Source organism: Choloepus didactylus, chromosome 3, assembly GCF_015220235.1.
Source record: "Choloepus didactylus isolate mChoDid1 chromosome 3, mChoDid1.pri, whole genome shotgun sequence".
Lineage (NCBI taxonomy): Eukaryota > Metazoa > Chordata > Mammalia > Pilosa > Megalonychidae > Choloepus > Choloepus didactylus.
Genome location: NC_051309.1, coordinates 207,823,579 through 207,967,757, shown reverse-complemented (window position 1 = coordinate 207,967,757; position 144,179 = coordinate 207,823,579). Strand labels below are relative to the sequence as shown.

The following is a 144,179-nucleotide window of genomic DNA, read 5'->3' as shown; positions in this document are numbered from 1 at the left end:
CTTGCTGTTGTTCATTGCTTGTGGATATAAACACTACTGATTTTTGGGTTTTGATCTTGTACCCTGCCACTTTGCTGAACTCATTTATGAGCTTAGGAGCTTTATTGTTGATTTTTCAGGATATTCTGTTTATAGGATCATATCATCTGCAAATAGGGAAGTTTTTCTTACTCATTTCCGATTTGGATGCCTTTCACTATTTCTTCTCGCCTAATTGCTCTGGCAAGAACTCCAGTACAATGTTGAATAACAATGGTGACAGTGGGCATCATTGTCTTATTCCTGATTTAGAGAGAAAGCTTTCAGTCTTTCACCATGAAGTAGGGTGTTAGTTGGGGGCTTTTCATATATGCCTTTTTTCATGTTGAGGAAGTTTCCTTCTATTCTTTGTGTCCTAATGGGTTTTTATCAAGAAAGCCTGCTTTTTCTGCGTCAATTGAGATGTGCTTTTGTCCCTTCATTGTGTTAATATATTGTGTTACGTTAATTGATTTTCTTATGTTGAACCACCCTTGCATACCTGGGATAAATTCTGCTTGATCATGGTGTATAATTCTTTAATACGCTGTTGGATTCAGTGTGCTAGTATTTTGTTGAGGATTTTTGCATCTATAGTCATAGGAGATATTGGTCTATAGTTTCTTTTTTTATGATATCTTTATCTGGCTTTGGTATGTGAGTAATCTTGGTTTCATAGAATGAACTAGTGAATGTTTCCTCCTCTTCAATTTTTTGAAAGAGTTTGAGGAATTGTAATCAAGTCTTCTTGGAATGTTTGGTCAAATTGACCTGTGAAGCCATATAGCCCTGGGCTTTTCTTTGTTGGGAGATTTTGATAATTGATTCAATCTCTTTACTAGTAATTGATTTGTTGAGCTCTTATATTTATTCTTAAATTGGAGTAGGTAGTTTGTGTGTTACTAAGAATTTGTGCATTTCACCTAGGATATCTTTCTAATTTGTTGCCATACAGTTGTTTATAGTATCCTCTTATAATCGAAATGGAAGTACAGAAAAAACAATAAAATACAATATTGCTGGCATTTATAATTACCCAAATGTTTACCTTTATCACAGGTCTTTGTTTTCTTCTTCATGTCACTTTGAACCACTGTCTAGTGACCTTTCCTTCCAGCCTGCAGTACTCCCTTTAGCCTGGCTTATAAGGCAGTTCTAGTGGTGATGCACTCCCTCAGCTTTTGTTTATCTGGGATGTCTTGATGTCCCCCTCATTTTTGAATGAAAGTCATGCCAAGTATAAAATTCTTGGGTGGTAGTTGTTTTTTTTCAGCGTTTTAAGTTTTCGACTCACTGCCTTCATGCCTCCATGGTTTCTGATGAAAAATCCGCACTGAATCTAATTGTGTCTCCCTTTACAAAACACATTGCTTGTCTCGTGCAGCTTTCAAAACTCTCTCCTTGTCATTTGCATTGAATAATGTGGTCAATATATGACAAGGTATATTTTTCTTCATGTTTATCTTGTTTGGTATTCTCTAGGCTTCTTGGATTTGCATATTTACATCTTTTGCCTAGTTTGGGAAGTTCTCTGTCATATGTTCGAATATTCCTTTTGCACCTTTCTCTCTTTCTTCTCTTTCTGGGACTCCCATAATATGTAAATTGGTATGCCTGTTGGTGTTATAGACGTGTCTTTGGCTGTTTTTGCATTTTATAATTTTTATTTCTTTCTGCTCCTTAGCCTGACTCATTTCAAGTGTCTTACCTTTGAGTCCACTGATTCTTTCTTATGCCAGCTCCAGTATGTTCTTGAAACCTTGCTGGGCATTTTTCACTTTAGTTACTGTGGACTTCAACTCCAGTAGTTCTGTTTGGTTACTTTTTTTGTTGTTGTTGTAAAAACTTCTTTATTAATTATCCATTGCCTATAATAATCATAATGTAAATGCTTTAGCAACTAATTTTAAACAGAGTTGTTAGAATAAATCACAGAGCAGTTTATACCATAGAATTCCTTTTATTTACATATATGTGTTGGAAGACTTTATGTGTGTGTGTGTGTGTGTGTGTATATATATATATATATATATATATATATATATATGGAAAATTATTGATTACCTGTCCTTAGTGTGAGTAACAAGGTTCTGCCTTTGCTCTGGCCAGATAGCTAACCATAATAGTTTCATGTTACCCCAGCATTTGGAATGTAAACTGGTTGACCTTGCCTGAACCAGACTCTCACCTCAACAATGTATTATCACCGTGCTGTTTCTAATCACATCAGTCCATGTTCCTGCATGCTGTATTATACTCTGATATATGTTGTTTCCAGAGTACCAGTCACTGGTATTTGATTAAGATTTTTGTTTCTGACAAAGTCATTAACTGGTTAATTACATTTTGTCTTTTAAGGATGGCATATATTCATTTAAATTCTCTCTCCTAATTTTAAAGTTTTTGAGTAAGTGTGTCTGTATTGTTTGTTCCCATTTGTTTTCCTTTTTTCTTATTCCTAGTGTCCTCCAGAAATGAAACAGCAGGTATTGGTATTCTATACAGAGCTTCTGGGAAGAATCTGGAAGCCACTACTTCCACATATTAATGTACATAGATGTTCTTCAGTTCTTTTATAAAATTTCTATCTCTTTATTGAGATTCTCACATTGCTTATTCGTTGTTTTCCTGATATCCTTTGGCTCTTTCTCTGTATTTTCCTTCATCTCCTTTGACATTTTTAAGATAATTTTTTTAAAATGCATTGTTTGGTATGTCCGTATTCTTGTCTTCTTCATTGGTGCTTTCTGGATTTTTACTCTCTTCCTTAGAATAGGTAATCATTTCCTGTTTCTTTGTCTCATACTCTTTGGTTGCTCACTTTACACTTTAATATTTTAAAATGTTAACTCTAAGATTTATTCCCTGAGATATCTATTTCTTGGTTTTCTATCAACCTGCTGATTGTAAAACAGAGATTTTCTTGAGCTTCAACCCTCCTATCAGGAAAGTCTGCTCAAGGCGAATGCAGTGTGCAGGGTTTTCCCTGTCTTTCTGGTCCTGTGCTGTGTCCTGGTCTTTTGCTTTTAGTTGTTTTGGAGTTCCCCTGTTTAAGAAGTTTGGTTGTACCCTCTGTTTCCCAGGAGACAGACTTCCTGTGTTTGAAGCTGGCATGCCTTTGCCCCAGACTGTCCACCTCTACAGTTTCTGTGCCAGTTTGAATGTATTATGTCCTCCAAAATGCCATTATCTTTTATGCAATCTTATGTGGGCAGACGTATTAGTATTGATTAGATTGTAATTCTCTGAGTATTTCCATGGAGATGCGACCCACCCAACTGTAGGTAATAACTCTGATTAGATAATTTCCATGGAGGTGTGGCCCTGCCCATTCAGCATGGGTCTTGATTAGTTTAGTAGAGCGCTATATAAGCTCAGACAGAAGGAGCAAGCTTGCTTTAGCTGAGAGACACATTTTGAAGATGATCGTTAGAAGTTGACACGTTTTGGAGAACGCCATTTTGAAACACAGTCTGGGAGCAAGCAGACGCCAGCCACGTGCCTTCCCAGCTAACAAAGGTTTCCCGGACACCATTGGTCATCCTCCACTGAAGGTACCTGATTGTCCTTGCCTTACCTTGGACACTTTATAGCCTTAAGACTCTAAGTGTGTAACAAAATAAACCTCTTTATAAAAGCCAGTCTATTTCTGGTATTTTGCATAATGGCAGCATTAGCAAACAGGAACAGTTTCCTACACTCCTTTCATTGTCTCAAGCTGCTTTTTTTCTGGAGAGCAAATTTGACAGGAGGAGCATACTGGAGAGATCTTTCCCAAGTCAGTTGTTCCCAGCCAGAAAAGGGCCAGGGACCCATAAAGGGGGCACAGACAGGCTCCAGAGTGCCCTGGAGTGGGGATCACTAAGGGCGCCAAGAACTTCTCCTACAGCTCACCAAAGCTGAGCAGTCTTGGCCTGCCCAACAAATCCAGCCCTTCAACTAACTGTCCCCCATAGCCCTGAGGAAGCATAGCATTTTTAAGTCTCCATTGCCACTGCCCAGGTTGAAACAATGGCTGCCCTCAGAGCTTGGCCACCAGTGAGCCAAAGTTGCTAATCAAAAGCCTTGATCAGTGATTGATTGTGCCCACTCATGGTTGGGGAAGAGGAGTTTACCTCCCTTTCTGTCACCAGCAAGCTAGCCAGGGGCTGGACTCTATGCTGGTCTGCTGTGACAGTAGGGGATGGGCACTGAGAGAGCAGTTTACTGTTCTTTACTGTAATTTATCAATCTCTTCCTCCTGCTCTTCCCAGTATGCTATACAGTGTTCTTCTGGCCTCCAGAATTTTAAAACAATTGTTTCAGACAGTTCCTATCTGTTTAATAGTTGTTTGGGTGAAAGGACTGGGTTCTGAAGCTCCCCACTTTGCCATCTTCTAAAATATTAATCCATACTTTCAAATATTTCTCCATTCATCAGTATGGAGTGTCTTTGTGCACATTTCCACCTGGAACTTCTCATTCTGACTTCTAATAAATTGTTAGTGTGTCAATCTGAAATTAAACATGTCCAAAGACATCTCATCATCTTTTTCTTATCCAAGCATTTTCCCTGCACAATCATTAGTCAAAATAACTTCATAGAGTTTCAGTACTCAGTACATGAAAATGTGGTGTCAGGATTTTCTTGTTTTCTTTTAGCTAAGCTCTAGTGGTTTTCAATTTGCTGCCATAACAAATTACAATCTTAGTGAGTGGTTTAAAACAATACAAATTTATTATTGTATAGTTTTGTAGTTCAGAAGTCTGACATGGGTCTTACTGAACTAAAATCAAGGCATCAGCAGGGCTGTAGGGGAAAATCCATTTCCTTGCCTTTTCCACCTCCTGGAGGCTGCCTGCATTCTTTGACTCATGGCTCTCTTCCTCCATCTTCAAAGCCAGCAATGTCATGTTGAGTCCTTGCACTGCATAACTCCTTCCTGTTCTGCCTCCAGCTTCCACTTTAGGGACCCTTATGGTTTCATTGGGCCCACATGGATAATCTGGGATAATCTCCCTATTTTTTAAGGTCAGATGAATAGCCATGTTAATTCCACTTGCAGTCTTAATTCCCCTTTGTCATGTAGCATAACATATTCTCAATTTCTGGTGGGCCATTATTCTGCCTAACACATAGGCCATCTTTTCTCTGGCCAAACATTCCACTATTCCTCTGAATCATTTTTAGTTTCTGAGTTACCTGAGTAGGAATGAACACTTTCTTCAGTAAGCCTTTCATAGCCCCTAGTTAGGATAGGTATTCTTCTGTCCTTCTATAATATCTTTGGTACCCTGTATCACTCTGTATATCATACATGTTTAAGCCATTGCTGTGTACTTTTCCATTACCTGGAAAATTCTTCCTTCTAAAACTGTTAAATATTAAACTCCTTCAGAAAGCTGTTCTGGTATGACCACATTTGCCTCTTTTTATTTCAGGAACTCCAAAAGATGAAATGATTATTCTTTCTCTCTTCTTTCTCCTTTTCTTTCATAATAGTTGGCTCCTGAATAGCTGTAAATAAAGTTAGTGTAGTATCCCTGACAACTGAGTTCATGTGTACTTGTTTCTGTTCACCATGGCTTAATCTATCGGTTTTTAAGCTTTTCTAGGAAGAAAATTTAAGTCGTTACTCCTTAATAGTGTATGACATATACTTGTTACTTGTTAGACTCCAAATTCAGAGGAGTGGTCCACAGTGAAAGAGATGGCATTTTAGGAATGCAATGAGTTTTTTAGTTGCCTATAGAGTTCAGAGAAGACATGAAAAATTGGTTCCTGGACTTCAGCAGGAAGAAATGGTCCATGGATTCTATGAAGAATCTTTGCATGTACCAGTTGACAGCAAATAAATAAATATGTACATACCCCTTCTGTACCCATTATTCTCAATCTTCCTCATACATTACAATACCTCACATTTATTATTAATACCTATTTTAAACATATTGTTATATAGAGAGTGTTAGGTTTAGGCCCTGGGCCCTCACCCCACCCTCACCCTTTGGAATTCTGCAAGTTTGAGATAAAAGCCTTCACCACTACCCCCCACCTTAGGAATCCTGCAGGTCCTCAGTAAGCCACCCCCCCCACCCTTAGGAATCCTGAACGTTTAAAATTTTAAACTTTCCCACTCCCAAACCAGCCAATGGAAACTTGCCAGGTACCCCCTTTCCCAACAGTAGCCACTGAAAGGCTGCAAACCTAAACCTGCCAGCCTCCCTGTCCGTGAACAAAGAACTTCCTGCCAACCATCCTTTATAAGCCCTACTGTTCCCTTGGCTCAGGGATGTCTCCATCTTTGGCTTCAGCCCACCTGTGCAGGCCAGACAATAAAACTCCTTTTGATCAAGTTTTCGTCTCTTCTCTTCTCGATTGAAAAACCTAACAGAGAGGGCTGCCAAAAAACACCCTAAGGATGCCCTTGCCTAATTAGGTCAGAGTTTTTCTACTTCCCTTCTGCTATCATATTTGACATCCATAAGGTCTTTATTTTACTTTATTCATTCAACTTTTGCCAACTCTAAGGATTTTAATGAACTGTTCCCTTTAGTTGGGGGCCCTCATCCTAATCCTTATGGTAGGGAGGGGCAATGATATAAGGCTGAGCAATTTATCCTCTTTCACTCTAGGCAGCCAGTATCTCTTCTTGATTCAGGATTCCTGATCTTGAATTTTGCCCCTCCCTAGAGGTTATATGTATATATATTCATGAGAATATAGAGGAATGTATCAACTAGATTGCTGTGGTTCAAATCCTTCCCACTCCTTCAGGTACAGATCTTCCTAATATAGTAAAGAGCTAACTAAATAATACTACCAATTGAGATAACCTAAAGGTATCCCTAACTCAAAGTAGCTTCCCACTGGTTGTTCCCAGTTTTATGAGTCTCGTCCAGGTGATTCATGTTAAATGATAATGAATTATATAGTTACATTAGTTGAGGTCATGCTCACAAGGTGCCATAACAAATAACCCCATATATCAGTGGGTAGACCCAATAAATGTTTATTTCCCACTCAGATACGCGCTCCTAACAGGTTACTTCTTGATAGCTCTCCTACCAGCTAGTAGAACCCAAGCACACAGAATTAAGAGCTTTGCTTACATCAGTATTTTGAACTTTCACAACAGCCTTTTAAAAACATGAAATTAACATTCAGAGTGGCTTGTATAATATCACATAGCAGACAGTAGTGGAGCTAGGACTAAAACCCACGTTAGTTTTACCTCAAAGCCTTGCACATCTGCTGATATTGTGAAGATAGAAGCTATTAAATTAAAATTTAACTCATCAGTTTGTATTATTGTTTGCTAAATCTGGCAATCCTGCTAAAAACAGATCACCAACTATATCTCATTTTGATTATTATTAAATTGTTTTCTCTCCCCTTTACAATTTGCTTCAATGTTCTGATTTAACCTTCATTTGTTATCATTCATTTTTTACTTCACTTGGTATAACAGAATTTTCTGGATGTTGCTGCCACAGGATTAACATTTTGTAACCATTTAGTTAAATGCTTGAGCTTGGCTGCTTCAAGAAGAGAGCACATAATTTTACAGTGTGCTCTGCACAGATAATGCATTTTTAATTGTGAATGTGTTTATTGAAGGCAATGGAAGTATTAAATGTGTTCTCATGGGTCAGTAATTGCAAATTGAGGACGGCTTTCCTTAATCCTCACTTCTTACACTATTTTATTTCTTCTGTTTTTCTCTTGTCTCTTCCTGATCCTTGGCTCTTAAATCCCTCTCCAGCTCTCCCTTTTCTCCAGTGCCCCTAAGGCTCCCCTCAAGCTGAGCCAACAATTGGAGACTCCCTCTGAGTGCTACATTCTTAGGTAAATTTGCCCCAATTTACCCACTGTGCTGACCTTTTTGACTTTCTCATTTTTGTAAAGTGGTCTATAGTCAAAGCAATTAAGTCCTCTAAAAATGCAAAATGAATAACTATAAGTATTTACAGTGTTATTGCTGCTTCTCAGTAGAGGAAATGATTACAGAGTCTCTTGGCTTAAAGCATAGTAGGAGTACCGACAAAAGAAAAGCATGTATGTTAAACCTCTTCATGGCAGGGTTGCTTTTAAACTGAACCCAGGCCATCTTACAACAGAGTTCAATTGGAGTAAATACACCTCTCGTAAATGTTGTGTCTGTTGCCTCTCTCCACTTCCACACTGTCTTCTCAGCCTCCATTCCCATCACTTCACTCAAACTACTGCTGCCAAGTCAGCAAAACTTTATTAGGGTGATTGGGAAAGCCATATGGACCACACTCCCATTTGTCCAGTGTATGGATGAATGAGTAGAAAAATGGGGGCAAAAAAACAAAAAAAAAAACAAAAACCCAGTGATCTTTCTTACTTTAATTGTTTTTTTTTCCACTTTAATTTTTATTCTTATTACTTTTGTGTTTGTGGTAATGAAAATGTTCAAAAATTAATTTTGGTGATGAACGCACAACTATATAATGGTACTGTGAACAACTGAATGTAAGCTTTGTATGACTGCATGGTATGTGAATATATCTCAATAAAAATGAATTAAAAAAGAAAACTTTATTAGGTCTTTAAATCTAAAGGGAACTTTTTACTTCTTATATTTGAACCACATGCAATATTTGACACTGTTATCATTTCTTCCTCTGGAAACCATCACTGTCCTTGGTTTTTTTGAGAAAGCATACTCCTGCATATAATGAATTCCTTGTTTTAAGTTTCCTTAGGAGTTTCCTATTCCTTTGCTAGTTTCTTATCCTCCATTATCAAGAGTCAATTATGTTATGATAGAGAAGGAACCTCTAGAGATATTTATATTCTCAAATATTGTACCCCATTATACATTTTCCTTTAAAATTACTTATGAAAAAAATTATAAAAAAACAAAATTGCAAAAGCTTTGAATAATGATATTATGAACACCCATGTGGCCACCACCTATACTGAAAGCTAAAGCATTTGCAAATATACTTGAAACTTCTATTACCTTTTCCTGATTGCTATCTTATCTCTTTCTCACTCTCTAATCCCCAAATTCTCAATTTGGCATACAGTAGCCATATTTATTTGCTCAACTTTGATCACCTAAGCTGCAAGGCAAAAAGGCATTTTTTGGGGTCTGAGAATTGATTTGTATTGTGGCAAGAAGAATTATAATTTCATTTCCCATGATTTGTATGAGGGTATATAGGGTAAGGAGAAATCCCAGCTCTCAAGCTTAGGAACAATTGAGAGGGCATTTCCCCTTGAGAGTTTCCAAGCTCCGTGGCAGATGGAGGAGTTGGATGGAGGTGTCCCATTGTCCTACTCAATCCTAGGGTCCTGGACCCAGTTGTGGCAACTCCCACCTAGTGCTAGGATTCTCATGAATATTCTCCGACACAGAAAGAGAGTGTCAGAGAGAGAGAAGGCTCTTTCTCCTTACCCTGAGGTGATTTGCTGGTGGTGGGTGTTGAGTCAGGCAAGTGGGTTCCAACCCATCTTACAGAGATTTCAACTCTTTTTTCTTTCCCAGGTTTCAGCACCAAGATGTTAGGTTTTTCAGTCAGAAGGAGAAGAGATAAAAAATTGATCAAAGTCTTGTCTCTTCTCTTCCCAATTGAAAAACCTAACACCATCTACTTCTGGGTGACTTAAGTCTAAGATTACCAGTAAGTATTAATTATACAGGTCTGGTTCCAAGTCTTAGGATTGCTCTCTGCATCAGATGCCATCTACTTCTCATCCCTGGTAATTTTGAGCTTTAGGTCCCCATTAGGAATGGGTTTCCAGGCAGGGTCCTTTCCAGGGCTGGGACCTTTCTTTAAACAAGAAATATGAATCCAAGAATCAATACCTTTGAATTCAGCTACACATGGTTTAGTTAAAAGTACTTGATAGGGTCCTTTCCAGTAAGATTGGAGTACATCATTATGGAGGTGTCTTATCTAATATACAAAGTTACCAGGCAGAAGACTGCAATTTTGTGTATCTTTGTCTGCTGAGAGTACACTGTAAAAGGATTGTTCTACCGAGGTTTCATTTTTCTTTAAGGTTTCTACTGAGGTTTCATTTTTCTTTAAGGTTTTGATTAGTTCCTTACAATAGATTAGCCTATTTCCTTGTATGAGGCAAGGCTCATATATTCCAGAATTTATTTTCATGGGTTTCTCTGCTAGAATTTTAAATGGGGATAACTTATGTTTTTTAAATCAATGGATTTAGCTAGTTGAGTTTTAGTTACACTATTGGTTCTTTCTATTAACACTGAAAATAGGGGGTGATAGGTACAATCAAAATGCTGCAAAACAGGCTATATTTTGCATATTTTTTTTCATAGATCTGTAAAGTAGGTTTTTTGGTCACTGTGAAGTTCCAAGGGAAATACCCCATTTGGAATTATTTTTTCTTATAATACCTTTGTGACAGTAGCTGCAGTAGCTTGTCTGCAAGAAAAGGCCTCATCTCAATGGGAGTGAGGCAGGCTAGAACAGGAACCTGAGAGGGGAGAGAAAATACTTCAAAGAAGTCCTTGAGCAAGGATGGTTCATTCAGGTTGGGAGGGCCTGCCCTGCACAGATGCCCTGCTTGGGAGCTACCCACCTGCACAAAACATCCAAGGCAGCCAACTCACCCAAATAGACTGTCTACCACCAGGCACCGCCCTGGAGAGAAGGGAGGTGTCATGGCCCAAGAAAGCTTTTGTAGCCAAAGGACTAAAGAAAGCACCAGACATGTTCTGAGACATGAGCTTTTATTATAGGGCTTACCTACGTGGTGGGGAGGTCAAGTCACATTGCCCTGAAATCAGGAGCTTCTCTGAATGGATTCAGGAGCTGCTCTGAATGGCGGTGTGTTCAGAGCACAATGTGGAAATAGTCCGCACTTTGGGGGGCTGAATAAGCTTCTTATAAGGGCTCAACATTCCAATCGGTGTGAGAACGTAAGGCAGGGAGCAGGGTAGTGCAACGTAGGTGGGGGTTGATTGTAATCATCAGGGAGGAGGGGAGGATTATAGAGATAACAGTATCTCAGGGAGTCTCAGGGAGGAGGTAGTTTCGGGTACAGATTACAGTTAGCATCTGATATTACAAGGAGAATAGGTCAAACCTTACCTGTCCCAGGTCAAGCAAACTGCTGTGTGCAGTTTTCAAGACACTTGGGGGCCAGGGGACACAGGAGGGTAGGAGGAAGGGCCTCAAACAAGGAAGGAGGGAATAAGTAAAGCTAAGCAATAAAAGCAGATTTCCCCAGAGCACTGGGACCTCTTGCATGTCTTTTCTTGTAAGAATGCCCACATGTCCTTCTTGCATGTATACTCAGTAAATAACTTTCTACCTGCTTACTAGATCTGTGCTGTGCCCTTGAATTCTTTATTGCAGCATAGCCAAGTACCCAGGAACTTAAATCCAGCAACAGGAGAACATACAGATCATTATTAGATTTTTAGCCTTGGGATGGAGGTAATTGAATAAAGTCCAACTGCCAAATTTAAAAGTTTCAGTAGATAAGTGAAAATGTCCTTGAGAAGTATGGAAAGGATTTTCTGGATTATGCTTGGGACAAATTAAACAATTGTGGTATATTTTTATAAGTGTTTTAGGGGATGGTTTTCAGAAATAATTGCTTTCACCAGCTTACTATTTTATCGGTATTTCGGTGAGACATGTTATGAATAATTTCTCAAACAGTTTTCTGGAGGCAAGTAGGGAAGACTGGTTTACCATTAGTGCTCAACTATGATTTAATTACAAACTTATACAAGCAGTAATCATTTTTCCATTTTTTAATCTCCTGAGAAGTAGTGTTTTGTTGCGTATCAAGGACTAATTAATTGTTTTATGTTTCCAATAGAGTTGTTTGTTTCAAAAGTTATTATAGGAATAGGATTAGAATTTGTCACTGCACTTTTTGCAGCTGTAACTAACTGCCACGTGGTTGCTAGTGCTTTCCCCCATATGCCAAAGAATGACCATAAATTAATTATAGCAAAGCCTTTTGTAACAATATAGTATCTATCAATTCCTTGTCATAAGATCTATTTTTAATTTTTCATCCAATGAAGTTTAAAAACTCCTTTGTTTCCATAACATCCCCAAATCATGAAAAATCATGAAAAACCCCAAAGGCATGGCTGTCAGTGTATACAGTTGCTGTTTTTCCTTCTGCAAATATGCAGGCTCTTGAGAGGGTGAAATTCAGCTTGCTGGGCTTAGGTAGGATTGAGTAAGGAATTTGCTTCTATGGTCTCATGGTTAGAGGTACTAGCACATCCAACAAGATAGATTTCTGAGTTATCTTTAAGGTGGGGCCCATCTGTATACCACATCTCATCTATATTTTCAGTTGGGGTTTCTTACAAATCTATTTGATGGGTTAATGACTAGTCAGTTAAACCTATGCAGTTGTGAGGCGTTTCATCAAAAATTGTTGCAGATTAAGGTTGTGACAATAAACAAAGGAGACACTGGGAGGGGAAAATAAGAGAATTGCATAAGAAGTTAATCTGTTGGTAGAGAGGGCTTCAACAGAATGAAGGATGTAAATAGTTGTTACGTTATTAATAAATTCCCATAATTCTTCAATTGATTCTAAAAGTTTTGCTATTTCAGCAATGGACCTTATGCAAGGGGAAGTCCCTGTGCTATGGTGTCCAATTTCTGGCTATAATATCCTACAGGTCTATTTTGATCTAAGGCATTTCCTTGTCCATAGACAAGGAAAACAAAAAGAGTAATTTGTAATTAGGGTGTCCCAGAGCAGGAATGCTAAGCAAACTATGCTTTATTTCCTCAAAGGAATTTTGACTAGTTTCATCCCAAATAATTGTCTCAATTTGTTTAGCTTTAAAGAAAGCATATAAAGAAAAATTAGGAATCCAATTCTACAATATCTTGCAAGGCTTTAAAGTCCTTTTAATTGGCACCTTGGTTTTGGGAGGAGGGAGCATTCCAGTGCTTTGGATTCAACCAATGTCTTGGAGGAGGCACTGAAGGCAGGGATAGGTAGGAAAGAAAGATGTGGCTAAATAAGTTGGAATAATAATAAAAGAGGATGATGTTTAAATTCTATTTTTTACTGAAAGGCCAGGAATATGCATGGGACTTAATTCCTTATCCTGGTCTGTTGAATCTGATTCTAAGAGTTGCAAATTAATTTCTCCTTTTGGGAGAAAGATAAGTGTGCTTGGAATAATCCAGAAGGTGAATTGGAGTAGAGGGGGCTCATAAATATTGATGAGTGCATTGTAAAGGTCCCAACTGAAAGGGAGTTGGGGGAATTAAAGATGGTCATGGGTTTGTTGGAGACTCCCACCATTTGAATTGTTTCTATACCCCTGGGGAGGAGGCTTAATGAGGGTCGTGGGATGTAAGACAGAGAAGGTTGTCCTTCTTTCTAGCTGCTCTTTTAGCTTGGAGGGAGAGTGTTCTCAGCTTTTCTAACGGGTGCAATCTAATTGATCTGCAAAATTTACTATCATTAGTTTCCATGGTGGCCCACTTTAGTTTTTTATGTTTTAAAGTGGTGTGTAGTTCTTCTGAAAGGCTCCTAACAAAAGTAGATTTAAATAGGGTAGAATTTAATATGGTCAAGAACTGAGAATTGTCCAAAGGTTTCTTCAAGCCTGTTACAATATTCATACATAAGTTCACTGAGATTCTGGGTACAATTTTGGTTTCTTCTCTAATCAATAATTTTGGGGAAAACTTTAGGTATGACATTCCCTGGCTAGCTTAAATGCTTCAGTTTTGTCAGTAGCTCTTCATTTTGAAATTCATTTAAGGGATTTTTTTCAGTTAGCTTTGTCTATCCAGATTTTGGCATGACCTTCACCAGTAGTCATGTAAATTAACTATTAAGGTCTGAGTATCCAGGTGCATAAGTCTGAATGATAAGATCGAATTTTTTGCAAAGAATTCTTCAGTAGGATATGGGAAATCTTACCACTGTAGAAGGGAAGTTAGGCTAAGCTAGGACATAGAGGAGCACAGGAGAAGTTTAAAGTAGGGTTAGAATAGTCAGAGTCAAGAGTTCTGGATTTTTCAAGCTTGATATTGTGCTTAGGTAGTCTTTGTTAGTCTTTGTGCATTTAGTGTTTATTTCTTGATGAGAGGCAATTTTAGAATTAGTTATATGTTTGGAAGCATCTAGGAACCAATTAAAATAAGTATTTCATTCACTCTAGTTTTAGAGCCCTTATTTTCTAGTTGAGTGTGCAAATATACCAATTTAGACATATCAAAAGATCTCCATTATGGCCGTTATAATTCACGATTTTCTCTAGTGTGCCAGATCCAGTGGGATAAGACTTTACATGAGGCAGGACCAAAATGTTTGTACATGAAACCACTGGTGTGCTAGATGGTGGTACACCATTAGATTTCTCAGATGGATTGGAACACATTGTTTTAGTTAGTTCTGAATGTGAGCAATACTAAAACCTAAGTCTGAGAGGACTTGTCAGGGTTTTTGGCAAGTGTGATGTAATACACTGTGCCTTGCAAGGAATATTTGACCTGGCAGACAGCCTGTACTCTAGTTGTCCAACCCACAACCAGGTGTCCCTAGTTGCACAGAAATTGTCTTGAGGGTGGCGAGCAACCTTGTGTCAATCTAGCCCATCAGTGACTACTTATCCTTTCACAAGAGTCTTGTTCTTCAGAAGCCAGGGCTTTTCATCAAAAGGTGGCAGGTGCTCTAATAGAGTCTAAATGCCCTTCCCATGCCCACCAAAATAGTTATTGATTCTCACAGTCAGAATAGAGGTTGAATTGATTGTTAGGAAGGTGTTCCTCTTCTGAGAAGAGCCCATTACCAAAGTGGGAATTTTAAAGTCCCATTTGAGTACTTAGCAGACAAGAAATTTTTCCTTTTATACCAAAAAGAGCAAGTGCAAACAAGCCCAGACCAGAAAAGAATCTTTTACCAGCCTAAACCAAACAAACCAAAGTTTACAAAATGAGCTGCTGGTCCCAGCCTGAACAAAAGAACCCTGGGCCGTTGGAGAGATGATAGAGCTCAGGATTCCCCATTGGACTGAAGAAACATTTTCAGAACTGCTCTGTGGTCTGAGACTCTTCCTATACATCGCTTCTTCCTTCTCCTTCTCCTTTCACAGATGTCAGTCCTGAATCAATTCTAAGGTTTTCTTACCCTCTGTTCCCCTTTATCCTTCAAACATGCCCTGTTATGAATCCATGGCATTTCTAATCACGAATTAGCGTCTGCTTTTTGGAGCACCCAAAGAAACACAATGTCTTTCAAAAGAGTTTTCTAATTTTTTTCAACTCATATTCTTATGAGATATTTCATTAATAGTTAAGATTAAAAAGTCATTCCTCTTGATTGCTATTGGAGTAGAGAGATTGAACACAAGGACCAGCATGTATCTTTGAGTACTTGCCTAATTTATGCTATTCCCTATTTAAAAAGTTGTAGAAAAATGCAGAAAGGGTTATTATCATAACCTTGTGAGTTTAGGCACCCTATGGATGCATGGACCACACAGCCTTACACCACCTTTTCATAGTGAAGATTTAAGTTGGAGGGATAACCAAAGGAAAATAGCAGGACTTGACCTCTGCATTCAGAAAGAAACCAAGGAACAAATTCAGTAGAATCACACAGCAGGTATATTCAAGGATGGCATATAAACCTGATTTTTTAAACCGAGGGTTGCAAACAGAGTTTCCATACCAGTGTCCTGGAGTTTCAGCATGTTGGCCTCTATGATGGGATTTTAATCAAAGTGAAACAGATCTTGTGGATTGTATTCATAAATCTAGGAGGGAAGTCAAGAATGAGTAATTTCCTGTTTTTTTTTTGTTGTTGTTGTTGTTTTTGCTGGCAAAACAGCTTTTAGTTTTAGTACCAATCTAAGCTGGAGGCAGGATGTTCTGGAACAACGTCCAGGCAAAGTAGAGAAATCTCTTCAAATTCAATTACTGCCTCTATTAGGTTAATCTGGGACAAAGCAGAAGTGCCAATTCCTTGGCTCCTGTGTGGTACCATTCTCACAGTCCTCCTTACTGCAGAGCTCAGTAGCTTCTCATGACCCATGCTGATGGCTTGAACCCCAAATTGCTCACCCCACTTGAGGTGATGTAGCTCATGCCCCTTGGATTCTGCTCCAAGTTTGCAGTCTCATATTTACCCCACAGTCATCTGGTTTAGTCCCCTTTTGAACACCAGTTCCAGTTTTCAAAAACCCCTATCCTCTTTCTAGTCTCCTCCCTGTTTCCCCTCTATGCTTTTTGGTCCAGAAGTCTCACCTTACTATTGACAAGCAAATATCCCTGAAACACTAATCACTCATTTGGTCTTCAAAGGACTGTATCAGGACACCATGTATAACATTTAGTGAGGTTTCCAGTGAAGCAGGTCCTCAGATTACTGTGGTTCTTTATAATAATTGCTATTATATTAATTTTGTAGATTAAGCTAATGAGTCTAAGGAGGGTTAAATACTTTGAAGGTCACACATCTAGTTAGGATTTGGAGCCACAGCTCCTGGACTTCAGATTCTGTGTCTCTTCCCTTGTTCCTTTTCATCTTAAATGGTATGCGCTTAAATTCCCCATTTCTGTGCTCAACTCACTGGCTGGGTTATCTTATTGCATCATTTCAGATGCCTTAGTGCAAAGTATACATCTAAATTTTTACAACTCTCTATCAGCCAGGTCTACCCCTGTCCCATTCTGTGCTAGTTAGAGAGAGGTTGTTATCCTCCATTTTCCCCTACCACTCTGCCTTGTTAATGAATTCTTGAGCATTATATATCCTAGAAAACCAAAAATGGTTCTTTCCTTTTTGCAATCTTTCTTATTTCCTAGTTCCTTCTACTTATTTCCATTATATAAAAGCTACTGATTCTGAGATTCCACCATTTTATTTTAGAAAAAACTCAGCTATAGAAAAAGTTTTGTAACTTATTATATTTTAAACTTGTCTACTATTCTAGTTTTAAATTGTTTTACATTAGATTTAATCTAGTGAAATGTGCAATGAAAAGTCAGAAAATGTTCAGAGATCCCAGTTAATATGCCCTGGCATCAACACTCAGGGAAGGTTAAGCCTTCTCAGCTAAGCAGATGCTTAAGTCATTTAAAGGCTTATTTTAAAGTTCAAAAATGGAATTATTACTGCACAGAGACATCAACACAGTGATTAGATAAAGGGTATGATTCCAAGCAATGAATGATGTTTTATACGTACAAATAGTTTTTTATGGTCTATTAACAATTCTGTGCTTGAACCAGTAGTTATTCATATTATCTTCTAAATGGAGCATTGTTAAGAAGCACTACACTGTAAAATTATGTATTACATTTCCAGTAGCATAAAGTGATAAAAGAGTTGAACTGTTTTCAAATGATCTCTGGAGACATACTACAGGATCGATGAATCTGGTGCACAAGATAAGAGAGTAGGTCAAGAGAGCTCCATCGCTTGTGAATGCCAACTGGGATACATAAAGATGACTCATATTTCAGTTGGGTCCAAATAACAAGTGACCAGCCCAAAAACTGGGACTGAGGGGGTTGTGGTTATTGTGGTGTATCTTGATATGTGCAGGGGAAAGTTAGTGTTTACTGGACCAGAAGACAGGGCAGAGTCAAAATGGATAGAGTGTTGGCAGGGACTAATTAGGATGATAGGACCCCAGCAAGCTAAGTGAGGACCCTGGAAGACCTTCAGGCTAGTAGAGGCAGACATCTAGTACTTGGCCAGCCAGTGTAGTAGGAGTTATGAGATGGCAGCTTCTTGAGGCACAAGACACTCAGGACTCTCAGGAAACAGGGTGGACACCAGTATTACCATTGCATCGGTGATTTGAGGTCACACTTGCTTGGAGGGGAAAGGGCTTCTAACAAGTTTAAAGCTCTGTTTCAAACACTGGAGAGGTGATGTCATCAAGTAAGAGAGCTGTTTATTTGCTAAAGCCTTCTGCAAAACCTGAATTATGTATTCAGTATGTCCACAATCATGATGATTCTTCCTGCCCAGCTCTTATTTACCAGTCATAACCTGGTTCGGTTTTGTTTTCCCCACTGTACCTAGCTAAATGTTTATCTATTTTTAGTTCTTAATAAATTTATCATGCTGTTCTCTCTTTGAAACTAACCTGCAGTATGGGAAAGAATATTTTAGCAGCTCATAACAGATCCTTTTAAATGGAGTGCTAACTGTATTAGGTAAGTGTTTGTTGATAGGTTCAGAGGAGGAAAGTAAGATTCCTTAGGCAAGGACACAGTGAAAAAATAAATAGATGCTCTGCAATGCGTAAGAAATTAATAGGCATTTAGGTGCTAGGTTAGAGTCTGAGAAGAAAGAAGAATTTGTGGAAAGAGATAAACAAGGGGAATATATATGGTCTGGAAAGTAAGATCACCAAATGAGACATTCCCAAAGGTGAGGGACTTCAACAACAGGAATACTTAATATTTGGTTTCACTTGTTCGTATTAATGGGAATCTTATCTGTTTCTCTGCATCCTCAGGTTTTGTGTTTGTGATATTTTGGGCATATTAGAAATTGAGTGCTGTCCATAATGAAGCAGTGCAGGAAAAAAAATGTCCTCTTGGAAAAGTAAGATGAACCTTAAATGCAGTTAACTCAGAAGAAGCAGGGATTGGAATCCAAGGCTGATCAGGTAAAGCATCAATTTTGATTGTTCACTTCTAGTAAAATTTCTGGAGAGGCTGGAAGGGACTGAGGTCTCCCCTTGCTGGTGGGGAGGGAACTCACTCTAATTTTGAAGCAAATTTAAAGGATTTATTAATTTTACAAGATTTCCTATTTCCAGACTGTTAAGAACAAAAAGAAATTCTCTAAACATCTTATCTTCTAATTTTGCAATTCATTAAGAATCTGACATTTAAAAAGCAAATCCAGACCTTAAAAAATTCTGATCATTATAAAATCCTTCAAAATAATGAATTTGTTAGATTAGCCTCCTACTGTGTAAATACTTTTAGTTCTTAAAAATATATTTTTTAAGACTCTAGGAGGCAGCTAGAATTTCAACACCCAAGAATTAAAGTGAATATATAAAACTCTGTCCATTATCTTTGTTACTAAAGCTTTTAATGAAGTTCCCTTTAATATCTTTTGAAATTGAGACATTGTTTCTAAATCACTTCTTATATAATACCAACATTTGAAAATTACCTTTAGTTGCTTTCACATTATTTTATTGTTTTAATAACAAGACTGAGAAAGTACTTTTACTGTCCCATATATGCACATGTGAAAATTGATGGCCATGGATTCATGTTTATGGAGTTTTAAACTAGTATATATTGGGACCAGCACCGAATTCACATCATTTGACCATGAGACACAAAGAACAGGAGGCACTGGTAAGTTAGGGATGAGTCCAGCCGTCATGGCCTGTACTAAAAATCCTTTCCCTAAACCTTTCCCCACGACGGTGCACCTTGTACATGCCAAGGTGGGCCCTGCTTAAAACCTTTAAGAAAAATACGGAAATTCAGGCCAAGTGTCAGTCACTAATGATGGTGGCACCCAGCAATGTAATAACATGGATTATAAAATAAAGCAAGATACTTAAGCCGAAATCATTCATCAGAACCACTAATAAACTGATATTATCATACTTTAAAATTCATGCTACATGCATGTATAATTCTGTAAAGTATTCCAAGTCAGACTCACTCCTTGACTGCAAAATAGAAATACATTTTCACTGCTTCTCTTCCACATTATCCTACAGACAGCAATAATAATAATGCTAATTTAAATTGTAGTAGGCTGCATGGCTAACACAGATTTTCTTCTCAGTATCTTATTTTATCATAACAGTGACAAGGTGAGGTAGAGAGGCTAAATGTAAATGTTTTATTTTAAAGATGAAAAAAATGTTAGGCGTACATAGTGCCATTGGTTACTGAATTTCACACTGCTTGTCAGGGACATTGCTGAGGAGTCAGTCAAGGTTTTCAGACCAGCTCTAAATTGCTGTGGAGTAGGAGTATCACTCTCGATTTAAACAAGCCCCATTACTGGGCTAAATAGATGCCTGGTATTACGTACAACCAGTCCCTCAAGCCTGCAGATAACCAGCTTTGCTTCTAGACACAATCATCATTAGATACTATAGTACTTCCCTTTCCTCGACTTTACAATTGTTCCCAAATGCCTCTTAAATCCAATTAAAAACTCCTGAGTTGGAAGTTTCTGTCCTTCTACCAGTTAGTTTGTTTGTTTTCAGTTTTTTGTGTTCTATTCTGGTTATTTGAGTTTTGTCCTTTCATGGCACTGCTTATATAAATCTCTTCTGTGCCAAACTACATTTTTCTCATTTGGATTTCATAAGCACTTCCAAGGAAGGATCCAAGTTTTCTTCACCTTTTCTTTCTTGTTTCCTGCTTCTCTGTAGCCTTCCACAGCCTGATTCGCGTGAGTGTGTGCTGCGCCAGATGCTGACTGGCTGACTTAATAAATGCTGGGATTAAAACTTTGGCAGGTATTCTCTAGAACGAGCCAATTTGAGTTTAACTGTTTTTCAATTAAACCACAGGACTTTTCTGGATTGAGAGCAGAAAGCAGAAAAACAGCAGAGATAGGAGAAAACTGATGTAAAGAGAGACTAACATGACTAAAGTGACTTGGGAGGCAGAGGGAAGTCAATTCATCTGGGGAGACTTCACCAGTGCTTCTTTTTCTGAGGTATCTGGTATGGTTCCATTCGGATCTGTCTCTGTGAAAATCCCCCCTCTCTCCTTTCTTTTCTTTTTCTGAATCCCTATGGAGGCCTACAGCTGACTGTCTACACTGAGCAAGCCAAGCAACTTCAAAATGGTTCAGTTTCTTTACTTACATTTACACCATCAAACGTGGGAGGGTTCGGTAAATGTTAGGGGCGCTTGAAATTTAATAACATTTGTCCATTTGTCCCGTCAGCAATTCATGTTCACATCTGTCCTTCACAATCACACCCTGAGTTAGGAGGTCACATGTCATCACTCCCATTTTATGTGCTAAGAGGCTGAGGGTTAGAGGTGAAATGACTTCCATAAGAGACAGGCAAGAGGAGAAGCCAGTATAGAAACTGGGTCTTCTCTTTCCTACACTGACCATATAACACAGTTTCCTCATAAAGGGTAGTCAGCCTTTTCCCGAAATGACATATTGTTCTTGTTCATGGAGAAAGCACTTGGCAACTAATAATGAACTGTTTCAGTTTTTCATCTCTACAAGAATTAAGTAGAATCCATTGATAGTAAACAATTTGAGTTTTTGCTTATCTTAATGTGATTTCATTTCTCTCAATGTTAATGAAGAAAGGATCATGAATATTGTAATTTTATTTTAAAAAGAAAAATAAAACAAATGGTGTATTAGCATAGGAAATATTTCTTTATTTTCCATATTTGATTGTGAGTCAAGTTTATGGATAGAGACCTCCCCCAAAGAAGTACACAAACACTGGCAGGAAATTTTTATATGACAAATTTGTTCCCTTGAAGTTTCTTGAGTCACTTAAACTACCTGTAATGTGGTATGAGACTCTCTTTTTAAGTAGGAAGTCAACTTAAAAATTTGAATACAAAGATGAAAATAATTCTCACTTTAGTCCTAAGGGCCATTGCCATTTCCCTCAATTGATTTGTTACCTCATTTCTTCAGCATAAGGCATTAAAGAATATCACAAAACAACCTGCCTTCTAATTCACAATTTTCAGTGGATAAGGAAGTGATGATTAGTGATTTTGCTATTCCTAGGAGCTCTTTTCTCTTTTTAATCTTGTATTCTCTCAGTTGATCACTGCCACCTAGCTAATGACTCTGGCAGCTGATTTGGATATATGACAAGTTAGTTCTCTGAGAGCCAGCAGGTCTTGACTCATCTAGTAATCCCTTATTCAGAATAATAGTTGTGTTTGTACTTTATTCTGCCATTGAACCTTTAGAATGGAACAAATTGATGCAATTTAACAAAAGAAATGAGCAATTTATGCTATTAATTTTATCAGTCTTTTTAGAGAAAGTATGAAGCATCAAAGATATTTTTGTGAAAATTTTGAAGCATTTTACAGCACATTTGATTGAACTTCTTTGGCTCAAAGGAGGTTCTTAATGGATGATTAACACATGGATTTCAGTCTTTTCTTTTTTTTTCCTCTGTAACCTAAAATTACCCTAAGCATGTAACTGTAAAGTTTTTCATTCCGGGAGTCCCAAATAGCTTTAAGGGTCACATTCAATGGTAGAGTTACTAAAAATAATATAATCATTTCCACTTTCTTATTATTTGTGCATTTGAAATATCTGTAGAAAAACTTACAGCACAATGATTTGAAATTTTAGGTAATCCTTTTAATACCTGGGCACACATGTTTCAGTCTTAGCAGAGTTACCTCCAGAAAGCACAGTTCAGCAGCCAAAGAATTAAAAAATAATTCCAGTTTTTACTTATATGTCTTATAAACTGTGTAGAGAATCTAAATATCAAGGCCACAGCTGCAATTATTAAACGCCCTATATTCTCCAGTCCATTTTCCTGCCTATGGATACTGTCTCAAAATCCAGAGCAATTCTTCCTTTGTTTCCATATGGTTTCCTTTCCTCCCTGTTCTAGTTTGCTAGTGCTGCCGGAATGCAAAACACCAGAGATGGATTGGCTTTTATAAAATGGGGGTTATTTGGTTACACAGTTAGTCTTAAGGCCATAAAGTATCCAAGGTAAGGCATCAAAAATCGGGTACCTTCACTGAAGGATGGCCATTGGCATCCAGAAAACCTCTGTTAGCTCGGAAGGCACATGGCTGGCATCTGCTCCAGAGTTCTGGTTTCAAAATGGCTTTCTCCCAGAATGTTCCTCTCTAGGCTGCAGTTCCTCAAAAATGTCATTCTTAGTTACTCTTGGGGTGTTTGTCCTCTCTTAGCTTCTCTGGAGCAAGAGTCTGCTTTCAACGGCCGTATTCAAACTGCCTCTCATCTGCAGCTACTCTCTCAGTTCCTGTGCATTCTTCAAAGTGTCCCTCTTGGCTGTAGCAAACTCGCTCCTTCTGTCTGAGCTTATATAGTGCTCCATGCTGAATGGGCAGGGCTATACCTCCATGGAAATTATCCAGTCAGAGTTATCACCCACAGTTGTGTGGGGCGCATCTCCATGGAAACAACCTAATCCAAATGTTCCAACTTAATCCCCACTAATATATCTGTCCCCACAAGATTGCATCAAAGAACATGTTTTTTTCTGGGGGACATAATATGTATATACAAACCAGTATACTCCCCTTTGCTCTCCTCTCTTTCCATTCCTTTGCTCAGTAAGATCAATTTAACTTCTCTCCTCTCTACAGAAAATAAAAAAAAAGTAGTAGTCTTTCCCCTTGGGGTGGATATGATGGTTAGGATTTGATCAGAGAAGTAAATATAAATGGTGTAAAGCCTTTGTTAAAGAGCTTAGACCTTATGTGAGTGAGGATTTGTGTTGCTGATTCAGTAGTCGGTGTCAGTCTGCTGTTCTTATGTCTGGTGCTGGGTGTGAAATCAGCAGGGTCAGCTGGTAGAAGGGAAGAGGGACATAAACTGGGAAAGAGGACGGACAAACTGGAAACCAAAAGGAGTTGCTACAACCTGCATTGGTTTCTCCCTGCCTCCAAGCCTCCAAGTTTGATGATGCAGCTGGCGTCCCGGAGAAGCTGGTGAATTCCTCATACAGTAAACATGCTCCTGGCCCAGGGGTGAGAGAAAGTGGAGGAGGACCCAGAGGGAATTTCAGGAACTACAGGCCCGGCCCAGCTGCCCCATGCAAAGAGGTGAGTCAGCAGATTAGCAATCATGTATATAAACTGCTTCTGTGCCCTGCTGACCTGCAGTGACTTTCTGAGCATACAAATTACATGGCTGCTGCTAAATTCTCAGCTTCCAAATGTCGTGCAAAAGGTCTTCTGTGGCCCATGATAAACCAGATGATGCAGGAAGAGAATGCTGGAAAATGTAGTTCCAGCTTAGCTGAGTTGAAGTATAAATCCACCAGTGGTGAAGGATTCAGGGAAGATACGGCCCAGTTAATACAGGGTTGTTAGTTTGTATGTTTTTGTTTTGTTTCTTGTGTTTTTTTTTGGTAGACTGGAGGAGAGGGAAAGTTGAATAACACTACTACAATAATAATCATTGCTGTATATTGCTTATTGATTCTGCTTCCTACTGTTTTAAAACCACTTTTTTAGTATAGCATTCTTGCAAAGTAGATACAGAAATTGTTAATTTGTCCCCACCCCCAGATCTAAGGCTTATAATTTCTGATCTGTGGGTGCATTCAAGAAACAAAATATACATAGAAGTTTATTTGTGCCCTAACATCCCTACATATCTATGGGAGAATCAAGGCTCCACTGCTTAGTTAATGTGGCAGCCTGTGAGGGCTTTGCCAGCCCAGAGGCCAAAGAAGACATCAGATATTTTCTGATACATGAACTTTTATTCACGGGTTACCTACAGGGTGGGAATTTGGTGTAGAGGTCATAATGGCTCTCTCATGCCAGGTAGGTACCGCATTCGCAGGGAAGTTGACTGTGCAATTAAAGAAGCCAGGCAAGCCAGTTATAACAGCTTGAGACAAAAACATTCCTAAGGGTATAAGCGCGGGAACACAGTGTCTTGTGATATGGGATTGGGGGGAGTGGTGATCAATAGATAACCACAAGTGTGTCAGAAAGGAAGTAAACTATTAACACTTGACAGCAGGAGGACTAGGGACCATAGATGAATGCTTATTCAAATCTGGATGCAAGACTTTAAATTTACATCTCATTCCTTTGTGAGACCAAGAGTTCCTCACCTGCCTACTTCCCATTTCAAAGCTACATTTTAAGGTTAATTTGCCATTTTCTCTCTACTGGTTTACAGAAATGATAGGATAAACATTAGCTTCCCAGGTCATGCAGATTGCTGTGTGCTAAGTTCTGCAGGCCTACAGTTGAAAAAAACAGTGACTTGAGAATAAGGAAATTTGGCATTGATTATCTTCAGTGACTGGGTAATCTTGGATAAATAATCTAAGTTATCTGTGCTACGATTGGTCTAACTGGTGGGGGGGGGGAGTCATTGGACTAGCTCATTTGAGATTTTTTTATTTTTCAAGTTAAAATGTAATCTGGATTGACATCCACATGGTGGTATAAGACATCCCCTGGAAAATTCTCCTGTCACAATCAACTAATAAAAGGACAAATCCCATTTGCTTAGAACGCTGGAGGATATAAAGACTGGAGAAGGACTCCACAAATGCTGAACTGAAGAAAAAGGAAAATAGTCTCCAAAATCAGGTAGGAAATTTTCATCACACATCCACCATTCCGGACCCCTCCTCTTCACTCTGTCCCACACAGTTTGAGAATTGCCCAGAGGCAGTGCGGCCCCAGTCCCTCTTGCTGCAGATGCAGACCTCAGAGGCACTCACAGCAGTGAGTTAGAACCCCATACACAGCAGGCACAGGGACCCAAGTGGCTGAGGAGTGGTTGAGGAATGCCTCACACCAAAGTGCCCCCAGGGGTAAAAAAGAGAAAGACCGAGGCACAACTGTTGGCAAGAGGTGCACACACCGGATCCACACTCAAGCCACTCTCTGCTGGACACTTAAACACAAAAGGTACCTTTCTGGATTCACTCCATCTGGCTCCCCAGGGCAGGAAACCCTAATGGAGGCAGAAAAGCCTCACAGAAAAAAAACAGGGGAAACTGAATTGCTATAAAACAAGAGGGTTCCACACTAATGTACCACACTAATGCAAGCTGTTACTAGTAAGGTGGTATATGGGGAAACAAACACACCCTAATGTAAACTGTGGACTATAGTTAATAGTGCAATTATAATATTTTCATTGGTTGTGGCAGAGGTGCCACACTAATGTGAAATGTTAATAATGACAAGGAGTATTATGGGAATGCTGTATTTTCTACATACTTTTTCTGCAAACCTACAACTTCTCTAATTAAAAACAATTTTTTTAAATAATCTGCTTATATAAATAGGACTGTTTATTATAGGAAATCCAAACCTCCTAACCCAATTTCTAGTGTTTAGCAGACTTTCTCCAAGTGTAAAGGCCACTTTTCTTCCCAGCTGCCAGGCTTTCTGATGTTCTTAATGGTTGGAGCACGTAAGAAATTACTCTCCAGGAGGTGTTCTCTGGGGTTTGTCCTGTTACTTGTTCCTTCTACTGGACTTCATTTGTGGGCCTGTTCTGGTTTGCTGATGTTGTCATATTGCAAAACACCAGAAATGGATCAGCTTTCATAAAGGGGATTTATTTGGTTACAAAATTATAGTCTTAAGGTCATGAAGTGTCCAGGGTAAGGTATCAGCAAGTATACCTTCACCGAAGGAAGGCCAGTGGCATCTGGAAAAACTCTGTTAGCTGTGAAGGCACGTGGCTGGCATCTGCTGATCCCAGGTTGTGTTCCAGCTCCACTCTCAGCTCCTGCGCATTTTTCAAAGTGTCTTTCTTGGCTGCAGCTCCTCTCTAAAATGTCACTCTCAGGTGCTCTGAGCTCCTTCTGTCTGTGAACTCTTTTATATGACTGCAGTGATTTGATCAAGACCCATCCTGAATGGGTGGGGTAACACCACCATGGAAATTTTCCAATCAAAGGTCTTGCCCACAGATGACTGAGCCACATCTCCATGGAAACACTCAATCAAAAGGTTCCAATCTAATCAACACTAATATGTCTGTCCCCACAAGATTGCATCAAAGAACATGGCATTTTGTGGGACATAATATATCCAAACCAGCACAGGGCCCTATACCTCCCAGGGTGCATTGTATCACTGCCAGCTCTCTTCTGCCCCATTATCTCACCTACTTATTTTCTGAAAGCTCAGTCTTCTTATTGGGTGAAGTGCATCACTCAAAAAGCAGCTTTCAGTAAATTGAGGAATTATTTTCTGATCTTTTGGTAGGTAAAACTTATGTTTCTTTGCTAGAGGATACACTGGCGGTAGAAGAAAGCATCTTCTTATTCAGTTTCAAAGCAGCTGTGTTTAAACCTGTTTTTAAATTAATAGCACGTATTAAAATTCATTTTTAGTTTTAGTTACTAAAAATTTTAAACATATAGAAAAATAATTTAAAATAATATGATGGACTCATAGTAAACAAATGGCAAATATGTGTTGCTATCTTTGTTGTGAAATATTTTAAGCATATGTATGTTTCTAGTCATATTTACTGTACATACTTGAATCTGTAAACTATATTGTTTAGAATATTTAAACATTAACATATATGTAATCATACTGTATGCACCATCATTTTAAAATTTGCTTAGGCTCTGACATAGACTGTTTTTGCTGTTGCCAGCTCAGCTCTTCATTTTTAAAAGTGTATTAGCAAATTTATTATATCTAAATGCACATTGTGGTAGGTTTTCTGTGTTTAAAAAACATTGTCTTCATCCTTATCCTTGCAATTAGTAATTCTTTTCAGATTTTGGTAATAGGTGACTGCTGGTCATAATTTCAAGATTTTAAATATTCAAAGGTACTATCATTCTAGAAATATTTATTAAGTTCTTACTATATGCAAGGTACAGTTCTAGTCAGTCTCTTGGCATATACCAGTAGAAATATATTTTTAAGATCATGAAATTTACTAGTGAGAAAAACATATTTCATTTAGGTACTTGGCAATCTGAAGTGAAGAGTATGGTTATTCATTATTTGGTTATACATTGGGGTATGCTGATGAACGAAGAAAATTGTTTAAAGAAGCAGCTCTAGAGAAAATTTGCTTCTGTCAACTGACTACCTAGAAAGGGAAAGGACTAGACTGGCTAGACTTACCATACAGCTTCAGTGTGCTTTTGCGATATAATTTGAAGCTTGAGTTCCCTTGTAATGTGATCATATTCTATAGTATCTCTTTAATCATTTGAGTTTGGTCATATATAAGATCAGCAACAGAAAATTCTGCTTCAAACAATGTTGGATTAGCTCGTGACTGATTAACCTAAAACCACTAGAAAAATCTGGATGAAGAGATAAAAACAAAAATATGTTTGAAGGCATTGAATAGCCTCACAGGTGGTGGAAATTAAAGGGCCTAAGATCCTGATGTTAAGGAACACTTAGAGAGTTTAACTAGACATTCGATGCCACTTTCTGCCTTGAGGAATTTCTAATTCTGAAACAGTGGCAGAGATGCTAAAACAATGTAGAAGTGAACAGAAAAAAGAAAAATGGCTGAGAGGCTGGGAAGCAGAAGAAAGCTTCCAGGAGTCTTATGGACTGGGGAAACAAAAATCAGAATTCAGGGCCCACAAAGTAGGAGGGCTCTGGCAAATAACTAAGGTTTTCATTTTGGAGATCCTTGACGGGAGAGCCTGGGGATAAGGATGAATGGGAAATAGACCAACTCTCACAAAAACCAGATTTGCATCTGCACAATCCATGATTGGATTAAGATGATATGCTCTACCGTAAGTGCTTGCTGGAAGCAAAAAGTACATCTCTCAGCAGTAAGAAAGCATAATTTAGAACCTCAAATTATCTTTTTTACTTTTTATTTTAAAATATAATAAAAATTTACCAGACTTATGAGACTAAAAGACCACAATACAAACAAAGAAGAGGAAAAATAACAACAAATAGAATCAGAAATACATTACATGGGTAAATCAGACTAAAAGCACTAGAAGCCAAAAACAAAGAACAAATTCTTAAAAGAATTGAAGGTGGAGAGTGGGGTATACATAACTTTCAAAGAAGCAAAAATAAAAGTGATGGTTAATTTTTTTATGGAAATAATGGAGGTTAGAAAATAATGGTATGACATCTTCAAAGTTATGAGAGCAAAACCCCATCAACTTATATACAGAAAAAAAATAACTAGAAACAAAGTCTAGTAAAGGCATTTTATAAAAATTACAAATCCAAGAATTCATCATCAGATGATGTGCACTAAACTATTTCTTCAGGCAGAAGGAAAATGATACCACCGGAATCACAGGGATAAAGAATGGAGAGCAAGGGAAAGGGTAAAACTGTGGGTAATATAAATGGATATTTTTACTGTATAATACAATAAAAATGAGGTTTTTAGAGTTTAAAATATATATGAACCATATATACAGAATGACAGCATGAGTGATGGATGGTGAGTAAATGGACTTAAATTATTCTAAGATGATTTTCTATTCCAGGAAGAAGTAAAAGTACTAATTCATATTAGAATTTAATAAATCATGAATGTATGTTGTAATCCCTAATCATCAGAAGAATAGTAAAAGAGTGTATAAATAACAATATAGAAAGAAATCTTGAAAAAAAAAAAAAAACATGAAATTCATGTTATATAAGTTGCCTGTTTCTGCAACCACCCCAAAACTTGGTGCCTTAAAACTATAAAAGAATTATTGCTCATGGGTCTAGAGGTCAGCTGGGTGGTTCTCCTAAAGTTGGCTAGGCTAAGCTGATCTCTTCTGGGCACACCAAATGTCTGGGATCAGCTAGCAGGTCAGCTGCTAGATTAGGGGGAAATGGGGGCCTCATCCACACATCTGACAGTTGACAAACAGCTGAATCAATAGGGGTGTCTCAGCCATGGGTATCTCAACATCTAGCAAGCCAGCCCAGAATTCTTTACATGGTGGTAGTAGGGTTCCAATAAGGGCAGCACAGGAGTCCAAGGTTTTATTGAGGCCTTGGCTTAAAATGTACATAACACTTCTCCATGTTTTATTGGCTAAATACTTATATCTAAATTCAAGAGGTGGTGAAATAGACTGTTTCTTAATGGGAAGAGCTGTAAATTAACATTGTAAAAGCCATGGATCCAGGGAATGATGGAGAATTGTGGCCACTTTTGTGGTCTTCCATGCAGATTCGGTTAGATTATATTTATATCTAGTCCCTTCCCATATCTTTGGAAAGACTTGCAATAGAAACTATGTTATCAACACAAACGTATGATGTCATTGTTTTCATATACTGGCAATTTCTGTTTCTCCAAAAATCAGATTCTGAGTGAATTTTTTCCTCTTGCTTTATGTATCTTCTCTCTTACACATAAAATAAGTAAAGTGACGGTAAGTAATTTCATAAACTATGGCTCTATTTGGATATGAAGACAAAAAAGTCTCTTCTTCCTCTGGGACCTCCTTGAATAATTAAGGTAAATACAATACAGTTTTTAAAAGTATTGGTTACAAAACATCTTTAATGATGCCAATGGTTCATAAGGAAGTTATATATTTAAGATTTTCATTTTCATGATAATCTCAAAGTTTGTGATTATTTTTAATTTTAGTATTATGTCAGTAATTTTGATATGATTTATTGATTGTTCCTTTCTATTTGTGCTATTCTTAATGCAGCATATATATTTTAGAGCTAACAATGAACAAATATGGTTTAAGTATTTTAATTACTATAACTCATTTAAGAATCACTTATGAAATAGGTACTATTTTTTAATCATCATTTTATAGGTGAGAGAGTGATTGAATTAGTTCACTTGAAGTCACACAGCAATTCTGCAGTAAATCTAAAATTTGAACTTGGGAATTCTGACTCCAGATTCCAAACTCTTAATCAGTCTTCTGTGCTGAGTTCACAATTAAAACAAATAATATAAAAAACATGGATATTGAGGATCGACATCTTTAACATGGCAACATAAACAGCTACTGAAAACTCCTCTCCAGAGAGTCAATGAAAGAAAGGACAATTCTGAATTGTTTGATACTCTGTAGGAGTGTATAGACTGGAGAAGGACCCTGCAGATGCTGAATTGAAGAAGAAGAAATATCAGGTAGTAATCTTCCATCTCAGACCAGCCGGTGCTCTCCCCTACCCCTCACTTGGGCTCAGTGCAGGAAAAGCACAGAATCAGCAGAAGGGAACCCTCCCACCAGGGCTACAGATTTTAAAATCTCTCACAGCAGTGAGACATACCTACACATACATACCAGGGCACAGGTCAGTGATGGGCAAAGAGACTGAGAAAACATGGACAGAGACTGCATTTCCAGCCCTGGGTTTCAAAACCTTCCCCTACCCTCAAGGGAAGTAACAGCTGGTGGCTGTTTCCCTGTCTTGGGGATGGCTGAAGTACTGGGTCAGCTGAGGGAGTACTCTGGCACAGGTGTAGCCCCACATTGAGCCAGATTTTGGCCTGCAAAGTGAGGGAATAGGAATCCCACAGTTTCAGCTCAACTGTGATAGACACAGCATGTGCTCAGAGGCAAAACAGCCTCTGAGGATGATTAAGTTACCAAATAGCACCATCTGCTGGACATTCCGGAAAGTGCAGGGACCCAGACCCTTTATTAGGACCACAGGAGCTGGTCTAAATGCCCTGCAGAGAAACCCAGCCCTGTTTTGGCTGAGAAATATGGACAAACCCAACTGTCAAAGCAGGGCTCTAAAACAAACCGAGGTCTTCCTGACCAGTGGAAAACAGAGCACCACTGGAAGCCAGCAGATCTATATTACCACACACAGTGACCTTGCTGGGGTACCCAGAGCCTACCTCCCATCCCTGTGGCATGGTGGAATCATGGTGGCATGATTTTGGGGGAAGACTGGGGAGCAGAGCTCATCTGACAAACAGCCATTGAGAAAAACAAAGAAATATAGAGATCAAAGAAAACCACCACCAACAACAACAACAAAAAAGGCAAAAGAGAGAAAACAGCCTCCAGAATAAACTAATAAAATCAGATGCCTAGACAGCAAAAAAATCATGAGTCACACCAGGAAACATGAAGATATGGCCCAGTCAAAGGAATGAACTAACACCTCAACTGAGATTCAAGAGTTGAAACAATTAATTAAAGATGTTCAAAGATCTTCAAATCAAATCAACAAGATGAAAAAAAGTGACAAAAGAAATGAAGGCTATAAAGAAGATACTGTGTGACCATAAGGAAGAATTTGTGAGCTTGGAAAACAAATGGCAGAACTTATGGGGAGGAAAGGCACAATAGAAGACATGAAAAACACAGTAGACACATACAACAGCAGACTTGGAAAGGCAGAAGAAAGGATTACTGAACTAGAGGACAGAACATCTGAAATCCTACACAAGAACAGATAGGGAAAGAATGGAAAAGTATGAGCAGGGACTCAGGGAACTGAATGACAACATAAAGAACACGAATATGCATGTTATAGGTGTTCCAGAAGGAGAAGAGAAGAGTAAAGGGGCAGAGAAAATAATAGAGGAAATAATCAATGAAAATTTCCCAACTCTTATGAAAGACATAAAATTACAGTCCAAGAAGCACAGCATACCCCAAACAGAATTAATCCAAATAGCAGTATTCCAAGATAATTACTAATCAGATTGTCAAATGTCAAAGACAAAGAGCGAATTCTGAAAGCAGCAAGAGAAAAACAATCCATCACATACAAGGGAAGCTCAGTAAAACTAAGTGTGGATTTCTCAGTAAAAGCATGGGGGCAAGAAGATAGTGGTATGATATATTCAAGATACAGAAAGAGAAAAACTACCAACCAAGAATCCTATATCCAGCAAAACTGTCCTTCAAAAATGAGGGAGAGTTTAAAATATTTGCAGATAAACAGACATTGAGAGAGTTCATGAACAGGAGGCCTCCTCTACAAGAAATACTAAAGGAAGTGCTACAGACAGATAGGAAAATACAGAAGAGAGAGGTTTGGAGAGTAGTGTAGAAATAAAGATACCAGGAGATAGAAAGAAGGTAAAGATTGGGCATTTGACGCGCTGAAGGAGTAGAGAATGTTCAACGGGATTGATTGCTTAGATCCAGAAATGGATAGCACAATACTGGGTGATGGTAGCAAAATAATGTAAGTACACTGAACAAAGATGACTGTGAGTACAGCTGAAAGAGGAAGGTTTGGGGCATGTAGGACATCAGAAGAAAAGATCGAAGATACAAGCTTGTATGGTATAACTTAGTGAAACCTAGCATGGTCAGTGATTTTGATTCAATGTTCAAATATAAGAATGTTTTTACATAATGGAGAATAAATGAATGTCAACTTTGCAAGGTGTTGAAATGGGATGGTATTGGGGAACAAATACAATCAGTGAAACTAGAGTCTATAGTTAACAGTAACATTGTTATATGCTTCCATTAATTGTAACAAAGGCAATATCCCAAACTAAGTGTCTATAACAGTGGGACATAAGGGAGTGGTATGAGATACTTGGCATTGGTGGTGTTGTCTGACCTTTTTATTGTTATTTTATTTTAATTGTATTTTTTATTTTGTTGCTTTTTAGTTGTCATTTTTTTTTCTTTTTTCTTTTCTTTTTTTCCTCTTCCTCTTTCTTTGTGGAAGAAATGGAAATGTCCTCATATAGATAGTGGTGGTGAATGCATAACTATGTGATTATACAGGGAACCATTGATTGTTTTCTTAAGAGGGAATATATGGTATGTGAATAAAACCATCTAAAAATAAAGAGGGATACAAGTGCTGGAGAAAATGTGGAGAAAGGGACATACCTAATCACTGTTGGTGAGGAAATAGAATGGTGCAGCCCATCTGGAGGGCAGTGTGGTGGTTCCACAGGAAGCTAAACATGGGATTGCATTATGTCCTGCAACCTTGTTATTGGGCATATATTTGGAAGAACTGAGGAGAGGGACATGAATGGACATTTGCACACTGGGGTTAATGGTGGCAGTATTCATGATTTGCAGTAGATGGAGGTGGCCAAAGGGTATATCGACTGATGAATGGAATGGTGAACTGTGGTGTATACATGCAGTGAAAATACTGAGCTGCTACAAGAACGAATGAAGTTGTGAGGTATGTAACTAGGTGAATGGACACTGAGAACAGTATGTTGAGTGAAATAAACCAGAAATGAAAAGACAAACATTATATTGCCTCACTAATATGAACTAACTATAATATGCTAACACCAAGAATTGAATCTGAGAGCATACGTTATCAGGGGAAGGCTTATTGTAAAGATTCCTAGATTGTTAATTTCTACAGCAGTTACATCTATTCCTGAGTTGTAAGGGCTATTTCTAAATTCTGAGATGCTGAGCTCTTTGTGTTGTCTTTGTTTGATGTCTGATCAGTTCCTGGAACTTGGGGTATCTGGGTGATACCTGAGACTCAGAGCCTGAGTCCAGCAGCTATGAATGTCAGCATTACCCCATACAGCAAATGTTAAAAAAGCTGAAAAAGAGATGAGACTTCAATTAGAGATATGAAGGAAATGGACTTCTTTAGGACTAAGATAATCAGGCTAAAGGGTAAAGGATGATATTGACAGTATTTTAAAGCTTCAATTTCTGTGTGAGACCAAAGGAAGAGATGTTTGTTAGGTGCAAAATCTATATTTTTGGTAACACACTATATAATTTAACTTCTATGGTCAGTTTATTCGAACACCATAATTACATGGAACTTTGAATAGGGAGTAAAATCTGGTTGGTTTGTACAGGTTAGTGCGAAGCCCTGACACAATCCAGAGTAATTTGGGCAGAGAATAAAAATGTATTTGCAAAGCCCCTTGAGGAACTGGGGGAAAATGTGGAAATATTAAACTTCCCTACTTGGGAAATTACTGATATTCTCATAAGCATTGGGGACTACCAACTCAGAAAGCCAAGCTCTCAATCTTGAGGCTTGCCCTTATGAAGTTTGTCACTGCAAAGGAGAGGCTGAGTCTACTTAAAATTGTACCTAAGAGTCACCCCCAGAGAACCTCTTTCATTGCTGAGATGTGGCCTCTCTCTAAGCCAGCACTGCATGTAAACTCACTGCCCTCCCCACTATGTGGGAGATGACTCCCAGGGGTGTAAATCACCCTGGCAGAGTGGGACATGACTCTCAGGGATGAGCCTGGATCTGGCATCATGGGATTGAGAAAGACTTCTTGACCAAAAGGGGGAAGAGAAATGAACCAAAATAAAGTTTCAGTGGCTGAGAGATTTCAAATGGAGTTGAGAGGTCTTTCTGGAGGTTATTCTTATGTATTATAGGCATCCCTTTTTAGTTTTTAGCATATTGGAATAGCTAGAAGGAAATACCTGAAACTGTTGAACTGCAGTCCAGTACCTTTGATTCTTGAAGGCAACTGTGTAACTATATAGCTTATACTGTGTTACTGTGTGACTGTGAAAACCTTGTGGCTGCCACTCCCTTTATCCAGTGTATGGACACATGAATAGAAAAATGAGGACAAAAGGCAAATCAATAATAGTGGCTATTATGGGGGCTATGGGATGTTTTGGTTCTTTTTTACTTTAATTTTTATTCTTATTCATTTTTTGTGGTAATGAAAATGTTCAAAAATTGATTGTGGTGATGAATGCACAAATATATAATGATACTGTGAACAATTGATTGCACACTGTGGATGACTGTGTGCTTTGTGAATATATCTCAATAAAATCAAATTAAAAAAAACAAAATAAAATAATACATGGATGTTAATAAAAATTCTTTTGGGATAATTAGTAATATTGTTGTGTGACAACTCTCCTTCAATCTCATTCTTTTCCTCTTAAATGCTTAGAACATGTCTTTCCATTCTGCATGTACCAGCTGAAAGCCTTGGTCATGTTTTGTTTTTTTTCCTTCTTGGGTTTAAGTAAATGTACCAAATGACTTATACCTAAAACAATGCTTTGTTAAGAGACATTAAAAGTTTGGAAATAACTTTTGTAAATGACATACATAAAATTTTAGAGATTGCATTTTTAAGAAGATATAACTGAGAGAAGACAATGCCATTTAAAACTCTGTGAGATAGAATCAGTTTGTGCTTGGCAGCATAGGATACAACTGATCATATACACATTGGCTCCATTTCCAGTGTTTGGGGCTCATGACACCCTTTTGGTGGGATTCCTTTGAATAGCTTTAATCAAATATAAATTCTAAATATCAGTTACTGTGTAAAACAGAATAGCTAATAAAAGTTCAAAAAAGAATACAGGTTAATATTCTTTTATATACAATGTTCTATTATGTGTTATAATAAGATTAATTGGACAAAAGAAAAACCACTTACACATCTATTACCTAAAATTCATTGAAGAAAGAGAGGCAAGAATCAGCAAAAATGTATAGTCAAAAAAATCAGGCTATAAAATGGTTATATGGTTGATAAAAGCTATATCTAGTGCCAAAGAGGTATTCCTACAGTTCCTATATTCTATTTTATATGAATTCAAAAATATTTCAACATTATCATCTCCTAATTAGACTTCCCAAGGAAGACATCGTCAGTTGTCCACTTGACACTCATCACTCCTTCCTCCTCTCTGCATTGAGCTTTGTGGCCCACTCCCCAATCCTGGATGCTGAATAATACTGATTATTCTAAGCCAGTCATGGTTTTCCAGTGGCCAGTTTTCATTTTTTTTTTAAAAAAAAACATACATTTTACATTTATCTTGATGCTGGATGGCCAGACAAAAAGACTACATTGATTCTTGTCAGTTGGCATGCTCAGAGTTGTTGACCCTTTAGGCTGAAGTGTCTCTCTCAGGTTGTGAATGGTGACTGACTTCAGGAAAGACTTGGGAGAGAGGTAGTTGAAACTTCTCTTCCTTTTGCTTCCAAGACATCTGCATTTTCTTAGAATGGAGTAGATTTGTCCTAGAATTGTAACAGGTTATTTATTCAACTCAATTTAAAATGCATAACAAACTGAGTTCCATGTTGACAAATGAAATTTTTGATCTACCAATTATCGGGGCACATATAGTTTGAGTATGTTGTCAGGTAGTGATGGTGGCTCTATTCCCCTTTCACATACTCCTTTCAACAAACTTTACGGTTCAGTAAAATAATTCTTAGTACATTGCCATGTAAAATATGTAACCTGGCTCATCATGGCCTAGATATAACATTAATAACATTGCTATCGATCAGCCAAGTTATTGCACATTCAGAGATCTTAGAAACGAGATAATATTCAAAAAGCTGAATAAGATTTTTCCTTTAAAGATGTGTGTAGATTGCAGATTTCACAAACTTGACCCAATGGAAAGAGCCCCAATCCTCCTCTTATTCAGAAAGTAATTAAAGTCAACTAACTAGGAATTTCAAGGAAGACAAAAATATCAAAAATTATAATTTTGTGAAGAGGTCATAGATTGGAGCGAAAACTTGCTGTGTGTTTCCATTACCATCGGCCTTTGCGATCCAGATGCCCTAAACTTAAATAAACACATAGCATTAGAAAATTTTACCTTAAAAACCTGTTCATAGAGAAGGTAAAAATGTTCAAATATAAGCACAGAGCAATTATGAAGGTGTTCAGTATGTATATCCAGCAATTTAAAAAATTCCTTCCAACAATCTTCAAAATCTCTTAAACATTCATTAAACAGATTTTAATGGAGCAAGGTAATAAAAATCATTTTGCAAAAATAATGAATCTCATAATTGTGGAGGAAAATATGATATACTATAAAATGCAAGCGACTCCAGCATCTTCATGGTGTGAACAGGTTCTCACTCCCCATTCTTTGATTTTACAGTCTTCGATAGATGATTCTCTCCCAAAACAAAATACTCCATTCAGCCATATTGGACCAGTACCTGTAATAAGCAGATAAAACTGCATTTGTTTGTATAGTTGAGTATTTATGTTTGAGTGTGACAATTCATTAACAAATTTAACAAAAATTTGAAAATATTCATTACCTAAGCGAAAATTCTGTACTTGCACAGAAGGTCCATTAGGAATCAAAAATTAATCACCTGCCCGAGAAAACTTTACACTCTGTCAGTGTGTAAACTACTAAAACACAAAGTAATAAAAGGTATAAGAAAAAGTATATACACAGTCTTATGAAAGCCCAGATTAAGGAATGGTTGATTTTCTCTAAGGATATATCAAATTAGTTTATGCTTAATCTAAAAATAAGGAAGGAAATAAACTAAAATAAAAATTAATATATGTAATGACCTGATGATCTGTGTGAATCTGTACATCCCGCAGAGTCTTGGGACACATCTAGAAACTAAGAAGGGATTGACAGCAGTGTCTTGCTTTCATTCTTAGCTTTCAGTGGGTTACTGCAATCCATGCATTATTAGATTCCATCATTCAACAAATCTATCTGGAGTGTCTAACATGAGTAAACAAAAAAATCCCCACTCTATAAGAGCCGCCCTCCTATTGAGTGCTTATGATCTAGACTAGTGATGCAACTGAGGTCACTTATGCTATAAATGGTGGAGCTGCAGCTTGCATCCAGAATCCCTGTCTCCCATTCCTGTGCTTTTCCCACTGAGTATGTATAGATATACATGTATGGTGGTATTCAGTAACTCAGGTCTTGTGCAATGTAGAAAAGATTCAGACACAGTAAACATGTATTGAATACCTACATGTAAGGCAATATTCTAGGTCTTTTCACATATGATTTTAAATTTTTATTTCCTAAAACAGCCTTGTGAAATAATAGCAATTATCTCCATTTCACAGGTAAATCAACTGAGACTCAGAAAGCATGTAGACTTGCTCAAAATAACAGAGAGAATAGAGCCAAACAACAGCACATGATGATATTTGAAATTTTGTGATATTCATTGGCTGTATATAAGCCCCAATACAGTTGTAGAAATTATTTCCAAAGATTTGTTGTTTTATTTTTATGTTAATATATTCAGAAGTATTGCACCTAAGCGAAAATTTTATTTAATACTTATTTCCCATCTCATTCCAAATTGTTTCCTGCATTAAAAAAATAATGCAAAGGTAGCATAAAATTCATAACATTTTATCCTCATATAAACCTTGAAGATTAAAAAACAAATTTATTCCCATTTCTTTAGGCAATAACTGCTACTAAAGGATTTTTGTTGTTGCTATTGTCATTGGTGGTTTTGTTTTCCCCCTCTGAACTACTGTTCCTACTCAGAGGAAGCCTATGCAAAATTGCTAAGTATATTTTAGAAGTATTTTTATCCTACAGTCCTGTCTCTTCTCTCTCCCCCTCTCCATTATCTATCTACCTGTGCATGCATCCATTCATCCATCATCTATCCATCTATCTTCCCATGTATCCATCGACCTATCCATCTATGTTATCTGTGATTTCCTTTACAATTTGAGGGTTTCAAGGAGGACAAATTGGCTTTTTTGTGTGTTTCAAAAAATCAATAATGGTAAAAAGTATCTCAGTGCATTTTAATTATATCCAGGCATGGCTAAATGGCATGAGTTTACAGCACTTTTAAGACTTCTACTTGGGAAGTACTTTTTCAACTGCTTCGCCTTTGAGAAAATCACTGTATTTTGGATCAAAGTAGAAAATAGAATGGGAGTCAAAATAGAGGAGAGTAGGTGAACACAGACTATAGTTCTGGATTCTGGTTTTGAGCTCTGGAAAAGGCACTTATCTTCCTTCAGTTTTATCAAGTGCAGAATGAGGGGGTTGGGCTAAAATAGCCCTAAGATTTCATCAGCCTTTGAAATTCTGTGATTACAAGGTGCTGGAGAAGCAACCTCTTTGGCAATGAACTTCCTAAAGATGAAGAACAGAAGAAGGGCATCTGTCTATGGAAAGAATATGGGATGAGGAGCCAGTTAAGGCGTGACTCTTGACCTCCACTTAAAAGCTGTGTGAATTTGGATTAGATTTGTGACCTCTGTCAGCCTTATTTATGAAATCCAAGGCTGTAATTTCTATTTCTCAGGGGCACTGTGAGCACTACATGAGATCATGTAAGTATGCACATGATAAACAATGTAAGTCCATACTTAGTATAATCTATGTTATTTCAGGTGAGAAAATAGAGAGATTTTGAGTTTTATAGTCTCTATATTAGTTTTTGTAATGTCCAATTCCAAGCATTTACATTATCAGTATGTAAGAATTTGAATTCTGATCTATTGATATGTTTTACCAATCTTTGGGATTATTTGTACTGCCATTCACTAAAAGATAGTTCAGAAGTGCAGAGTTACATTTTTTTATATCCTTCTGTTTGTCTTTGAATTTTTGTAAATTCCACTTAGAGACTGATTATGGAATGTGTCATTATGTTTACAATTATCTTTTGTTTCTGCTTTCAAGTTGGGAGCATCCACATTTTAAATTTAGGAGAAGATGAGATAGCTGCTCTGGACCCAGATATAACTGAGCAAACAGACTCAGATATGCATGGTTCAAATACCCAAAGGTGCCACCATTATGTGCTAACACACATCCAAGTTTGCTACAGGGAGACAACTGGGACAAGGGGCTGGCAAACCTGGAGAGGGATAGAGGAATGACTCATTTTCCCTTCCCTGCTTCATGTAATGATGAAGCTTTAATTTAACCTTTTTGTCTACTCAAGAAAAACAAAGAATTTTCTACTTTATGCAAAAGATGCATTCAAATGAAAGAACCTATTTAAAGGAGTGTGCTTTAAGCTTTATTCCTATAAATCATTTTGCTTGCAGCTGCAAAACTAATTGTTCTTAAAGCTCACAAGGATTATCTGTAGTAAGCCAGGCTTGCTATTTTAAAACCAGAAAAAAAAGAAAAGAAAAAAAAAAAGAAAGATACTGGGAAACTATGTCCAGAAAATTTTATTTTCTGCAATGGAGGAATTATGCAGAGAATAAATTCAAGATCTATTTTCTTGCTTTACTTTTGGTAATCATGTACAATATAATATTTATCCAATTCTTCTCACTTACTTTTTCTAAGAGAATGATAAATAATTAGGAATCTAATGCATCTCTCTCTCTTTCTGTCCCATCTCCCTTCACCCATACTTCTAAGTTTCTTTCCTGTCTCTATTCTACTTTTAAAATTGCTTTTTCCTTTCTACCTGAATGAAACTGTAAGTTTAAGGTAGAGAAATGGAAGAATAAGAAGGAGTTTAAACAGCTTTACATAAAAAGTTGTTTGCCATGTCTAATCCAAAATCAGTTTATAATGTAAGCCTGTTTCTTAAAATACAAGGTACAATGAAGCGGATCATGAAATTTATTTTTCAGTTATTTTTTTCTTCAGAACAAATAATGTCAGTTCTATTATTTCTTTCTCCCAGCTCATCTTGCTTTATTATTTTAAAGTTCACATAATCTTTGTTCAGTTGTTTGGTATGAACTCTAGGCAGACAGCTGAAACAAGAGCTAGGTCGGTATTGAATTGAGTTCCTGCAAAGAATGCATCTTCAGTCACACCTCTGTACAACAGAAAAATCACATTAACTCGTGGTCCTTTAGGGTCCTCTGAGCACCACCAACATCACTGTTTAATTTAATACTGATCTGACTCTTTCACCTTTCAAAGAGAATGATAAATAATCTTGTAATTTTGTAGTCTGTATTGTTTCTAGCAGTGATAACTGTCACTGGTGAGCCAAACCATGTGGCAAGCTTTGTGTTGGGCATTTTTTCTATGCCAGCTCGTTTAAGATTTAAAACAAATCTACTGGTTTGGTGCTGTTATTTCCACTTTATTGGAAAGAAAATTGAAACTCTGAGACATAAGTAGCCAAGCTAAGTTTAAAACTCATATCCCTTTAGTTATAAAACTCACAGTCTTTCCAATTTGTTTCACTAGGAACTTGGAAAAGGTGAAAGGAAGGCCAAAATGCTGACATACGTAATTGTTTTATTATAATAAAACTCTGATCACCAACTTCTGTAAGTACACAGTTGCACAAATAAATAGACGTTCATATCAGAGAAGTCATCAGTTATCTCGAGGAAACATGATAGGAAAATTGTCTCCACGTAACCAATAAACAATTTAATATGAGAAACCAAACTCTACTGTTCATTACTAATTTAAATGGAAAACTTTTCTTGCCAGTATCTTAGGATACTTACTTCTTTCCTTTCTTAGCAGCATTTTAGCCAAGAAATCCCTTGAGATATGAGTAGGAATGAATAAAAGCTTTGGGGGAAAGCATGTTTTCCCTTTGAGACTAGGCTTTAAAATTAATGCAGTCTTAAAACAATAGCCTCCCATGGTCTGCTTCCCACTGTTCTAGTTTGCTAATGCTGTCAGAATGCAAAACATGAGAGATGGATTGGCTTTTATAAAAGGGGGTTTATTTGGTTACACAGTTACAGTCTTAAGGCCATAAAGTGTCCAAGGTAACAAGGCACATGGCTGGCGTCTGCTCCAGAGAAAGTTCCAAAATGGCTTTCTCCCAGGACGTTCCTCTCTAGGCTGCAGTTCCTCAAAAATGTCACTCTTAGTTGCACTTGGGGTACTTGTCCTCTCTTAGCTTCTCTGGAGCAAGAGTCTGCTTTCAACAGCCGTCTTCAAAATGTCTCTTATCTGCAGCTCCTGTACTTTCTTCAAAGTGTCCCTCTTGGCTATAGCTCCTCTTCAGGATGTCACTCTCAGCTGCACTGAGTTTGTTCTGTTTGTCAGCCCATTTATATGGCTCCACTGATCAAGGCCCACCCTGAATGGGTGGGGCCATGCCTCCATGGAAATATCTCATCAGAGTTATCACCTACAGTTGGGTGGGGCACATTTCCATGCAAACAACCTAATCCAAATGTTCCAACTTAATCCCCACTAATATGGCTGCCCCACAAGATTGCATCAAAGAATATGGCTTTTTCTGGGGGACATAATACATTCAACCAGCACACCCATCTATGTTTGGCGCCCCAAAGGAAGCACATCTTTGAAGTCCTTGACCAGGCTTCATGCTCACAAAGAAGAAATGAAGGCAAGGATATGTCTTGTTCACTTTCATACCACGGGATGTATTTTGCCAAACCTCATTAGTTTTGCCCAAATTAAAATACATGTGCTACTGTTGTTTCTCTGAGTTTGGTGTTCTCTTTGGAAGAAATTAAAGGTTTTGCTTAAGATATAGGAGATCAATAAACTGGACTACCAGGCTTGTTTCTGGGAGAAGCAAAGCTAAAAACAGAGTTGTCAAGTCTGGTTAATGTAGGCAACAGAAGAACTCATCTTGGTGAAAGGTATTATAAAACAGTTTTCCTCTTTGGACTGGCCTATTCAGCTGGTCCACAATGATTCTCTGAATAATTGACAAATTAAACACTTTGTTTTTTCAACAAAGGCACATCCTAGGAATCCAAATCATCCACATGTTATTTCAAAAACTAAAGAAATTTTAGCCATTTTCTAGAAGATAAGAAGCCAGGAATGAGAATTGTATATCCTCTTTTTTAGAATAGCAACTGTCCACTTCATAGGCGCCAACAGTTAATTGAAATATTTTATAAAATCATATATTTAAAAACAACAGCCTTTAAGTCATTGACCTTAGTTACCATAGAGACAGATTCTCTCTACATACAACATTGTGGAAACTAAGATCAGCAACCCAGTATTCTAAATGACTGAGTTATTCATTTAATTCTCTAATGGCCAAGAGTTGGGGAATTTTTATTTTACTTCTCTCAAAAAATAAAATTCTAGCTTGTTGACCTTGAAAATGTTTCACTTTGGGAGGTAAATTTTACAGGTGCAAGAATGGTTTTAGTCCCATTCTTTTCAAGCTGGAAGAAAAGTTTTGAAGGGAGTAGAGATAGGAGTTTGGGACACCCCAAAGATCTATTTGATTGTGGCAAATTGCAGGCTGGATATTTTGTACTTCCTTTGTTTCTTCTATTCTTCTTTAAGGCAGAGTAAAAGGGGTTGTACAGGAGCAGAAACTCTCTGTATTACCATTCTCTGTTATTCTATGTCTATCCAGCTACTGAAATTAAATTTTATGTCCTCTGAAAGCTTTAGAACTTGGCACCCCTTCTTTAATTTATGATGTGATCTGATACAATGAATGTATTTAGGTAAAGGGATAAAGGACAAAATTGTGACATTTTAACAATAGTCTTCAGATATTTAACACAATGTATGGCACATAATGATTACTCACAAAATTGAAGCATAGTATCACTTAACAATATCCTTTTTGCATTTAAAACCTTATCTTGTTCTAGTCTTTTTTTTTCTAGTGATTTTATCACTCTAGATAAGACTATTTGGAAATGCTATTTCATATCTGAAATTTTGCATACAATTTGCTCTCCATTTTGTCAGCTTGGTCACATATATCTAAAAGAATAACCCTTATGGAATCAAAAAACTTAAATCTTATTTTTGGTCAGCATAATCCTCAGAAAAGTATTTATTTCATTTGGACAGTAAGATAGAGGTCACACAATATCTACATCTTTAGCTATCTGTGTTTATAGGGAAAATGACCATCACAAAAATAACATTAACTAACAAATAAAGAAATCACAAATAATCCCATACATATTATACACAATTTTTTAATTATAGTGAATTTTGTGAAGTTAGCAAAATGCCTTGAAACAGAATATGTTCTTAAATGTGTGCTGAATGGACTAGTGAAAAAAATGCAATTTGTGTAATATGACTTTTCTCATTTATTCCCTTCCATGAAACTTTTCTCAAAAAGGTTACCATACAGTAAAACTACTGAAAGAAAGAAAGCAAAAGCCAAATTGTAAAGAATATGTAAACCAATGAGACCAAATAATTCTCCCAAATTATGACTACCTTCTTATTTACTAACTAGAAAATACTGACTAAAATTCTAACGTATATGTATGACTACCTTTTCCGAATCTCTTTGTTATTTAGAAGCTAAACACTAATACATGTTTAATTATACATAAATCCTATTAAAAGATGCCACTTGAGAAAGAAAAAAAAAGAGAGTGAAAATGTCACTGTTATACTTTCAAATATTTTGTCCCTTATTAAGTTTTCTCCCAAGAGAACAGAATACTGAGTCTGATAGGTGAAAATATACAAATGCATCTGCAACCAAAGAATTATCACATGTTTTATAACCTCAAATAGAAGGCAAAGTAATCTCTCCCCTTATTTCCATTCACACTTCTTAAAAGAGGATAAGACAAAATATTAGGTAAAAAAAGGCTTAATTGTTTCCTTCTCTGCCATGGCAGTTCTTCACTGTGCTTTGTGAGTACAGCTGGCCCTGCACGGAGGGTGTGTAGGATTCCTTTGGAACATTGCAAAGAGGTAAAAATTGAGGCTGGCACCCTCCTCTCTAGTTTCATGGATATGAGAATATGAGAGAGCACCCACTAGGGCTCAGATGCCCACCAGCCCCTGACGTGTAAATTCAGCCTCCCAGGGTATGTCAAGACTTGTGGACAATTCACTTTTCCTTATCTCATATTCCTCACCAATCACTTCATTAATTTTCTTCTATGCCATTGTTCTCCAGTGGACCAATCAAGTCTCAGTGAAATTTAAACATTAAAGTCTATCTGAGAGCATATCACTTATTCTTAATACGACTTCTCTTTTTATTTCTACTTCCTAGGAAAGGCCATTTAAACAATCTCACACAGATTTCTTTCCTTCTATCGGTACTTAATTCTGTATATTTAGAGAATTCCTACATTTTGTTTTTAAAAAAAACACAACATTCTTTAAATTACCTGGTCCAAAATAAGCTTGTTTATACACACTTCGAACGCCTTGGTATCCCAAACTCCTACAGATCACCTGTCCACCGTGCACTTCCCAGTGGTCATCACAAATCGTGCCCCACTGGCCATCATGGAAGATCTCCACTCGGCCCTCATGGGGTCCACCACCACCAACCAGCCGAACCGTCTTAGATGGGGCTGTAACGAAACAATTAAACAAGGGTTAGGTATGTATGTATTATTTCATAATGCTTTTCCTTTTTTTAGAAATTGTTTAAGTGCCTTTTCTCAAGTTCAGCTATTGGAATTAATGTAAAACTTTCTAGCACCACCTATTGGTAAAGAGTTTAACTGCAAACATAGCATTAATAAAAACTGAAGTGTAAAATCCTTGTTTCAACATTTATATAAATCATATATACAGGAATACTTCAAAGATTATATTCCAGTCATTTAAAATTCAATAGCCAAAAATTTCTTGTCATATCTATTTTTCCTGCTTTTTAGGAAAATACGTAAAATGATTCAGTATTTTCTTCACACTAACACGAATTCACACACACAATTCAGTGACTTTTAATAGTATAGTAGGGGCACATACTTCGTAATATCATAAACAACACCAAGTAGATGACTAATATTCATATCTTCTACCAAGAGAATCAAGCTAATTACAGTGACAGCATTCATTTAGAAATAACAAAGATGTTTCTTGTTATGAGGCCCATGGAATTTGTTCCAAAGTGTTGTTCTTTTTTTTTTTTTTAAAGAATTGATGAGATAAAAACCAGACAACTTTTGTACATTTTGAGAAATGACTAAAGCAGTAAACTTTATAAACAAGTATACCACAAATTATATTGCAAAAATAATTTTGTTCAGCAATGTCCAACTGATCAAATTGCCATATGTCCATTAAATTTTTATAAAATCTTGATAACACTGAAGAGTAATTTACATAAATATAAAATGGCCCTTTGCTGTTTTTAAAAAGTAGCATAAAGATTTTTAACCTAGGGGGATTTGATTAATATAACATAAACAATTCACTTGGAATATTGAAATTTCTTTAAACAGTCTGTACCATCTGAGTAAGTACTGTATTTTTAAAATAAATCATTTGATTAAAGAACAAAATTAAAGACAGAGGCAGAAAACCCTTAAAATTTAATTACTGTTAAATAAAAATAATGATAATCTCTAATGATCATAAAAGCCAATGAATAAATACAGTTCTATTTAAATATATCTTTTCAAATATAGTTCTGTGGAAAACTTTATTATAAAAAAACGAGATATAACTTACCACCAAAATATCTCTTTAATGCGAAAATGGAATTTTAGAGTTCAAATAATTAAAAATTGTTGAAAAATTAAAAAATTGTTTAGTAACACTTTTTTTTCTAAATTCTTGAAAGGTCAGTAAATACCATGTAAAGAAAATAGATAATATCCTATAACAAAACTGATTGAGCCACTCCGAAACATCTAAAAAGCTTTCATATTAATATATACTATTAGAATTACATTATTTTCTTGATTCTTCCAAAATATAATTCAGTGCTAAACACTGAATTCATGTAGTCATGTGATCTACCTAAGTACATAAGTCATGTCTCACTTAATAAATTTAAGTTAAAAACATTTAAAAAAAGGAAAATGATATGCTGTTATAGTGTTCAAACTTTCAATTACTGAGTAAAATACCTGGGTGACCCAATCATTCACAGTTTAATTGCCTAAGAAAATGAGAGACAATTATATGTTACCAAGAATGGATTGCTGTAATATTTTTAAATATTCAAGTTGTATTGCTTTAAACTAGTGTCATGCCCAAAAGTTTAATTTTACTGAAGGCAAATATATTCAAGTATAATATATTCATCATACCTGCTATGAAAAAACAGGCATGTTGAAACATTTGTTTATATGGGACCAATTATCTCATTGCACAAAAAGGTATAGGCAAACATTCTCACATTCTCACTGTGCATTCTTTGTCCCTTACCCCTCCCAGAATGTCATTATTGAGCCTCACTTGTTGTGCAGCAGTGGTTCTCAAATTTTTAGCATGCATCAGAATTATAGGTTGCTTGTCCCTACACCCAGAGATTCTGATTCAATAGGTGTGAAGGGGCCCCAATAATTGAACTTCTCACAAGTTCCCAGGTGAGACTGATTCTGTTGGTTTAGAAGCCACATTCTGAGAAGCAATGACCTAGAAAATCATATGCTATATTTCAAAGAGGAGGAATTTTGCATCAGAAACAGCCACTGATGCTAATAAAATCCCTTGGACGCATTTTTTCCCAAAGAAGATGGCTACAGGTTTCTTCCAGATCCCCTGTGCTCTTGAGATTCTGAGAGGGGGTAGCATCTTCTATTTAAACTCTTTAGAGCCAAATATGTTTGTGTATTCCTATGCAGATCTGTCATCTAAAATATTTTTTCAATTATAAATTGACTGGTGACAGGTGACCACACTTTACTGATCCTTGACCATTGCTGAGCAAATTAGAGGAGAGAGGCAAGACTAAAGACTCATTCAGGGTAGCATCATTCACCATTCAGCTGCTCTGCTTTGGTGATGGGGAGAAGACCATTTTATCAATTTGCACAGCTTCGATCATGACATTTACTCTATAAGACCATGGATCAGAATTTTCTCTGAATTCAACTCATCATTACATGGATTTCAGTTGTCTTAGTTTGCTAGGGCTGCCATAACAAAGTGTCCCACGGTCTGGGTGGCCTCAACCAACAGAAATTTATTGTCCCACAGTTCTAGAGCTAGAAGTCTGAAATTAAGGAGTTGGCAGGGCCATGCTTCAGCTCAAGTCTGTAGGAAAGTCTCTTGGCTTCCTGACAAAAAATGGCATTCTCTGCCTCAGTTGTCATTGGTGCTCTCCCCTCTGCCTATCTGTGCTGAATTTTCCCCATCTTGTAAGGACACCGGTGATATTGGATTAGGGCCCACTCTGATCAAGTTTGGTCTCATTTTAACAAAATATTATCTTTAAAAAACCTGTCTCCAAATAAAGTCACATTCAAAGGACCAAGGGTTAAGAATTGAACATATCATTTTGAAGGACACAATTAAGCTCATAATATAAGTATTGCCTATGGTTTCTTTGGTATCAATTTAACGTATTTAGTCAAAGATATTTTTCACTGGTAAAACATATATGTATAACTAATGTGGGCTAAATTTGTGTCTTGTGTCTAAAGATCACATGTGACATGAATATATATTTCCTTGTCTTGCTAGCAAGAAGATGATTTGGGCTAGATATTTATAAATCAGCAAAGTATATTAAGGAATTTTTTCAAACTGGGAAAAATGCTTCTAAAATTTATTTTTAGTTCAATTCTTTATAGATTACAGAAAAGGGTATTTTTTATGTATTTTTTTTTTCTGGTAGCTGTCCTAATTCTTCTTTTAACTTTATTAGTATAGACTTTTTCCGGATTCAATTTAGATAGACACAACACGTACTGAATATGTGTCTACTGAATGACTCTCTATATTAGTTATTCTTTAATTGGACAATAACAGAAATGAAAATGAAAAAATGGATCTAATATATTTTAAGGATCATGGATGTCCCATGGAACGCAAGGACAAGACTATAGTTAGGCTTTTAGAAGAGCGGAACAAAGACTTGAATTTGCTCAGGACTCTCTCTCCTACTTTTTTCCACACTTCTCCTTGTAAGTTGTTTCATTCTTCTCTTTTGATGTAAGCTAGATACCTTTGTTCTTCAGTCCACATGATAGAACATGTCTGCTAATAGCACATAAGTTTATACTTTGGTCTCTTTCTAAGTAACAGTTCTAGACCTAGTTTGAACTAGAAGTCCATCTATGGAGCAATTAGCTTGGGCCAGCAAGTAGGGTCACTTGCATTATCGTGGCATTCCTGGATGAGGACACAGGAAGCGTTTCTTTGTTGAAGGGGAGTTTTGAGCAGACAAAACAGCAAGTTCGTTACTTAAAAGATATTTTAATAAACTTTGTGTATATATGCAATATTAATTATACAATACGCTTAGCCCCTATGTTATTCTTCAAATCAGTACTGTAGAGTATTACCGAAATTATGTTGGGCCAGGAGTCAGGTAATCTCGATTTTAGTTCTGCCTCTTTTACACTATTTATGTGACCTTTATGTGGGTTAAATCTGTGTCTTGTGCCTAAAGAGCACATGTGACATGAATATATATTTCCTTGTCTTGCTAGCAAGAAGATGATTTGGACTAGATATTTATAAATCAGCAAAGTATATTAAGGAATTTTTTCAAACTGTTAAAACAATTTAACTGCTCTGGGACCAGTTTTTCATCTGCTATATCTGCTCTTAATCAAATGCATCTAAACACAACTTCCATGTGTCAGACACTTTTCTGGGTTCTAGGAATAATTTAAATAAAATATAGATCCTGCTTTCAAGATTTGTATATTTTTGAGGTGTTTATGCAGATTAAGGGAAATATGCATTCTTTAAAATCCTAAAAAAATATAGTTTTCATTTTCACAATTTTTGAAAAATTTGTAGTTTCCATTTTGTAATGAAAGCAATGGAATGAATATTATCTATCTACAATATCAATTACTTTGCTTTTTTTTTTCCTAACTCCCCATTTAATATTTATCCTTCTCAAGGCAGAGTTATTAACCAACTAATGTGGGCTTCTGCAGATAGATAAGCCCTGCTGTCTGGTTTCAGATGTGGGTATATTTGTCATTTTTATTTCCAAACACGATTTCCTACTATTTTGGAGGGTCTCCTCTAGATCACCAGTGAGCAAATTATAGCTGTTGGCCAATTCTGTCTTGCTGCCTGTTTTGTAAATAGAGTTTCACTGGAATCCTGCCACTCCCATGAGTCAAAGTTTGTCTATGGCCACTTTAACTCTGCAACAGCTGAGTTGAATGATTTTAACAGAGACCATATGGCATGTAAATCAAAAATATTTACTATCTGACCAACCTACAGAAAAAGTTTGCCAACCACAGGTACAGTGGAAAACACAAGAGACTAGGATGATAGAGGATTTTAGCAGGGCTACTCCTGCCATGTGACCCTAGAACAAAGAACGTAATGATTAATCGTGGTTTACCTCCTAGTCTAAACCCTTGAGAACTTCTTCCCTGCTTCTCTCTCTCTCTCTCTCTCTTTTTTATTCCAGTTATATAACGATTCACACTTTCCCAAATAAGTCTTGTTCTCCCCTGTCTCAGGGGACTTTCTCCCTGACTGGAAAGCTCCATCCACACCCACACCCACTCCTACCTCCATTCCTCTACTCTTAATCCCTAGGTTTCAATAGGTTTACCTCTTCAAACTCCCATACCACTTTCAACAAGTTTTTACCAAAGCACCTAAAAATTGCTTATTTGCCCTGACTAGACTGAGCAGTTTAGGGCTATCTTTTCAGCACCTGATAGATGCCTGCACGCAATAATCACATGATAAATAGTTATGGAATGAATAAATGAATGGATAGTGAACTCTTTTTAATATGTGGACCAAATTACCTGAGTGGATTAAATTGGAGAATCCTTAAAAAAATCAGACAATAAAAGAAAAAAGAATTTAATATTTCACAGCTCTTTGAAGGAAATACAGTTTTTACATGTAAAAGCAGCAAGAGAAATCATTAGGGAAAGACTGATTTAACTAGGGGATACACAAAACCTATTGTGGGAAACTCACAAAGCTGTTTAAGAACCTTCTAAGGTGAGATGGTCTGGTGGAAGGGTCTGGCAAAACCTGACCTGAACTTGCTAGCTCAGAGACAGGATCTGTCTTTTTTTTTTTTTAATGCAATTATATTTGTGTTATATTCACATACCAGATAATCATCAAAAGTTTATAATCAGTGGTTCCCAGTATCATCATATACTTGTGCATCATCACCACAATCAATCTTTGAACATTTTCATTAAACCAGAAAAAAGGAATAAAAATAAAAAGAGTACCCAAAACATCCTATACTCCTTATCCCTCTATTATTTTTTCATTTTTTGTCTTTATTTTCTTATTCATCTGTCCATATATGGATAAAGGGAGTGTCAGTCTCAAGGTTTTCACAATTACACAATTACAAAATAAAAGCTATATGGTTATACAATCATCTTCAAGAATGAAGCTATGGTTTCAGATATTTCCTTCTAGCTATTCCAATACACTAAAAACTGAAAAGGGATATCTATAAAATGTGTAAGAATAATCTCCAGAATTACCTCTCAACTCTATTTGAAATCCCTTAGCCACTGAAACTTTATTTTGTTTCATTTCTCTTCCCCCTTTTGATCAAGAAGTCTTTCTCAATCCCACGATGCCAGATCCAGGCTCATCCCTGGGAGTCATGTCCCATGTTGCCAGGGAGATTTACACCCCTGGGAGTCAGGTCCCACATAGCAGGGAGGGCAGTGAGTTTACTTGCAGAGTTGGCTTAGAGAGAGAGGCCACATCTGAGTGACAAAAGAGGTTCTCTGGGGGTAACTCTTAAGCTCAATATAAGCAGGCTTAGCCTCTTCTTGGCAGGAATAGGTTTCATAAGGGCAAGCCCCAAGATCGAGGACTTGGCCTATTCAATTGGTAGCCCTCAAGGCTTGTGAGAATATCAGTAATTCCCCAGGTGGGGATGTTTAATATTTCCACATTTTCCTCAGTCCCTCAAGGGGGCTTTGCAAACACTTTTTTATTCTCTGCCCAAATTACTCTGGGATGTAAGAGAAATCTATCTTTTAGTGACAGACTAATGTTAAACAGAATCATGGGACTAGAGGTTGATTCAGTTTACAATGAGAAATGTAATTACCTCAAAAACTGAAATATTTGCATCCACTTTCTCCCCATGGACAATATTCAGGGGAAGTCAAATCATAATCAGTGAATTATTGTTTAATTATTTTTTATTAATTTACAATGAGACATAGCAGTGAGATTTTACTTCTGGAACTGACCAATGATGTTTGGTTAATTCCTTTATTTTATTTTATTTTATTTTTTAACATATATTAATACATTGAGTCAGGTTTGGTGATTTGACATATCTGTGCTCTGATTCATTATATATTCCTTCTATAGTTTGACTTTTAAAGGGCTACTATCCTTATTTCCTAGTTCTTGAAGATTATAGCACTAGCAATTTTTACATATTTCTTAGATTCTGTATATAAAATAAAAACAATAAAATAGCTACTAAACAAATAGCTCATACATATTTATATGACCATAAGACAACAAAAGAAAAATAAGTAATAGACAAAACATATAAGTTACAAAAGAAATAGTTTTGTAATCTAATCTGAGGGAATAACTTCCAATATGTTAAAAGTTAACAATTCCAGTGATTATTGTTTTTTAATTGAAAGATTACTTGGAAAGGGGAAAGTAAAACAGATATATAATATTTCAGAATAGGTGACTAGTTAAATTAATTGCAGTGTGTACATTCAATGGATAGTTTTGATAGTTTTGTAGGCATTAAACATAATGGTTAAATGACCAAGTAGAAAATGGGAAAGATGAAAATATAATATTAATTGATTCTATTAGGATTGAAAAATTTGATTAAAATTATACAAAAAAATGCTGTATAAAAAGACTGACAGAAAGTAATTTTGTATATGGAACTGAAATCAAATATATAACTTTTTTCCCATTTTCTGTAATTATATTATAATTAAATTATAATTAAGGTTGATTTAATTAAAATAAGTTCTTAGGCTGGATAGTCAGTAAGGTCCTTACGGCCATAGTCTAGGACTCAAATAAAGCTGATATTCATAAAATTCAGGGGAAAGAGCAAGCTCAGGATGAGAAATGTAGAATAGTGCCATTTATGTAGAACAGTAACACAAAAAATGATACTATCTATCGTGTTATACATACATAAGTAGTAAACATACAAAAACATGAAGGGAAGGATATATATGAACTTCACTATAATAATTTACCCTGAAAAGGGCAGGAGGCGAGCATGAAGAGGGCTTCAATTAAATATACAACATTATATTTCTTAACTAAAACCTGTAGACAATACGGTAAAATGACAACATCTCTGAAATCTAGGTGGTGTACACATGGTTATTTATTAGCTGTTTGTTATATTGTTCTTTCTTCTCAGCTATTTTATTTTATTTAAAGAAGGAAACAACACAGCCACAACTATGTTGTTAGAGCCAACTATAAAACTGCTTTGTATCAAAGTCTTCCTTTAAAAGTTATAGAAAGAGATATTACCTCAAGATCATTGTGGGTGTGTGTGTGTGTGTTTGTGTGTGTGTGTGTTGTAGCATTTATTGGAATAAGGATTTAGGGTTAAGTGTATGACAATGGTAATTATTATATTTGAGTTACAGTCATAACAAAGAAATTTTAAAATTATCTGGTTGCAATCTGATATGGAAGCCTTCAGAATATGGCAAAACTCCTCTTGGAAAGGGAGCTGTTTTTTTTTAATTTCAGATAAATACCTTAATAAGGTAGTTAACTATGAAAGGCAGCCCAGATATGAGGTGTTTGGGGAATAGAGTTAAATTTCTCTGGAAAAGTACTATAACAGGTTTTGAATCTTACTCTGGAAGTGGAGACAAGTATTTTGGATATCCCAGGTCATGGTAAACAGGTGAAAACTAGAGGGAAGGGATTCTGGTGGAAAGAGTGTGTGGGAGTATCAGGATGGCAGGGGAGAGATTGAGGAAAATGGCTAGTGAGGACAATTTTGCATCCAATTTAGCTGGGGAATGACAAGTAAGTGAAGTCTAATGTTCAATCTTAAGATGCAGACTCTTCTGCCAGACCCTCCTTATGTTATTCCAAAACTTCAGTAAAATTCTCTTAAAGCCCCAAGGGGAGCTAGAGAATTTCCTCAAAGGAAGAGGGAGATGTGGTGCCTGTGTTGGAACATAGTGATGTGGAGGGAAGGTAACACCCAAAGATGTGCTAGGGATGGTGGGGAATTGAATGAAGAGTCACTGCAGAATATAATTCCCCTGCCTTTTCATCAAATAATTGCAAACAAAGGCACTGAAGTTGACTTAAAACATGAGATTGGTGCTCAACTACTTTATTTCAATATTTAAGAAGAAACTGATGCCCAAGATTTGAGGACTAGGTGAAATAAAGATTGAGAATTTGTTGCTTCAACATGTACAGTACTAAAAAAAAAACCAAACAAACAAAAAAATGTAAAGTACTAAACTCAGATGATATTGTGTAAGTTTAACTTAATTATGAATAGGAATAAATTACTTCAGTATATGAAAGTTAAAAAGTAGAAGAAAGTTACTATTTTCTATGTTCAAGCCAGGTTTTTAATTAGATCATCAGTTGGACTTTAAAATAATCTGGCTAAAAGAATTATCATCATCAGGTAACTATTTAAGGTGAAAGAAATTGTGTTTAAAAAGAATATTTTCCTAGTTGTACAGATCTTCATAGCAATGTGATAGTTTAGAACAAATCTGTGTGGGGGAAGAAAATAAAGAACACCAAAAAGTCGAACGAGACAAGAAAAACAAGAAAAACAGAGCATGTTGTTAGTTTAAATTCTCTTCACAAGACCATGAGCTAAAGTGCTGCTTCTATCACTGGATTTTCAAAATTGCCAATCAGATAGAAATAACTGCATTTCAAAGAGCATATTATTGTCTTCAAGGCATAGTGTTTATGTATTGGCATATTTACTGTTAATTCCAGAGCAATCTTGTTATTATTTAAGATTTCATTTCTAAGTAACTCAATTTCTTGAGTTACTCAGAGAAGAACCTTTAAAATTTTGTAAAGTGGAACTTTACTGTTTCCAGGGTATTTAAAATTTCACTCTTCACTTAAAACCCTGGAGCATTAACGTGATCAAGAATTCTTTAAGATATTGGGGGGAGCTATTTCACAAAGCTCATATCCCAAAATAGCATAAATTATGCTATCATTCTTTCTGATTTTTTAAAATATGCTCTTTGTCAAGACCTAGTAAAGTTCCTGGTATTCCTCCTTATAAGCTGTTGAAACTTTGAGAAGTGGTCTAACTTCTTTGAGCCTTCATTTGTCCATTTATCAAGTAAATATAATAATACCTGTATCCCAGGATAAAAGTTTCAAAAGCAAAAAATATGAAAAATGTCTTCTAAACTGTAAAGCATGTAAGCAGCAGTGATAGAATTATTACTTATATTGTGTTCTGAAAGTTATTCTGGGAGCCTGTGAAGTCAAAGATGAATGAATTTGATATGTGGATCTTGTGGAGAAAAATGCCCCAAATTTTGCTCACTGAAGTTTAATTTGTCTAGTTATTGGCAAGGCTAACAATTCAATATAGATTCTTTGACTTTTTATTAAGAGAAAATAATTTTCCAAAATAACTCTGGGTGTTTATACCTTGAATTAGATCTGGAAGTAATTGAAAGACAGTATATATTTTTGGCATTTTGTGATATATTTTGTTACAACTCTTCAGGTCCCTGCATGCTGTGATCAGGCTGACCTATTGGAATTGACAGAACTCAACTATGTATATGGACTTCATTACATCTGCACCAGACAGGAGAGGCTGTAATACATGTACAACAGCTCTGCCCAGAAATTTTTAGAGACAAAGGAGTTGAGGCCTCAAAAATCCAAAGAAGTTGTTTCCCTCTTCCAAGAAACAATGCTTAAATTCACCTAGCTTAAACCTTGACCTTTTTACTGTTATCAAATTGATCTGCTTTTAGAAACTATAATAACAATAACATGAGAAATATGAGATGGAATGTTTTCTTTAGGTAATAGCAAAAAGTAAGAAAACAGAGGGAAAAAAATCTCTTAAAAAAAAAAGGTGAATCTCTTAGGTTAAGATAGTAGATGCTTTATTTTAAATGAGGATCCCAGTTCTTACTTATCCAAGAAGAGACGGGATTAGCACCATGAAAAAAAAATGAAGCTTCCCTAGACTAAAACAAGTCAGGAGATAAGAGCTCAGTGTCCAGCTATGCTAAAACTTGCTTTATGACTTTGGACATACCATTTGCCTGTTTGTACTTCAATATCCTCATTTGTTGTGTTACCTCATAGGACTTGTGGTGGGGATTAATTTAGCACAAGAATGTATTTTGAAAAGGTTTGAAGGGGAAAGTTAGATTATACTAAGGTATAATAAAATGTAGTACCTAAGTGATTGTTCTAATTTGCTAATACTGCCAGAATGCAAAACACCAGAAATGGATTGGCTTTTATAAAAGGGGGTTTATTTGGTTACAAGGTTACAATCTTAAGGCCATAAAGTGTCCCTCAACAAAGGGTACCTTCACTGGAGGATGGCCAATGGTGTCCGGAAAACCTCTGTTAGCTGGGAAGGCACGTGGCTGGCGTCTGCTCCAGAGTTTTGGTTTCAAAATGCCTTCCTCCTAGGATATTCCTCTCTAGGCCGCAGCTCCACTTCAAAATGTCACTCTCAGTTGCCCTTGGGGCATTTTTCCTCTCTTAGCTTCTCTGGAGCAAAAGTCTGCCCTCAACGGCTGTCTTCAAACTGTCTGTCATTTGCAGCTCCTCTCTCAGCTTCCGTGCACTCCCCAAAGTCTCCCTCTTGGCTGCAGCAAGCTTGCTCCTTCTGTCTGAGCTTATATAGTGCTCCAGTAAACTAATTAAGGCCCATGCTGAATGGGCGGGGCCATACCTCCACAGAAATTATCCAATGAAAGATCTCACCCACAGTTGAGTGATCATGTCTCTACAGAAACATCCAATCAAAAGTCTCCAACCCAATCAACACCAATAGGTTTCCTGCCCACCCAAGACTACATAAAAAATAATGGCTTTTGGGGGACATAATGCATTCAAACTAGCACAATGATGGAATTCTAAATCATATAAACCAAGACTCAAATTGCAGACCCACCATATACATAATAGCTGCATAATTTTGCATTGGTTATATAACTACTCTAAATCCTAACAAGCAAAAGAGCACAGTGATAAGTGTTTTGGAGGTATTAAGTGATGGGAGACATATAAAGTGTTTTGCAAAGTGCTTGGCACAGGGTAGTCACTAAATATACTATAACTATTATTTTTATTAATGTTATAACTTCTTAAAAATTTAGATATCTGACTTAACTATTGGAACAACCATTAGGTGGTGGCAGGACAAAAGTATCATGGGTTAAAGAAGAGTTTCTCAGCCACGTTATGCTTCCAGAATCTCAAAAAGAGGTTTTTGACAATCACATATATCAGTTCACAACCCAGATCCTCTGAGGTCAGGATCTCTGGATATTAAGTCCAGCAATTTCCATATGACAAAAGTCTCAGGTCATTATAATGATGACCATATTTCCCCCAAATTGCCAGAATAATATTAGAATATAGTGTGGTCACTTATAGAGTTATTCATATTATGGAAGAACTGAATTAATTAAACACTGTCCAGTGAGCAATCAGCTAGAATACTGCTAAGTATTGTTAAATAATTCATCTAAACATTCAATGCAATCTCTATCAAAATTCCAACAACCTTCTTCACAGACTTGGAAAAGCTAGTTATCAAATATATCTGGAGGGGGAAGATGCCTTGAATCACTAAAAGCATTCTAAAAAAGAAAAACAAAATGGGAGGACTTACACTCCCTGACTTTGAAGCTTATTATAAAACCACAGTAGTCAGAACAGCATGGTACTGGCACAAAGATAGACATATTGATCAATGGAATAAATTGAGAATTTGGAGATAAACCCCCAGATCTACAGTCAACTGATCTTTGATAAGGCCCTCAAAACCACTGAACTGGGACATAACAGTCTTTTCAACAAATGGTGCTTGGAGAGCTGGATATCCATATCCAAAAGAATGAAAGAGGATCCCTGCCTCACACCCTACACAAAAATTAACTCAAAATGGATTAAAGACTTCAACAAAGAGTACCTTAAAACTCCTAGAAGATAATGTAGGGAAACATCTTCGGGACCTTGTATTAGGAGGTCACTTCCTAGACCTTACATCCAAAGCACAAGCAACAAAAGAAAAACTGGATAAATGGGAACTCCTCAAACTTAGAAACTTCTATACCTCAAAGGAATTTGTCAAAAGGTGAAGAGGCAGCCAACTCAATGGGAAAAAATATTTGGAAACCATGTATCTGACAAAAGACTGATATCTTGCATATATAAAAAAATCCTACAACTCAATGACAATAGTACAGACAGCCCGATTATAAAATGGGCAAAAGATATGAAAAGACAGTTCTCTGAAGAAGAAATACAAATGGCCAAGAAACACATGAAAAAATGTTCAGCTTCACCAGATATTAGAGAGATGCAAATTAAGACCACAATGAGATACCATGTCACACCAATTAGAATGGCTGCCATTAAACAAACAGGAAACTACAAATGCTGGAGAGGATGTGGAGAAACTGGAACTCTTATTCATTGTTGGTGGGACTGTATAATGGTTCAGCCACTCTGGAAGACACAGTCTGGCAGTTCCTTAGAAAACTAGATATAGAGTTACCCTTCAATCCAGCAATCGTACTTCTTGGTATATACCTAGAAGATCTGAAAGCAGTGAGATGAACAGATATCTTCAAAGCAGCAGTATTCACAATTTCCAAGAGATGGAAACAACCCAAATGTCCTTCAGCAGATGAGTGGATAAATAAAATATGGTATATACACACAATGGAATGCTACGCTGCTATAAGAAGGAATGATGTCATGAAACATAGGACAACATGGATGAACTTTGAAGACATAATGCTGAGCAAAATAAACCAGACACAAAAAGAGAAATAGTATATATTACCACTAATGTGAACACTGAAAAATGTAAAACAAATGGTTTTTAATGTAGAATGTAGGGGAACTAGTGATAGATAGCAATTAGTGAAGGGGGAACAATAATCTAATTAGTGATAAGTTGTTGTGGGTAAATTTAACATTCTGTGAATGCTCAGGAATGACTATGGTTTGTTAATTTCTGGTGGGTATGGTAGGAACAAGTTCACAGAAATGTAGTTATCTTAGGTTATCTGTTTTTCTTATCCCTTTCCTGGGTTATTGTCTGTATATTTTCTTGGGGGTAGAAAAGGAACATGTTGGAAGTAATGTAGTTATTCTAGTATATTTGTTTTTTCTTATTCCTTTGTTTTGGTTTTTTTTTTACTCTTTTGAGAAAGTTAATTTAATTAAAGAAACAATATAAAAAACATATGCAGAGCCCCCCTGAAGAGCTGGAGGAAAATGCAGAGGTGTTTGGCTTCCTCACCTGGATGGTTGCTGATGTTCTCCCAAACACTGAGGACTGGCGAGTTGATGTGCCAAACCATCTATCACGGGACTTGCCTTTAAGAAGCCTGTAACTGCAAAGGAGAAGCTAGGCTTGCTTATAATTGTGCCTAAGAGTCTCCCCCTGAGTGCCTCTTTGTTGCTCAGATGTGGCCCTCTCTTTCTAGCTAAGCCACCTTGGCAGGTGAAATCACTGCCCTCCCCCCAACATGGGACCTGACTCCCAGGGGTGTAAATCTCCCTGGCAATGCAGGATATGACTCCCTGGGATGAATCTGGACCCAGCTTCGTGGGATTGAGACATCTTCTTGACCAAAAGGGGGATGCAAAATGAAACGAAATAAAGCTTCAGTGGCTGAGAAAATTCAAATGGAGTCGAGAGATCACTCTGATGGACATTCTTATGCACTATATAGATAACCCTCTTTAGGTTTTAATGTATTGGAATAGCTAGAAGTAAATACCTGAAACTATCAAACACCATCCCAGTAGCCTTTACTCCTGAAGATGATTGTACAGCAATGTAGCTTATATGGAATGATAGTGTGATTGTGAAAAGCTTGTGGATCACACACTCTTTATCCAGTGTATGGATAGATGAGTAGAAAAATGGGGGCAAAAAAAATAAAGGAAAAATAGGGCGGAAGTGGGGGACAATATGGGTGTTCTTTCTTCCCTATTTTTTTTTTTTTTTTTCTTGCTATCACTTTTTCTGATACAAGGAAAATGTTTAAAACATAGATCAGGGTGATCAATAAACAACTACATGATAGTAATATGATCAACTGATTGTATATTTTGGATGATTGTATGGTGTGTGAATAAATCTTAATTAAAAAAAAAAAAAAAACCATGAGCCAGAAGCCAGCAAGCTGAGTCTGAGCCACAGGCAGATATTCACATGGATTATTTTATCCAATGGATAAATTATCCAATGGATGCTGGGGTTGAATCGCCAATTCCTAAAAGCCAGCATGGAGTTGCAAAGAACGCATGATACCAAAAGAATCTTATTTTTCTTTGGGGAGTGGGGGTAAACAATTTTTAATAAAAATATTTTTATTAATTTATGCCTAATATAATCTATAATACTTTTTTTCTTTTACATGTTTGGCTGCAAACTCTGATTGCTTCTTCATATAAAAATTGTGTAATATTTTCTATGGTAAAAGACAAAGTCTTAAAAAGAAAAAAAAAAAAACTGGCAGAGCCATCTTCTTTAAAACTCCCCCAAACATTTAAAGGGTCACGGTAAGTGGACAAGTATTGATCAAGAAAAGTCAGCTTGAAAATAGTAGAAGCTTGTGGTGGCTTTGCTCCCCTCATGGGTCCCTGACTCTAATCTGGAGGGAGCAGAGTAACCCCCATGTGTCAGTAGACTATCTACTCCAGTGCTACTACTGTGGGGAGAGAGAGAGATGCATTTGCGGAGTTTGAGATGGCTGAAGTCACAAAGATTTATGTTAAAAACTATTTCAGGTTAATTATATTGTCAGAAGCCAGCCATTGGCTTCAAAAGACTAACCTGACGTAGTGAACAAGTTGATATGGATAGTACTAAAAGAAGAAACAAGAAGAAAAGATTGACTTTTGTATATGTTCTGAGGGGTCTGTAATGAAATTTCTAAAATTTAAAAAAATTGTACATCAATTTCTTTAAGCTTATTAGAGAAAAACTTTTAATATGCTTTCTCATAAATAAATATACTAAAAATGGTATTTAAAAAATCTGAGAATATGTGAACATGTAATATCTAATGTTGAATTTTCTTCTGTTGTATTTTGCACAGAAAAGCATCTGCCTTAAAATGTGTATGCTTGTACAAAAAGGAAGTTGGGGAAAGTGGCTCAGTTTTGGTTTCTTGCTTTCCTTGCCCTGTTAACATATGTACAATGTACAAATGTATATTAAAGATTAGCTGCACTATATTAAAAAAGGAAGACCTAAAATGGCATAATTTTTCATTTTGTTGTTTGAAGGTTCTTTTACCTATTTTTAACCTTTAAAAATTCTATTACCAAAAAAAAAAAAAAAAAAAAGAAGAAGAAAGAAAGAAAAGAAACAATTAAGTCCAAATGGCCTGGGGCAAAGGATTGCCTGATTTAATTCCTGCAATAGAACAGGTGGGGGGTGTCTTTTTCATATGGAATAGAAGGGGCAATCAAATTCCTGTAAACAGAGGAATTCCTAAGGCCACCAGCAAGCACAAGCCCTGGACAGGAGGTAGGTTTAGCAGGACTCTGCACTTCATATTCACTTTGGCCTTATCTTAAGGAGAGGTAAACTTTGAAGGAGAGCACCACACAAAGCAGAGCAAATTTTCAAAGACTGACAGGTGTTTTGTGCATTGGTTTGTTTATTTTTGTTAACTCCTGACACTCAAGAAAATCTCTGTCGTAGCAAAATGAAGTAAATATTGACATTTTTAAAAAGAGAAATAGATGTTCTACATCCATAGTAGGAGACTTTAGTACACCATTTTAAATAATGGATAAAACATCTTGACAGAAGATCAATAAGGAAATACAAGATGTAAATGATAATATAAAACAACTAGACCAAACAGATGTATATAGAACACAGCACCCAAGAACAGCAGAACACATATTTTTCTCTATTGCATGTGGATCATTCTCCAAGATAGATCAAAAAGTCACAGTAAACTCAAAAACACTGAAATCATACAGTGTGCCCTCCTTGATCACAATGGAATGAAGCTAGAAATAAATAATAGAAGGAGAACTGGGAAATTTACAAATGTGAGGAAACTAAATAACACACTCTTGAACAACAAATGGGTCAAAGGAAAAATAACAAGGGAAATTAGGAAATATATTCAGAGAAATGAAAATGACAACACAACACAACAAAACTTATGAGATGTGGCAAAGGCAGTGCTGAGAGGGAAGTTTATAGTTCTAAATGCTTACATTAAAAAAGATGAATGATTTCAAATCAGAGATCTAACCTTACAACTGGAGGAACTAGAGAAAGAAGAGCAAACTAAACCCAAAGCAAGCAGAGGAAAGAAATAACAAAGATTAGAAGGGAGATAAATAGAGAATTAAAAAAAAATAGAGTCAATGAAAACAAAAGTAGGTTCTTTGCAAATATCAATAAAATTGACATTTAGCTAGATGGACAAAACAGAGGATGCGAATAACTAAAATTAGAAATGAAAGTGGGTCAATACAACCTACCCCACAGAAATAAAAAGGACTATAAGAGGATACTGTGAAGAGCTATATGCCAACACACTGGATAACCTAGATGAAATGGTCAAGTTCCTAAAACACTAACTACCTACCCTAATTCAAGAAGAAAAAGAAGATCTTGACAGACTGATAAAAAGTAAATATATTGAGCCAGCCATTGAAAACCTCTCAACAAAGAAAAGGCCAGGACAAGATTCTTCCAAGAAGAATTAACACCAATCCTGTTCAAACACTTCCAAAAAATTGAAGAGGAAGGAACACTCCCTATCTCATTCTATGAGGCCAACATCACCTTAATACCAAGACAGACAAAGATACCACAAGAAAATTACAGACCAATATCCTTTATGAACTTAGTTGCAGAAATCCTCAACAAAATACTGGCAAACTGAATTAAAAAGCACATGAAAGAATTATTCATCATGACCAAGTGGGGTTTAACATAATTAATATAGTTATGTAAATCAATTAGTATAATACACTACATTAATAGAATAAGGGAAAAAATGCATGATCATCTCACTATGCAGAAAAAGCATCTGACAAAATCCAGCACCACTTCTTGATAAACACACTTGGAAATTTAGGAAAGAAGGAAGTTTCCTCAAGATAATAAAGGAATATTTGAAGAACCCAACACTAACAATTATACTCAATGGTGAAAGACTGAAAGCTTCCCTCTTAGGACCAGGAACAAGGCAAATGCCCACTGTCAACACTGTTATTCAACATTATACTTGAAGTTCTAACCAGCGATATTAGGCAAGAAAAAGAAATAAAAGCAGCTATATTGGAAAGGAAGAAGGAAAACTTTTCCTATTTGCAGAAGGCATGATCCTATATATAAAAGATCCTGAAAAATCCACAACAAAGCTACTAGAGCTAATAAGTAAATTCAGCAAATTGGCAGGGTACACAATCAGGAAACAACAATCAGGAGTATTTGTATACATTGGTAATGAACAATTTGAAGAGGAAATCAAGAAAAAAATTCCATTTATAATAGCAACTAAAATAATCAATTATTTAGGAATAAATTTAACCAAGGATGTAAACTATATATACATGGAAATTTACAAAACATTGTTAAAAGAAATCAAAGACCTAAATAAATGGAAGGACATTCCATGTTCATGAATTAGAAGACTAAATATTGTGAAGATATCAATTCTACCAAAAGCAATTTAGAGCTTCAATGCAATCCCAATAAAAATTCCAATCACCTTTTTTTTCAGAAATGGAAAGGCTGATCATTACATATATATGGAAAGGTAAGGGACACTATATAGCCAAAATGATCTTGAAAAAGAATGTGATTGGAGGACTCATATTTCCCAATTTAAAAACTTATTACAAAGCTACAGAAATCAAGACAGCATGGTACTGGCACAATGGCAGACAGATAGACCAATGAATCAAAACTGAGAGTTCAGATATAGCCCCTCACATCTATGGCCAATTGATTTTTTAAAAATTCAGTTTTATTGAGAGATATTCACATATCATACACTTCATCCATGCTGTACAATCAACTATTCACAGTACTATCATATAGTTGTGCCTTCATCACCACAGTCCATTTTTGAACATTTTCTTTATACCATAAAGAATAAAAATAAGAATAAAAAACAAAAGTGAAAAAGAACACCCAAATCATTTCCCTCCATCCCACCCCAATCTTCATTTAGTCCCTGCCCCCATTTTTCTCCTCATCCATCCATATACTGGGTGAAGGAAGTGTGATCCACAAGGTTTTCACCATCATACTGTCACTTCTTGTAAGTACATAGTTATACAATCATCTTCAAGAGTCAAGGCCACTAGGTTTGAGTTTGATAGTTTCAGGTATTTACTTCTAGCTATTCCAATTCACTAAAACCTAGAAAGGGATATCTATATAGTGCATAAGAATACCCACCAGAGTGACTGCTCAACTCCATTTGAAATCTCTCAGCCATTGAAACTTTATTTTGTTTCATTCCACTTCCCCCTTTTGGTCAAGAAGATGTCCTCAATCCCACCATTGTGGGTCCAGGTTCATCCCTGGGAGTCATATCCTGCATTGCCAGGGAGATTTACACCCCTGAGAGTCCTGTCCCACATAGGAGGGAGGGCAGTGAGTTCACCTGCCAAGTTTGTAGCCAATTGATTTTTGACAAGGGTGCCAAGTCCACTCAATGGAGAAAGAAGTCTCTTCAACAAATGGTGCTGGGAAACTATCTCCATATGCCAAAGAATGAAGGTGGATCCCAACCTCACACCATATACAAAAATTGACTTAAAATGGGTCAACGATAAACATATAAGAAATGAAACTATAAAACTCTAGAAGGAAACATAGGGAAGAATCATCAGGATCTTGTCTGAGGCAATGGTTTCTTAAACTTTACACCAAAAGCATGAACAACAAAAGAAAAAATAGATAAATAAGACTTCATCAAAATTAAAAACTTTTGTTCCTCATAGGGCTTCATCATGTACAGTTATTCCTTCCACATTGTGACTCCCCACATCGTGGTTTCAGTATATCATGGGTCAGCATGAGAAATTAAATGGGAATTTTTTGGGAGTTTTGTGGAAGCTGCAGATGACACACAAAGGCCAGAAATGTAGAGATATCTTAAGAAGTTTAGTAACTCATAAATACATACAGTGTGTATACTGTTGTATATAATATGTACAGCATGTATTTTAATGTTGAATAACATAAATGAACAGCTACACAATTATTTTTTCTTAAAATTAAATCTGTAGTAAAAGAGCAAAGGTTCTACACACTGATTTGGGGATGCCAAGCATGTTTATGGCCATCTCTCATGTGATGTCTTGCAGTGATTTTTTTTTTTTTTCAATGCTCAAACTAAAGAATGTTTTAATGACATTAATAAAACTGATAAACATGAAATGCTTGCAAAATGTGAAGAACCCTGATACAAATATACTTGTTGAAATCATTTACTTCATCTAACAGTGCCTGTTTGAAACCTGTGAGTAAAAACAAAAACACAAATACAACTCTTTCTAGAGGTTGAATTCTCTAGAATGTAATTTCAGTTTTTGTTGATAGCATTGGGTCAGGTCTTTTCAGAGTTTTGTTGTTTTGCTCTGTTTTGAAACCCTGGAAACACCAGCTGTTCCCAGATGCTGACTAGAGGAAGCATGAAGTTTCGAAATAAATTCTTCTTAATTATTTTCTGCCCACAATTTTCTACAGACAGCATACAAGCATGATTCTTTTGATTGTCAGCAATAAACCCATGCTTCGTGACATGGAGATTTCATAATTTCATCATTTCTTTCTCTCCTTCATTAACATCAGCAAATTCTTCAAGTGTGTAAGATTGTTTTTCTCTTATACATTTGGGATCTTTTTCTCTTCTCTCTCTACTTCCGTATCTTGTAGACAGAAAGATAAGCAGTTATCACTATGGAAATATAGATGATTGTATGAATGTACACTACTGTATGTTTGTTGCTGTTCCACTTCTCCATCTTCAGATTCAAGAAATTCAGACGTGCTTGCTTTTGTTCATTTTGGCCTGCATACAAGAATGTGCATGATAGGTGTTCTCTTGACTGGTCTGTTGCACCTAAGGGCAAATTCAGGTTGGCAATGAATAGCCTGAGGATTTCCTGCATAGGAGCCATCATAACACTCATTGATAGATATATCTATCCTAGCACCTTTTGGATGATAAACATAATGGAGGATAAATCTGCTATGGCAGGGTTTAAGACGCTTCAGTAAACTGTCAAGTCTGTGGTAGTTCAGAGTGCACCAAGGACGATGTATATCGTCTCTTGCTTCAGCTTGTTGTTTTGTATTGTTGTTACAAAGGAACTAATAAAATATTCTTCATTTTTGCCAGTTTTCATTTGAGATATCTTTTTCTTTTCTTGTTTGTAGATCTGGAGCCAATGATTTTTTAACAGCAATAGTCTGAGTAGGCGTAACTGAACCAGGCTTATTTTCTAGATGGAGAGACTCAACTTCTAGTGGCAAGAAGATTGGCTATAGGAGCTGTAGATAGATCACTGGCCTCTCCTTTCGAAAGAAGAGGGAACGGCAATGTAGCTTCCTGAGAAAATGTTTCAAATGGAGGCACCCTCTTCCCATCAAGAATAGTTTTCCATGTTGCTCTTTTCTTGCTTATTGGACTTTTTTTTTCCATTTCCCATATGGCTACTTCATATTGCCCATCTAAAATCTGTAAGTGACTTTTTATCAAATACTGTCATTTGTTCAACAAATGTCTTTTCCCCATCTTCACGACTTTGTTTTCTTCTAGCTGGAAGATCTTCAATGACATCTACTAAACTCTCTTCTTCCCAGGCCAGTCACTGTAAGTAGCAGTGAGTAAGACTTCATGACATGGCTGTTACTAGGTTCAGATTCACTACTGAAAACTGGAAGAGGCGGGAAATTTCCAGGTTTTGTTTGATTGAGGCCAGGATTCAAAGGCATCTACTTTTTTTTTTTCATTCAGTTTTGTTGCGAAACATTCACATACTGTACAATCAACTGTTCACAGTACCATCTTATAGTTGTGCATTCCTCAACCCAATCCATTTTCGAACATTTTCCTTACACCAGAAAGAATCAGAATCAGAATCAAAAAAAAAAAAAAAAAAAACAAAAACAAAAACCTACCCAGATCACCCCCCGCCAAGTCTGCCCTATTTTTCATTTAGGTTTTGTCCCCATTTTTCTACTCATCCATCAATACACTGGATAAAGGGAGTGTGATCCACAGAGTTTTCACAATCATATTTACTGCCACCCATTGTAAGCTACATTGTTATACAATCGTCTTCAAGAGTCAAGGCTACTGGGTTGGAGTTTGGTAGTTTCAGGTATTTATTCTAGCTATACCAATATATTAAAACCTAAAAAGTGTTATCTATATAGTGTGTAATAATGTCCACCAGAGTGACCTCTCGACTCCATTTGAAATCTCTGAGCCACTGAAGCTTTATTTCATTTCATTTCACATCCCCCTTTTGGTCAAGAAGATGTTCTCAATCCCATGATACTGGGTCCAGATTCATCCCCAGGAGTCATATCCTGCATTACCAGGGAGATTTACAGCCCTAGGAGTCAGGTCCCACGTGGCGGGGAGAGTAGCGAGGTCACCTGCCAAGGTGGCTTAGTTAGAGAGAGAGGGCCACATCTGATCTTGCAGTGATCTTGTAGTGATCTTTGCATCTCAAGCTTCTGGTATCCTGTGTTGTTTAAACATTATAAACTCGATTAAAATCATGGGTTCCCAGCATAATGTTCCTAGTGGTTCAGCAAGTGCTCCCAACAAACAGAAGAAAGTGACGAACTTGAAGGAAAAAGTAGAATTGTTAGCTATGCTCTGTTCAGGCAAAACAGCTGCTGTGGTTGGCCTTCACTAGTGCATTAATGACTCGACCATAAGTTAGATCAAGAAAAAAAGAGAAGGAAATCCATGAAGCCCTTGCTGCTGCTACACCAGCAACTGCAAAGCATTTGCATCAACCATAAGAATCCGCATCTCTTGCACATAGAAAGTGCAACATTCTTTTGGGTGCAAGATGGTTAATAATAAAGGCATTGCAGTAGAATCTGGCATCATATGAGAAAAGACTAAGTCCTTACATGATTCCCTAAAGGAAAATGAAGATGAAGTTCTACCCTTACAGATTCAGACCAGCAAAGCCTGGTTTGAAAATTTAAAAAAAAGGTTTGGCCTATGCAATGTAAAAGTAACGAGAGAGGCAGCATCTGCTGATCAGGAGGCAGCTAGGGAGTTTCCTGAAAGCCTGACAAAAAAATTTTAGGCAGATTTTCCAGATCATAGGGGCACTGCACCCTAATCCCCATGATGTGGAAGGGATAACTCTAAGTAACTTAGAGAATGGGAGAAAATATTTGGAATCCATATGTGCCAGTTTGAATGTATTATGTCCCCCAAATGCCATTATCTTTTATGTAATCTTGCATGGGCAGACCTATCAGTGTTAATTAGATTGTAATTCATTGAGTATTTCCGTGGAGATGTGCTCCACCCCACTGCAGGTGATAACTCGGGTGAGATATTACCATGGAGGCACGGCCCCACCCATTCAGGGTGGGCCTGGATCCGTGGAGCCATATAAATGAGCTGGCAAACAGAAGGAACTCAGTGCAACTGAGAGTGACATTTTGAAAAGGAGCTACAGCCGAGAGGGACACTTTGAAGAGAGCACAGGAGCTGCAGATGAGAGACAGTTTGAAGATAGCCATTGAAAGCAGACTCTTGCTCCAGAGAAGCTGAGAGGGGACAAATATCCCAAGTGCAACTAAGAGTGACATTTTTGAGGAACTGCAGCCTAGAGAGGAACATCCTGGGAGAAAGCCATTTTGAAACCAGAACTTTGGAGCAGACGTCAGCCACGTGCCTTCCCAGCTAACAGAGGTTTTCCGGACACCATTGGCCATCCTCCAGTGAAGGTACCTGATTGCTGATGTATTACCTTGGACACTTCATGGCCTTAAGACTGTAATGGTGTAACCAAATAAACCCCATTTTATAAAAGCCAAATCCATCTCTGGTGTTTTGCATTCTGGCAGCATTAGCAAAGTAGAACACCACATATCTGAAAATAGTTTAATATCCAGAATATATAAACAGATTCTACAACTGAACAACACAGAGAAAACCCTCATATGTATGGCAAACTGATTTTCACTAAAAAAAAAAAAAAGTCTCTTCAACAAATGGTGCTGGGAAAGCATATCTATTGATAAGGGATTAATATCTAGAATATATAAAGAAATTCTACAACTCAACAACAAAAGGATCAACATCTGAATTAAAAAATGGGCAAAAGACTTGAAGAGACATTTCTCCAAATAAAATATAAAAATACCTAAAAATCACATGAAAAGATGTGAAACATCATTAACCATTAGGGAAATGCAAATCAGAACCACAATGCAATACCATTTCACATCCACTAGAATGCTTACTATTAAAAAATCAAAAATGGAAAATAAGTGTTGGAGAGAATGTGGAGAAATAGGAACACTCATTCATTGTTGGTGGGAATGTAAAAGTACAGCTGCTGTGGAAAATGGTTTGGTGGTTCCCCAGAAAGGTAAGTACAGAATTACCATAAGATCTGGCAATCCCAGTTCTAAGTCTATACCCAAAAATATTAAAGCAGGGACTCAACTCATACATATATCAGCATTATTCACAATTGACAAAAGACAGAAACAACCAAGTGTCCATCAACAGATGAATGGAAAAACAATATGTGGATTATACATACAATGGAATATTATTCAACCGTGAGAAGGAATGGAGTTCATGCTGAGCGAAATAAGCCAGACACAAAAGGACAAATATTATATGAAATGATTAAAGAAGCAAATTCAGTGTCAGAAACTGGAATACAGATTACCAGAGGCCAGGATAGGGGTAGAGAACGGGGAGTTAATCTTAACTGGTACAGAATTTATGTTTGGGGTAATGGAAAACTTTTGGTAATTGGTGGTGGTGACAATAGCACAACATTGTGAAAATAATTAACTACACTGAATTATATATTTGAATATGGTTAAAAGGAGAAATCTTAGGTTATAGATATGCTGCTAGAATAAAAATTTAAGGAAAAAAACATAGGATTGTATATTGTCCATGGCTATGTATACCATGGACTATAGTTAATAGTACAATTATAATAATATTTTTTCATCAATTTGAACAAAATAACATATTAAAGCAGTATTAATAGGAAAAAACTGCCTGTGGGGGGATATATGGAAACTCTGTATTTTCTGCATGAATATTTTGTAAATCTATGATTTCTCTAATAAAAAGACATTCTTATTTTTAAAATGTCATAAAGAGACAGTGAGAGAAATCTAAAAGACTCAGTTTGAACTCCTGGATCCTGCCATGTTTGAAACAAAGGCCGTCTTTTAGAATTCTCAATTATATGAACCAATACATTTTACACCTTGATTAAGCAAACTTCTGTTACTTCCCACTTTAAAAGTTCTTTAAAAATACATCAGTTGTGGTTATTTGACAAAGACTATTAGAAGTGATTTCTTGGGTCATTCCATTTATCACTAATCTCATTACCATTGGTTTTTGTCTACTTAAATTGCATCACTCCTGGCAATTTCATGAAATATCACCATGTAAAAGAACATCACTGAAATGTGAAACCACAATATTGTCAAGAAACTTAAACAAAAATGGAATTCTCTTCATAGCTAAAAAATACTTAAATGCCTTATTTATTATTTATTATTATTATTATTATTATTAATGGTAAGATTCAGGCCCTTAAAAAACAAACTGAGTCAAAGAAAACCAAGGCAGTATCTTGCTCACTGTAAAACAGTTCCAGCCTTGATAATGCAAAGATTTAGACACGAGGCTGCTCACAGACATTCAGAAAAATTATTCACACCTTCCCTTTTACTTTTGCCTGCCTTATAGTTTGTTTTTGATTATTTACAAATCAAACGAGAAATTGAAATGCAAATGCAAACTTTTTCCTTTATTAATGGAAATTACTAAGCAGTTATACCCATAATATTGTGATTTGATCATATCAGAAACCTCTTTTTTCAGTGTAATCACTTTGTCACTGAAATATCTGCTTCCAAGGCTTAGAAGATTCTTATTTAAAAAATCACACTTACCTCACTACATTAATAATTTATCATGATTAATATATTTCATGTTTTTTTGGAGTAGAAATAGTGTTTCTGGGTGCAGGAAGTATAATGGGTAAAAGGACAAAGTGAGAATATAACAGGAGAGAGTTTAGGGCAGAAGATGTTTTGAAATAGAATAGATAACCATTTTAAATAGGGACAAATGTGAATATGCTGCTAGTCATGTGGCATAGTTGTGAAAATATTATACTTAGGAGCTAAATATTCATATTCAGTGTATTCAGTTATAGAGGTTTATCTGTCTTTTAACATTTCTGGAAAATGAAAATACAGAATTACACAAAAGATTATTAGGAAGAAGCATGCTTGTCATTTTACTGAAGAATCCACAATAGAATTTCTTTAACTAGTTACCTGTAATGATAACCAACTGAAAGTTTGCTGGGACGCATGTATTTTACCTTGAAGTGAATGCAGCAGGATGAGAGTACAATTTCAGAGGAAGCAGGAAATGGGAATAAGCAGCCCAGAAGGTCAGAAGTCAGCAGAGAAAGCCAGAATGGAGGGATTTCTTGGACAGTCCAAGTATAAGTACGCTGTGTGCTTCCGGGAATTTGGTCTTAGACTCGCTTTGCAGGCAGCACGTCTGCACAGATGTTCCAGGGAGGGGAGCAAATAACTGGCTGTAAACCAGCACAGGGAAGGTGCCTTAATTTGAATAAAGTAAACGATCTTGTTTGAGAGTATGAATAAATTTCTTTCTTACTGTAGAATAGGAATCCAGTTCTCTGAGGAAGGTTAGGAAAGCCATTAGGTCATCAGAGAGTGTGGATGCAAGAGAAGTGGTGTGTTGGGCCTGACTCCTCCAACTGCATGCCTGCACATAATTGGATGATTTGATTTTGCTGGCTCAAGAGACCTGGCTGGTGCTATATTGCATTGTTTTATGGTCGATCCTGGTGAGAGTTAGGCTGTCAGAGTTAGCTGGAATGGGGACTAAACAGGACAGGTGTTAACTGTTGGATCCATTACTGAGTCAAATCTATATTTCAATTTACAAGAAAGATTAGTTATACACAGTATTAAGGAACACATCCATTGTTTAATTGAAGGTACACCGTGATTTTAGCAAGTTTGTGAAATCACAGAAGGCTTTAAATTCCACATAACTGTCAAGAATGAACAGCATGTATCTGAGTTACTTAGATATATCACTGCTTTCTCAAGTATACTCTTTTCTGCTAACTCATGACTGCTGCTACCGAAAAAAGTACATTGTGGAGACATCATCAAAGAAGAGAGACATCAAAGCCGCCAAATTATATTGAAGGATGTTAAAACCAAGCCAGTTACTGAAATAAAGATAGAATATTAACAGGTAACTTCTTCCCCTGGTGCACATAAGTAACTCTCATTAGTGATAATGGAAGCTTTGTGCACACTCCAGGAAGAATGTTTTTTGAGTAATGTACTTGCGGGAGAGACTAGAGGCAAAACCTGTAGTAGTAAATGAAGGTAGAAAAGTAAACAAAGATTGAGAATGTTTTTTTGGAATCTGACCTACTGGAAGTCATACTGTAAGACTTTTTATCTCCCTAGGGTCCTAAAACTATTAAGCCCATGCTAGAAAACCAAACTGCTCATTATAGACCTCTCTTTCCTAACCTCCCCATACATATTTGTGATATTTATATATAAAAATACATAAAGCATTGTGGGTGTCTTGTGTTGAGTCACAGTTACAAATAGGAACTTTGGGGACAGACAGACCTGGCTTTGATTTCTGCTCTTGCACTATTAGCAGTAAGCCTCAATTTCTAACCTATAAAATGGGAATAATAATAGTACTTACCTCAAAGTTTCTTCTGAGGATTAGGTGAGATAATACATCAAGAGCGCCTGGCATACAGGGAATGTTCAGTAACTGTTCATTATTATAGTCATTTACTGATTGGGGAAGGAGGCTTTATTTTGAGCAAATGAATGTTTTGGGAAACATCAGAATTCATTTAAGATTGAGCTGAAATCTAATGAAAGAAAATTGATTTTTCAAATCATGTATAAAATTCAAAATAAGATACTTCTAAATTCACATTCTAGTTACAGTCTACTTGTGCAGAAGCAAAGCACAGAAAAAAAAAATAGTACCAAATCAAACAATAATAGGAACATTTAGGACAGACCAGTATGCACAGTTGTATAATTGCATGGTAGGAATTCCTGAGGTTCCCTAAAATACTTGCCTTTTCCAAGTTAAGGTAAGAACACAGAGACAAACCATTGTGACCAATGTCAGAGCTTGGTGCGGACTTACGTTTTGGAAAGTTCAGGTTCCTTTTTCACACACTTAACAATCTATTTGTAGTCTGAAATGCCAGAAAATTGTGAACTGAATCCCCTAGAATTGTCTCCCAGTATTTCTGGTATAAAGGCCCATTCTGGGTTCAACGTGGACCAATGCATGTTGGCAGAAGAAAAGGTTTCCCCACACTACCTGACCTCTTGTACCGAGTAATTTTAATGATCAGGATAAGAAGTCACATTAAATTAAACCATGGAAAAAGAGACCCCAATGATATCTAGATGGTTGCATAAACTGGCTGTTGAATCTTTCCAGGTTGCTAATTTTGAGGACTATTGGGATGATTGCTGATTTCTACCCCTTTGTTTTCCTGGAGACTTTTGTGTCACGTGGCACAGACTGAGAGTAACATTGACAACTTTAATCTGTTTCAACTCTTGTTGGAGCTTTGTCCTTCAGAGCCCGGACCCTTGTTTTATTATTCTGACATTTTGTTCTGACCTCTGTTGATGACTTCTGGCCTCCAGCATAGGCTCAGTTCAGTCATTCCTTTTATTTATGACTTATGCTCTTCTGCTCGGTTCAGACTAATTCACTGATTTGTGAGATCTGGTCATACTTGCATTGCTCTATCTAATGTAAAATCTTTATCTATGTATCTATCTATGTGTCTATGTATTTACGTATCTAGCTAGCTAGCTAGCTATCAGATATAAAGCATCTCTCTTTTTGTCCATGACATTTATTTGATTTCTCTCATTTTCATTTTGCTCCACTGCTCCACTGCTGTTTTGATTACATATTTAAAATGTCTGCATTACATTGGTGAGAAACAGCTGCTCTAGTACAGAGAGGACACTACGAACCAGTCCTTAAGTGTTTTACAGCACTTTATGATTTTACAGAGTGTCTTCACACACAGTATCTTATTTGACCCTCACAACAACCCTGTGAGGTAGGTGTTAAGATGTCTATTTTACAGAGAGAATGGAAACAGTGAGATACACATACAGATACATAAGATACACTTAATTATGTTAGAACCTTAATGGTGCAACCCATAACCCTGGGGCTATGGGTTAAAAAGGGAAAGATTGGAGAGTTGTGAAATTTTGGTTAATCAATAGGAAGACATGGAATAACATGGAATCCCACATTTTACCTATTCCTTTTTTTTTTTCAGTCTGTCTTTTGCTTTCCTTTACTGCTTTCCTATTTTCATACCTTTCTTCGCCTACCCAAAATATCTCAAGTTCTATTGAAATAAATCTTCTCCAGAATCTATACTGGTTACATAAAGCATAAAACACAAAGAGCTTTGTAAATAAAAAAATTATCAACATATTTTTTCACAACCAAAATGATTTTGTTTGGAATGACTGAGTAATTTAAGGAAAAAATGTTTTGGCTTTAGTACAAATTATTGAATAAACTTTCCAAATTCCACTTTTGCCTCATTATAACACTTCAAAAAAAATATGCTGTAATTTGGAGAATTAGAAGGCAAATCAAAATCAATTAACTTTTTTAACACTCTGATGGGTTAAAAAATCTTGATCTCCTCTGAATACTTATAGAGCCCTGTTCTTCCCCAATCTAGCTCTGCTTATGCAAGTAATTGCCCATTCACTATGTTTCTCATGGAAACATCTCCATAAGGCCAGAGAAGATATCTACCTTTTTAGTTGTTATATGTCCAGCCCTAAGAAGCACACAATGAACTAATGCTGACTGAATGATGAATCTTCTATGTCATCCCTATCCCTGGTTAAGAATAGTGTTTTTAAATGTAAAGAATACATGTCTAATCATACCCATGAGATTTGCCCTAGAAACCAATAGATTATGGTTCCTGGCCTAGCATCCAGGGACTGGCTGGAGCAGCTGGCCAGTCAGTACACGGGAGGCGTCCTGGGCCTGGATGCTCAGCAATGGTGGTGGCAGAGTACTGGAGCTGGGAAAGATGTGAGCATGGGAGGAGAGGCCCAAATAGCACCAAAGACCAGGAGAAGAAGCCATGCAGAAACCAGGAAAGACACAGGAACGGAGGTCAGCTGGTTGGAGGAGCCACAAAAGGATCCTGGAAGTCAGTTGTGCTGATGACTGGTCCAGAAGTGAAGGGCTTTTTATTGAGATGGTAGCAGAGGGTGTCCCGCCCAACCCAACTGATCTTAAAAGGGCCCTGCCCTAATATGATCAGGGAGTCGTACCGGTCCTGATACATAATATAAAAGAGGAAATTAATGATTATTTTTATTATATTTAAACCATGCCTCAAAAATATAAGAAATATATATTAATATAAATTTTCATATAGAAATAATTTATGTGGGAATCAGGCACTTTCATACATAATAAATTGGTACAACCTTTTTGGAGCCATTTGGAAGACACTATTAAATTGTAAAATGCATATAACATTTGAACCATTAATTCATTTCTAACAAATTCTCTATTAAAAAGTATTCCCAAAAGATCATGTATGGGAATGTCAAATATAGCATTGTTCGTTAAAGCCAAATTAAAGTGAACAAAAATCACTAAATGTTCTTGACTAAGGGATTGAATGCCCATATTATGATAATTAGAGTAATTATAGATAACTATAGATAATTATAGCTGTGTAATGGAATAAAGTGTATCCATTAAGAGAAAAGAGAGCTATATGTATTGACAGGGACAGATGACTGTCATATTGTTATCTTAAACAAGGAAAAAGGAGGACATAGTGTATAGATGACTATATATATGATATAAAGAATTTTCCTTATCTGTCAAACTTGACCAGAGTCAATGTTATGAAGTTCAGAGAAAGCCTCAGGAAAAGAAGAAAATGAGATAAAGAAGAATGAAAGATAAAATAAAGGTAGAGTTAAAAATAGAGATAGGGAAGAGAGAACTGTAAGTGAAACAGAACTGAAAAGAAAAATGGAGTGGAAAAGAAAAAGGGGAATAAATAAATAGAGTAAAATGTATACAGAAGACAAAAGTGACCACTTTGAAGAATGAATCGATTAAAGGAAAAAGATATACTAGTGTTTCTATTATCTTAATACATTATTATTAATAATAATAGCAATCCTTGAAGAACACAAAAGCACTCAGAAGATATACAGTACTTTGTATTGTTCAACTTTGGGGCCAACACACATGGATAAGGCAAGTTTTTGAAAGCATTGTGGTTACACTGTGCTCTAATGGCTGGTATTAGATGAACCTAAGTGTGTAAATGTGGCATCCATACATAGTATTAGGTTAAAATAATTATTTTTGATTAAGGTAAAGACATTAGTATTGTATTTTATAAAATATTGATCTCAACTAAAAATTGTAATTTATTACATTTAAGGATTTACCATTGTCTGCCTGGAAAAGACCCCTGATGGATAAAGATTGATTGCTGTGTGTTTGCATCAGATAGTCCCACAGACACACACCCACATCTCATCTCTCTTCCATTGGGTGCACAGGGGAGGAGCCCTTTGATTCTAAGAAGTCAAGTGAGATTGTTTATTCCCTTCAATAATCCTTCCATTATATCACTGTGGTTTGGGCCTATCTAGGCACACAACAATCAGTTTATGGCATGGCTCAATGAAGACATTTCATCCACTATTTAATTTTTAAAGCCCAATTTGCAGATTCTCTATATGCCAACATGAGGGCAGCAGTCTATCTATAAAGATCCTCTTAAATCTCTTCTGATGCAGAGTTTTGAAGCTTGAGCATGTTAAATAACATTTTTCCAAGTTTTTAGTAAAACAAAACCAAACCCAGCTGTCAGTGAATTAATCTGGAAGCAGGGAGCCTACTTTAGCCAAATTCTTATATATAAGCTTTCAGTTAGCTCAGTTAGTAGATAAGGAGGCTGTAATTGTTTCTATTCATAGGCTTGATTTTCCTTCAGTGGATAGAAATTGGCTTGAAAATTGAACAATTTTCTATGTGGAATTTTTAGAAAATAGTGCTCATCATAAAAACAAAATACAAATGAACAATAAGATTCAAAGAATTGTGTAATTTAATCGATTTGTTTTACTCCAATTAGCATGCTTTATCTTGGAGAAAACTGTGGCTGGCTTTCATAGACTATGGATCAATGCTGAAATTCTCAACATTTGACACAAATCCAGCCCACTGTTACCACTGGTCCATTTATTACAGACGCATAGATAGTCAATAGCACATGCAGAAAACAAGAAACTATGCACTTACTTAGAATGCTTCCACTCCCCTTTTCTCCTTTCTGGCCTTTTTGTCCAGAATTACCTTGAAAAAGAAAAGCAAAAAAACAAACAAAAAAACAAGCAAAAAAAACTTTAATTAGGGCAACTCACAATGCTGTTTTCAGTGGAGACAGAGCATCACAAGGCAATCTAAAGTATCAATTTATAATAACCTACAGACAACCATGTTGATGATAATAATAATAGCTATCATTTTTGAAGCCCTGTTATAAACCTGGCATTGTGCTGGGTAGATCCTTTTACACACATTATCTGAAATTATTTATAAGGTCAATAAATTTTATATTTTCCTACAATAGGCAAAACTGAAGTATAAGCAGTTTGTTTTGTGCTTAGTCACTCTTTTTCCCTCTTTCTTTGATTGTGCCTCACCCTGTCCCCAGGAGCCACAGTCTTTGCTTTTGAGAGCCCTCACACAATTGCTCATCCTGTGTTTATTCCCTTTAGGATTTATCTATCTTGTTTTCCATTTCTTTATGGAAGAGCATCCTAAACACTGGGCTGTGGATGAATTCCTGGGAGTGCAGAGATTCTGATAACATCTACCCTTGGGGTAGGGAGGAGGGACTTTAAAGCATCCAAGCTTCTATTCTGTCAGGATTAGCTTTGAGAAATCTCATCCATATACACACATATAGTGTGGTATAAATATCCTTTTATATGAGTGTCATAGCTTCAAAGACAGGGAAGCATTGCTAGGACCTTGGTCTTTGCTAATGAACTGCTACTTCATCCACCGCTTCCTTTTTAAAGAGGTCTCCAGAAGACAGTCTTTCAATACCATCATGAGATTCTAATGGGGAAAATTTCATCTCCTGGGAGTGGCACTACTCTTGGTTACCGCGAATGTTGAACTTTGCCCAAACCCTGTGACCCCGGAAAACAGAGATGGGTAAAGAAACCCTGCCACCCTCCAGGAAACTGCTTACTACAAAGAAACATCGTTCCCCAATACTTAGATAAGACACACCCTCCGAATTTCCATTCTTTGCCTCATAAATGGTTAGCTGAACTGCTTGTCCCACTGATTTAATGGAACAAAATGCTTGTCAACCAAACTTTGATTAAATTTCTTTCCTTCCCCAGGTCCTCGGACTTTCATCCCCTCAGCTTAAACCAGAAGGCTCCTTAGTGGTCTCTTCTTAGAATAGGCTGATCTCAGGATAAAACATTTTCTGATCTACTGTCCCTTCACACCACCATTTTTCATCCCTCTTTCCAAATCCAGTTCTTTCTAGCCTTGTTTGCTCCTCCCTATAAAAGAAAACTTTTTTTTTTCTAATCCTAGAGAAACTTGCAGATCTTACGGGCTGAACTTTCTCCATATTGCAATAGTTTTTTTCCCCACTTTGCAATAATCCTTTTGAATAAAGTCTCTGGATTTGTTTTTTATTTGACGTTATTGATTCTTCTTCTAACAGTCCTCAAAAATCTATCATGCAAGTGATTACCTTCTTGGCACAAATCTAGAACTGATACTAGTGCTCCTTTGTATTTGTATAAAATCTTTGTTAATACTCTTCATTCCCCCTCCTCTCCCAACAAAATTAAAGGCTTGCATCTTTCTAGCCAAGAGTTCAGAAAACATAGTTTAAAAATCATGAGCCTTGGATAACAAGAGTAAAAAAAATAAATCCTCCTTGATTTTATTTTGCTGTTTCACTTACAAGTTAGGTGACTCAGGACAAGCCTGTAAAATGAAAAAATAATACATTCCATGGCAGGGTTGCCTTGAAAATTAGTGTTGATGTTTATAAAGCACCTTGCACGTAAGAGATGCATATAAGGGATGCTAGCTACTATTATTATTACTTCTATTTCATAACATTTCCCAAAGCTTAGCTAGAACTTCCCCTCTATAATTTTATTCTCAGGGAATGAGAGTGAAGGACGTTTAAACTCAGTTCACTTTTTATGGCACAATTAGTTTTTATTTTATTTTAAATTTTAATCTTAATTTTTGGGTTTCTTTTGCTTTCTCTAATTTACTTTGTCTTGATCTGTGCTTCACTTTGAACTTTTGTCCATATTCACCTCTTAGAGAAGAAATTTTAGTTCTTAAGTTACTAAACTAAAAAATGTAATGTGTAATGAGTAGAATGAATCTTGAGATTTAGCATTTAAAAAGCATACATTATTTCAAGTTGAATATTCTTAATTTATTTTCTGGTTCTTTATTTAATTGTCTGCACTTATCTTTTGTTTTTTGTAACCAATTGAAATTTTATTTTAGAGATTTAATGAGATGCTAACCATCCTTTTTAGCATATTGTGAAGAGAATGTCTCTGATTACTTTGCATATGTGATTATACTTTACCATCATTTTCTTGTGATTGAATCATTTTAGGCACTGCTAGAGAGCCCACAATTATTAATTTAGCACAAAATACCCAAAACGTTTCCTACATTTTTTTACGGTACCCTTTTAATATAAATATAATATCAAAGTTTAAGGTTGTTCAAAAGGCAAAAATCTAAGAAATTATTTCTTCTTATTGGAGGGGGCAGGGGCTTTAAACAGGGTAAACTCATCGGTTTAATTCTCTTCAGAGAAGATAATACAAATAAACAAGCTTAATGTCATCATTTCATCATTTCACAATTAGAAAAAGACTACTTTACTTGTGGAAGTCTTTTCACCCCACAGTTTGTCTTGGATATTTTAACAAAAATACTCAGCCAGAACCCTGAACTAATGACCTACCTAATGTCCTTATAGTGCTAGGATCCTATGATAAGTAAAAAGTTAGTGTTTTTTTATTTTATTTTATTTTACTTTTTTTCTTATACCACATTGACATTTTTTCTTGAAGACAGTAAAAATGAAACCTCTTCTTATAAATAAATTACAAATATCTTATGTGATTTTATCATGATTGAGGGATTTCCTTGCAGATGATACTTGGAAATCTTTTTTCTCACACTTGAACACATCAAAAATGTCCTTGTAAGAGAACAGGAATGCTCCTTTAGAATGACAGTTTTGGCTAAAAATGAGCCCAGGGGCTTCGTGAAATCATGGAGTTAACCATCTCCTGTTTTATGTCACTCTTCAACTAAAAATAAGGAGTTTATGTTTCTAAGTCATTGGAAAATGAGAAGTAGAATACTATGTAATATACTGACTGACACTATAACTTTAAAAAATGTAAAAAGTATTGAATATGAATTCCAATAACATTACTATTTTAAACATTTTTTGTGTACCTCATATGAGCATACTAAATTACACCTTTTCACATACATGCCTCAGTCAGTTCAGACAATCTTTTCTGCAGCTGTAGGTATCTCCTCTTTTTCAGGTATTTCAATTTCATATGGAACCATCCCCCATCCTAAGCCTTATGCTTCTTCCTATTCCCTAAATTCTTCACATTCTATTTTCTTGTTAAGCCTACACCATCTTCCCCCCCTTAATTCTTCCATCTTCAGCATCTCCTCTATTTTATCTTACCGTCATCATTTAAACGGTATTTGGTATTCAAATATCTCCTTCAAATAAAAAATCCAAATTAAATGAAAAAACACAACAAACAAAAATCTCAACTTTCTCCTCCTCTACATAGAGAGACTGCTCAAGAGGTGCTTCTTTCCCCATCTACAATCCTTATCACCAGCTCACCTGAACATATGCCTTTCTGGTTTCCATGCTACCCATACCCCATCCCACAGAAAGCACTTTCAACAAAGGCAGTATTCCCATATCAACAAATGCAAAGTGATTTTTGTATACTTCCTCTTACTTGACAACCTTTTGAAACTCCCTCTGCCTTTGACTACTTTTACTTCACGTTTTGCTGGTTTTCTTCTCTTTCTGGCTGCTTCTTTTCAATCTGCTGCTTTTCTCCTGCTGCCCAGCCTATACTTTACTTAAGGCTTTATCCTAGGCTCCTTCTATTCTTACCTTCTTCTCACTCTCTCCTCATGGAATGTTATTAAAGTCAGTGGTTTTAATGACCACTTATGACATCATAGCTACAACTTTGTCTCTCTATCCCTGGCCATATCCAGATCCATATATCTGACTATCTGTGGATAGCTCCATGGATGACACAGAGGGCAGGTGTGCCGGTTTGGATGTATTATGTCCCCCAAAACGCCATGTTCTTTAATGAAATCTTGTGGGGGCAGACGTATTAGGTGTTGATTAGGTTGGAATCTTTGGATTAGGTTGTTTCCATGGAGATGTGACCCACCCAACTGTGAGTAATACCTTTGATTAGATTATTACCATGGAGGTGCGGCCCCACCCATTCAACGTGGGTCTTCATTAAGTAACTGGATCCCTGTGAGAGCTCGGACAGAAGGAGCTCAGTGCTGCAGCTTAGAGAGACATTTTGAAGATGGCCATTGAAAGCTGATGCAGATATTTTAGAGAACGCCATTTTGAAACCAGAACCCTGGAGCAGACCCCAGACACATGCCTGTGCCTTCCCAGCTAACAGGTTTTCCAGTGTCCTTGAGTGAAGGTAGTTTATTGTTGATGCCTTTGTTTGGACACTTTTATAGCCTGAGGACTATAATTTTGTAATCAAATAAACCCCCTTTATAAAAGCCAATCCATTTCTGATATTTTGTATAATGGCAGTATTAGCAAACAAGAATAGCAGGGTTCAATAAATGTTTGTTGATTAAATAAATGAATAATTTATGGTGCATAGTTTTAGTTACTTCTAAAGCAGATAGCTCACCCTCAGAGGAATCAGACTTTGAAAGTACTTTAAGGGTCTAAGCTGAGAGAAGCATATTATTTACAGCTGGAAGATCTAGCTTGTTTAACAAGGGTACATCCAGAGTTCTCTAGGGACTTTGAAGACATGTAAGGTTACACAGGTTACAGCTCAGTTAAATAGTCAAAACTTCTGTAGTAAATATGTCAGATCTTATAAACGCTCTACTCTTACAGATGTGCTATGCATGGAGAAGGCATAAAGTCTTCCTTTTCTCTTCTCATGTTTGTATCTTATCAGTTAAGGACTGTCTTATTCTCCTCTCATTTTTTTTTACCTAGCATATCACCTGGCATTTGTAATGTGTAGTTAATACACGTTGAAGGAGGGGAAGAAGAGAGGGAGAGCAGGAGAGAAAATAGAAGAGAGTAAATATGGGGAGCTCTTTCATGAATTTTTTTTCCTGGGATCTTGTAACACTTTCTATATTATTTAGATACTCCAGGCTGTGCCATCAGCTAGACTATGACAATTGCTATATTTTATTGCTAATTTTACCACCTTGGGCTCCTATAGAAAAGAGACTATTATTCCTTGTCTTAACTGCAGAAAACTAAAGCAGAATCAGTACTGCTCACATTTCTACCAAATTTGATCCTTTTGATAAGGAAGTGATAGCCTAAGTATATCCTTTGTCAAGGGATTTATTATTTCTACCCTTGCTTTCCTTTTGCAGGTTGTCTCTTTCTGCATTTCTTTTCTTCACCTAAAGATATGGTTCTCAAAGCGTGGTCCCTGGACCAGTATCATCACCCTCACTGGAAATTTGTAAAGAATACAAATTCTTGATCCCTATCTCAGATTGACTGAAACAGATATTCTGGAATTGGTGCCCAGTAAGCCATTAAAATAAGCCTTCCAAATGATTCTGAAGCCTGCTAAAGTTTGAGAACCAGTCCTGAAGAAAGCCTATGCCTCTTTTAGATCAGCACTAACATTACTTCCTCTGTGATGCATTGTCTTGTTTTACAGAATTTATCACTCCCTTTGCTCTACTTCCATAACATTTTGCCCCAATTCGCAAATATTTATTTTATTACTTACCATGTTGTGTTCGAGTTCATTGCTTATGCATTTTTCTGTTCCCTGCTTCCTGAGGGCAAGGACTCTGCTATAGTTATCTCCAGCACAGTGAACTCTCATTGAAATTGTATTCTCTGGGTGAAGGAATTATCAGTGTTCTCCCAAGTACTTTTGACTATTGGGCATTTGTTGAGCTCTAAGAGCTTTAGAGCAGAAAGAAATATACAGTGTATACAGGCTGCAGCTAATAGCTAGTATTTATATAGTGTTTGCTATGTGTCAGGGACTGCTCTAAGCACTTTAAGACATCTATTAATTCATTTTTCCTTAACAGAAATTCTAAGACTTAGATGCTATTTTGTAGATAAGTAAACTGAGGCTCAGAGATGCTGGATGGGAGTTGGGATTCAAACACTTACTGGCATAACCAGTGGAAATGACATCATCATGTGTGTAAATTTTAAAGTGCTGAATAATTTTGGATACTAAGCATTAACATACAATAGTAGGCAGTTTATTCTGCCTGGGATAGGAGTTTATCTGTATTTCTTTAACTATAGCTTAACAGGGTTTGACCAGTTTTAGTTAAATGGATATTTAAACTTTGTTTTTCTTGTCTGCTTTCTGCAATCTTTGTTCTGACATAGATGCCATTCTTCGTGGTGACTTACTATTGTGTAGAGTTTGTAAATCCTGTTATTGTTCTCTTTATTTTTTTTCAATCTGTTTTCCTTGTGGACCAAGCAACTTTTCTCATATAGACAGAAATCAGTTTCAGACCACAAAATAAACTCCATTGTGAGTGCTACTACTCATAGATGATACCCTTTTATATTATCAGATAATTTGAAAAAATTCTAAGATCTATAAAGAAAACATGCATTTTCACAATACCTGGCCTCCCCATCTTCCCTGTGAATCCTGGTAATCCTCGACTTCCAGGAAAGCCAATTGCTCCCCGATCACCTTTAAGACCTGGAGGACCTATGCGGTTAATGGAGGAAAAAAAGTGGAGAATAATTCATTTTTCATACAGATTTGAGAGTATCTATCTCATTTCATTAATTAATATTAAACAGGTGAATCTCAAGAATGGAGGAATAACATATTTCTTCTAATTTCATGTGTGCTATTGGTAGGAAAAATATATATCTAAATATTAATGTTATAATGCATTGTATATATTCAGTAAATAACATATTTCAAATACAAATAAAAGCACATGAAAAAGTGTTTTAACCAGGAGAGTTATGTAGTCTAATAATGAATCTTCAAATGACAGAATTTTACAGTAGCTAAAAATGATATCTTTGAAATGTTTAAGCTGAAAATTGAGTTTTTAAGATTTTCTCTAGAAAAAGTAAAACTCAAGGAATGAGAAGTATTAAAGAGTATTGTATTAAACATTTTGAGATTTTAGTTCTGGAATGCATCATTCTAATTATCTCTTGTGGACTTGTTTTTATATGTCCCATTGTAATCCCAAACAATGTATGCACACACATACATTTATACACATATATGTATGTAGATACATAAATATAAATAAAAAATACACAAAATTCATTTAGAGGTATATATACATGTACAAACCCAGGGTTTTAAATGCTTGAATGAAATAACCATTATTACCCCATCTCGCTATGGTGACTGTGAAAACTGCATATGAAAGAAAATGCTATATTTCTATGGAATAAAATATTTCATTCCATAGTCCATCACTTTGAGATAAACTATTGTAAAAATTTTTTCACCATCAGCTCAGAGAGCTCCTATTAATCCAATTTTCAGCTGACTCCTTTGGAGATTTATGAAAATGATGAGAAATTGATTATACATCTTATTTAAATGTCAACTATTTATAATATTGCCATTAGTTTACAAGTTCCAGGAGGGTAGAGATCACACCTATTTATTTTAAAAATCTTTTCTTGAGGTTCATTCATATTTACATCTAAATTTGGGCTAATTGTCTTCTAAGGAATGTTCAGTTTCAGAAGCATATTATTCTAAATAGGTAAAAATATTTTTCAACCCATGCAGAACTGATTCCAACTGAGATTAAGCAATACTCAAATAACCAAACTGATAAATTATACTCAGTAATATTAGTAAAGTCAGATCATTTCAATACAATTTAAATACTCAATATGTATTTTGTAGTATATATTGGTTGGACTCCACAGCATAAAGCCAGAAGAAGACCCAACATCTGTTCTCAGGACATAGTTACACCTTTCTTCATTATCCAAACAAGGCAGTCATATTCCTTTGCACTTGCCATTACTGAGATCTGTCACTCAAATTTACAAATACAATCAGAATGAAAATTCTCTCCCTTTGAAGACCATGAAGTGTGAAATAATGTTTGATCTTAGAACATCCCCCCCAGTCTTTTCAGAGTGCACTCACATATGACTTCCATTTTAACCATTAGAATTTTTTATTAATTTGACAAATATATACTGATCACATATATTTTGCCAGTTTCTGTGCATCCTTGGAGTTACAAAAGATCCTTATCCAAAGGGACCTTTGAGTGTGGAAAAACCAAGAAAGATGTAAGTTAACAAATGAATAAAGGAGTTAATTTTGGAGGTTAAAATTTTAGAGGTCAAAAAACTAGGAAATGTGATAGACAATGCCTGGGGGGTGTCTGCTTTGAGCAGAGGTGAAAAAAGGCCTTTTTGGTGATGGCTCTTTGAGTACATCACAGTTGACACCCAGAATACAACTGCTCAACCATGAAGAATGTTAAATTTTCAATGGATGCAATAAATGTATCCATGAATGAAGTACATGTAATACTTTCATACAAATCAGTGGATCATTAGATCTCTATTTTATGTGCAAAAATGTTTAAGCAGAGCTATACAGCATATAGAGTTATGCAACCTGTTGTTTAATAAAGTTTGAAACAAGTGCCACTGTTGAATTTCATTCCAGGACCAGATTCTCTGAGCCTTTCAGGGACATAGTTGCTAATTTTCTACAATAATCTCTGGAAAAGGGAACAGAGTCATGTACCTCCTTTCAACTCATAGGCAGCATACGTACATTTTATACAAAGTCTCAGTCATGAAATGTTAAGAGTTTCAAGGGCTCTTAGACATCATCTAGTCCAAATCTATCATTTTGCAGAGGCAGGAATGGAATGAAATCCCTTCTATAGGTCCCAGGTCCTAGGTCCCCAGCTTTCAGTCTAGGCTTCTTTCTGTGGCCCAGCAGACTGGGTAAGGCATGGACTCCGAAGTCATGCCAGTCTAGGTTCAAATACTGGAGACTGACCTCAGGTAAGTGATGTACCTCTCAGTGCATCTGTAAAACGAGCATATACATGCACCTAATCTCAGCTTGACATGATAATGATGAAAAGAGCTAGTAAACTTAAAACAAATAGACAAGTGATGGATACATGATAAATGCTGTGTGTGGTAGCTTGTTAATAGTAGTAGCAATAGCAATATAATCATTATCTTCACCAGACTTTGGTAACGGTTGCTAAATTTAGCTTGATTTAATATGTACATAGTTAGCAGTGACATTTTTTGATTCATTGGCACAATTTGTCACCTCTGGAAGAAAACCAGTCTCAATCCTCAGGCACAGAGCAATAACCTGCAGCCAATTAAAGAATACATTTATGTAGCACTGTCCTCGTTGAAGGCTGAGGAAGAGGCCTTTCTAGGCAGGAGACAGCAGGAAGGATGGAACGGGTTGAAGAAATGCATAGCTATAAAGATAAACACAATGTGGCCCTGTCCTCAAATTCCACTAGTCAGGAGATAAGGACTTTGTTTTTCCTCCAGAGGAATGATTCCTAGGAATCATGAGCCCTTGATTCTTTCTAAAGACATCTTATGTGGGTGGCTCCCTCCTATGCCTATCCATCAGGCCGCCATGTTATTAATCCCACTGGGAAGAAAGTCATTTAGATAGGGTGGTGGTTTGGAGCCGTATGTACCCCAGAAAAACATGTTCTTAAGCTTAATCCATTCCTGTGGGCATGAATATATTGTAAGTAGAACCTTTGGATGAGTTTACTTCCGTTAAGGTATGAACCACCTCATTCAGCATGGGTCTTAATCCTATTATTGGAGGCCTTTACAAGAAGGATGAAATTTCAGAAACACACAGAGAAAGCCATAGATTTCAGTCAGAAGCTGAAATCAGTGAGATCTGGAATTTGGAAGAGAAGAGAGAGGCCAAGAGAAGTTGCCCTGTGCACTGCCATATCACAGAGGAGCCCAGGATGAAGGATCACTGGCAGCCAGCCACAGAATGCCCCAATCTTCAGGGAGAAAGCATCACCTTGATGATGCCTTGATTTGGACTATTTCCTAACCCCAAAACTGTGAGCCATTAAATTCCCATTGTTTAAGCCAGCCCATTGCATGGCATTTACTTGAGCAGTCAAGGAAACTAAAACAGATGACCTACAAAATTTTCCTTAGGAGGAAAATTTAAGCCTCCTCTGTAAGAGGCTTGCCTTCTTCAAAGCCCTGCTTTCATGGAGGAATAACCCTGAAAGCGACTCCAAAGGATCCCAGATGACACAACATGAAGAAGGCTTGATCGTGTCATTATCACCCGGATAATACTTGTAAAATGATAAACCCTGTGAAGGCAGAGACTCTAAATCTCTTTCCATGTATTCCACAGTGCCCTGCAGAGCACCAGGCACAGAGAATGTGCTCAATACACATTTTTTCAAGTGAAAGGTGATAGGTCATTCCCCCTGGTATGCTGTTAAGGAAAGCACACTCTGAAATGAACTTCTGTTATACTAAACTGTCTAACTCAGTGCATGAGTCATAGTAATAAATTTAATGAATTTATACTTAAGACAGCTAGGATAACAACTTAAGCTTCTCAGATTTTCTTATTGTTGTGAGTTTAGGTGAGGGTGACGTTGTCAAGTCCAGTTTAGTGAAGTCTTTTGGATGTATGGGTGAATTTTAATGAACTTACTCAAATCAGAAAGTAGAATTAGGCTTCTGGCAGACAACAAACGATGCAGCAATTAGGGAAGAATACTTTAGGAGGGATGTGTGGTGGATTGAATACTTTTGCCGTAGTGCATCAAACCAGATGACACCCCATAAGCCAAAAAAGAGCAAATAAATCTCCCCATAAATCCAATCGAACTCTTTTGTAGGACAGACTGGATAATGCCTGTTCTAAATGAGCAATAATGTTATAACGGCAACAAACTAAACCCTCACTAAAGGAATCAAAGAAGCTTTGCCATGTTACCTTGATGGCATTAATAAAAGCTGAAGCTTTTAATTTTTTCTTTTTATTTTGTATATCTATAGCTCAGGGACAGTTGAAAAAAATTCTCCCAAGATGAAGCTTTGTGTGGCAAGTTGCTGCCCAAACTGAACTTTATGAGTGAGTTACAAAGCTTTGACAATAGCAGTCTGCAACGGAGTAGCTGACAGACCCGTGACAATAGTAGCTCTGGCAGCTGATCTAATATTGATTACTTCCCCTGCCTATGACATAATGCACCATTGTTAAGATCTCTGAATGCTCGTCAAGTAGAAAGACTTTTCTGAATAAAAAGTCTTACCTGATAGTATTTCAAGGACACGTCAATCTATCCAAGATTATATATAGTTTACTCTTTTAAAAAAATTTTAATACATTTTCTCACTGTGAAATTCAACATATATACACAACAATGACAGTTTAATGACAACTTTATATACTGGCTTTCAAGCATAATGTTGTAAAGGGCAGACAGGTGTCAAATTCATGCTTTTCATTTTAAAAAACTATTTTTCAGATGTAACCTTGGTCTGTCAATACATTGATCAGAAAGGAGAGCATTTTATATCATCAAAAGCAGAAAAATAAGATGCAGTACATGGTATTTAAATTTTTTTTTTTTTTGGCACAGAAACTATTCTAGTTATAATTAGACCATGCAATATATTCCCCACTTTCAAACAGCAGACAGGGTTTTTGATTTGTAGCCAAGAATAACATGACAACCATGTTATTGTTATTGTCTTCTTTCTTTTTATTAAGAGCAAAGAAAGTTCATGCTCTCTCCCTTTTGCTGTGTTTTCTATTACCTTTCTTCAAAATATTGTTTTCAAGATTACAACATAGAGGAAAATATTTTGAAATACTTTTGCTCTAAATAAGATACAGAGAGTTCTGACAGCAAAGGTAAAAATCATCTATAATCTCTAATACTTACATTGAGATTCAGTGGGTTTAAGCAGATATATTCCAGTTAAGGACTATATAAGAAATACAATCCAATTTGCCTTAGACTCATATTAATGTGTGTGTGTGTGTGTGTGTGTGTGTGTGTGTGTGTTTGTATCCTAAAAATCAAATAACTTGAAAATATATATGCAGTGTGAAGATAATTTTTATATTCTCCTTTACACATGATCTAAAGCTAGGTGTGTCATCCATGTTGCGTAATGTCTGATATGGATGGTACTCCCCACCCCCACCTCCCACCCCCGAGTTGTACACAGTCCCATGTGGTGGCTCTGGCTAAAGCATTTAACTTCCTTCAAAAACCATGAGTCATCCATCCAGTATTTTAATGATTAGGCTAATAGAACACTTAATGTCCTCCCCAAAATACACACACACACATATATCACTGGAGACAAATAAAATAGTGATTTCCCCCTACACACACATGGATGCATAACCCCTAGCCCTATAGTATCTGATAAAGTGGTTATTATGCTCATACCTATTGGACCCGGAATGCCTTGTGGACCACCTTCTCCAGTGGCACCTCGATCTCCTTTTTCACCTGGGGGACCAGGAGGACCTTTAAAAAATAAATTACAGTTACTTATAATAGTTACAAAGCAGAGATAAAACGTATTTGTCATTTTATAGGAAAGACACATACAAGGAAATTACAAGTCTTTTATTTGTTGTGCAATAGCATAGCATGAATAAGACTGGCCTTCCCGAATGCAAGAATAGTCTGTTGTTGAGGAGTACAAAGACCTGTACCTATAAGGCTGACATAGCCCCACATTAGACGACCTAACTGGGTATTAAATGTTTATGTGTGCACAGCATTTTTTCTAGGTTCTAAGAAATTGGGGGCAGAGAAAAGACACTGAATCAACAATGGCACAAAACCAGGCAAAATCAGTACTTGTGGAGCAAGTAATAGATAGATTTCTCTATACTGAGTTAGCTACTATATGGTAAATGTATAAATAAAGACTTATGATGAGATATGTGTGATACCCTCAAGGAAAACAAAAATCCCTACACAGTATACAATCAGAAAACATATTGCTGGAACTGACCCTAAATTCAGATATTTCTCAGAGTTAGAGATCAGTGTCAGTGGCAAAGGTTGGAGAGGACCTTGTTGTGGAAGTAGGATTTGAGGTATGTTTTGAAAAATAGGTAGAACAAAAAGAAAGAATTCTGGGGAAGTGGGTAATGCAGGAAGGTAAAAGTAAGTATAGGTATACTTTTTCAAATAAAATATTAAGTCAAATCCCTAGATAGAAATAGATAAGAGATATTATAAAACAAAATGGAGAGGTTGCAGAGGAATCTTTCTACTTGGCCTCACAATTACCCAAATGGCCCCTGAGCTCTAAGTTTTTCTGTGTCCAGCCAACCAGACCTCTGCTGATCAACTCTTCAGAATGATTCTTCTGAGTGTGTCTTTAGAATTTATAGGCTGTATTAACGGCATTCTCTCTTCCGTAAGGAATGCACAGGACTAGTTTTCTTCCCTTCATTTAAAAGAACACTTAGTAAATTTCTTTTCAACCCTGAAAGGAAAACCTAGAGGTATCATAGAAAAATGAAATAGCAATGTTTTAAAAGGGGAATTTTCTGTTGCGGTGGTTTAGTCACAAACAAAGCACAAGAACCACACACAGCTTTATGCAGTAGTATTGATTAGAAGAGAGTAACTATTTAGACATTTTAATCAGGTGGGGAAAAATATGTGAAGACTTCTAAGAAGGACCATGTAAATAAAGATTATCTTATGAATGAGTACATTCTGTCCATTTTCTTTGCTTCTTTTGAAGTCCTTGTTCCTGTTTTTCTCCACTAATCTGATCCATCTCATTTGTCAAGGTACAACTTGAGTTTTATAACTCTCCTTCCCTGATTACTCAATGTTCAAGATATTGTTACTCTTCCAAATTACAATGTCCCTTTCTCTTCGTATACAACAATGGACAATAATATTTTATTTAATTTTATTATAAAAACAACCCTTCTTATTACAGGAAAAATTTATGAATAAAAATATAATTCATAATTTATCATTGTGAGAAAATAATTGTTAACATTACCTTATAAGATCTTTTTCTTTGGGCAGTTGTAGGTTTACAGAAAATCACACAGAAAATACAGATTGCCCGTAAAACCACCTGGCTGCATATTTTTTCACATAATCACCATGCAAGCTACATACAACTGGGCATTATGTGATTAACTGACAAATCTTAAGTTATTGCTTTTAGCTTTTGCACAAAAAAAATGACGTTTCTACACCAATGGGAATCTCTGCATACCCTATTCCATGTGGAATATAATTCTTCAACAAAGGATATTTAAATTCCACAACGATGAACATGGCTGAAGTTCATTAATCTCCACATGGTGACCAAGGAGGGGGGAAGGAGGACAATGAGACTCAATATGAAATATTCAATTTTCTTAAGCAAATTGAAGAGAAGCAAATACCCAAATACAATACTCAAAAATGGTATGTTGTAAAAGGTACATAAACAAAGAGTTTGATTTAGTAATTAGAGTTCTAAAGCAAGACAAAGACATACCAGGAGAGACTAGAATGTGTGAGACAAGAAACAAGGGACACACTGACCAGATCTAGTCCCTCGCCTTGGAGGTTAAGAGTTACCATCATTTCTTTAGTAAGAAATGGAACTCCCTCAGAATTACTAACTATCCTTTCCATTATTTTGCATGTAAGACTGTGAACTGTATGCAGCTCTCATTTTGGAACATTAATCTAGTCACTCACAATAAATACATCTGTGCTATTTTTAAAAATTCTGAGTTAAAAATCCCTCTATGTATTTTTTTTATAAAAAAATACTAATACCCAGTATCTGATGCCTAGAGTAAGAAAACCAAGTAAGGGCTTTTCTTAACTAGTTCTAACTAGGTGTGTTGGATGTTACATTTTTATTATTATTTTATTCCTCATGTAACACTAATCTAATCTTACCAATTATAAATTTCATTTTTATACATTGTCTTATCTCTTCCACTGCCTAGACCAAAATTTGGGAAGGAGCTAATAAGTGATTTTAATTTCTTTTAGATATTGGGGTGGGGGGGTGGGGGGTGGAAGTGAAATCAGAGACTGCTTTACTCTTAGCTTCTTTTATAAAATTTTTTAGAACATTTTTAACATGATGTCAAAATGCTACCTTCCAAAACTGCTCTCTCTCCACCCTACTGTAGCTCACATCCACTTCATCCTGCAGCTGGTCTATTGGTAGAGTTTTTCATATGGTCTGAATATTTTTTCTATTCCACCCTCACATATCCTTCAGTGTCAGATTCAGCAAGGACCTGTATTACATTTCTATATCAACTATAAGGAAATGTAGAAGTCTGTTTACCATATTATGGAAAAGAGAATGAAGAACTTGAAGGCAGGAGACTTCAAGTCAGGACTTATTGTAGTGACCTTTCTTGTTCTTAGCTACTATTTTCCCTCTTCAAATTTCTTTTTCATAATCACATCAATAACTGCTTCTGTGCAGCAATAAATGGATAGAATGCTGCTTGTTGTCTCCTTGCTGACATATGTCAAAGGAAAATGGATTAATATTGGCCAAAAGGTATGGAGCAGCTCCATTTCAAGGAGCCATAAAATTCACACAATTTTTCTTCATCTTTAAAATGTCCCAGTTGAAAGGTTACTAGAATAATTCCTAAAAGGCATACCAATAGCCTTCCATGAACAATTACCTCTATAAAACAGTGCACTTGCTTGTACTATTATCTGTTTCACCCATGATTAATTTTTAAAAAGGAAGACTAAAATTTCAACATATCCACAAGAAATGTACTGGTTTAGAATATTTGATAATCATAAATATCATAAATGGAAACTGACAAGTTTATTTAAAAAGCAAACCCAGACATATTACGTCATTTAAAATCCTGAGATAATAACACAGCACTAATAAGATCTGCCTAAATTTCCAGAGCTATGCTTCACCATGGCCCATCCATTGTGATCATAAATTTGAAGAAGTTTTTTACTTTGTTCTCAATCCTGCCTCATATCCAGATCTTCATAAAAACCTGCCAAGCCTTCCAGTCTATTTGCTGCTTAAGCCTGCTTCTTTTTTCTTTTTCCAGTTTTCATTCTCACTGACATACTTGAGCTGGATTGGCCTAAAAGACTGCTGAGTCAAACATACTTATAACAGATTAGAGTGTGAGTTGCCAAAGATCTTAAAACTATTTAGGTAATACCAGAAGAAATGTATTGGAATATTTCCATCCCTTTTCTGCACCATGATTATTTAGCAATAATTTATATAAAGGAGTTTTATGAATTATGATATTTATTCTACAACCAACACATGATATGGTGTTCATTAATTTATATAGAATGTCTTTCTTGGACTATAGTTTAATTTAATAAATATTTATTAAACATTTATCTTATGGTTATGTATTATAGGGGTTATAAAGACTAGTTCATAATATGAAAGAACTTATTGTGTCCAAGAAGAGTTAATACTACAATAGAAGGCAGTGTGAAATACTTTTAGATATAACTATCATTCATTTTGCTCTACGTAGAATGGACTAAATGGTTCACAGTGGAAGGCAGCAGACTAATTGGGAAGCTTTTGCAGTAGACCAGACTGGAATGATGGTGGCTTAGTTAGATAATATTAGAAAGGATGATGACAATGTGTTTATTTGAAATGTTTTTTTTAAAGAAGAATGAATAGGACTTACAGATGGATTAGATGAAGGGCGTGAGAGAAAGACAGAAATCAAAGAAGGCTTCCAAGATCTTGAAATGAGCACTAGTGGGATAGTGATGCAACTGACAGAAAGGACAGGTAAAGCCACAAGTTAGGGAAGGTAAATAGGTGTGGCTGGTCAAAAATCTAGCGTTTGTTTTGGACTTGGAAAGTTTTGGTGTTTTTTCCAAAATTAGAGTGGAATTGTCTAATTGCTACGGAGGAAACATATTAATTAAAAATTTTTCATATCAACTTTTAATATAATAAACAAGACTGTATGGAATATGTGTTCTATGTAAGTAAGTTAGAAAGAAAAATAATAATAAAAAAAGCATCCATGCAACAACACAAGCCAAGAACTAGTTATCAACCTAGTGCAACTGGATCCCATTCATCTACTTCCTTTTCATAGATAAACATTAACCTGGATTTTATGTTTCTCATTTTCTTTAATTTTGAAAACAAACATTCTTATAAAATATGTAAGTATAAAATGTGTGTGTTTCTATAAAAAGAAAGTTTTTCTTATTTGTGATAGCAAAAAATTATACTATAATTAGTCTTCTTGTACTTGGTTTTAAAAATTTTTTTCTTTGTCAACACTTGACTTGTTAGACCTCTTAATCTTCCTAAACTACCATATATATAAAATAAAATTTCATAGCATTCTATTTCTCAAATTACTAATGAGAAAAAAAGATGAAAACATGAAAGAGAGGTTAACAGACATGGAAGATAGAATTTGAAGATCTAACATGAACTTATTTAGCATTAGAGAGGAAGGGCAAGTGTGAATTTTGAAAAAGCAGTATTCAAAATATTGAAGCTGAGATGTTCCAGAAATGAAGAGAGATTCAAATCCACAAATATACAACAAATGCCAATAAGGATAAATTATATTAATACAAAAACACAGATTTTTTTAGGAGAATTGTAGATACTAAAGTCAAAGATTGATGACAGTCAGCTTGAGATCAAAAAGGGAAGCCAGAAGCCAGGAGAATAATATCTTCAAAATATTGATAGAAATAACCAAATTAAGAGTCACCCTAAGTAATGTATACTTTGTAAAACAATTTCAAAGATCAAGAACAAAACTGAGAAAAAGAAGTTTCACCACCAAATGACCTTCACTACCACTACTTAAAGTGTTGAGGGAAAACAATTGCCAACTATGAATTTTATATTCGATAAGACTTTCCTTCAAAAATGAGGGCCAGATTAAGATATTCCTAGATAAAAGCTGAAGGAGTTCATCACCACTAGATCTGCCCTACAAACAATGCTAAATGGATGGAATTCTTCAGATTGAAAGGAAAGAACACTCACCAGTGGTTCAAAGCAGGATGAGGAAATAAAGACCTATGGTAAAGATAAACATTTGGGCAATTATAAATGCCAGAGTTATTACTCTAAACTAACTAGACCTAACAGATATAGATAGAACACTTTACCCTACAAAATCAGACTATGCATTCTTCTCGAGTGCACATGGATCATTCTCCAGGACAGACCATTTTAGGACACAAAACAAGCCTCAATAAATTAAAAAAATATATTGAAATGATACAATGTATAATCTCTGACCACAACGGAATGAAGCTAGAAATCAATAACAGAGGGAGCAATGGAAAATTCACAAATTTGTGGAAATTAAACAAAATACTGTTGAACAACCAATGGTTAAAGAGGAAATCACAAGTGAGTTTAGAAAATATTGTGAGGCAAATGAAAATGAAAATACAACATAGCAAAACTAATGGGATGCAGCAAAGGCAGTGCTGAGGGAGAAATTTATTTATTTTTATTGAAAAGAAGGGGTACTTCAAATAGAGACTTAATCTCACAAACAGAGGAACTAAAAAAGAAAAGAAAACTAAATCCAAAGTGAGGAAGGAGGAAATAACAAAGATTAGAATGGATATAAATGAAATTGAAAACAAAAAAATAGAAAGAATTAAGAAAACCAAAAGTTGGTTATTTGAAAAAATCAATAAAATCAACAAACCTTTAGATAGACTGATAAAGAAACAAAGAGAGGATAAAATTATTAATCAGAAATGAAAAGGGGGGCATGAATACTGATCCAGCTGAAATAAAAAGGACTATAAGAGAATACTATGAACAACTGTATGCCAACAAATTAGATAACTGATAAGGACAAATTCTTAGTAACAGAGACACTACCTACACTGACTCAAGAATAAAAAGAAGATCTCAGCAAACCAATTACTAGTGAACAGTTTGAGTCAGTAATCAAAAATCTCACAACAAAGAAAAGACCAGAACCAGATGGCTTCACAGAAGAGTTCTACCAAACATTACAAGAAGACTTAAATCCAATTCTGCTTAAACTCTTCCAAAATATGGAAGGTTGTTTGAACATAAGAAAATCAATTAATGTAATACACCACATGAACACAATGAAATAAAAAAACACACACATACATGATCATCTCAATTGATTCAGAAAAGACATTTGGCAAAATCCAGCATTGCTTCTCGATAAAAACACTTACAACACTTGTAGTAGAAGGAAACTTCCTCAACATGATTAAGGGCATATATGAAAAGCTCACAGCTAACATTTTACATAATGGTGAAAGACTTGAAAGCTTTCCCTCTAAGATCAGGAACAAGACAAGAATAGCCACTGTCACCACTGTAATTCAACATCACACTGGAAGATCTTGCGAGAGCAATAAAGCAAGAAAAAGAAATAAAAAGCATCAAAATTGGAAAGGAAGAAGTAAAACTTTCCCTATTTGCAGATGACATGATTTTACAGGAAACAGAATCCTATAGGATCTTACAGAAAATACTGAAAAATCCACAACAAAGCTCATAAAGTACATAAATGAATTCAGCAAAGTGTCAGAGTACAAGATCAACACCGCCAAATCAGTAGTATTTATATGCACAAGCAATGATCAGAAGAAACCAAGAAAAATTTCCATTCATGACACAAACTAAAAGAATCAAATATCTAGGAACGAATCTAATCAAGGATGTAAAGGACTTGTATGCAGAAAACTACAAAACACAGCTCAAAGAAATGAAACAAGACCTAAATAAATGGAAGAATATTCCACATGCGTGGACTAGAAGACTAAATATTGAGATGTTAATCCTACCCAAAGCAATTTATAGATTCAATACAATCCCAATCAAAATTCCAATAGCCTTCTTTGCAGAAATGGAAAAGCCAATCATCAAATTTATATGGAAGGGGAAGGAGCCCCAAATACCTAAAGCCATCTTGAAAGAGAAGAATAAAGTTGGAGTACTCACACTTCCCAATTTTAAAATTTATTACAAAGCCACAGCATTCAAAACAGTTTGGTGTTGGCAGAAGCACAGATATATAGACCAATGGAATCAAATTTAGAGCCCACAAATCAAACCTCACATTTATGGTGAACTGACTTTTGACAAGGGGGCAAAGGCCACACAATTGGGAAAGAATAGTCTCTTAAACAAAATGGTACTAGGAAAACATGATCTACTTGGAAAAAAAAAAAAATAGAGGAACCCTACCTCATATCTTACACAAAGAGCAACTCAAAATGAATGAAAGATCTAAATGTAAAGGTAGAACTATCAAACTCCTAGAAGGGAAGCATCTTCAGGACCCTGTGTTAAACAGTAATTTCTTACACTTTATGCTCAAAGCACATGCAACAAAAGAAAAAAATAGATAAATGGGACCTCAGCAAAATGGGAGTAAATATTTGGAAACCACATATCTGATAAAGGTTTAATATCCAGAATATATAAAGAAATCCTTCAACTTAACAACAAAAAGACAAGCAACCCAATTAAATAATGGGGAAAATCTTGAATAGACATCTCACCAAAGAAGATATACAAATGACTGGAAAGCTCATGAGAAATGCACAGCATCATCAGCCATCAGGGAATTTCAAATCAAAACCAAAATGAATTACCAGTTCACACCCATTAGAATGGCTGCTATTAAAAAAGTGAAAAATAAGTGTTGGAGAGGATGTGGAGAAATAGGAACACATTCATTGCTGGTGGCATTGAAAAATGGTGCAGCTGCTGTGGAGCACAGTTTGGCTGTTTCTTAGAAAGCTAAGTATAGAACTACCATATGACCCAGCAGTCTCACTACTAGGTGTATACCCAAAAGAATGGAAAGCAGGGACTGGAACAGATATTTGCATAATGACGTTCATGGCAGCATTATTCACAATTGCCAAGATGGAAACAACCCTTGGGTCCATCAACTGATAAATGGATAAACAAAATGTGGTATTTACATACAATGGAATATTATTTAGCCTTAAAAAGGATAAACAAAATGTGGTATTTACATACAATGGAATATTATTTAGCCTTAAAAAGGAATGAAGTCCTAAGACATTCAACAACATGTATGTTGAGTGAAATAAGCCAGACACAAAAGGACAAATATTGTATGATCTCATTGATTTGAAATACTTAGAATAAGCAAACTCATAGAGTCAGAATCTAGAATATAAGCTACCAGGGGATGGGGTGGGGATGAGGAATGGGAAATTAAGGCTTAATATGTATAGTGTTCCTATGGAATGATGAAAATGTTTCAGTAATGGATGGTAGTGATGGTAGTACAATGTGAATTAATCAATAGCACTGAAATACATACCTGAATGAGATTACAGGGGGAAGTGTGAAATTGTATCCATGGTTACAGAATAAAAATTAAAAAAAAAAAAAAAAGCCCCTATGGTATGTGGTGAACCCAACATTAAACAATGGTCCATAGTTAACAGTAAAATTGTAAAAATGCTCTATCATCAATTGTAACAGATGTTCCACACTGGCACAGGGTATTAGTGATGTGGTGGTATATGGGAATCCTGTTGCTTGGGCATGATGGTTCTGTAAACCCACAATGTTTCTAAGAAAGTTAAAAACAGCAATAACAACAGCAACAAAAATAAACAAACAGAAAAGTAATTCTGAATCTGCAAGTTTTGAAAATCAGAATTACAAATTTGTGATTTATGGAAATGTAGAAAACTTTGTCCCCCACAGAGAACTCATATTCCTCTTCAGTATTCATGGAATATTTTCATTAGATCTTCATGAGATAGCTAATTAGATCTAAAGATATATTTCAACTATTTATTCCCTCCTATTTAAAAGAAATTAGGCTATTGGTTATCTTACCATGTCGTGATCTTGATTATCTCTTCTGGGTATTTGTAGAAAATGTATACTCACATGCTATTCATTTTACATAGTAGGATTCAGAATACCAAATTTCTGCATGTATAAGTGCCTTTTAAGATATTTTCTGGAGGCATGAGAAGATGTTTTACCTTGAATTAAAGTGATATTTTGTAATGTCATAGAATGTTCCCAGTCTTTAAGTCTGAGATCATTAGTAACATTATTCAACTGTTTCACTTCTTCTTTTATTTCCTGTTCCAAATGCACTTGTTCTTCTTTCATCGACATGATTTTTGCTGATACATTATACACACACTCCTCCAGCTTTCTGATCTCCTGTGAAACACAGGCAAACATCCACATGGTTACACACATAATTATCAAATATGCATGTTCAAAAACTCCCAAATTCAGGTTTTTAAAAATATATGCAATATTATAGGAATATTACAAAGTAAGAATGCAGAAATTGGGGAACTTTCTAAAAACAGTAATTCTTTGTTTGTATTTCCTCTTTTACTGAATGACTGAAAGTTCAGGCAGATACCCAAAAGTTAGCTGAACATATGAGGGTTATGTTTCTAGTCTCAAATATATAGATGTAAAAATACTAAAAATAAAATAAAATAAAGCCTGGCATAGGGTTTCTGTTTTGAAGTGAAATTTCTTTATACTGTACTTGGAGAGGCAACGTATTTCAAATTGGTGAATTTGATAGATTTATACATTAAACTACTTTATAGCAAAAACCAAAAGTTTAATGTTATAATCTCAGTGGTACTAACAGTAAGAATAACTTTCTATATCCAATAAAACTTCAAACTAACATATTCACAGTATTTTGCTTTCAATTTTTACTGCTTCAATATTTGAGGTTCCAATATTATTTTATGTTTTCATATATAAAAAAGTACACATATATATACATGTATGCATAAACTTATATAGTGAGAACAATAAAGACCATGTCCTGGAATATGCTTTATTTTTTATTCAATATATTAAAGATAATGAAATACTTAGAGACTGTCTTATTGTCAATAACAATGAATTATATTGTTCAGATTTCTCATAGTTTATTTAAGATTTCTACAGATAGTTTTGAATTATGCACTTTTTTTGAAATTTTAAACAATGCTGCAATGGACACCATTTTTTATATATTTGTGTATTTGTTCTTCTTCAGGACATTTTCCTGAAACTGATAAGATCAAAGGGATGAAACATTAGAATTTATGTTCAGTACTGCCACACTGTACTTTTTTCTCTTACTAACCATATTTGAATGACTACTTTTAGTACCAAAATATTGGATTCTATCAATTTATTAAAATTTGAAAAGTAATAGTAGATACATAATAAATCATTGTTATTTAATTTATTTCTCAAATTACAATGCAGTCAAGCATCTAGTCATAATGTTTTTGGTAACTTATGTTTTTCTTTTGTTTTCCTTTCATGGACATTTCTTGGTTTTCTCTTGGGGTGTTAGGCTTTCTCTTTCTGATGTACTAAACCTTCTAATCTATCCTGGTTAGGTTTTCTGCCTCTCTCTTCTACTTTTGTCCTATCCTGTCTTCACAGTATTTTTTTTTTTAAATAATTACTTCCATATTTAACTGTTGGTGGACTCTCATTTCCCATTTACACATAGAAATAAACCAGTGGTGAAATGTTCTTTAATCCAGGTATGAAGAGAAGATTACTAGACTGAACAAGCCAAGGGTGGAAAATAAAGTCATTTAGTGTTTAAAATCTTTGCAAGAGATGAAGGTAAATCCAGATTTACCTCCTTAATGGCACTATCCACAGCAGAGAGGTTCATTACTTCTAGTTTTCGCTGCTCTAATTGTGCCTTGCCCCACTCACAGCCCATTCTGGATTAGACTATCTCCACTCTCCATCTCCTCCTTCCATGACCATTGAGCATTTTCCATAACATATTCTATATACAATAAAGGAATAATAGTAAGCATGGACATCTGTAAGACATAGGAACATGATAAATGTGCTCTACTAAATTTACTAACATTGCTACATGTATTCATGTAATTCCAATATACACAGATCAGAGGGCATGGAAGAAGGTAATTTTGCTATCTAGGACCCAGGAATCCTTCATACTTTTAATAACTAAACTTCAGGCTGTGTTTTTATTCCATTCTTTGAAAGTTGCATACAATGCTCACATCAGTGATAATTCACCTGAAATAGTTTTGTTTGGAAGATGGAAAAATCCTATACATCACCTATGCACACCCTCCATATTCTCCTACCAGTGGCCCTATCGGAAATAAGGCATTTGATTTTTTTCATTCTTAAATCCTTTCCATGAAGGATGGAGATGATAAATTCTACCACTATCTTCCATTTCATGCCAGTGTTCTTCCTTTTTCCTTCAATTTAATGTTTGGCCTGTCCTTGATGGGATTATTTATAAATGACTTTTCCTCAAACAGTATTTACTGATTCAGGCATTCATTTAATTTACTTATTCCTGCTTTGCATTAAACAGTCAAAGACGATTGTTGAATTGTCCCTGACATGATTCTCTCACCTCAGCTTTGTTTTTCAGAGTCTGCACACACACAGACGCACACACACACACACATGCCCATACCTCCCCTGGCAATGATCTAGTTTCTAAATCTCTACAAGTGATACACAGTAATCCAGATCTTAATCAGGGTTGGACACAGAAGATTCTAGACTGGTCAACAAATTATGGTCTGTGGGCCAAAGTAAGACCACAGTTTTGGCAAATAAAGATTTATTGGAACACATTTGCTTATGTATTGTCTGTGACTACTTTTGTGCTAAAATGGCAGACAGCATAGGGCTCACAAAGCCTAAAAAGTATTTGTTATGGCTCTTTACAGAGGAACTTTGCTGGTGACTGGCCTAAAATATGTTTTGCTCTCTTGGTGCAAATATAAAGGCATATCTGATCACTCAAGAGTGATAGTGCTTTACTTGCAGCTGTTTCTCTAAATGTTTAATGTATATTATATCTTGCATGGATGTAGAAACCTATTTTGTATTTGAACCTATGATGATAAGGAGGGATTGTTTACTTCAACATTTAATTCTTTAGTTACTGTATTTTATGCATGTAAAGACTTAAGTATACTGCTCAGGAATGACAAAGTAAATTATTTTAAAATTTAGATTTTGTAGGGTATTCATGTAAATAAGGTTTCTATTCCTCTTATGATGAAAAAATATTGTGTGTTGTAAAATTCACACACACAGTATGTCTACCTCTCCAGATATGCTCAGATAATCTAAAATTGTAATTGTAATTAGACAGTATAAAAAGGCACTCCTAACAGTCATTAAAAAAAATTAGAGAGTCTATATCCAACAGAAACAAAGTTTGCTGGGAGTCCTGGAGAAGGCACTCAGTGAATTTGTTTGAAACCTTTGGTAAGATTGTCGGAATAATCAAAGTAAACAGGAAGACGTTGGAACAGTTTCCAACTTTTGCTTTCCTGGACTGCCTGAGGAGATAGGATCTGATGGATTCAGTTCCTGCGTGTGGCCTTCCAATACAAAAACCTTACCTTTTGTTGTTTAATTGTGTTCTCTTGGACTTTGCCATTCAGCATTTCTATATTGAGCTGCAAGTCAAGCAAGGTGGCATTCAGTCTCGTTAAGGACGTAGAGATTTCATCTACTAAGTTTCCATGTGCTTGGACTGAGGAAACTAAGGTATTTAGCTGGAGAAAAACATCATCAAGTCTTTGATCAGTCATCACACTGAAATTTTGGAACTGCTCTGAGTTTATGAGATTGGTTTCCCTATCGGAAATATACCGGATTCTCTCTTCCATGGTGCTCAGACGTTCCATAACAAGTTCTCTAAATCTCATTGTATCTTCACTGCCATTTCCTTTTCCCGTGAGTAGTTCAGATATGCCATTTTCATTAATTGAACCATCTGTGCAATTCTTCATTTCCCACTTGAGGAACTGAGCTGCATATTTAAATAAAAATAAATGAAGTCATGGCCTGTACATTTAAATGCACTCACCATCCCATTCTATAACATCCCATCCCATCCCATTGCTTTCTACATCCTTCCACTCCATTCTATTCCATTTTAAAATTTTGAATGCTACCCTTAATCAAGCATCCACATTCAATATACAATGTGCAAACCACTCTAAGCATATTACCAAGAGGAAAATAGCCTCCCTTTCCAAGACTTTACTTTAGAATTTATTCCAGGATTAAATCATTCTTTCTGAATTGCCGCTTGCATGAATCTTCTGGCCATTGCATTTGGCTTGGCCATTTTGAAGTGCATTGTATACTCTACTTCCCCTGCCACTCAGGACTGAGGTTGGACAAAATGAGATAACGTTTAACACAGTGTCTGAAGTACTAATGTCAAATATGTGAACAATTATGGAGCTCAATTATGATGATGATGATAATACATATTAAATGTAGAAGTAGTAGTGTTATGCATGGTATGAATAAATTGCGTATTCATTTTCTTCATTCTATAGCTTAAGCTGGTGAAAACTGCCATTTTTCAAATTACACAGAACTAATTCTCAGTTGGTGGGGTAGGAAATTGGGAAAGTAAATCTTTTCACTTAAAAAAAAATACTGTTTTTATAAAACTCTACTTATTATAAGACATATACTCAGAAAAATTTGTAAAGATGGGTAAAAAGGAAAAAATAATTTACTACTGATGTCACCATCCAGAATTAAACTCTGTTAACATTTTGGTGTATGCGTATTAAATCTTACTCTCTGTTTCCCCTATCATATTCTTATATTTTACATAGAATCTGGACACTACTTTTTATTTTAATTCTATAGCATAAATACTTTTTCCTATTATTTAATATCGTTCTACAAAAATAATCTTAATAAATGTATTGTATTCTATGTGTGGATCTAAAAGAATTTATTTCATGAAATCTCTATATTTAGTTTGCTCCATTTTCACTAATATATTCAATATTTTGATGAACAATCTCATAGCTAATTATTTCCCAAAGAAAAAAGTTCTACTAAATGGAATTTTGGTGGCATATTGAGCTAACAATACGTATTTCCAAATGGGCAATGTCCTCTAAACAAACTTAATATCCTTCTGAAAGGATCTCAAGCAATATGTTTACAGTTTCAAAAACTAAATGTGTGGGAAGGGAGAGGAGGCGGGGCAAGATGGCAGACTGGTGAGCTGTAAGTTTTAGTTACTCCTCCAGGAAAGTAGGTAAAAAGCCAGGAACTGCGTGGACTGGACACCACAGAGCAATCTGTCTTTGGGCATACTTCATACAACACTCATGAAAACGTGGAACTGCTGAGATCAGCGAAATCTGTAAGTTTTTGCGGCCAGGGGACCCGCGCCCCTCCCTGCCAGGCTCAGTCCCAGGGGAGGAGGGGCTGTCAGCTCCGGGAAGGAGAAGGGAGAACTGCAGTGGCTGCTCTTATCGGAAACTCATTCTACTGATTCAAACTCCAACCATAGATAGACTGAGACCAGATACCAGAGACTCTGAGAGCAGCCAGCCCAGCAGAGAGGAGACAGGCATAGAAAAAAAACAACACGAAAAACTCCAAAATAAAAGCAGAGGATTTTTGGAGTTCTGGTGAACACAGAAAGGGGAAGGGCGGAGATCAGGCCTTGAGGCGCATATGCAAATCCCGAAGCAAAGCTGATCTCTCTGCCCTGTGGACCTTTCCTTAATGGCCCTGGTTGCTTTGTCTATTAGCATTTCAATAACCCATTAGATCTCTGAGGAGGGCCGTTTTTTTTTTGTTTGTTTTTTTTTTTTTAAATCCTTTTTTCTTTTTCTAAAACAATTACTCTAAGAAGCCCAATACAGAAAGCTTCAAAGAATTGCAATTTGGGCACGTCAAGTCAAGAGCAGAACTAAGAGAGCTCTGAGACAAAAGGCAATAATCCAGTGGCTGAGAAAATTCACTAAACAACACAACTTCCCAAGAAAAGGGGGGTGTCCGCTCACAGCCACCATCCTGGTGGACAGGAAACACTCCTGCCCATCGCCAGCCCCATAGCCCAGAGCTGCCCCAGACAACCCAGTGTGACGGAAGTGCTTCAAATAACAGGCACACACCACAAAACTGGGCGTGGACATTAGCCTTCCCTGCAACCTCAGCTGAATGTCCCAGAGCTGGGAAGGTGGAGCAGTGTGAATTAACAAAGCCCCATTCAGCCATCATTTGAGCAGACTGGGAGCCTCCCCACACAGCCCAGCAGCCCAGAACTGCCCTGGGGGGACGGCACTCACCTGTGACATAGCACAGTCATCCCTCAACAGAGGACCCGGGGTGCACAGCCTGGAAGAGGGGCCCACTTGCAAGTCTCAGGAGCCATATGCCAATACCAAAAACTTGTGGGTCAGTGGCAGAGACAAACTGTGGCAGGACTGAACTGAAGGATTAGACTATTGCAGCAGCTTTAAAACTCTAGGATCATCAGGGAGATTTGATTGTTAGGGCCACCCCCCCTCCCCGACTGCCCAGAAACACGCCCCACATACAGGGCAGGCAACACCAACTACACACGCAAGCTTGGTACACCAATTGGGCCCCACAAGACTCACTCCCCCACTCACCAAAAAGGCTAAGCAGGGGAGAACTGACTTGTGGAGAACAGGTGGCTCGTGGACGCCACCTGCTGGTTAGTTGGAGAAAGTGTACTCCACGAAGCTGTAGATCTGGTAAATTAGAGATAAGGACTTCAATTGGTCTACAAACCCTAAAAGAACCCTATCAAGTTCAGCAAATGCCACGAGGCCAAAAACAACAGAAAATTATAAAGCATATGAAAAAACCAGACGATATGGATAACCCAAGCCCAAGCACCCAAATCAAAAGACCAGAAGAGACACAGCACCTAGAGCAGCTACTCAAAGAACTAAAGATGAACAATGAGACCATAGTACGGGATATGAAGGAAATCAAGAAGACCCTAGAAGAGCATAAAGAAGACATTTCAAGACTAAATTAAAAAATGGATGATCTTATGGAAATTAAAGAAACTGTTGACCAAATTAAAAAGATTCTGGACACTCATAGTACAAGACTAGAGGAAGTTGAACAACGAATCAGTGACCTGGAAGATGACAGAATGGAAAATGAAAGCATAAAAGAAAGAATGGGGAAAAAAATTGAAAAACTCGAAATGGACCTCAGGGATATGATAGATAATATGAAACGTCCGAATATAAGACTCATTGGTGTCCCAGAAGGGGAAGAAAAGGGTAAAGGTCTAGGAAGATTATTCAAAGAAATTGTTGGGGAAAACTTCCCAAATCGTCTAAACAACATAAATACACAAATCATAAATGCTCAGCGAACTCCAAATAGAATAAATCCAAATAAACCCACTCCGAGACATATACTGATCACACTGTCAAACACAGAAGAGAAGGAGCAAGTTCTGAAAGCAGCAAGATAAAAGCAATTCACCACATACAAAGGAAACAGCATAAGACTAAGTAGTGACTACTCAGCAGCCACCATGGAGGCAAAAAGGCAGTGGCACGATATATTTAAAATTCTGAGTGAGAGGAATTTCCAGCCAAGAATACTTTATCCAGCAAAGCTCTCCTTCAAATTTGAGGGAGAGCTTAAAGTTTTCACAGACAAAGAAATGCTGAGAGAATTTGCTAACAAGAGACCTGTCCTACTGGAGATACTAAAGGGAGCCCTACAGACAGAGAAACAAAGACAGGACAGAGAGACTTGGAGAAAGGTTCAGTACTAAAGAGATTCGGTATGGGTACAATAAAGGATATTAATAGAGAGAGGGAAAAATATGGCAAACATAAACCAAAGGATAAGATGGCCGATGCAAGAAATGCCTTCACGGTTTTAACGTTGAATGTAAATGGATTAAACTCCCCAATTAAAAGATATAGATTCGCAGAATGGATCAAAAAAAATGAACCATCAATATGTTGCATACAAGAGACTCATCTTAGACACAGGGACACAAAGAAACTGAAAGTGAAAGGATGGAAAAAAATATTTCATGCAAGCTACAGCCAAAAGAAAGCAGGTGTAGCAATATTAATCTCAGATAAAATAGACTTCAAATGCAGGGATGTTTTGAGAGACAAAGAAGGCCACTACATACTAATAAAAGGGGCAATTCAGCAAGAAGAAATAACAATCGTAAATGTCTATGCACCCAATCAAGGTGCCACAAAATACATGAGAGAAACACTGGCAAAACTAAAGGAAGCAATTGATGTTTCCACAATAATTCTGGGAGACTTCAACACATCACTCTCTCCTATAGATAGATCAACCAGACAGAAGACCAATAAGGAAATTGAAAACCTAAACAATCTGATAAATGAATTAGATTTAACAGACATCTACAGGACATTACATCCCAAATCACCAGGATACACATACTTTTCTAGTGCTCACGGAACTTTCTCCAGAATAGATCATATGCTGGGACATAAAACAAGCCTCAATAAATTTAAAAAGATTGAAATTATTCAAAGCACATTCTCTGACCACAATGGAATACAATTAGAAGTCAATAACCATCAGAGACTTAGAAAATTCACAAATACCTGGAGGTTAAACAACACACTCCTAAACAATCAGTGGATTAAAGAAGAAATAGCAAGAGAAATTGCTAAATATACAGAGACGAATGACAATGAGAACACAACATACCAAAACCTATGGGATGCAGCAAAAGCAGTGCTAAGGGGGAAATTTATAGCACTAAACGCATATATTAAAAAGGAAGAAAGAGCCAAAATCAAAGAACTAATGGATCAACTGAAGAAGCTAGAAAATGAACAGCAAACCAATCCTAAACCAAGTAGAAGAAAAGAAATAACAAGGATTAAAGCAGAAATAAATGACATAGAGAACAAAAAACAATAGAGAGGATAAATATCACCAAAAGTTGGTTCTTTGAGAAGATCAACAAGATTGACAAGCCCCTAGCTAGACTGACAAAATCAAAAAGAGAGAAGACCCATATAAACAAAATAATGAATGAAAAAGGTGACATAACTGCAGATCCTGAAGAAATTAAAAAAATTATAAGAGGATATTATGAACAACTGTATGGCAACAAACTGGATAATGTAGAGGAAATGGACAATTTCCTGGAAACATATGAACAACCTAGACTGACCAGAGAAGAAATAGAAGACCTCAACCAACCCATCACAAGCAAAGAGATCCAATCAGTCATCAAAAATCTTCCCACAAATAAATGCCCAGGGCCAGATGGCTTCCCAGGGGAATTCTACCAAACTTTCCAGAAAGAACTGACACCAATCTTACTCAAACTCTTTCAAAACATTGAAAGAAATGGAACACTACCTAACTCTTTTTATGAAGCTAACATCAACCTCATACCAAAACCAGGCAAAGATGCTACAAAAAAGGAAAACTCCGGCCAATCTCCCTAATGAATATAGATGCAAAAATCCTCAACAAAATACTTGCAAATCGAATCCAAAGACACATTAAAAAAATCATACACCATGACCAAGTGGGGTTCATTCCAGGAATGCAAGGATGGTTCAACATAAGAAAAACAATCAGTGTATTACAACACATTAAAAACTCGAAAGGGAAAAATCAATTGATCATTTCAATAGATGCTGAAAAAGCATTTGACAAAATCCAACATCCCTTTTTGATAAAAACACTTCAAAAGGTAGGAATTGAAGGAAACTTCCTCAACATGATAAAGAGCATATATGAAAAACCCACAGCCAGCATATTACTCAATGGTGAGAGACTGAAAGCCTTCCCTCTAAGATCAGGAACAAGACAAGGATGCCCGCTGTCACCACTGTTATTCAACATTGTGCTGGAAGTGCTAGCCAGGGCAATCCGGCAAGACAAAGAAATAAAAGGCATCCAAATTGGAAAAGAAGAAGTAAAACTGTCATTGTTTGCAGATGATATGATCTTATATCTAGAAAACCCTGAGAAATCAACGATACACCTACTAGAGCTAATAAACAAATTTAGCAAAGTAGCGGGATACAAGATTAATGCACATAAGTCAGTAATGTTTCTATATGCTAGAAATGAACAAACTGAAGAGACAATCAAGAAAAAGATACCATTTTCAATAGCAACTAAAAAAATCAAGTACCTAGGAATAAACTTAACAAAAGATGTAAAAGACCTATACAAAGAAAACTACATAACTCTACTAAAAGAAATAGAAGGGGACCTTAAAAGATGGAAAAATATTCCATGTTCATGGATAGGAAGGCTAAATGTCATTAAGATGTCAATTCTACCCAAACTCATCTACAGATTCAATGCAATCCCAATCAAAATTCCAACAACCTACTTTGCAGACTTGGAAAAGCTAGTTATCAAATTTATTTGGAAAGGGAAGATGCCTCGAATTGCTAAAGACACTCTAAAAAAGAAAAACGAAGTGGGAGGACTTACACTCCCTGACTTTGAAGCTTATTATAAAGCCACAGTTGCCAAAACAGCATGGTACTGGCACAAAGATAGACATATAGATCAATGGAATCGAATTGAGAATTCAGAGATAGACCCTCAGATCTATGGCCGACTGATCTTTGATAAGGCCCCCAAAGTCACCGAACTGAGCCATAATGGTCTTTTCAACAAATGGGGCTGGGAGAGTTGGATATCCATATCCAAAGAATGAAAGAGGACCCCTACCTCACCCCCTACACAAAAATTAACTCAAAATGGACCAAAGATCTCAATATAAAAGAAAGTACCATAAAACTCCTAGAAGATAATGTAGGAAAACATCTTCAAGACCTTGTATTAGGAGGCCACTTCCTAGACTTTACACCCAAAGCACAAGCAACAAAAGAGAAAATAGATAAATGGGAACTCCTCAAGCTTAGAAGTTTCTGCACCTCAAAGGAATTTCTCAAAAAGGTAAAGAGGCAGCCAACTCAATGGGAAAAAATTTTTGGAAACCATGTATCTGACAAAAGACTGATATCTTGCATATACAAAGAAATCCTACAACTCAATGACAATAGTACAGACAGCCCAATTATAAAATGGGCAAAAGATATGAAAAGACAGTTCTCTGAAGAGGAAATACAAATGGCCAAGAAACACATGAAAAAATGTTCAGCTTCACTAGCTATTAGACAGATGCAAATTAAGACCACAATGAGATACCATCTAACACCAGTTAGAATGGCTGCCATTAAACAAACAGGAAACTACAAATGCTGGAGGGGATGTGGAGAAATTGGAACTCTTATTCACTGTTGGTGGGACTGTATAATGGTTCAGCCACTCTGGAAGTCAGTCTGGCAGTTCCTTAGAAAACTAGATATAGAGCTACCATTCGATCCAGCGATTGCACTTCTCGGTATATACCCGGAAGATCGGAAAGCAGTGACACGAACAGATATCTGCACGCCAGTGTTCATAGCAGCATTATTCACAATTGCCAAGAGATGGAAACAACCCAAATGTCCTTCAACAGATGAGTGGATAAATAAAATGTGGTATATACACACGATGGAATACTACGCGGCAGTAAGAAGGAACGATCTGGTGAAACATATGACAACATGGATGAACCTTGAAGACATAATGCTGAGCGAAATAAGCCAGGCACAAAAAGAGAAATATTATATGCTGCCACTAATGTGAACTTTGAAAAATGTAAAACAAATGGTTTATAATGTAGAATGTAGGGGAACTAGCAGTAGAGAGCAATTAAGGAAGGGGGAACAATAATCCAAGAAGAACAGATAAGCTATTTAACGTTCTGGGGATGCCCAGAAATGACTATGGTCTGTTAATTTCTGATGGATGTAGTAGGAACAAGTTCACTGAAATGTTGCTATATTATGTAACTTTCTTGGGGTAAAGTAGGAACATGTCGGAAGTTAAGCAGTTATCTTAGGTTAGTTGTCTTTTTCTTACTCCCTTGTCATGGTCTCTTTGAAATGTTCTTTTATTGTATGTTTGTTTTCTTTTTAACTTTTTTTTTCATACAGTTGATTTAAAAAAGAAGGGAAAGTTAAAAAAAAAAAAAAAGAAAAAAGACAAACAAGGAAAAAAAAAAAAGATGTAGTGCCCCCTTGAGGAGCCTGTGGAGAATGCAGGGGTATTCGCCTACCCCACCTCCATGGTTGCTAACATGACCACAGACATAGGGGACTGGTGGTTTGATGGGTTGAGCCCTCTACCATAAGTTTTACCCTTGGGAAGACGGTTGCTGCAAAGGAGAGGCTAGGCCTCCCTGTATTTGTGCGTAAGATTCTCCTCCTGAATGCCTCTTTGTTGCTCAGATGTGGCCCTCTCTCTCTGGCTAAGAGACTTTTCAACTTGAAAGGTGAAATCACTGCCCTCCCCCCTACGTGGGATCAGACACCCAGGGAAGTGAATCTCCCTGGCAACGTGGAATATGACTCCCGGGGAGGAATGTAGACCCGGCATCGTGGGACGGAGAACATCTTCTTGACCAAAAGGGGGATGTGAAAGGAAATGAAATAAGCTTCAGTGGCAGAGAGATTCCAAAACGAGCCGAGAGATCACTCTGGTGGGCACTCTTACGCACACTTTAGACAACCTTTTTTAGGTTCTAAAGAATTGGGGTAGCTGGTGGTGGATACCTGAAACTATTAAACTACAACCCAGAACCCATGAATCTCGAAGACAGTTGTATAAAAATGTAGCTTATGAGGGGTGACAATGGGATTGGGAATGCCATAAGGACCAAACTCCACTTTGTCTAGTTTATGGATGGATGTGTAGAAAAGTAGGGGAAGGAAACAAACAGACAAAGGTACCCAGTGTTCTTTTTTACTTCAATTGCTCTTTTTCACTCTAATTATTATTCTTGTTATTTTTGTGCGTGTGCTAATGAAGGTGTCAGGGATTGATTTAGGTGATAAATGTACAACTATGTAATGGTACTGTAAACAATCAAAAGTACAATTTGTTTTGTATGACTGCGTGGTATGTGAATATATCTCAATAAAATGATGATTAAAAAAAATTCAATAAAAAAAAACAAAAAACTAAATGTGTGACCAATAGGTTCTCATATAAAAAATATATAATTATGCACAATGAAGAAAATGTTAAACATCTTTTTATCATTAATCATATTTCTGTATATCCCTATCTCTATATATTTTAAAAATTTATATCTATACCTTATTCATAATTGGTTACTGTATGAGATTTTCCATATTCAATGATCTTTAAGCAATATGAAAAGTAACTTCATGTGATTTAAAATCAGAGAGGTGACATGATTAAGATGGTGGAGTGAGACACTCCAGGGCTCCATTTCCCCACAGAGGCTTTAAGCAACAAGCAGAAATTGGTAGAATCATCTTTCTCAAAGCTCTAGAAAATAGTTAAAGGGTTGCAATAACAGGATAAGCACTGAATCAGGAAAAAGGCAACTTCAAAAAGTACAAAAGTCTTGTGGTGCCCTTGCTGGCCCTACTGTCATCACCTCAGCAGCTCAACTTAGAGCTGGCCTGTGACCACAACATGGGTCTCAGTTCTGGGGGAGCGGACTAGCCCTCGGGCGCATACTCGAGCACATGCACATTTGTGCCAATCTGGTGGCAGCCTGAAGGACTGAATCAGGACATTCATGCCAGCCTCCCTATGCAGAACTTTCCTTGTTTGTAGGGATGGCTCACTGAGCTCTCCTATAGAATTCTGGAGGAGAACATTCATATCACAGCTATCTGGGTCAAAAGAGTGATGGCTGTGGGACATACAGTACAGCACATAGGACTGTGAGGAAACACTATTTCCTAGGAGAAAGGGAACATTCAGATACATGTAAATGGGAAAATTCCTAAAGCCCCTGAGAGAATTCCCAAGACAAGATGCATGCTGAGAAAAAAACAGGGAGGAGACTATGATTTTGCCCTGGGCTTTTATTTAAACTGATTATCAGGACAGCTAAGCACTGAAGGACTGTACTTGCACAGTTCACTGGCAAAGACTGGAAAAGTTTTTTTTTTTTTTTTAATTGTTCTTGTTTTATATTGTTAGCTACTGGTATTTAAGGAACTCCATACATTAGCTCACCAGCTGAAAGCAAGCTTTTAAGGAACAAAGGCCTCACTGAAGACCACAGTAACAGAAAACAAAAAAAAAGAATCCTTAGAGGGATTCAACAACAGATTGGAACTGGAAGAAGAAAAACTAAGTGAACATAATAAGACAATTGAAATTATTGAGTCTGGGGAGCAGAAAGCCAAAAGGAAGTAGAAAACTGAAAAGAGCCGAAGATAACTATCGGACAGCATCAAGCAAACCAGTATGCATGTCATGGGAGTCCAAGAAGGAAAAAAAAAGGAATAAGGGGTGAAATTATATTAGAAGAAATAATGACTGAAAACAACCCAAATTTAATGAAAGACATGAATACACATATCCAAGAAGCTCAATGAACCCCAAACATGAAATATTCAGAGTCACACTGAGAAACATTAAAATCAGGCTGACAAAGGCCAAACACAAGAAGAGAATACTGAAAACTCCAAGTGAGAAGCAATTTCACGTACAAGGAACCCTCAATAATAATTAGATAAATGAAATAGAAAATAGAAAAGCAAGAGATTATCAATGTAAACAAAATTTCGTTCTTTGAAAAGATTTATAAAATTGACAAACCTTTAGCTAGACAAAGAAAAAAAGAAAGAATGCAAATAACAAAAAATCAGAAATGAAAGGGCAGATGCATTACTACTGACCTTACAGAAGTAAAAAGTACTATAAAAGGGTATTATGAACAACTGTATGCCAACAAATTAGACAATCCAGATTAGATGGACAAATTCCTGGAAATTACCTAAACTGACTCCAGAAGAAAGAGATCTCAACAGACCAATAACAAATAAAGTCCAGGACCAGATGGCTTCACTGCTGAATTTTAACAAGGATTCAAAGAAGAATTAGCAACAATCTTTCAAACACTCTTCCAAAAATTGAGGAGGGACCATTTCCTAACTCATTCTATAGGTCAACATCACCCTAACACCAAAGACAGCTAAAGATAAAACAAGAAAAGAAAATTACAGAGCAATATCTATCCCTTATGAATATAGATGCAAAAATCCTAAAAAAATACTAGCAAATTGAATCCAAGAGTACACTGAAAGGATTGTATACCGTGGCCAAGTGGGATTTATTCAAGAATCCAAGGATGGCTCAACATCAGAAAATCAATCACTGTAACAAAGCACATTAATAGAATGAAGGAAAAAACACCTCATCTTCTCAATTACTGCAGAAAAGGAATTTTACAAAATCCAGCAACCTTTCTTGAAAAAAATAATAAAATAGGAATGGAAGGAAACTTCCTCAGCTTGAAGTCATTTATGTAAAACACACAGCTAACATTTTCAGTGGTCAAAGATGGAAACCTTTCCTCCTAAGATCAGGAAGTAGACATGAATACTTGCTCTAATCTTTTGCTATTCAATGTTATACTGGAAGACAGAGCAATTAGCCAAGAAAAAAATAAAAGCATCTAAATAGGCAAAGCAAGGTAAAATTATCCCTATTCCCAGATGAAATCATCCAATATAAAAAAATTCCTGCAGCATCTACAAAAATGCTACTAGAACTAATAAAAGAATTTGGTAAAGTGACTTGGTACAAGATCAATTTATAGAAATCAGAGGTATTTCTATATACCAGCCAAGAATAATCCAAAAAAGAAATCAAGAAAACAATTCCATTTACAACAGCAACCAAAAAGAATAAATATCTAGAAATAAATGTAGCCAAGGATATAGAGGACTCGTACATGGAAAACTACGAATCATTACTGAATGAAATTCCAGAAGACCTTTAAAAAAAAGGGAAAGACACGGACTGGAAGGCAATATCATTAAGATGTCAATACTACTTATATGAAATAATCAGAATATGCAAATTCACAGAGATAGAAAATACAGTGTGGGGTTATCAAAGGGCAAGGTTCAGGGGTAATGGGTAATTCATAATAGGTCCAGGGATTCTGTTTGGGTGATGGGAAAGTTTTGGTAATGAATGGCAGATAGGGTAGCACAACATTATGAATGTAATTAATGCCACTGAATTGTATGCTTGAGAGTGGTTGAGAAGGTAAATTTTATGTTGTTTATATTCTTCTATAATTACAAAAAGAGAGCGATACTAATTAACAGTGACAATTAATTCAACAGATGATCCTGGACTGGATTTAATGATGAAGGAGAAAATACACCTAAGGACATAACTGGCACATATTCAAAATTTGGAATATAGAGAGTAAGCTCTATATCAAAGTTAAATTTCTTCAGCTTGATAACTGTAATTAATAATGTTAAATAAGTGTATATCCTTGTTCTTAGGAAATACACATGAAGTAGCAAGTATACATGGAGCATGATATCTATAACCTACTCTCAAACTTTTAGAAAATAGATTATATGATAGCTAGATATGTAGGAAGACAGATAAAAAGATGATAGATGTTGGATGGATGGGTGGGTGGATGGATGGATGGATGGACGGATGGAATGATATGGCATATGTGGCAAAATGTTAAAATATGGTGGATCTGGTGGGTGGCATGTTGGAGTTCTCTGCAGGGATTTTGTATTATTTTTTAAACTGTCTTGTAAGTTTGAAATTATTTCACAATAATATTAACAGAAAGAATGGACATCTATACATACAGCTCCAACTGAATCCGTTGGTTTTCTTAATGAAAATGAAATGGCTACATTACCAGCTTAATAGGTCTTTGAAGATTAAATGAGATAACACATGGAAAACATTGAGTTCCATCCCCTAGCTCAGGATATCTGTTATATAAATGAAAGCTCAATGTTTATTCAGCATCATGCTGCCTGGTTTTGGATTCTAGCTCCATCTCTCATTCACTAGCTGAGTGACTATGGGCAAGTTACTTATATCCTTCTTTCTTAAGTGTAAAGGTAAAAACTACCTCAGTAATGGTGTTGAGGACTGAATGGGATAAGGCATATAACTCCATAGCACACAGACTGGCACATATGAAAACTCTCTTCAAAGTTAAAGTGCCTGATACATGAAAGATAATATCTTAGTTATAGACTTTACTATATTTATGACCTTTTGTTAAAGAAGCTGTTTGATGATATTGTTTTATCTATTATTTATTAAGATTAAGGATTATATCATATATGTAATTAAAGTCAAATTTAAAAATACAACATATTTTTCTGGGTTACATTCTCTTTAAAGCCAGCTTATTTGAATGAATAAAGTACATGTGGCTACATTTTTATATGATCCACAAGAGAGCATATTGAGTGTGCATTATTTTATACTTCTGGATTTATATTTAGATTGGAAATAATATATATGTATATATATTTGTTGATTGCATCCCATCACATTTACTAAATACAATCTGGGGAAAAAATTTTAGGTTGGCAGCAAGAGTCATGCATTCATCAGTTCTGTGATTTATTTATTAAGCACCTATATGTGTAAAGGAATCGTGGGAATGTAAAACTGATTGGGATGGAATCTGACTTTAAATAATTAGAAACCTGATCCAACATTTACAACATTATTTCAAAATTGTCCCTATAAAGTTTCCTATTATGATGATTGTTGCCTGCACTTGAGAAACCAAGCTTTGGAGTCAGACTGCCTGGTTAGCAGTTCCTCTCTGTCCTTTACAAAGCTGTGATGTTGGACAAGTTACTTAATCTCTATGCATCTATTTCACCCTCTGTATAAACGGGATACTAAGAGTCAGTGTTTAAATTATTAAATGAGCTAATATATATAAAGTGCATAGACCACTAACCTGGCACAAAATAAGCATTTAATAAGTTTCAGCTTTTATTGTTATTGATATTTTGGATTCTAATCTGTAAATAAAGCATTTACATGTGCAATATTGATAACTGCGGGGAAGTAATATTGCATGACACCAAAATTTTCTAGATTTTAGCATTTCCATGAACACAATAGTCTCTGCTTTATTTTGCTAGGCATGCTTTCTATCTAGTTCATATTGATAAAGCAAATCTTTTTCACAGTATAGAAAGACCTGATTTGATGAAGGGTCATGTACCTGGGTTCTTTGACATTAAGTTCAACATGAGTTGACAATAAAGGCTACATTTTACTTACAGATTTAAAAGCACGAGACTGCTTGTTCCCCAAACCCTGAGTGAAAACTAGTTTAATCTTTACTTTTTAAAACATTGTTTAACTCTTTACAACAAATTTAAGTAAAGAATACATGAGCTCATATTTTCAAAAGCTCATTTCTTTCATTAATATTGGAAAGATGGCTTTTTGTGACTTTCTATTTCACATATGGAAGGAAGGAGTCAAAAGATTATTGCCTGTTAAAAGAAGTAGGGAGAGTTATAACTGATTCTACAGATCATGTTTACTTTTTCATGTTGCCCATATCTTCTTCTATCAAAAATGTATACTTTTGAGCCTAAGAATCTTCAGTATTTCGATAACAATTTATCTACATTAATCTTAGATCCTCTCTTCCTGTCATGGGGACAGTACTACGTTTATATTATGACAGTCATTAAGTAGTTTCTTAAAGAAATGGTAACATATGGGCTGGGTATTATAATTAAAATAATATAACATATGGACTGGATGTTATAATTAATATATCTTTCAATGTATAAGGGATTTTAAATTTGAATAGCTTTTATATACATTTTATTTCACCTATCAATTCATATTTGTCAAAACAGTGATTTCTATTATTTTTGGGATGTATTTTATCTACATTTGTAATTTTTTTGTATCAGCTGGTGATATGCATTATGTTTTAGTTCCTTTTTTGTAAAATATTCTGATTTACACCTTAAAATATAAATAGACTGTCAACTGCTTATCACTCATGCATGAGTGCATGACAGACACAGTTGGTTCTATTCAACTGGTGAGTTTTGGTGCCACTGTGAACTTAAAAAATTCAATCATTTTAGCTGCTTCTCAATCTTAATTGGCACTTATAATAGTTTTAGGAAACAAAACTACTTCAATCATTGTCAACCCTAGAACAAACATGTTGATTTGGTAACATTTCAGACAGGCTAGGATTTTGAATTCAATTAGAAATGAGTTATTTTCAGACTTCTGCCCGCATTCTTCACAGGTCAATCAGAGGTTTTATTAGGCAGATTATAGTTTGTATAAAAGTGATGAAACTTACCCAACTTCTAACTGGCTGAAAGTTAATGATCCCAGACACTGAAGCTATTCCAGTGACACATTTTAAACTACAGATATGCAAATAAATAATGTCCACCAATAGCCTAAATTCATCAGAAAGTCAGTTTAATGCCAGACATATCAGGTGTGACTAGTTTGTTTGGCTGTTTGTAGTTTGTTTGCTTGGCAGGTTGGATTTGTTGTGGTTGGTTTTTTTTGCTTGTAATGGCCAAAATAGGCAGTCATTTTACCTGTTAAAATATTTTCTTGGATAAAATTATGGCAACTCTGTATTGTTTCTTATTGGCCAATCATACTGTGGGATGACTGAAAATTCAATTACTCTGGGAGACAGTAGAACATAGAGGTTAGGAGTCAAATAACATGGGATGTTGGGGTAATTCCAGCTCTGCTCCACAGCAGTCTGTTTCCTCCTGTGGATAATGATAATTACAGTATCTGCTCAGGGGGTTATTGTGAGGATGTATTAGGATAATCTATGGAAAGGCTGTAGCCCAGTACCTGAAACATAGTAAATGCTCAAAAAATGCTAGCTTTTGTCACAATTTTGTTGTTGTTTTCATTACCATTTCTTTCTTAGCAGAATTTTGGTCCTGTCTTAGAATATTACTTTAGGCCACCCCTTAGTGTAAGAGGAGGTTTGGCCTTCTGTTCCAGAGCTTTTCCTTGTTAGGTTGATTAGCATGCACCTCTTGTTAGAACATGTAGCCAGACACCTGATCAGCCATAGAGAAGAGGAGGACTACAAAGCATATACATTTAAATGTTGTGCTTTCCAAACTCCTTGAAAATGCTACTAGAGAGTAATATTTACAGATATGTTTGAGGTATATGTAAGTCATCCTTCCCTGTAGAAACTCTCAAGCCTAGCCCTAGTTCAAGTCACGCTCTCCAAAGAAAAATATACCTTCAGGACATCATGTTGAACCCAAGTAAAATGTTCTTTCTGATTTTTTTCTTTGAGAGGATACTATCAGGTTATTCTGAAAGACGTTTTAAATAATAGTCTATGAAACATGTGGCCATATAAACTGCAAGGACATTACTGAGGTGTCAGCCATTATTGTTCTACAAAGTCTCCTTCTTTGAAGACTCACAGGAATAATTCTCCCTGCTCTCAGTACTAGGAATAGAAGAGCTTCTCTTGAACATGTGGCTTTTTTTTTTTTTAATATTATGGGCATTGTTTATCTAAGTTATCATGTTAATGTTTTTATATTTGCAGCTAAAATACTTAACAGTGAAATTTATGGACCACCTCTAGAAGTACATAGGACTTTAGGGGATAATATTTTTTTGGAATTTTTTAATCCTTTCCATCCTACCTTCACAAATCTATATATTTTACCCTACTGCTCTTATTTAATTAAAAAAAAAATCTACAATTATATTAACTTATTTTATTACCAAGTCTCTTGGAATAAAAAGAGTGAAAAAAAATTAATAGCTTTTTTTTTTTTTTAATAACCTTACTGTAAAGAGCTAAGTAAGGATTTTTAATAAAAAATTAAGCATAGCAAGTTCAGGAACTCTTTCAGGTTGGGGACTTGTTATTCATGCCTGGCACCAGATGTGAAATATATGAATAAGCTTTTTAGGGCCAATTATATTCTCCAAGAAATATTTTTTGTTACTGCCATAGAAGTTAATTGCTAGTATGGAATTACATTGCTACAAATCAATTATAATAAAAGTTGACCTATACATCAAAACCAAAGGGAAAAAAAAAAGTCCTCATTTATCCAGTAGGAAGCAAAAGGGAGGGTCACAGGAAAAGTCAATCCAGGTGTCATAGGGACATTTTATATAATTATCCATTCACTAAACATCCAGTTCCATCATCAACAAGTTGGGCTTATCTCATTTTTGGGCACTGGTTGGTAAATTTGATTCAAATGCTAAGTCCATAATAATTAACAGTAATCACTTCAATTACTTAAAATCACATTGATAGATGTATGAGTAGAAAAATGGGGACAAAAACTAAACGACAAATAGGGTGGGATGGGGGGGATGGTTTGGGTGTTCTTTTTTTACTTTTATTTTTTATCCTTATTCTGATTCTTTCTGATGTAAGGAAAATGTTCGGAAATAGATTGTGGTGATGAATGCATAACTATATGATTATACTGTGAACACTTGATTGTATATCATGGATGATTGTATGGTATGTGAATATATTTCAATAAAACTGAATTAAAAAAAACACATTGATTATTAAAATGGAAGAATTTCTTCTTGTTATAATTCTTAACAGTAATACTAATACACTATTGTTTATTTCTGATATTACAGAGAAAGATTAAATTTGCCACTAATAAATCATAATTTAAACATTGAGACCAGAGTTAAGAGAAGATTTTTAATGACTGCTATGCAAATTCTTTTTCCCCAATCCCATCTCAGTAGTTTTATATCTGGATAGCTTTTAAGATTTGCATGCAAGGTAATATAAAATAGCAAAAAATATATAAAAGATACCAAAATTAGAGCAGGGAGATGCTTAAGGATTAATTTGTTTCCAGATATTTTTTGCTATAGCTATTTTATTCCTAAAAATAACTAAACCATAAATAAATATTAAATCAAAGAAATGTGTTTGAACTTCTTTGATATCTACTAGATAAAATAAAAATAAAACTTCACATCTTTGCTGATAACTTAAATTTAATCTGAAAAAGTGAGTAAATAGACAAGATTGCTGACATTTTTACATGGGACTTACGCAATCAAAGGCCAATGAAATTAATTTTAAAATGCCCATTCATTTTTAAATCAGTGGCATATAGACTAAAATTTAAAAATCTAATATTCACTAACATTTAAATAAACAAAGTTATTTTAAAGTAATAACAATTTATAAACATTTTGAATCATATTTTATTTATAATTGAGCACACAGACTCTCTCTGCCAGTGGGCCATCAACTTGCCCCTTCATTGGCATTTTCACAAACACAGAGATAGACACATGACCACCAATCCACCATCAAACCCCTCTCATGCCCCCACCCACATACCCACACACTTCATTTTGCCAGTCAGTCTTGGAATATTTTTAATTTTGCTGAGGAAAACAACAACAATGAATACCATCCCTCTTTGCAGGAAATATGAGCAATTCTAGTAGGATTTTAATTTAAAAAAATCCATATACTTCTCAATAAATTTCATTTAATAAACTCAAAGAGAATTTGGTGATATGAAGTTTTGCTTATGAATCTATCATATACAAAAGTCTGGACACTTCTTTGCTTCTGCAATTGCTAATTTGCAGAGTGATTTTCTGATCTTCGACACTCTAGAATACTGTACCTGCCATGATTCCGATGACAGGAATGAGAACGACAAACACCAGGAGATAAAGGGCAATCAGTCCCACTTTGAAGGACTTCATTTTCTCTTGAAGGGCAGGGCCATTTTTAGGATCTAAGAAAACAAAAAACCCAATCTACTGTTAGATAGAAAACATTAGCTATTGTATATTCTGGGTGAAGGTAAAATTCCTCAAAATTTTTGACTCTTTCAAACATCCCCATTTTTCCTAAATTTTGGAATAGGTTTTGAAGCCCATCCTCTGGATAATTCAGAACATATTACCAGCCATAATCTTTTGTCCATTTATATGAAACAGGGATTCACAAAATAGGATGATAATTAAGGTAGAGATAAAATCCATATAGAGAATAAACTTAGGAGATGAGGAAGACTTTTCTATGATTAGGTGGTTAGACATTGTTTAATAATGTTCTATAAGGGGTTGAAAGGAAAAGAAGAGAATGGAAAAGAAAAAGATAAAACAGTAAAAAAAGAATAACCCACAATACAAACAAGATGGATATTCCATTTGCTAGGTGTTGTGGGTTGAATTGCGTCAAAAAAGATATGTTGAAGTTCTAACCCCAGTATCTGTGACCTTATTGTTAAAAGGGTCACTACAAATGGAATTAGTTAAATTAAAATGAGGTCATGCTGGAGTAGGGTAGGACCTTAATCCACTACGATTGCTGTCTTCATAAAAAGGCGAGAGAAGACAGACAGATGCAGAGAGAAGATGGCCATGTGACAACAGAGGCAGAGTCTGAATTATGCCAAAGTAAAGGAATGCCAAGGACATCCCTTGGAACAGGCTGACACCTTGATTTTTAACTTCTAGCCTTCAGAACTGTAAGACAATACATTTCTGTTGTTTTAAGCCATCCATTCTGTGGTCCTTTGTTACAGCAGCCCTAGGAAATAAAGACTCCAGGTCAACCAAGTCTGAAACCTATGAGTCATCCCCTCCCTCACCTCCAACTTAAAATCACTGTGGACTGTATCTTTTAAATAGCTCAAAACCAAAAAGTTTCTGTTGGCGAATCTTGTGGTGGACAATGTCAGTGATTGTTTAAATATTAAAAAGTTCTTTCATGAACTAGAGCAAATGTTCAACACTGTTACAAGGAGTTAATAATAGAGGGGTATGTGAGGAAAATGTACCTGTTACAAACTATAGACTTCAGTTAGCCATAATATTTTAATACTCTTTCATCAACAGTAACATTATCATACTAATACTATGGGTCAATAACAGGAGGTGACAAGGGGTATGGGAGGATTTGGGTTTTCTTTTTTCTTTTTAATTCTTTTCTGGAGTAATGAATATGTTTTAAAATTGATCATGGGTATGAATGCACAACTATGTGATGATTCTGTGAGCCACTGATTGTATACTTCGGATCATTTGTATGGTGTATGAATACATCTCAATAAAATTGTATTTTAAAAAAGGTTTCTGTTGTCATTTTTCTCTCCCCAGTGCCTCTGTCCTCACTCTTCAATCTCTCACCATCTCTACCCACAGTAGATTTTCCTATGATCAGTAGGTGTTTATCTCATTGTGGCCATGTCCTTCCCTGGATCCTTCATGTGACATATAAGGTACACCATGCCCTGAGACTGTGGCCTAAAAGCCAGATTTGCCTAAGTAAGAACTCATGATCTTCTACCTTTCATATACTATTTCTTCTGACTGAATTGTCTCTGTGACTCCTCCTCCCCAACCCAGCCCCTTGGTGGATGGTATTTATCTTTCAAGATTTAGTGGAATTATAAGCTCCTTTGTTCTACCTCCTTAAACAAACCTGTTTAGATTCAGCTGAATATTTCTTTTGAGCACCCTGTGCAAACATCTGTTTCAGCACCTACCACCCACAATTCTTACATATTAGTTCATGGTGCCACAGCCATAGTCATCTCCAGGACTTAGTACAGTGGCTAGGAAATCAGAAGACTGAATTAATAGTGTGAACTAATTTTATCCAATACAATGTCTCCTCACTTCAATTTAAGCTTATTTTCTATTCTGTCTCCAGACAGGAGTAGATCTATTTATCACATATGTATTATTTTAACATTCATACACATTTAAGATAAGTCTTAAGACTATAATTTTACATACTGTCAATAATTCTAAGAACAACCTCTATGGGCACCCCACCCTCCTTCTACTTACTGTGAAGAAGGAAAGCTGACATTGACTGAGCATCAAACTTCACAGATTCAGAACAGCTATCAGTCTCCTCCTGTTGATCAGGAAATCTATTCCACGGTTCCATGCTTCTATCAAACACATGGATAAATATATTAATTACACATGAATGGCTTAGAACCCTTTGTAACAATGTGTTAAATTGAAATTTACAATTGAAATTCAATTTCAACAAGGAAAAATATAACTAATTAGTTACATTTACATATCTATCATAGATAGCAATGTGTTACATCTATCCATAGAAATTTAATTTTAACATTAAAAGATATTTGCAAAGAACTTTACATATGTTTTTATAAATGAATATGAGTTTATGTTTGCAGGTGTGTGTGTTTTGAGCGTGAGAGGAGAAAGGCAGTTTTTGTTTTTAGCTAATTTTTTTTTCCTAAGTGACAGAAAACAACTGAAAAGAAAAAAAAACTCCCTTGCAACAAAAATTTCCTGTGATCTTTTATCAGAGCTTCTGGACAGAATTTTAAAACCACTTCATAAGCCTGCTTTTCCTTTGCCAAGGGATCTGTTTATCATTTTAGGAAGATAAAAACAAAGTCTAGTCACTAGATTAGGAACAACAGGACAAACTTAGTTTTTCTGTTCTGTTGTTTTCTTTTCTATCTTTTCTTTTCTTTTTTGTTCCCAGGCATTTCTCATACATTGGCAGCATCACAAATATGTCCTTGTACCGTTTAAAGCACAATCTATAGTCTATGGCAGTGGTTTTATTTAGTATGCATCAGAATTATTTGAAAAGCTCGTTAAAAACAGATTGATGATCTTGCCTCCAGGATTTTTGATATTTGGGCTGCAATCAAGCATTTGCAATTCTAAAAAGTTCCCAAGTGATACTGCTGCTGGTCCAAAGATATCACTTTAAGAACATTTTCCATGACAAGAAATTGTACGACATTTTTGTTGGAAAGGGTTCAGTTAATTTTATTGATAAATTTTGCATAAGACTAACATCTTCTGATCACTTGCCGTTTCCTCGGAGTTATGGATTTATCCAGCTGAAGTTCTGACTGAGTGAATTAGCAGCTCTGGACTCTAAAATCACAACCAGTGCATGAAATGAAGGACATTCATTCATTCATATGCTAACATTCATCCAGCTTTGGGAAGAATCACTGACAAGTAAGGATGTGACTCTACTCCTGGCAATATATATATATTTTTAATATTATCAGGGAGATTATTTTGCAGTTTGTAAGAACAATCTTTGCACATGCATAATTTCTGTAAATTGGTCATCATAGTTCCTGTTGATCTGACAAGGACTGTGTTCTTTAAAGGATTTGGTTACTGGAGAGGCAAGGGATTTTGGAGGGAAGGTTTAGGACCTAGCTCCTCTCTTTTCTCTTTTATTATAGGGAGTCAAATTGGATAAAGCAAATCCAGATTCCCCTGCCATTTTCCCCTTTTAAATTTACTCTATTATTTGATGTGGATAGCAGTTTTATTTACCAAGTAAAACAAATGAATAAATAAACACATACTAAAATACTGAGATGACAATAAAGCTTAGTCAAATTCATTTGAAAGCTATAGTTCAAAGTAACTGGGACTATGTGGCAAAGCTTTTCAACTTTGAATTCAGTTTGTAAAAGATGGCCTCACAAAGCCTACATCTGTTATGTAACTAGAAATCCTTTCTGCGCAGACTGATCACTGGCTTTGACTATTCCTTATTTCCTCAAGTTTGGAATATTCTGACTCCATTTTCACTTAAATGCAAAGGAAACATTTCTTCTGTTACCCTATCTTCCAGGTAGGAATATTTGTGTCAAAAAGGTGAAACTTTTTTTGAATCTGATAAATCTTTCTGGACTGCGAGATGCTCAAGGGCAGGGACCATGTCTGTTTTTGTTCACCCTTTATCTCTAGAGCCTGAGGTTGCCTGTACTATAGGGTACCCTTAAAAAATAGCTATTGAATGAATGAATGGCCTGATTTATTTTTTCTAAGTCTTTTTTTTTTTTTTTTTTTTTTTAAATCAAGATAGATGTTTAAAGGATGGGGGATCAAGAACATTCTCTGCTGATAGAGAATTTCTCGGCAATGGCTTTGGGTTGATGATTCAGATCTCTTCTCTAGTCTACATTCTTCTTACACTTTTGCTAGCTTCCTTAAATCTTTAACAAATCCTAGGGCTTAGTAAATCTGTCATGCTGGTGAGACATTGCCTCTGGAGACAGTATGGTCCTAATCAGCATTTGTTATTTTAATTTTATCAGGTCTAACTGGAAACTAACTTCACATCCCACTTTATTTCTCAATTGTACATCACTAGCACTTTGGTTAGAACAATTCCTTTTGTGAGCAACTATTTTTGCTGTGTAGGATGTTTATCATCCCTAATTGTCACCCAATAAATATCAGTAATGCTTTTAAATCATTGTATTCCCCCAAAATAAAACAAAAAACTCATCCCCACACATTTCCAAACACCAAGCCCTATTTCAAAACCACTGTTCTGCATGCATCCTAAGTGGTTGGAAAGTCACGAACTCTATTTCTCTCTTTAGAATATTTCCCTCAAGTGGAATGATGGGAGAAATATCTTTCCCATCTGGCTGATCTGGAACCATGGGAAGTTCTGCTTGTTTTCTGGGACAGTGTACAGTAGGGGTGTCTCATGAACTGCATGAAAAATTGGCATATTTTTTCCAGAAAAACAAAAGATTAGGCTAAATCATTTATGCTGATGTCACAGGATTGCTGGAATTTTCCATTGCTACTTTCTTTTGTTCTTAGTCTTCACACTCTGTCTGGGAATCTCGTGTATTTCCATAACTTGCACCACCACTTGCATGCTACAAAGTCAATATATCCAGCTCAGATCTCATGTCTCATCATCAGAATTTTTTTTACAGTATAGCTAACTACAATGGTATATTTTCTAAATCAACGTAACTTTTCCCCGAATTTTGTGTTGGCACATCACCCATTTATATCATTTATTTATTTATTATAACCATTTGTTATTATCATTTACTTAATAGTGGGTAGTGGGTAATATCTGATACAGTCAGGCATATAGTAATACAGAGGTAAGAGCTAACTAGCAAAGTTCAGTCACTTTAACCAGAAACTAAACTTTATTCTAAACTGCTCATCCACAAGACACATTTCTAACTGCTCAACAAGTCTGGACTTCCTGCTTTCTAAACATTCCTTGGGAACATCCCTTCCATTCTACCCTAATTTTTGGATTTCTGCTCATTTTTCCTCTTTCCCACCTGAGCGTCTTGAGTTGTGGCAATGTGGCAAGCAATTAAGGGGAGAATCCAAGAGGTATTAAGAAAGAAGAAATGAAAAGAATTGACAAGATTTAAAAAATGCAGCACTTTAATGAAGAATAGGAGAAAAAGCCAAACAATACAAAATAATTTTCAGGAAAACAAATATGAGTGACAAAAACTTGAGAACAAGTAAAGGAAGATGAACCAGTACTAAAGACAAGGAAAAATCCTTTGACACTGCTGCAGAAGAATAAGAAGCAATCAGGGTTATGAAAATGAAAATAAAAATAAAATAATTTCAAGGCATGCAAAGACATCCATCCTGCCATGTGGAATCTGAGCTGTTTTACTTGTATGGTGGGAGGCAGAAGCAGGCTCTTGAGAGATCAGTAATTAGTATCAATACATAGGAAATGTATAAAAATTAAAGGCCTTAAGTGTTTACCAGAAATCTGGTCATATTCATGCTTGTCTGTTGAGAACTAAGATGCTGACAGTTGCACTTTGAGGACAGTTTTATATTTCCTGCTTATCTCTCTGCATCTCCCATATTTCTTAACATTGGAGTGTGACAGGGCTCATCTTCAAGCTGTTCTCTTTTCTATCAATGATCTTTTCTCCCTTGATGATGTACCCAGCTTCATTGATTTAAATACAATCTACGAGGCTTTTGACTCTTACATTTGTATCTCCAGTAAGGACATCTCTTAATTCCAGAGCCATATAAGCCACACTTCTTGGATTTCTAATACAGCTCAATCTCAAGGGTCACCCTTCTTCCCTCTTCCCCATCCCTTTTTCATCTTCCACATCCAACCCATCATCACCATGCAGGAGGTGACTGCTTCTCATCTGCTCCCCAGCTAGCACCCTGGTCCAACCCCATCATCTTTCTTACCTTGACTATTTTAATAGCTCCCTAACTGATCTCCCTGCTTCACTCTTACTCCCTCCATTTTATTCTCCAAACAACCTCCAGAGTGATCCTCTTAAAAAGTAAGACAAATCATGCTCAAAACCTATGAATGGCTTCTCTTCTTAATCAGGTCCTGACTCACCTTCTCAAGGAGGCCCTCCTTGAGCATCTGACTTAAAATCACAACCTACCCTCATACATTCTTCACTTTCTTTCCTGGCTTGATTTTTCTCCAAGAATTTGTTCTCATCTAACATAAAATATATTTTACTCATTTATCTTATTTATTCTCATCTATCTCCCTCTCTCCCAAGTTATATCCATGATACAGAGATTTTTATCTCTTTGATTCAGTGACCAGAGAAGTTCTTGGCTCTCAATAAGTGCTCATTACATACATTTGAATAAACAAATGAAAGAAAATACTTTGCAAGATGATTGGATTTCATATCTACAGTTATGCCTCACAAGGTTTATATTTCACTGATGTGGCAATTTTTTAAATTCTTCTTTTAAACATTGGAAAATAAAGTGGTTTTCTCTGAATTGTCTGTAACTAGCAGTCTGAAACAAAAAAAGTTCACCGTTAACTTTCCCACTTTGCCTCAAAGGTATTTATTATAATAATTACCAGATTCATTCACTTCTTTAATCTGGTTATCCTAATTGTAATTTTTTAGTAATGTAAATACACGTGAAGTTTTCTTAGCAATCAACAAATAATTCACACAATTCAAGTGTATTTTTAAATATAATATACAAAGTTTTGAGAAAAAGTAACTTCACATCAAGTTACTTTTTCTACAAATGTCAACGCACTCATAAAGAATTGTGAAATCATCTGAGTTTGTATAATCTATTAAAAGCACTTTCATAAGAAGTGAAACACATCTCTGCAATATCAGCTTTTTTATAAAAGTGGGTGAAAAGTTTATAGTAGCTACAACAGGAAAATCATGAGAAAATTTCAATGTTAATTTATTTGGAAACATACCCTTTTATTTTTTTCAGTCTTTATTATAAAAATATTATAATGATATTAAAGATAAGTTGAGATAAAATCTCTGTTATCTGATAACCCTAATGCAAGAAAAAATACCTTCATTTTTAGTATTAAATTTGTCTTGATACATATGCATCCATATTGCATATTTGATATCATTTGGTATTTTGAATTCCCTTAAAATCATATCAATATTTTATACTTCACCTCATTTTTTTTTCAAGTTTCCTATGAGCTACATAAATAGTTCATCAAATGTATGTATTTTATTTGTTTAGTCATTTTCCTATGATGGAATTCTTTTATTTTTCCACTCTTTTATGGAGGGCAATGTTTTACTAGTATTGATGATGATATTTTCATAATTTAGATAGATTCTAAACTGAATTGTTTCTTTAGGATTTAATTCACCATGTGTTGAACTACTAAATCAGAGGGAAATTATTTTAAACTTGTTAGTGTCTACTGCTTGACTGCTTCCAAAAGGATTGCACAAATTTACAAAGATTTAAAGCAAACTCACCATCATATGGTTTATATGTTTACTCTAGAATTTCTTTGCTTTTATTAGGGGTTAAATGATTCCTCAAGGTTACTGCCATTTGCATGTTTTATTATTAATGTAAAGGATTTATTAACATATGACTGTTTATTATTTATTTTTCTTTGTGGGTTATTGTCCCTTCATATCCATTGCTTATACATCCCCAGGGGATAAATCTTTTATCTAACTATGTAAATAAGCTCTTTAGATGTAATAGATATTTACTGTTTGTCTTTTCAAACTTGATGCACATTCCTTCTTCTAAGACTGTTACCCTGTTGAGATTAGTCATTATACTCTTAGGGTTTATTTCATCTTTAAGATCTGGGATACTCACTTTGTAATCTTTCTTATTACTTAAAAAACAAACCTCTGATATTGTAAAAAACAGTTAAAATTTATGTGAAATGAAAACAAATTAATTTATTTGTAAAACAAGCAGCTCTGTGCCCAAGGAATTTTCTGTAGAAGGGACTCTAGCAAGAAATGGAAACATCCATGCTGTGCTGAAACTGCTCAAGCTCCTGCTTGGTAGTGAGGCAGAAATAGCATCAGTTTGAGAATCTGAAATATAGATTTCTATCTCCACTGTACCATTCCCTAAGATTTCCCTTAGGCAAACCTTTTACATTTTTTTATTGTGGTTTCTTTATCTATGTAAAATGTGATTGCAATGGAAGCTTAAAGAACTATTATGAGGATTAAAGAACTTTTTATATATAAATTGTGTTTGGTAACAGAAAACCATGAAGAAACAAATCATCATTATTTAAAAATACCAATGTACTTTAGGTGGGCTTTTAAATTTTATCCTCACAGCAACTTAATGAGGTATATAGTATTATTGTCCCCATTATAAAGCTAGAAAAAATGAAGACCTAGATACCGTTACACAGCAAGGAATAAGGGAGTGGGATGTACACTCACAAAGTGCAGTTCCAGAGCCTCAGCTCCAAACCACTGTATAAAACGCCCATCACCTTTGTCTTAAGACTTTTCTATCGCTATTCTCTCCATAAGAACTTTACCCATTCTCCAAGATGAATCAAAATTCTAATATCTCCAGGAAGAGTTTTTTGACAGTTTTTTTTTTTTTGTATTTTTTTTTTTTCTCATCTGGGAGTACTTTTGGCCTCTCCTACATTCCCAGAGCGGTTATCTGCAACCTATAGCTGTTATCTGTAGCATTTTGACATCATGTAAGACGTTCAAATGACATTAAGCCTATTTGGCTCTGCCTCATGTACTTCCTGAAGGCAGAGAGTGTATTTTATTCTTTGTGTCACTTTCCCAGATGTAGTTCAGTAAAGTTCTAACAGTAGATGCCCAACAAATATATTTGCTATATAAGCAAGTAAAGGTAATAAAACATTAGACTGAAGCCAAAAGTGTTACATGTAAAATAAGGAAATGAGACCAATTAAAATTTATCATACTTTTGAATAAAGTTCCTATTTTAAACAAATAAAATATGCACAGTTATATGCCAAAAATTTCTTGCTAATTCGAACTATAAAGTATTTAGTATATTTCATGTATATTTATGCACACATACACTATCCACTCACAGAAAACTTAACAGAAATGTCTATTTTTTTTATCACTGAAAACAACCAAGCCAAATTAATAGTGATGGAATAAAATATTCTATCAGAAATTATGGTCATACACACACACACACACACACATACACACATATATATTATATTCATGCACATGCACACACACATACATAATCACACATATAATACATACATCTCAATCAACAGAAGCACTATTTTGGAAACATTAAAATAAACCTCTTTTACCTTTTGTCCTAAGGAAGGCAGTCCTGATTTACCCACTTTCCTCTCTTTACAAATGAAACCTAAAATCTTTATCACATAATATTTCAGCATCTGGTACATGAAGAAAGGAAATGACACATTTTTGTGTTGAAAATCTTTCTTAACAATGCACCTCAATAGTACTCTCATCAATGCAATAGTTTGCAAAATCTAAATTTGCCTTACAACTCATTCCTCTTCCCAGCTAGGACATTAAAAAAGAAAAAGAGAAGTAAAAAGAAAAAGAAACAAGCGTGATTGGAGCAGGGCAGATAATATACAGCTGATTAAATCCAATCTTTCCCTTTTTATAAATTATGTATGCCCTCTATAAAATCCATCAATTCCCATTATTTCCCCTTTCACAATATAAAGCATTGAGGGATGTCTGTTTAAGTGATCTGTTATTCTTAATTCTTTCTCATATACCCCTTCAGCCTAACTTCAAACACAAAACACATTGAGGAAAGGATATGGGTACATACTAAGTGAAAGTAACATAACAATGATCCCTTCAGCTCTACCTACGCTGATGCTAACATTAGCTATTGATCTCTACTGTGCACCTAACAGGTTGTCTATTTTCCCAGAGATATAGTGGAGGAAAAGGGTTTCAGCATAGGCTCAGAAGAAAGGAATGCCTTTCACTTTCTGTCACCTTGCCAAAGTTTTACACTTTTCATGTCACTATCCTTATCACATTCACCAAGTTCAAGTATAACACACACAAACTGATTTCACCATTATGTTACTGAGCTGATTTTTACAATTATTGCTTCTAGGGGAAGGCTTTTAGTTTCTATTCCATGGACACTTCTTAGCATTCCCAACAGGAGGTGCCTGTACTTCCTGCCAAAAGGTGGGCAGAATGATCTTACCATGTCCACAGGTACCAGAGAGCACTATCTCTAAAAGATGGTAGAAAGAATGCAGGAACAGTATACTGCAGTTGGAGAGACAAAAGGTTAAGACTATCATGCAGCCTTTCTTAAGGTAACTGCCAAAAGATTAATAGTAATAAGAGACCTTGAAGCAAGCCCCACAAGTTCTAGTCAAACAGCTTTAGATGAGATGAAATAGGATCACAGAAGTGGATCCAGGCTGGAGCAGCTTGAAGACTATCCCTTAGCCACACTGGTTTAAGTCTATCATCAAATTCTTGGTGAAGAGGAACTGGAGCCTTATCAGAACTCATTCTATTTCCATTATATGTTAGTGTGTGTGTGTGTGTGTGTGTGTGTGTGTGTGTGTGTGTGTGTATTTAAAAGACATAGACTAGAGTTTCTATGGCTAGGAGATTTAAAATAGTGTTGGGAGATCATTCTGGAGGTTACTTTTATGTAAGTCTCAGGCCACAGTATGCAAAGCCTCAAGCAATAATGTTCCTCAAAACCCTAAGGATATCTGGATACCATAAACAAACCACAAGACAGATAACTCAGTTAATTATCTAAGAGTACCCCAAATATCCACCAACCACAAACACTGGTGCAATCTTCTATTTTCCCTTTAAAAACTCTTGCTTTAGCACTAGATAATTTAACTTGAATGACCAGTTTGTTTGATCACCATAGGTGGATGGAGCTGTGAATGGGAAGTGGGATTTGGTGGGTTTGTACAGCCTGGGGTGAAATCCTGACACATCCCACAGTGATACGGGCATAGAATAAAGGTGTATTTGTGGGGCCCCTTGAGGAACTGGAGAGGAATGCAGAAATGTTGGACTTCCCCACCTGGGTGATTGCTGATTTTCCTGCAAACATCAAGGACTGCCTATTTAGTGGGCCAAGCCCTCAATCTGGGGGCTTTCCCTTGTGAGGCTAGTTGCTGCAAAGGAAAGGCTAAGCCCACTTATAATTGTGCCTAGGATTCCCCCCCAAAGAGCCTCTTTGTTGTTCAGATGTGGCCCCCTCTCTAAGCCCACTTAGCAGGTGAACTCACTACCCTCCCCCCTACGTGGGACATGACACCCAGGGGTGTAAATCCCCCTGGTAATGCAGGAAATGACTCCTGGGGGTGAGCCTGGACCCAGCACTGTGGGATTGAGAGGATCTTCTTGACCAAAAGGGGGAAGAGAGATGAAACAAAATAAGGTACCAGTGGCTGAAAGATTTCAAATGGAGTCGAGAGGTCACTCTGGAAGGTGTTCCTATGTGCTGTATAGACATTACTTTTTAGTTTTTAGTGTGTTGGAATGGCTGGAGGGAAATACCTGAAGCTGTTGAACTGGAACCCAGTGACCTTGATTCTTGAAGATGACTGTATAACTATGTAGCTTGCACAGTGTGACTGTGATTGTGAAAACCTTGTGGCTTGCACTCCCTTTATCCAGTGTATGGACAGATGAGTGGAAAAACGAGGATAAAAATTAGATGAAGAATAGGGTGGGATGGAGGGGATTGAAAGATTTAGGGGTTTGTTTTTGCTTTTCTTTTTATTTTGGAGTAAGGAAAAGGTTCATAAATTGATTCTGGTGAGGAACACACAAATGTATGACGGTGCTGTGAGCAACAGATTGTACACTGTGATGACTGTAGGGTGTGTGATGATATCTCAATGAAACTGTATTTAAAAAAAAAAATCAAAACAAAACAAAAACCCTTGTTGGAAATGCCAAGATGGGACATGATTTGGATTTGGGTTCCTACCTGAATCTGTGTCCTGGAATTGCAATTCTAAGACCTTAAACACATGCCTTTATTGCCTTACAGCTCAATTTGTTATTTCCCAGTTTCCATTACATGGGGTCAGAAATGGGAACCACCGGCCTGACTCTGGAGCCATCGTGGATTTCAGCACAGTACTGTGTCCCCGAAGGTCCAGGATTCCTGTCTGTGAATCCTCTAGGCTCAACTCTTTGTGGTTGAGGTTCTAGCCTTTCTTTGGGTATTATCTGGGGAAGGGCAATTTGAACTTCCATTCTTTTGGTTTGGGCTGGGACTAGTAGCCCAGTTTGTGTATTTGAACTTTGGTTTCTTTTGGTTTGGACATGAGGCAGAAATCCAGTTTGTGAGCTTCAGTTCTTTTGGATTGGGCTGGTAACACACTCCTGTTCTGGTCTGGGCTTGCTTGTTTGTGTTTGCCCTTTTTGGTATACAAGGAAAATTTCCTTGTCTGGTGAGTACTCAAATGGGACTTTAAAATTCACACTTTGGTAACAAGCTCTTTTCAGTGGAGGGACGTCTCCCTAACAATCAATTGGACCTCTTCTCTGACTGAAGGCAATCAAATAATTATTTTGGTGGACACAGGAAGGGTATTAGGATAAGGTGGTCATGGAGGGGCTAGACTGACACAAGGTCGCCCACCACCCTCAAGACAATTTCCGTGCAACTAGGGGCAGCTGGTTGTGGGTCGGACAGCACAGGCTGTCCTCCAGATAAAGTATCCTGTGAAAGGCATACGCTAAAACATCACACTTGCCCAAAATCCAAATAATTTCCTTTAAGCTCAGGTTTTGGGGTTGCTCACAATCAGAAGTAACAAAAAGAACATGTTCCAATCCATGTGAGAAATCTAATGGTGCACCACCATCTAGCACACCAGCTGGTTTCATGTAGAAAAATTATGGTCCTGCCTCATGTAAAGTCTTACCCTGCTGGACCTGGCACACTAGAGATAATCTTGAATTATAATGGCCACAAAGGGTTTCTTTTGATATGCCTAAATTGGTATATTTGTGTGTTCAGTTTAGAAAATAAGAGGCTCTAAAATTAAGCAACCTGAATGAGATACTTTTTAAAGTGGTACCTGGAAGCTTGCAAATGTATAACTAATTCTAAAATTGCCTCTCATCAAGAAACAAATACTAAATTAACAAAAACTAACAGACTTATCTAAGTGTATTTTCAAGCTTGAAATATTATGCAGAACTCTTGACTGTTTTAACCCTCTGTTAAACCCCTCCTGTCTTCCTCCTCTATATCCTAGCTTAAGCTTAACTCCCCTTCTATAATGATAAGATTTCCTAAATCCTACTGAAGTCCCTTCATCAGTTAATTCATATGACTGCTGTGAAGTTCATGCCAAAGTCTGGACAGAAAAAGCTAATTGAAGAGATCCCTTAAATGACTTTTCAGAACAAAGAGCTACTGATAAAACTAAAGCATTTAAGCTAGCTAATGAACTTCATAGGGTCATATCTGAAATTTTCACCCAAATTATTTGACTGGAGAAAAATCCAATTTACCCCCAAACCAGAAGAGCCCATATATGAATATTATAACAGGCTTGAAAAAAAACATTTAAACAGTTCTCAGGTATTGGCCATATTAACTCATTCTGAAACCCCTACCCTATCTAATTCTCCTTCTATCATTAACAGAAGATTAGCCACCACTCTAAAATGCAAACAACTAAATTGGGTTACAAAGGAACTTAATAATTAGATCACACCTTTGCAAAAAGCTGGGAAAAAGATATCCTCTCAAGCTAAAACAGCAACTAAATAAGCCCTTATGAATGCTTTAGGCATCAGTGTTCAGGGCACCAGAACTTGTAATTACCAAAAAACAACCTGGACATCAGAAAAAAGAATTCCAAGAACTTCCAGAAAACAGCAGCAACTCACCTAATGCTCTTTGCCTTCTAAGAAAGCAAAATGCCTTTCAATGTGACTGCTCGGGCTGCCTCAGAGAAGGCAGAGGATTTTCCAATTGTCCATGTCACATTTTTAGGTGAAATAGATCTGATAATTGGAAAAGAGGGCATGGGGCTCTAATAGATACTAGGGCCATCTTCTGTCTTAAATCACACCACCCTCATTAACCTTCCTCTGCAGAGTACAAAAACAATTCAAATGGCGGAGAGTCTCTAACAAACCCATGCCCACCTTTAATTCCCCCAATTCCTTTTCAGTTAGGACCTTGAAAAGGCACTCATCTGTTTTTATTAGTCCTTTCTCCACCAATTCACCATCGGGGAAGAGATTTCCTTGGATTATTCCAAGCACATATATCTTTCTTCCAAAAGGGGTTAAATTAGGAACTCTTAGATTCAGATTAACCAGAGTCAACAGACCAGGATAAGGAATTAAGTCCCATAAAAATTCCTGTCTTTTCAGTCAAAGGAATAAAATTTAAACACCACCCTCTTTTTAGATACTATTCCAACCTATTTATGGTCCACCTGGCCTACTGAAATGGGCTGCATGCTTTCTGCCCTAACTGTCCCTGCTCCCAGGGCCTCCTCCTAGAGGTTAAGCTAATCCAAAACATTGGAATTTTCCCTCTTCCCTAGACTAAATGTCAATTAAGAAGATTTTAGGCCTTGAAGGATATTATAGAAATTGGATTCCTACTTTTTCTTGGATGGCTCAACCTTTACACGCCTTGTTTAAAGCTAAACAAATTGTGCCCCTTATTAAGGATAAAACTATTCAAAATTCCTTTAAGGAAATGAAGATAGTCTGTTCTGCACTTTGGCTCTGGAACACCCTAATTAGAAATTATCTTTCTTTTCTCTAAATGCATAAATGAGAAGGAAACACCTAAGGCTTCCATATACAAAAAAGGTGAAAACCTCTAAGCTTTATAGCCAGCAATTAGATACCATAGCTAGGGGACATCCCCTTTGCATAAAGTCCATTCCTGCTATTGCAAAACTTTAGAAACAACTGAAGAATTAATTATGGGATCTCTCTTAACTATTTATGTCTCTCATTCTGTTGAAGCCATCTCTACCAAAAGATTAACTTCCTACGAAATTCTCTTACTTTTCCCACCCAAATATCTCTTTTGTTACTTGACACAACTTTACTTCCTACTATTTCTGAGGAGACTCCCAGGACTGCATAGCTTTAACTGACTATTAATCGCTCAAATAGATTTACAGGAAACTCTATTGATAATGCAGATGCTATCTGGTATACAGATGGTTTCCACCTCAAAGATAACTCAAGAATCTATCATATTGGATTTGCTATTACCTTTAAGCATGAAACAATAAAAGCAAATTCCTTACCTAATCCTACCTCAGCCCAGAAAGCTGAAATTCTTGCCCACACAAGAACCCATATATTTGTGGAAAAACAGCAAATCTATATATATTTTTATAATCAGTATGCTTTGGGGGTTGTTCATGATTTGGGGATATTATAGAAATAAAGGGGTTTTTTGTTTGTTTGTTTGTTTTTAACCTCCAATGGAAGACAAACAACAAACAAAAAAATAGCTTTTAGGTCAGGGAATTGCTAGATGCTACACTGTTACCAAAAACTTTGAATATAATTGAAATGTCTGTTTATTCTTCTGCAAATACAGAGGAAAGTGCTTACCAGCACATGGCAGATACAGCTGCAGAAAATGCAGCTACAAGTTATAGTCCTATTCTTGTTTCTATAATGACTTTTCAACCAAACAACTCTACTGGAAACATAAAAAGGGGAGCAGGGTGGTTTAAATGATTGCTGCTTTTATAAGCCTATAATTATATCATGGTTTACCCTAATAGTAAACCAGTCTTCCCTACTTGCCTCCAGAAAACTGTTTTGTAAATTATTCATAATATGACTCCCTGAAATATTGATAAAGTGGTAAGTTGAGGAAGGCAATATTTCTGAAAGCCATCCCCTAAAATAACTATGAAAATATGTTACAATTGTTTAATTTGACTTAAGCATAGTCCAGGAAAACATTTCCATAGCTCTCAAGGACATTTTCCCTTACCTACTAGACCTTTTGAAATTTAGCAACTGGACCTTATTCATTTGCCCCCATCCCAGGGCTATAAATAGTTTTAATAATGATTTGTATGCACTTTCATTGGGCTGAAGTCTTTCCCTGTAGACAAGCTACTGTGGCTACTGTTGTAAGGGTATTATTAGAAAAAAATAATTCCAAATTAGGGAATTCCCTTGGAACCTCACAGGGACCGAGGGACCCACTTTATAGAAAAAAACATATGAAAACAATTTGCAAAATATAGCCTATTTTGCAACACTTTTATTGTGCCTACTACTCCCAATCCTCAGGATTAATAGAAACAACGAAAGAGATAATTAAAACTCAATTACCTAAATTCATGGATTTGGAAAACATAAATTATCCCCATTTAAAATTATAACAGGGAAACTTATGAAAACAAGCTCTGCCTCATAAAAAGAAATATGCTAACCTATTGTGAGAAACTGATCAAAATCTTAAAAGCAATGAAACCTTGGTAGAACAATCCTTTTACAGCATGATCTGGGAGATGAAGCTATTCAAAAGTGCAAAACTGCAATCTTCAGCTTGGCAATTTCATATATTAGGAAAGACACCTCCATAAAGATGCACTCCCACCTCACTGGAAAGAACCCAATCAGGTACTTTTAACTAACACATGTGCAGCTAAATTAGAAGGTACTGATTCTTGGATTTGTAGTTCTCATTTAATAAAAGGTTCCACAAAAATTAAATGAAAAATAGGGTGGGATGGGGGGAATGGAATGCTTTGGGTGTTCTTTTTTACTTTTGTTATTTTTATTTTTTTGGAGTAAGAAAAGTGCTCAAAAATTGATTGTGGTGATGAATGCACAACTATATGATGGTACTGTGAACAGTTGATTGTACACTGTGGATGACTGTATGGTAAGTGAATATATCGCAATAAAACTTAATTAAAAATAAATAAATAAAAGGTCCCAACCCTACTTGGAAATCCATTCCTACTGGGGATCTAAAGCTCAAAATTACCAAGGATGAGAAGTAGATGGCATCTGATGCAGACAGTTATCCCAAGATCCAGAATCAGGTCTGTATAATTAATATTTAATAGTGAACACAAGTTTAAGTGACCCAGAAGTAGAAGACATCATATATGAAAGGCTAACCCAAGAACCAACACCAGAACTGACTTTCATCAGATTGAAATGAACTCAACAACACTGCTATAATCTTCATTATTATCCTATTAGCTCTCCTATTCACATTTTTATTCCTCCCTCACTCCTTCTTTGTACCCTAGTCCATCTCTGTGTCCCTCCAGCAATGATTCTTACCCCTTTTTAAACTGCTCATTCTTACATTTACCCTCTATTCCTAGTCCCTTCCCATTCATCATCCTTTTTCCCAACCATACAAAACTGACCTAGCCAATCTGTTGAATTGCTGGGTCTACACTATTCAGATCCCACAAAAGAGCCACAGCCATTGGCCACACACATAGGCACTTATTTAATTGGCTTAATCTTAGATTTTGGGGCGATTAGATTCATAACATATTTCAAACCTTGCTGATCCTCTTTATTTTGCAGTCACTACAATGTCTCTTACTCATTGTCTCATCTTCAGAGTAATGCTGCAACAACTTGCCAAGTTATGATAACAAGCCAAACCCTTGATCTTGAAGCTTGCACTTATAAAACTTATTTCTGTAATGACAAAAACTAAACTTAATTATAATTAATGTGTAAGAGTCACTCTCTGAAAACCTCCTTGTTGTGGCCCACCCCTCTTTAAGCCAAACTGCAAATAAACTCACTACCTTCCCCCCATGTGGGATATGACACCCAGAGATGAACCTTGCTGGTGCCAAGGAATTCATGGTAAATGTTCATCAGTGATGCTTTCAGAGAAAGACTTTGAGCAAAAGGGGGAAATGTTAAAAGAAATAAAACAAAATAGGGTTTCTATGGCTAACAGATTTTAAATGGAGTCAAGAGGTCCTTCTGGAGGCTACTCTTATGCAAGTCCCAGCCAGATATCACAAATTGCCACAAAATGAAAAGCCTTAAACAACAATGTTCCTCAAAACCCTAAGGACATCCAGACTCCTTAAGCAAATCACGAGATAAAGAACTCAGTTAACTCTCTAACCTGAAGGGCAATTAGAGTAACCCAAATAAATATCCACCCATCATCATTTGCATTATCTTCTCCTTGTAAAACCCTTGCCTGGAAATGCCAAGGGTTGCTACCTAAATGTGTGCTCCAGGAACTGCAATTCTAATACCCAAAATAAATGCCTTTATTGTCTTGCAGCTTAGTTTGTTATTTCTTGGTTGATAATATATATCTCCCTGTAGAATATGGTCCTCTTGGGGTCTTTAAATAATCTGGAGTTTAAGAACCCCTTTGCATACTGTTTAATGTGGATACCCCCCATCAATGCTACATAATCAGAAGTGTCATACTCTGGGAATAACAAAATAAGACAGCAAATTTCAAAAGTTCTTTCATAATGAAGTTTATTTTTATCAGAATGGATTATGTGTCTAGTATGACTCTAGTATTTTTAAGAATATATATGTTCATTTCCACAATGCTAACCACTTCCCTATTTGATCACTTCCACATTCTTCAGCCAATTTAATTGTTCATTTAAAAAACATTGTCTGTCTCTCTCCCTCTCTTTGTAAGTAGAATTTAGGTTTTTATATTTCAATGTAAAATTATAATAAAATATGTCAACACTCAGTGAGGTCTAGGGACCAATATATCTATTTTCCTTTGAAAAATGTTGCATTTTGTATGGAAAACTTCCGGTGTCACTACCAATATCTAAAGAGCTTGGAAGTTATCACTCAAGTCTGAAAAAAAAAAAAAAAAGCTGGGTGAACTGAAAATCAATGACTTTTTTGGTGCCCATCTGAGAATTGAGGTCTGAGAGCAAACCACCACCCTTAAATACGGAAAAACAAAAGAATACAAAGAATCACAGTCCAGATCAGAAACACAGATGACAGCACAGAAGCAGCTGGAGTCCAACACTGGTATGAACTTTTAAATGGTAGGAACTTTTAAATGGTAATTTTGACAAATTGCTGGAGGCTCAGTGTGAACAAGTGTGAGAGTGACACTCCCGGGAGCTGCAGTCTTAAGGGACCCATAAATGTTCATGGATTTTACATCTAGGAACCCCACCAGGTTCTCATAGTGAAGAGCCCAAGACAAATCTGCTCATATCCTTGACAAGGGGAAGGGAAAAGCAACCATTTTGAAATAGCCCAGTGCTTTCTCCATAATAAAAGCCTACCCTCTAGAGAAAAGAGATTATCAGAGCCTTATCTTACCTAAGCAACTCAAGGACAATTACTCAACTCCAGCACCCTTTAGCTTTCCTGTCTCACCTAATGAGAAGAATGGAAAAATGGAAGAAAGGAAAAAAAAAAAAAAAGAAAAAGGTAAGAAATCTTTAAAGGTCACAGCCTAGAAACACAGGCCCGCTAAAGGGCTGAAATTTAATCATAAAATAATAGAATTCTTCCCCTCCCCTAAACCCTATCATCACATCAACAGGTCCCAGTATAATAATGGATTTAGAGCTGAAAGAGCTGCAAGCCTCAGCTCTACTTTAGGAATTTGTAGGAGAAACCAAAAATATAACAGGGGAAACAAAGACATGCATAGAAGAGGAAACTGAAACCTCTGACACCTACAGTTATAGTAACATTAAACACAGTCCAATTCATAGCCAGATTAAAATAACATCCCACAATAAATTCCTATTTGACCTCAGTCCCTATTACCTGATTTTTCATGTCCAGCTTTTGACAAAAAGATTAAAAGGATGCTAAAAAGCAAGACAGTGCATTCCAGGCCCTAAACCGCATGCATTCCTGGGACAGTTAAGGAAGTAGAGTGGGCAGAGAATTTACAAAATACTTGTGACTAATCTCCTTGCAAGGTCAGCTATCTCCCAAAAGCAACACCAATACTTCATCCTTTTCTCGTGATCATGCCTTACTAAAAATGCAAGAAAAAAATGGGAATTTGGGCTCATTTTTTAGTGGTATTTTACAAATATGAATGCACATTGCACTGAATTTAGGGAAGTGTGCCCGCAGAATTTTAGTGAGCGACCCATGCAGTTTAAATAAGAGTAAAATTTTTAAAGTGTCAAATAATAAAATTCTGAACAAAATTCATTAAGGAAGTTCTTACCCAGAAGTCTCCTGGCAACATTATGGGACATCAGCCTAGGGGCTCAAAAAGAGAACATGACTTACATTGTACCTAGGTGGATTTTGGCGAAGGGATACTTATTTACTTCATAGCAATTTCACATGCTATATATCCTTTTACTCTCCCAGCAAAACCTCTTGATTTTAAAATGAGAGAACTGAAAGACTCCTCAAATAAATTATCTAGGGTTGCCTGGCTAATCAGAGCATGAGCATGAGCTAGAATCCATGTTCTATGTCGTTATTTTCACTCAGCCACGTGGGTCACTTAACTTTCATGAACCTACACAGATTATTCTATACATCTCCATTTTCTCCATAACATCTCTAGAAGCTATTGTGCTGATTTCTAGGAGTGCTTCCAAAGCTCAAATTTATTTTGCTGCTTCACCTGCCTGCAATTGCCATCCGAAATAATGATCTTTTTCTCTTTTGCCTACCATATCTCTTGAGAGCACCACTCATTGGCAAACCCTAACCAGGAACCACATGGGAAGGCGATTCTGATCAATGTAGCTCCTGGCATCTCTTCTTTGGCACAGAAAAGACAGAAAAATACACAATAATGGTGATGTTTAGTGAAGCAAAACATCATAATGCGTACCTACTTAGTCTGGGAACTCCAAAAAGAACAGCTACCATTTGAAGTAGCGGAAGTTGAATTGGTCAGAAGGGAGAGAGAAGGTACAGGATGGGGATAATATTGTATCCAAATGCCTGAAGCAGAAAACATGAAAACCATCAAGGGCCAACAGAAGGCCACTGGGCTAGAGTAATAAAAGGCAAAAGTGGCTAGCAAGGTTCTACATAAAGCTGAGAATTAGGTTTGTAGGTAGGAGGCCAAAGGATTGAGGGATTTTACTTTGGCAAGTCATTAAGGTTTTGAAGAATGAATGAGATGTATGGTTTGTATTTTGAAAGCTGACTTTCTTTCTTTGCAGTATGGAGGATAGAAGTGGGAATCTCTGAGGTGGGGAGTCAGATGGGTATATGCAGATTAATTAGGAAGTTATTGCAAGAGTCAGTGGAAAGTTGATGGCAACTTAGAATA

At 36.1% G+C, this 144,179-nt stretch overlaps 1 protein-coding gene, 1 long non-coding RNA gene and 1 pseudogene across 4 annotated transcripts; 1 reads left to right on the top strand and 2 right to left on the bottom strand.

Annotated features, from left to right (window-relative positions):
• The first annotated feature begins 18,514 nt into the window (after window positions 1–18,514).
• On the top strand, window positions 18,515–23,746 carry LOC119530104. Its single transcript, XR_005216024.1, has 3 exons — window positions 18,515–18,635; window positions 20,526–20,674; window positions 23,618–23,746. It is a non-coding gene; the product is annotated as an uncharacterized LOC119530104 (long non-coding RNA).
• A 3,250-nt stretch (window positions 23,747–26,996) lies between these two features.
• MSR1 (macrophage scavenger receptor 1) lies at window positions 26,997–132,363 on the bottom strand. Of its 3 annotated transcripts, XR_005216023.1 has the most exons (11): window positions 132,229–132,363; window positions 124,680–124,786; window positions 122,501–122,614; window positions 103,535–103,947; window positions 100,121–100,307; window positions 90,527–90,607; window positions 84,694–84,783; window positions 78,014–78,067; window positions 45,374–45,562; window positions 36,364–37,530; window positions 26,997–27,009 (listed from the first exon to the last, which is right to left on the bottom strand). XR_005216023.1 is itself a non-coding variant. In XM_037831240.1 (10 exons), exons 2-10 carry the CDS (start codon window positions 124,780–124,782, stop codon window positions 37,397–37,399), a joined length of 1,365 nt encoding a protein of 454 aa, XP_037687168.1. In that variant the 5' UTR covers window positions 124,783–124,786; window positions 132,229–132,363; the 3' UTR covers window positions 35,746–37,396. The 3 variants fall into 3 exon arrangements, 2 of the variants coding, with proteins under 2 accessions (XP_037687168.1, XP_037687169.1); XM_037831240.1 differs by lacking the exon at window positions 26,997–27,009 and having other exon boundaries at window positions 35,746–37,530; XM_037831241.1 differs by lacking the exons at window positions 26,997–27,009; window positions 36,364–37,530; window positions 45,374–45,562 and adding an exon at window positions 74,968–76,013.
• On the bottom strand, window positions 65,927–67,317 carry LOC119529109 (annotated as a pseudogene).
• Window positions 132,364–144,179: the final 11,816 nt, after the last annotated feature.

Coding starts and splice junctions, on each gene's coding strand:
- MSR1 (XM_037831240.1), bottom strand. CDS start 124,782: ATGGAACCGTGGAATAGATTTCCTGATCAACAGGAGGAGACTGATAGC. Junction 103,948..122,500: donor TGTCATCGGAATCATGGCAG/GTACAGTATTCT, acceptor TTAAATATGCAG/CTCAGTTCCTCAAGTGGGAA. Junction 78,068..84,693: donor AGGGAAGATGGGGAGGCCAG/GTATTGTGAAAA, acceptor TTCTTTTTCAAG/GTAATTCTGGACAAAAAGGC.